This window comes from Topomyia yanbarensis, chromosome 1 (assembly GCF_030247195.1).
Source record: "Topomyia yanbarensis strain Yona2022 chromosome 1, ASM3024719v1, whole genome shotgun sequence".
Lineage (NCBI taxonomy): Eukaryota > Metazoa > Arthropoda > Insecta > Diptera > Culicidae > Topomyia > Topomyia yanbarensis.
In genome coordinates, this window is record NC_080670.1 from 137923257 (window position 1) to 138067435 (window position 144179).

At 35.3% G+C, this 144179-nt stretch overlaps 2 long non-coding RNA genes and 5 pseudogenes across 3 annotated transcripts; 3 read left to right on the forward strand and 4 right to left on the reverse strand.

Moving 5' to 3' along the window:
* Nucleotides 1–921: 921 nt before the first annotated feature.
* Nucleotides 922–2162, reverse strand: LOC131675959 (dynein regulatory complex subunit 2-like; annotated as a pseudogene).
* A 1393-nt stretch (nt 2163–3555) lies between these two features.
* On the forward strand, nt 3556–105838 carry LOC131692499 (uncharacterized). 2 transcript variants are annotated; one of them, XR_009305999.1, is made up of 4 exons: nt 3556–3590; nt 104396–104798; nt 104909–105105; nt 105173–105838. It is a non-coding gene; the product is annotated as an uncharacterized LOC131692499 (long non-coding RNA). The 2 variants fall into 2 exon arrangements; XR_009305992.1 differs by lacking the exon at nt 3556–3590 and having other exon boundaries at nt 104284–104798.
* On the reverse strand, nt 105812–107725 carry LOC131692572 (uncharacterized). Its single transcript, XR_009306022.1, has 2 exons — nt 107077–107725; nt 105812–107022 (listed from the first exon to the last, which is right to left on the reverse strand). It is a non-coding gene; the product is annotated as an uncharacterized LOC131692572 (long non-coding RNA).
* Nucleotides 107726–119850: 12125 nt separating this feature from the next.
* On the reverse strand, nt 119851–121191 carry LOC131675960 (DEAD-box helicase Dbp80-like; annotated as a pseudogene).
* A 3245-nt stretch (nt 121192–124436) lies between these two features.
* LOC131675961 (DEAD-box helicase Dbp80-like) lies at nt 124437–126156 on the forward strand (annotated as a pseudogene).
* Nucleotides 126157–132534: 6378 nt separating this feature from the next.
* Nucleotides 132535–133847, reverse strand: LOC131692422 (reticulon-1-A-like; annotated as a pseudogene).
* A 2139-nt stretch (nt 133848–135986) lies between these two features.
* LOC131675963 (DEAD-box helicase Dbp80-like) lies at nt 135987–139834 on the forward strand (annotated as a pseudogene).
* The last annotated feature ends 4345 nt before the right edge of the window (nt 139835–144179 follow it).

Consider the following 144179-nt stretch of genomic DNA (forward strand, 5'->3'; position numbering starts at 1 on the left):
GCTGCGCCATGGCTCGTGCGTCGTTTCGTTCCGACCTGCGTTGGTTATCGATCGAATTCCAGCCGGCTCTCTCCTCTTCTTGCTGATCCGCTAAGCGCGAATTGTCCCACCGCTCGTGATTGTGAACACTCCTGGGAGTCGGTGGAATGTCCAGTGGTGGCGGCGTGTAATGTGACTCTGTCGTAATCCGTCCGTGATCGCTATAGAAACGTCTGTCGGAGAAGTCCAATCCGAGAGCACCTTGCCCTCGGCTCGCGGATAGTAACGAGCTGGATGCCGGAAGCGTTGTATGTTGACTGCTTCTTCTGCTATGCTCTGTCGACGCGTCCGGTCCAGTCGCCCTGGCGCCGTTATCGTCTTGCGTTGGATTGTTCTCGTCCGCTAGCAGCTGCCGATTGGTTTTTGGCACTGCCCCTCCTGCACTTCCATAACCTGCCACACTCACTGGATTGGTTAAAGCACTGTTCACGTCACTGATTAACACTCTGACAAGCGCGTCGAGCGATCTGTGCGCGTCTGCTAGGAAACCCGGCGGCTTGAGACATGCCAACCTGTTCCTATAATGTACGAGTCGCGACCGTAATTGACTTAAATTTTGCTTGTCGGTGCTCTGAAGAGCAGGCCCGACAGCTTTCTGTAGCTCATAAATGGCTACCTGACAGGATTCTATATTAACAGTTGGACTCATAACGTGATCCGAACTGTTGTGAAAAATGTTTCGGGTCCGGTCATCTTGAACAGCGGCCCTCAACTTTTGAACTTTGACTCTATGAGTCATAGAACCTAGATTAACCATGTGACGTAAGGCCAACTCGTAGTTGATCTCTTCGTCATTTAGATGGGTGAAGTCCATCCTAAAAGTTTCTTAATGGATCGCAAACCAAATAAACTTAATTACTACCACAAATCTTTAATGTTACACTAATCTACTAATTGGCTCAAATAAACATGTGGGATTTTATGTTGGGCGCCATTGTAACAAATAATTGGCTTCAACCCAATTTCCATTTCCTGTTTAATGTTCCTAACTCGATCTTGCAGTTCCACTTTCGACTTGTGCAGCTGCTTCAAATTAAACTGATGCTCATCCTTGATGGTGACCAATTTCTGACGCAGGTTGGCTATCAGGTCACCTAACCGAGCGACCTCAGCGTAGTGGTTCTGAATATTTTTCGTATCATTGGCGTCCTGATCGCGCAGCTTACTGTACTCGTTGCGGTACTCTTCGGTGTTGCGAAGATACGTGCTCAGCACCTTTTGGAACTCTTTCCACAGCTTTTCCATGTGCCGTTCCCGTTCCTTGGTAATTATCTCCAGTTTGAGAATCATCGAATTTTTTAGTTCGTCCTTTTTCAGCATGTGCTCCTCCTCTGCCTGTTTTCTTTCAAGTCTCGATCGCTCCGCTAACCCGTAGAACACACATTCCAATTCCTTCTGTAAACCAAACTTCTTACTTTTGTAGTTTGCAATCTCCTGGTCGTAGTTCCCTATAATCTCTTCTCGATCTCGTACAGCTTAGTCAGAAACTGCAACCGATCGTTGTGTATGTTCGTAACTTTTTCGATCTTTTCCATGTGAGCGTGCAGCATCGTTGCATAAATTTCTTCCGATTCGTCCAGATCGCACAGCAACCGCCGGATGATGCCGTTCTTGTTCTCGATGCACTCTTTGCACATTTTTTCCACCAGTTCGATCTCGTTGCGCAGCTCCTTGCACTTGATGTTGCGCAGAATGGTACGCCATTCCTGGTTGATCTTTTCCAGATTGAGCCGCGAGAAGGCATCCTCGCGTTTTAGTTTATTCCGATAATGCTGATGTCATCAGAGACCGCGGTCGATCTCCACTGAGGCTGTCGTGGTTGTGTGTAGCTGCCGAACTGGATCATCGCCAAGGCCCGGTTGTCGACGGTACGTTTTGAGCGTCTTTAGTGGTTCCGAGTTTGTGCTGGGTATTCCAGTTTCCGGATCCACGTTGATGAAGATGCACCTCGTACACGGCTTCAGATTCCGATAGATCGTTTCGCCTATCTTAATCCACTTCCAATTGTCCTCCTCGTATGCGGCCGGTCCTTTCACAACAAAGTTTGGCCGGTATTGCAAAGCCGTCACCGGTTTCTCCAACCTTGAATTCACGTCCGCCACAGACGCCTCCGACAGAAGCATGAAACTAGTCGAATCGTGAAGAGCACCCGAATCAGTCGAGGTCAAATTAACGAAAAAACGATTTTTCTCCCGCACCTCCCGGCCAGAGTAATTAAACGGATAGAAAACCAGACGTAATCCAAAGTCCTCACTTAGAATATCGGGAAACCACCGACCGTACTCGGTCAACCTTTTTTTCAGACTCTCCAGCGGGGAGAAACACCACCGCTCTCGACCGTGCTCGGTCAACTATTTTTTCCTCACTAAACCTTTTTCGGCGGGAGTCGCCGACCGCCACCGACCGTACTCGGTCAACCTCTTTTTTTTTTCAACTCTACAGCGGGGAGAAACACCACCGCTCTCGACCGTGCTCGGTCAACTATTTTCTCCGACTAAACTTTTTTTTTGGCGGGAGTCGCCGACCGCCACCGACCGTACTCGGTCAACCTCTTTTATCAGACTATCCATTTTTATTTTGGCACCCGTTCTTCCGGGGATTTGTTTTCAAGCAAATTGTGCAGCGATCTTTTGTTTTCAAGCGGGCTGTCAAATGCCCACCTCTTGCAGTACACACTAATCTCTTATTCCTCCCTTTTTACATTTAAATTACACATTTTACTGTAACAGCATTATAAATCGTGTTAAGATTGATATTACCAAGATGCAACGTAACATGTAAAAGAAACAACTAATTTCGAACATACTGGTAAACAATATACACAGATCCTTCCAATACTCGGCTTCCATACTTACTAACAATCCTCGTTGTGAAGAAGTACAGATTTAAGAGTGAAAACCAGTATCGCAGAAAATAATTTAAGAGGATCAAACACAAAAAAATCCAGCCTGATCCCGCTGGTTCAACAAACATATCCATATATACATCAATGTCTCAATAGCAAATCATAGACTAGTTAACGCTTAAGTTAAGAAGAGTTAAATCGGTGATTTTTTTTAATTTCTAGTTGGTATCAACGGTCGTATCGGAATAGAATACATTTTGGTTATTCTGTAAAATTTTCTCTGTATCGTTGTTCACCCTCACTCCCCTGTTTCTGACACCCAAATGTACCCTTCCTCTGATACCTCCCCCCCCCCTCTACCACGCACCTAAATAGCTTACCGAAGCATATTTGCGCTACCTGCGTTTTTAAGGTTTTGATTGGTAAACTCAATACTATTGTTAAAAGTTTCCAACTGTACTACTACTCATAAAATAGCTTTAATTATTGACTCCCTTAGTCTTAAGATCAAGGGCGTGACACTCTTTTATAAAAATATTTCACGTGGTTTTATATTTTTTATATCTCTCTATATTTATTTATAATTGTCTATAAAAGTTATAACTGTATTCGAATCGTTGAAAGTTCGAAAATAAAATTCGAACACCCGTTACCATAGTAGCCTTAGTTACCAATGAAAAAAATGGTGTTGCATCAACAAGAAGTGGTAAGTATCCAAATATTTTGCATAATTCTTGCTGATTTGAGTTAGTATCCGGCCCCAGACACTTAACCGATCCTAACTAGAACCTGGGTACTAACGAGAACCAGCGAAAATTAACTTCTGTGAACTTACCAACCAAAATATCCAGCAACCAAAAAGCTCACCAACCGAAAAGCTCCTATAATTATGGCCACCACTGTAGCGTATTAGCCACCTGGTGTCGGATAGCTTAACAAGCTCAGCTCACCAACCAAAAAGCTCATCTCACCAACCAAAAAGCTCACCTGTAAATTGATTGATGCTAGCATATTCGATAAATTCAAAATACCACTATTGCACATATAAACAATAATGAAAACGTTGCAGATTAAAAACAATTGTAAAGTACTATTAAACAATGACGATTGAATCAATGTAATAGCAGTAGTACCAATTCTGCCTCATCTTACTTTGATATGCCCCAATGCTTTTATATCTTTCTCCGAAACAGTAAAAATTAGAGCAACGTAAAATAGAAATTCTAGTAGCCAAATGGGTCCTCTAAAATACCTATAGTAGCTCATATTGCCTAAATTGACTTTAGTATTTTTTATGATTTTTTAAAAATATTCTCCCATGTGCCGGTAATGTAGGACCACTGAAGGAAAAAATTATTTTCTCAAAAGCCTCAACTACTAGAGCAACGTAAAATAGCAATTCTAGTAGCCAAATGGGTCCTCTAAAATACCTATAGTAGCTCATATTGCCTAAATTGAATTTAGTATTTTTTATGATTTTTTTAAATGTTCTCCCATATACCGGTAATGTAGGACCACTGAAGGAAAAAATTATTTTCTCAAAAACCTCAACTACTAGAGCAACGTAAAATAGCAATTCTAGTAGCCAAATAGGTCCTCTAAAATACCTATAGTAGCTCATATTGCCTAAATTGACTTTAGTATTTTTTATGATTTTTTTAAATGTTCTCCCATATACCGGTAATGTAGGACCACTGAAGGAAAAAATTATTTTCTCAAAAGCCTCAACTACTAGAGCAACGTAAAATAGCAATTCTAGTAGCAAAATGGGTCCTCTAAAATACCTATAGTAGCTCATATTGCCTAAATTGACTTTAGTTTTTTTTATGATTTTTTTAAATGTTCTCCCATATACCGGTAATGTAGGACCACTGAAGGAAAAAATTATTTTCTCAAAAGCCTCAACTACTAGAGCAACGTAAAATAGCAATTCTAGTAGCCAAATGTGTCCTCTAAAATACCTATAGTAGCTCATATTGCCTAAATTGACTTTAGTTTTTTTTATGATTTTTTTAAATGTTCTCCCATATACCGGTAATGTAGGACCACTGAAGGAAAAAATTATTTTCTCAAAAGCCTCAACTACTAGAGCAACGTAAAATAGCAATTCTAGTAGCCAAATGGGTCCTATAAAATACCTATAGTAGCTCATATTGCCTAAATTGACTTTAGTATTTTTTATGATTTTTTAAAAATATTCTCCCATGTGCCGGTAATGTAGGAGCACTGAAGGAAAAAATTATTTTCTCAAAAGCCTCAACTACTAGAGCAACGTAAAATAGCAATTCTAGTAACCAAATGTGTCCTCTAAAATACCTATAGTAGCTCATATTGCCTGAATTGACTTTAGTATTTTTTATGATTTTTTTAAAATATTCTCCCATGTGCCGGTAATGTAGGAGCACTGAAGGAAAAAATTATTTTCTCAAAAGCCTCAACTACTAGAGCAACGTAAAATAGCAATTCTAGTAGCCAAATGTGTCCTCTAAAATACCTATAGTAGCTCATATTGCCTAAATTGACTTTAGTATTTTTTATGATTTTTTTAAAATATTCTTCCATATACCGGTAATGTAGGACCACTGAAGGAAAAAATTATTTTCTCAAAAGCCTCAACTACTAGAGCAACGTAAAATAGCAATTCTAGTAGCCAAATAGATCCTCTAAAATACCTATAGTAGCTCATATTGCCTAAATTGACTTTAGTATTTTTTATGTTTTTTTATACCTATAGTTGCTCATATTGCCTAAATTGACTTTAGTATTTTTTATGATTTTTTAAAAATATTCTCCCATGTGCCGGTAATGTAGGAGCACTGAAGGAAAAAATTATTTTCTCAAAAGCCTCAACTACTAGAGCAACGTAAAATAGCAATTCTAGTAACCAAATGTGTCCTCTAAAATACCTATAGTAGCTCATATTGCCTAAATTGACTTTAGTATTTTTTATGATTTTTTTAAAATATTCTCCCATGTGCCGGTAATGTAGGAGCACTGAAGGAAAAAATTATTTTCTCAAAAGCCTCAACTACTAGAGCAACGTAAAATAGCAATTCTAGTAGCCAAATGTGTCCTCTAAAATACCTATAGTAGCTCATATTGCCTAAATTGACTTTAGTATTTTTTATGATTTTTTAAATGTTCTCCCATATACCGGTAATGTAGGACCACTGAAGGAAAAAATTATTTTCTCAAAAGCCTCAACTACTAGAGCAACGTAAAATAGCAATTCTAGTAACCAAATGTGTCCTCTAAAATACCTATAGTAGCTCATATTGCCTAAATTGACTTTAGTATTTTTTATGATTTTTTTAAAATATTCTCCCATGTGCCGGTAATGTAGGAGCACTGAAGGAAAAAATTATTTTCTCAAAAGCCTCAACTACTAGAGCAACGTAAAATAGCAATTCTAGTAGCCAAATAGGTCCTCTAAAATACCTATAGTAGCTCATATTGCCTAAATTGACTTTAGTATTTTTTATGATTTTTTAAAAATATTCTCCCATGTGCCGGTAATGTAGGACCACTGAAGGAAAAAATTATTTTCTCAAAAGCCTCAACTACTAGAGCAACGTAAAATAGCAATTCTAGTAACCAAATGTGTCCTCTAAAATACCTATAGTAGCTCACATTGCCTAAATTGACTTTAGTTTTTTTTATGATTTTTTTAAATGTTCTCCCATATACCGGTAATGTAGGACCACTGAAGGAAAAAATTATTTTCTCAAAAGCCTCAACTACTAGAGCAACGTAAAATAGAAATTCTAGTAGCCAAATGGGTCCTCTAAAATACCTATAGTAGCTCATATTGCCTAAATTGACTTTAGTATTTTTTATGATTTTTTAAAAATATTCTCCCATGTGCCGGTAATGTAGGACCACTGAAGGAAAAAATTATTTTCTCAAAAGCCTCAACTACTAGAACAACGTAAAATAGCAATTCTAGTAACCAAATGTGTCCTCTAAAATACCTATAGTAGCTCGTATTGCCTAAATTGACTTTAGTATTTTTTATGATTTTTTTAAAATATTCTCCCATGTGCCGGTAATGTAGGAGCACTGAAGGAAAAAATTATTTTCTCAAAAGCCTCAACTACTAGAGCAACGTAAAATAGCAATTCTAGTAACCAAATGTGTCCTCTAAAATACCTATAGTAGCTCATATTGCCTAAATTGACTTTAGTATTTTTTATGATTTTTTTAAAATATTCTCCCATATGCCGGTAATGTAGGAGCACTGAAGGAAAAAATTATTTTCTCAAAAGCCTCAACTACTAGAGCAACGTAAAATAGCAATTCTAGTAGCCAAATGTGTCCTCTAAAATACCTATAGTAGCTCATATTGCCTAAATTGACTTTAGTATTTTTTATGATTTTTTTAAAATATTCTTCCATATACCGGTAATGTAGGACCACTGAAGGAAAAAATTATTTTCTCAAAAGCCTCAACTACTAGAGCAACGTAAAATAGCAATTCTAGTAGCCAAATAGGTCCTCTAAAATACCTATAGTAGCTCATATTGCCTAAATTGACTTTAGTATTTTTTATGATTTTTTAAAAATATTCTCCCATGTGCCGGTAATGTAGGACCACTGAAGGAAAAAATTATTTTCTCAAAAGCCTCAACTACTAGAGCAACGTAAAATAGCAATTCTAGTAACCAAATGTGTCCTCTAAAATACCTATAGTAGCTCATATTGCCTAAATTGACTTTAGTATTTTTTATGATTTTTTTAAAATATTCTCCCATGTGCCGGTAATGTAGGAGCACTGAAGGAAAAAATTATTTTCTCAAAAGCCTCAACTACTAGAGCAACGTAAAATAGCAATTCTAGTAGCAAAATGTGTCCTCTAAAATACCTATAGTAGCTCATATTGCCTAAATTGACTTTAGTATTTTTTATGATTTTTTTAAAATATTCTTCCATATACCGGTAATGTAGGACCACTGAAGGAAAAAATTATTTTCTCAAAAGCCTCAACTACTAGAGCAACGTAAAATAGCAATTCTAGTAGCCAAATGGGTCCTCTAAAATACCTATAGTAGCTCATATTGCCTAAATTGACTTTAGTATTTTTTATGATTTTTTTAAATGTTCTCCCATATACCGGTAATGTAGGACCACTGAAGGAAAAAATTATTTTCTCAAAAGCCTCAACTACTAGAGCAACGTAAAATAGCAATTCTAGTAGCCAAATGGGTCCTCTAAAATACCTATAGTAGCTCATATTGCCTAAATTGACTTTAGTATTTTTTATGATTTTTTTAAAATATTCTCCCATGTGCCGGTAATGTAGGAGCACTGAAGGAAAAAATTATTTTCTCAAAAGCCTCAACTACTAGAGCAACGTAAAATAGCAATTCTAGTAGCCAAATGGGTACTCTAAAATACCTATAGTAGCTCATATTGCCTAAATTGAATTTAGTATTTTTTATGATTTTTTTAAATGTTCTCCCATATACCGGTAATGTAGGACCACTGAAGGAAAAAATTATTTTCTCAAAAGCCTCAACTACTAGAGCAACGTAAAATAGCAATTCTAGTAACCAAATGTGTCCTCTAAAATACCTATAGTAGCTCATATTGCCTAAATTGACTTTAGTATTTTTTATGATTTTTTAAATGTTCTCCCATATACCGGTAATGTAGGACCACTGAAGGAAAAAATTATTTTCTCAAAAGCCTCAACTACTAGAGCAACGTAAAATAGCAATTCTAGTAACCAAATGTGTCCTCTAAAATACCTATAGTAGCTCATATTGCCTAAATTGACTTTAGTATTTTTTATGATTTTTTTAAAATATTCTCCCATGTGCCGGTAATGTAGGAGCACTGAAGGAAAAAATTATTTTCTCAAAAGCCTCAACTACTAGAGCAACGTAAAATAGCAATTCTAGTAGCCAAATGTGTCCTCTAAAATACCTATAGTAGCTCATATTGCCTAAATTGACTTTAGTATTTTTTATGATTTTTTTAAAATATTCTTCCATATACCGGTAATGTAGGACCACTGAAGGAAAAAATTATTTTCTCAAAAGCCTCAACTACTAGAGCAACGTAAAATAGCAATTCTAGTAGCCAAATGTGTCCTCTAAAATACCTATAGTAGCTCATATTGCCTAAATTGACTTTAGTATTTTTTATGATTTTTTTAAAATATTCTTCCATATACCGGTAATGTAGGACCACTGAAGGAAAAAATTATTTTCTCAAAAGCCTCAACTACTAGAGCAACGTAAAATAGCAATTCTAGTAGCCAAATGGGTCCTCTAAAATACCTATAGTAGCTCATATTGCCTAAATTGACTTTAGTATTTTTTATGATTTTTTTAAATGTTCTCCCATATACCGGTAATGTAGGACCACTGAAGGAAAAAAATATTTTCTCAAAAGCCTCAACTACTAGAGCAACGTAAAATAGCAATTCTAGTAGCCAAATGTGTCCTCTAAAATACCTATAGTAGCTCATATTGCCTAAATGGACTTTAGTATTTTTTATGATTTTTTTAAATGTTCTCCCATATACCGGTAATGTAGGACCACTGAAGGAAAAAATTATTTTCTCAAAAGCCTCAACTACTAGAGCAACGTAAAATAGCAATTCTAGTAGCCAAATGGGTCCTCTAAAATACCTATAGTAGCTCATATTGCCTAAATTGACTTTAGTATTTTTTATGATTTTTTTAAATGTTCTCCCATATACCGGTAATGTAGGACCACTGAAGGAAAAAATTATTTTCTCAAAAGCCTCAACTACTAGAGCAACGTAAAATAGCAATTCTAGTAACCAAATGTGTCCTCTAAAATACCTATAGTAGCTCATATTGCCTAAATTGACTTTAGTATTTTTTATGATTTTTTTAAATGTTCTCCCATATACCGGTAATGTAGGACCACTGAAGGAAAAAATTATTTTCTCAAAAGCCTCAACTACTAGAGCAACGTAAAATAGCAATTCTAGTAGCCAAATGGGTCCTCTAAAATACCTATAGTAGCTCATATTGCCTAAATTGACTTTAGTATTTTTTATGATTTTTTTAAATGTTCTCCCATATACCGGTAATGTAGGACCACTGAAGGAAAAAAATATTTTCTCAAAAGCCTCAACTACTAGAGCAACGTAAAATAGCAATTCTAGTAGCCAAATGTGTCCTCTAAAATACCTATAGTAGCTCATATTGCCTAAATTGACTTTAGTATTTTTTATGATTTTTTTAAAATATTCTTCCATATACCGGTAATGTAGGACCACTGAAGGAAAAAATTATTTTCTCAAAAGCCTCAACTACTAGAGCAACGTAAAATAGCAATTCTAGTAGCCAAATAGATCCTCTAAAATACCTATAGTAGCTCATATTGCCTAAATTGACTTTAGTATTTTTTATGATTTTTTTAAATGTTCTCCCATATACCGGTAATGTAGGACCACTGAAGGAAAAAATTATTTTCTCAAAAGCCTCAACTACTAGAGCAACGTAAAATAGCAATTCTAGTAGCCAAATGGGTCCTCTAAAATACCTATAGTAGCTCATATTGCCTAAATTGAATTTAGTATTTTTTATGATTTTTTTAAATGTTCTCCCATATACCGGTAATGTAGGAGCACTGAAGGAATTTTTTTTTCTCAAAAGCCTCAACTACTAGAGCAACGTAAAATAGCAATTCTAGTAGCCAAATGTGTCCTCTAAAATACCTATAGTAGCTCATATTGCCTAAATTGACTTTAGTATTTTTTATGATTTTTTAAATGTTCTCCCATATACCGGTAATGTAGGACCACTGAAGGAAAAAAATATTTTCTCAAAAGCCTCAACTACTAGAGCAACGTAAAATAGCAATTCTAGTAACCAAATGTGTCCTCTAAAATACCTATAGTAGCTCATATTGCCTAAATTGACTTTAGTATTTTTTATGATTTTTTTAAAATATTCTCCCATGTGCCGGTAATGTAGGAGCACTGAAGGAAAAAATTATTTTCTCAAAAGCCTCAACTACTAGAGCAACGTAAAATAGCAATTCTAGTAGCCAAATGTGTCCTCTAAAATACCTATAGTAGCTCATATTGCCTAAATTGACTTTAGTATTTTTTATGATTTTTTTAAAATATTCTTCCATATACCGGTAATGTAGGACCACTGAAGGAAAAAATTATTTTCTCAAAAGCCTCAACTACTAGAGCAACGTAAAATAGCAATTCTAGTAGCCAAATGTGTCCTCTAAAATACCTATAGTAGCTCATATTGCCTAAATTGACTTTAGTATTTTTTATGATTTTTTTAAATGTTCTCCCATATACCGGTAATGTAGGACCACTGAAGGAAAAAATTATTTTCTCAAAAGCCTCAACTACTAGAGCAACTTAAAATAGCAATTCTAGTAACCAAATGTGTCCTCTAAAATACCTATAGTAGCTCATATTGCCTAAATTGACTTTAGTATTTTTTATGATTTTTTTAAATGTTCTCCCATATACCGGTAATGTAGAACCACTGAAGGAAAAAATTATTTTCTCAAAAACCTCAACTACTAGAGCAACGTAAAATAGCAATTCTAGTAGCCAAATGGGTCCTCTAAAATACCTATAGTAGCTCATATTGCCTAAATTGACTTTAGTATTTTTATGATTTTTTTAAATGTTCTCCCATATACCGGTAATGTAGGACCACTGAAGGAAAAAAATATTTTCTCAAAAGCCTCAACTACTAGAGCAACGTAAAATAGCAATTCTAGTAGCCAAATGTGTCCTCTAAAATACCTATAGTAGCTCATATTGCCTAAATTGACTTTAGTATTTTTTATGATTTTTTTTAAATGTTCTCCCATATACCGGTAATGTAGGAGCACTGAAGGAAAAAATTATTTTCTCAAAAGCCTCAACTACTAGAGAAACGTAAAATAGCAATTCTAGTAGCCAAATGGGTCCTCTAAAATACCTATAGTAGCTCATATTGCCTAAATTGACTTTAGTATTTTTTATGATTTTTTTAAATGTTCTCCCATATACCGGTAATGTAGGACCACTGAAGGAAAAAATTATTTTCTCAAAAGCCTCAACTACTAGAGCAACGTAAAATAGCAATTCTAGTAGCCAAATGGGTCCTCTAAAATACCTATAGTAGCTCATATTGCCTAAATTGACTTTAGTATTTTTTATGATTTTTTTAAATGTTCTCCCATATACCGGTAATGTAGGACCACTGAAGGAAAAAATTAGTTTCTCAAAAGCCTCAACTACTAGAGCAACATAAAATAGCAATTCTAGTAGCCAAATGGGTCCTCTAAAATACCTATAGTAGCTCATATTGCCTAAATTGACTTTAGTATTTTTTATGATTTTTTTAAATGTTCTCCCATATACCGGTAATGTAGGACCACTGAAGGAAAAAATTATTTTCTCAAAAGCCTCAACTACTAGAGCAACGTAAAATAGCAATTCTAGTAGCCAAATGGGTCCTCTAAAATACCTATAGTAGCTCATATTGCCTAAATTGACTTTAGTTTTTTTTATGATTTTTTTTAAATGATCTCCCATATACCGGTAATGTAGGACCACTGAAGGAAAAAATTATTTTCTCAAAAGCCTCAACTACTAGAGCAACGTGAAATAGCAATTCTAGTAACCAAATGTGTCCTCTAAAATACCTATAGTAGCTCATATTGCCTAAATTGACTTTAGTATTTTTTATGATTTTTTTAAATGTTCTCCCATATACCGGTAATGTAGGACCACTGAAGGAAAAAATTATTTTCTCAAAAACCTCAACTACTAGAGCAACGTAAAATAGCAATTCTAGTAGCCAAATGGGTCCTCTAAAATACCTATAGTAGCTCATATTGCCTAAATTGACTTTAGTATTTTTTATGATTTTTTTAAATGTTCTCCCATATACCGGTAATGTAGGACCACTGAAGGAAAAAAATATTTTCTCAAAAGCCTCAACTACTAGAGCAACGTAAAATAGCAATTCTAGTAGCCAAATGTGTCCTCTAAAATACCTATAGTAGCTCATATTGCCTAAATTGACTTTAGTATTTTTTATGATTTTTTCAAATGTTCTCCCATATACCGGTAATGTAGGACCACTGAAGGAAAAAATTATTTTCTCAAAAGCCTCAACTACTAGAGCAACGTAAAATAGCAATTCTAGTAGCCAAATGGGTCCTCTAAAATACCAATATAGCTCATATTGCCTAAATTGACTTTAGTATTTTTTATGATTTTTTTAAATGTTCTCCCATATACCGGTAATGTAGGACCACTGAAGGAAAAAATTATTTTCTCAAAAGCCTCAACTACTAGAGCAACGTAAAATAGCAATTCTAGTAGCCAAATGGGTCCTCTAAAATACCTATAGTAGCTCATATTGCCTAAATTGACTTTAGTATTTTTTATGATTTTTTTAAATGTTCTCCCATATACCGGTAATGTAGGACCACTGAAGGAAAAAATTAGTTTCTCAAAAGCCTCAACTACTAGAGCAACATAAAATAGTAATTCTAGTAGCCAAATGGGTCCTCTAAAATACCTATAGTAGCTCATATTGCCTAAATTGACTTTAGTATTTTTTATGATTTTTTTAAATGTTCTCCCATATACCGGTAATGTAGGACCACTGAAGGAAAAAATTATTTTCTCAAAAGCCTCAACTACTAGAGCAACGTAAAATAGCAATTCTAGTAGCCAAATGGGTCCTCTAAAATACCTATAGTAGCTCATATTGCCTAAATTGACTTTAGTATTTTTTATGATTTTTTTAAATGTTCTCCCATATACCGGTAATGTAGGACCACTGAAGGAAAAAATTATTTTCTCAAAAGCCTCAACTACTAGAGCAACGTAAAATAGCAATTCTAGTAGCCAAATGTGTCCTCTAAAACACCTATAGTAGCTCATATTGCCTAAATTGACTTTAGTATGTTTTATGATTTTTTTAAATGTTCTCCCATATACCGGTAATGTAGGACCACTGAAGGAAAAAATTATTTTCTCAAAAGCCTCAACTACTAGAGCAACGTAAAATAGCAATTCTAGTAACCAAATGTGTCCTCTAAAATACCTATAGTAGCTCATATTGCCTAAATTGACTTTAGTATTTTTATGATTTTTTTAAAATATTCTTCCATATACCGGTAATGTAGGACCACTGAAGGAAAAAATTATTTTCTCAAAAGCCTCAACTACTAGAGCAACGCAAAATAGCAATTCTAGTAGCCAAATAGGTCCTCTAAAATACCTATAGTAGCTCATATTGCCTAAATTGACTTTAGTATTTTTTATGATTTTTTTAAATGTTCTCCCATATACCGGTAATGTAGGACCACTGAAGGAAAAAATTATTTTCTCAAAAGCCTCAACTACTAGAGCAACGTAAAATAGCAATTCTAGTAGCCAAATGTGTCCTCTAAAATACCTATAGTAGCTCATATTGCCTAAATTGACGTTAGTATTTTTTATGATTTTTTTAAATGTTCTCCCATATACCGGTAATGTAGGACCACTGAAGGAAAAAATTATTTTCTCAAAAGCCTCAACTACTAGAGCAACGTAAAATAGCAATTCTAGTAGCCAAATGGGTCCTCTAAAATACCTATAGTAGCTCATATTGCCTAAATTGACTTTAGTTTTTTTTATGATTTTTTTAAATGTTCTCCCATATACCGGTAATGTAGGACCACTGAAGGAAAAAATTATTTTCTCAAAAGCCTCAACTACTAGAGCAACGTAAAATAGCAATTCTAGTAACCAAATATGTCCTCTAAAATACCTATAGTAGCTCATATTGCCTAAATTGACTTTAGTATTTTTTATGATTTTTTAAAAATATTCTCCCATGTGCCGGTAATGTAGGAGCACTGAAGGAAAAAATTATTTTCTCAAAAGCCTCAACTACTAGAGCAACGTAAAAAAGCAATTCTAGTAACCAAATGTGTCCTCTAAAATACCTATAGTAGCTCATATTGCCTAAATTGACTTTAGTATTTTTTATGATTTTTTTAAAATATTCTCCCATGTGCCGGTAATGTAGGACCACTGAAGGAAAAAATTATTTTCTCAAAAGCCTCAACTACTAGAGCAACGTAAAATAGCAATTCTAGTAGCCAAATGTGTCCTCTAAAATACCTATAGTAACTCATATTGCCTAAATTGACTTTAGCATTTTTTTATGATTTTTTTAAAATATTCTTCCATATACCGGTAATGTAGGACCACTGAAGGAAAAAATTATTTTCTCAAAAGCCTCAACTACTAGAGCAACGTAAAATAGCAATTCTAGTAGCCAAATGTGTCCTCTAAAATACCTATAGTAGCTCATATTGCCTAAATTGACTTTAGTATTTTTTATGATTTTTTTAAATGTTCTCCCATATACCGGTAATGTAGGACCACTGAAGGAAAAAATTATTTTCTCAAAAGCCTCAACTACTAGAGCAACGTAAAATAGCAATTCTAGTAGCCAAATGGGTCCTCTAAAATACCTATAGTAGCTCATATTGCCTAAATTGACTTTAGTATTTTTTATGATTTTTTTTTAAATCTTCTCCCATATACCGGTAATGTAGGACCACTGAAGGAAAAAATTATTTTCTCAAAAGCCTCAACTACTAGAGCAACGTAAAATAGCAATTCTAGTAGCCAAATGGGTCCTCTAAAATACCTATAGTAGCTCATATTGCCTAAATTGACTTTAGTATTTTTTATGATTTTTTTAAATGTTCTCCCATATACCGGTAATGTAGGACCACTGAAGGAAAAAATTATTTTCTCAAAAGCCTCAACTACTAGAGCAACGTAAAATAGCAATTCTAGTAGCCAAATGGGTCCTCTAAAATACCTATAGTAGCTCATATTGCCTAAATTGACTTTAGTATTTTTTATGATTTTTTTAAATGTTCTCCCATATACCGGTAATGTAGGACCACTGAAGGAAAAAAATATTTTCTCAAAAGCCTCAACTACTAGAGCAACGTAAAATAGCAATTCTAGTAGCCAAATGGGTCCTCTAAAATACCTATAGTAGCTCATATTGCCTAAATTGACTTTAGTATTTTTTATGATTTTTTTAAATGTTCTCCCATATACCGGTAATGTAGGACCACTGAAGGAAAAAATTATTTTCTCAAAAGCCTCAACTACTAGAGCAACGTAAAATAGCAATTCTAGTAGCCAAATGGGTCCTCTAAAATACCTATAGTAGTCCATATTGCCTAAATTGACTTTAGTATTTTTTATGATTTTTTTAAATGTTCTCCCATATACCGGTAATGTAGGACCACTGAAGGAAAAAAATATTTTCTCAAAAGCTTCAACTACTAGAGCAACGTAAAATAGCAATTCTAGTAACCAAATGTGTCCTCTAAAACACCTATAGTAGCTCATAGTGCCTAAATTGACTTTAGTATTTTTTATGATTTTTTTAAAATGTTCTCCCATATACCGGTAATGTAGGACCACTGAAGGAAAAAAATATTTTCTCAAAAGCCTCAACTACTAGAGCAACGTAAAATAGCAATTCTAGTAACCAAATGTGTCCTCTAAAATACCTATAGTAGCTCATATTGCCTGAATTGACTTTAGCATTTTTTTATGATTTTTTAAATGCTTTCCCATATACCGGTATTGTAGGACCACTGAAGGAAAAAATTATTTTCTCAAAAGCCTCAACTACTAGAGCATCGTAAAATAGCAATTCTAGTAACCAATTGGGTCCTCCAAAATACCTATAGTAGCTCGTGTTGTCTAAATTGACTTTAGTCTTTATGATTTTTTTTAAATTATCTTCGATATTCCGCTTCTTCTATTCGCACCCTGGTGTCGAATATCTGAACAACCAGCAACCAGAAAGCTTAACTCACCAACTAAATAGCACATCTATAAATAAATTAACGTTCCTCGAATTCTGTATAAATTCGAAATACTATTAGTGCACATATAACACATTGTAGATTTCAAAAGCAAAAACAGATTTCTATGAAGTAATAACGATTAAAACAATGTAATGTTGCAATGGGAGTAGCGTTCAGATGCTAATTTTTCTGTTTTGACCTATATTGGCCAATTTTATATAAAATTCTGGTTTAAACTGATTTTATATGGGCAATATTCGGAGCACAATAAAACGGCGATTCTAGCAGTCAAATGGGCCCTTTACAATACTTACACAGTGATCCATGTTTCCTAAATTGAGTTTGGTTTTTTTTAAATATTCTTCCATATGCTACCATAGTGTAATTAGCAAAAAGCTCACTTATCGCTTGTTTGCATTGCAATATAGAATGGAATCCACACCAGGAAATAATAATACAGTTGACATAAACAAGATCGCATCGTAATTTTCTGGCTGATCATTTTACATGATTTAACCTATAAAATTACGAGCTGCACTCAGTAAGCTTGTGATACATAGTACTTAGGTGAAGCATATGTATGCCATTTTTCGACCTAGTAACTCTATGTCGGTATGGCCCAATTAGTAAAGATGCGTGCTCAGTGAGCAAATGGTTGCTGATGGTTGTAGGTTCGAATCTCTCGGTATTTACATGTGCCTTTTTTTTATTTATGATTGATCATCATACAGAAGCAGCAAGCAAAACCAACCGGTTGGTAGTAAAGTAAAAGTAGTGTACCGCCACCGAGCCCCCACCAGGGTTTATACCACCACCATATTCACAGATTTTTCTGTAATGTCACAGATTTTGTCCTAATTTTTGATCACAGATTCTTTTTTACAGATGACAGATTTTTGGCATTTTGATGAAAATTTCACAGATTTTTGGAAATATTATTGTTTTACTGCTGAGCACGCACGCTTAGCATTCCATCAAATCAAAATGCAAACCATAAAAAAATATTTTAGCGCCGCCGGGTAATATTTTCCAAAGTTGGCTTTTTGTTACATCCGTTTCAATGGAAATTTACAGGTTTCGTTCAAATGGCGTCTGTAAGGCGGGTGTAATGTGTATTTTTTCGCGTTGTCATTTGTTTGAAATTCCACTTAGCGCTACATTCGAATTTTTGTTTCGCTCGAACACATTTACAAAACCCTATCATTTTATTAAACTCGCAAAAAAAAATCGGCAAATATAATTAGTTGTCCAGAGAGCGAACTATCGATTGATTGAAGAATTAACGTTTTTATTCGTCCATCACATGCCAGATTAATTTTTAAACATTTAATCCAAAATGGTATTTCCGGCACATACGATAAGGTTATACAGTTTGAAAGAAACCTGTAAATTTCCGTTGAATCAAATATAATGAAATGTTACGACGAGTGATATGAATATTACACGACCATAGCGTCATTAGAAAAAAAATCTCTACTGGCAATACCGGGTGGGATTCGAACCGACGACTATCAGTAATCATTTGCTCACTGAGCATGCCTCTTTGCTTACAAGGCCATACCAGCATATAGTTGCTTGGTTTACAAATGGCATACACACTAATAAAATATTAGCCCAGGGTACTCCAATGAGAACCAAATGAAGTGATACCTTCAATTCCATAAAAAACATGTTTCAAGGGTTGTGGAAAACGCAAGCGCATATTTCTTCGGATTTTCTGATAGCAAACTTTTCTTTTACACATCTTGTAACGTTTTGTAACATAATGGCATTATTAGCACTAATTTCAACAATAAAATTCAATGAAATTGTTTACGTTTCAACCGCCCTTTGCCTCACCTATATACGGTTCAAAAATATAATTAACATCGACAGCTGTCTTATCACACAAAGAAATTCGAGGTGTAATGTTCCCATTGGTGTAATAATAAAGCTGTTATATGGGGAAATTTTAAGTCAATACGCATTAAACAATGGATGATTACGCTGGGATATAACAATGTATGATAGACTAGAACGGCCGCACTCCATGAAACATCGCGCTTAGCCGATCTGTCTTTTTAGATTAAAGGATTGGAAAAATTGGTTAAATGAGTTAAACTAATCAATCAAATTCTGTTTAAAAAAATGTTCCTGCGATAAAACTAAAATGGGAGGCTTATTACTACCGCTACAATACATAATTTCAAGCGCAAATAGCAAATACAAGTACAAGTAACACCAAAAACTTACTGGCAACCTTACAGCGGCATTTATGAAGCAGTTCTTGCGGCCTGTACGTTTCGGTGAATGTTTCAATAATTTTCTGGCTGATAATAGAACTTACGAGCCACAATTTGCTGAGCTTGTGATAGATAGCACTCAGGTGTAGTTTATGTATGTCATCTATCGACTAAGCAACCATCTGTTAGTATGGCCCAGTAAGTAAAGAGACGTGCTCAGTGAGCGAGCAAATGGGTTGCTCGATAGTCGGTTCGAATCTCGGTGTTTACCGGTTGTCATTTTTTCTAATCACACGCTATGGTCATGTAATGACGTGTTCAATGGCAGGTGCAAACCCCACCATTGTTTAGTAGATTTGAGTGCACTGTTTTATTGCACTTTCGAGTATAAGCGTTCAACTATCGAAAAGGTAGTAATTTTCATATCGCACGTAATATTATGCCTTTTGTTACATCTGATGCAATGGAAATTTACAGGCATCTTTCAAACTGTTTCGTTTGACATACTGGTTATCTTTTTTTTTTGGATCGTCATATATTTTCAAGTGGGTTCAAATCTTGACAATGGAAGACCAAGAATATAGAATTACAACATTTTGCGTGATGTATTAAGGGTATTTCACAAGTTCTACGCAACTTTTATAATTTCGTTGCTTACGAACGAAAGCAAAGACAATAATGTGAATTTTAACGCTTTTCAGCGATTGTAATTAACGAAATATGGCGGCACCCACCGTAATAGTGTGAACATAGGCACATCACCCGACAATCATTCAACTGATCCGATTGTATTGTGTGATAAATAACCAAAAAAATAAATTTTTATTAGACTCTCTCTTGCTATCTATGAGGTATGGAGTTTACAAACAAAACCCAAAGGAAGCAGTATTGCATTATATTATCAACAATTAATCATGATTCAAAAATAATTACTGCAGGCAGATTTAAATCTAACATGTTTAGCTATCACAACATAATGTGATATATTGATTCGTTTTCTGTACGAACGTGAGATCGTTTAGTTGAATATAGCACAAATCTCACAAATAGAATTCCATTTTTTTATTTTAAATTTAATATTTCAGATGCAAGTATAATCTATTTAACTATAACACATAATGTGATATATTGATTCGTTTTCTGTTCGAATGTGAGATCTTTTAGCTGAATATAACTTAAATTTCACAAATGGAACTTTTATTGTCTAGTTGAATGTAGCACACATCTCGCAAACGAATTTTCTAAAATTCCAATCTACTGTACAATCGTCATTTACACATGTTGAATGATACCATTTTGTGCATGTATCACAAGCAACCCAGTCTTGAGTGTTAGTAGCTTCGACCCTGTTATCGCCACACTTAGGACATAGGTTTACAACGTTATCAGAATGATCAATAAGAGTTTTGAGCAAATATGTTCTATATTTGATGGGATCAAAATCTTGATCATAAAGGAATTCGTTCCGAAGATATCGTTCAGCATTATTAACCACGTAAGGTCCACAATGATTGCCATCATTTTGACAGTTTATTCTCATTTCCCCGACTGTTAGGGTTTTGAAAATACTGATTATCTGTAATAATAGATCATTCGTGAACTGTCTTTCGACTTTTTCCAATGTATTCAACAACTTGCTGTACATATATTGAGGTGAATGCCTGAATTGAGAATCAAAATAGTGGAAAACCTTTTTTTCCGTGTCAATTATAGCAATTGAAAAATGATGATTATATAACAGTGGCAGTAAAACTAGTGAATGGTTCAAATTTTTAATAATGATGTCTTTCATGTCCTCATTTGAAATATTATTGCACTGCTTTTGTACCAGATGGTCAACCATTGCGAATAATAAACTGGTTTGAACATGCGATACAACCTTAGTGGGAATACCATAGTGAATACTGAAAAATTTAAGGAGAAATTCGATCAAATAATTGGAAAACCAACTGCTCCAGTTATTTTCCCAAAGAGTTTTTAAATCACCATATAAAAGCTTATATCTGCTTTTTAACAAAATCCATAAATCATCACAGGTTCTTGGTCGATCTCTAGTGTAGTAAAGTGGATCAGAAATGAGCTTATTTTCTAAAATACTACCAAATCCTTTAAATGTGGTGGAGTCGAAACCTTCAAATGCCTGATCGAAAGGAATTGTACTTTTATCGTAGACTGACTCAACATGTCTAATTTTCGAGTCAAATGGTTTGAGTATCGTTGTAGTAATATCATTACATTTTTCAACAATTCCACCTGATTTGGATGTAGCAATATTTGAAATGTATTGGCTACTTTCCTCAGCAATTGTAGACAATCGAGTTTTGGTGGTATCATCAGATACATTTTTCAATTGACGGGGGGATAGTTCATTTCGTTTACGAAATAGGCAAGCTGGCGTTGACACAGCGATCGGGCTTATTCCAGCTAAACCAAAGTTTGGTTGATCGGGTACTCTTTTTGGTGTCTTGTTTGTCTCGAAATATGACTCCATTTCTTTTGCGGAAAAAAGATCCTGTCTGTATCGTGTTCTTTTGTTTTTGGAACCTTCAATTTCACTTTTAAGCGATCGCTTTTTGAAAGTTTCTTTGGTTTTTATGATATCTGAAATATGCATATTTGTAATTTTGTCGTCATTCCAGGACGATATTGTACTTGCGAGAGATGGTGTCTGATTGTACATTTCTCCAACATCACTTCGCTGTGATTTTGGAGTTTCAAGTTTACTATTGGACCGAATACGCTTGTGTTCTGAAGGTCGAACGTTACGCGTTGATCGATTTTTGGGAATTTTTAGTCGAGCTGAAATAATCTTAGGTGCCATCTCCTTTTTATAGATATACTCGATATAATCATCTATACGTATTGGAACTTTTCCCTCCGCTTTGGACAGTCTTATATCTTCTTTAACATTCTTGTGATGGGCCTCAATTACGCCGTTATTTGCTCTGTTCGCAGTTTTATTATCTATATTGCTCAACTCACTATGTTCTTCATACCAGAGGGTTGGAATCAGCATGGGAAGATACGTAACAATTCGACGTAGATATGTTGTTACGAACTTATATGTAGCTGGTTGTTTCCGGCTAAACTCAAACATGCTTTCAAATTTTTCTTCAATTATTGCTTTGAATTCGTTAAAACCTCTCTGGTAGAATGGACTTTGTGAGTATATTGTCTTCGACTTTTCATTTTCAATTTCAGATGCTGCTTTAATTCCAGCTTCAACTAAGCCGCTTTGATTTTCAGAAGCTACTATTTCAGTACAGTTTCTAAAGAAGCTCTCAAGGGATGCGTATTTTATTTTTTTTTTTCATCTACTGTTTCAGCAATCAAGTATCTCCACAAATGTGAAAAAAGAGCGAAAACTTCATTGCAATCTTTTATGTCATGTATAGCTGATAGAAGACTGCGTAGATTGATTCTATCTGGATCAGCTGAATCAGTTATGTACGTGTCAACAAGAGCATAAATAATTTTTGCTACATGTGATGTGCAAAGGCGTATTATAACAATATTAATATCGTTTTCTAAATCTTTAGTCATATTGGCCATATACTGAGCACAGGCATGCAAATATTGGACAACGCTCATGGAGTTGAAAGACAGACATAATGCATTTATTCCAGCCATTGCGAAATCAGAGGTAACCGATCGAATAATTGTGTGGAGTTCTCTGTTCGACTTTATTCTTATGCGGTGTACAATTTTTAACAAGAAAATGTGAATGTTACCAGTAGTATGATCTGTTGTGAACACTTCAGCGATTGGAAATGTCATCAAACTTTTGTCTGCATCATGACATTTGATTCTGGTAACCAAACTATACATGTAGACTGTTTTATTTTTTAAATCATTTCGTGGATTTTTCCAAGCTCCTCCTGTGGCATCAAAATAGCAATCTAACGCTCTTTTGCCACGTTCGGTTGCATCTATAATAATTTTAATTTGCGCATCACTTATGAGGCCTGCGTTAAAGGGTCCAAAGTCTAGGAACCCTAACATGTCATTTTCTAAGTAAATTTTGGTTAGTGCAACCCATTGGTCACTGTCTCTTCTAAGTTCGTTACGTATTTCAGAGCCAACTTTTCTAACTACATCTTCAGATGTACAGAGCTTCAGATCTTTGTCAATCAAAAATTGATGTGATCTTTTTCCTACACCAACAATTTCAGAACGAATTAGCTCCTTAGGTCGTTCGAGCATCATTCGTTCTTTGATACGAGCGCGGTCTTTTCCTCGTACTTGATTACACATTCCATCAGGATGCTCAATACTGTCCATGTCATGCAAGATATTAAAAGTGATGTCATGCGATCCATGTGTCAAGAAAGTAGCTTTCAGTATAAATCTTTTGCATTGCATAAACTTGCAAACTGTATAAATGAGAACTGTTCTCTTAGATTTCGTTTCGGGAACATTGTCCTTTTTAAGTACAACGTACATATGACATGGAGGTGCAACATCTCTAATAATGTCATGATAGCTGGTAATTAACTTCTTTTCCTCCAAGTTAGCAACTTTTCTGACAGCATTAGTTGATCTGTAATCAATCAACCTTTTCGTTACAGGATCAATCATTTCATTGAATTGCTTCCTTGTAATCGTGAACTTATTTCCAGAGTCTTGAAAATCTTTCAAATAAAATTTCAACTGTCTGTTATCGCGATAAACTTCTGAATTAAATTTTGCTCCAGGAGGCGTTATAGTATTGAAACTAGGTGCAACTTCCAAATTAGTTCTATCATTTAAAGGGATAGATGCTAGTTCGTTATCGTAATCTTCATTTAAATAAAAGATAATTTTATCGCGATCATCTTTACATTCTGAGGACTTCTTTTTAAGTGACATATCTGTTAAATTCAAATCAGTGAGACTTTGTGTCTTCTCAATTGCTTTTGGAGAACAAACAATGGCTTTATCGAAAACTGACTGATGGTCGATGTTGTTTGGGATATTTCTCGTATATTTAGGAGAAAATCGCTCAAATTCAACTGAGGGTCCAACATCACCTGAAGTGAAACTAAGTTGTGAATTTTGGAACTCGCGTACCATAAATAAATTTAAATTTGTAGGGATGATGGCTTCTTTGGTCAAAACTTTGTGGGAGCAAACGATGGCTTTATTTGAAATTGATTGAGGCTCGTTGTTATCTGGGATATTTCTCGCTGATTTTGGAGAAAATCGCTCTAATTCTTCTGAAGGTACAATATCATCTGAATTGAAACTAGGTTGTGAATTTTGGAATTCTAGTACCATAGATGGATTTATATTTGTAGAGATGATGGCTTCGTTGGTGAAAGCGGCAGATTTCGAAATATCCGACCTGTCTTTGCCATTTATTAGTCTTTTCATATGGTTTCGTAATTCTTTGAGCTGTTTTCGCTCGAAGCTTTTCGCTTTATTCATAAATAATTTCTCTCTGAGAAAAGTGTAAATTTCTGAATTTCTTGTTAGAGTCATTGAATTGATGTCGAAGCGAAATTGCTCCACAGCATTTGCAATAATCTCTACAGTTTCTTTTGAAAAGAAATCAATTGGTCGATGTCGCAACCTTTTCGATGTTTTATTTGTATACATTTTGTTCTTGCGGTAATAACTGCTTGGTTTAAATTTTAATGAAAACAAATGGAAATATAATAGTTTATCAATAGAGTAGGAAACTACAGGAATCTTACGTGCTTAAAAAATATTCTGTGGACAATAGATTTTAATAAAGAATGATTTTTTTTATGAAGATATTCAAATTTAAATTTGCTCAAGTCCAAACTTGGCCGTACGAAAGAAATTGTTTTAAAGCGTTTTTGGCTATCAAAAAAGTTACATCAAACTCCTTGAGCGGGCTAAAACACGCTATCGTGCACGTACAAATTCCCTAAGGAATGTGTACGGAACGGAAGCTAGTTATAACCCTTCAAGAACTATCTAAGCGAGAGGATCAACGAGTGAGGACAAATTCAGAAGTTCGAGTGAAAATCAAATGATTATTACTACAAACCTTAGAAAATGCCAAATCTGAAGAACTCACGTTAGATTGCCAAGAAGGAAGTTTTGAAAAAGTAACCAAATTCAACAGTGTTCCAAAGACTGGTTATTCATTCATATTTCCGCGGAGTTTTTATACGAGTTTTCAACTTACATGTTCTAATTTCATTCGAAGGAAAGAGAAATAGCATTACCCTTTGCATGGCTGCCTGTGTGATCTTTGTTCTATGCGGCACACTTTACACCAAGCTAGTCCATGTTGATTAATTACATTCATCCCATCAGGTAAAACATAAGTTCATTCATATTTTTTTTTCTTTTCTTTGGTGCCTCAAGACAACAAATATGACTACATACGTAGACTATATGACTACGTACACCAAAAGATAGACAATTCATTAGGTAAAACATATGTTCATTCATATTTTTCTTTTCTATAGTGCGTCAAGATGAGAAATATAACTACATAGGTAGACTATATGACGGAAAGATAGACAATGCCTACTCGGTAAAACGTAGCCCTATTTCTCAATGTTTATGGATGAACTTATGTTTTACCTAATGTATTGTCTATCTTTCCATACACGTAGGTGATGTTGGACCCTCAGTTGAATTTGAGCGATTTTCTCCTAAATATACGAGAAATATCCCAAACAACATCGACCATCAGTCAGTTTTCGATAAAGCCATTGTTTGTTCTCCAAAAGCAATTGAGAAGACACAAAGTCTCACTGATTTGAATTTAACAGATATGTCACTTAAAAAGAAGTCCTCAGAATGTAAAGATGATCGCGATAAAATTATCTTTTATTTAAATGAAGATTACGATAACGAACTAGCATCTATCCCTTTAAATGATAGAACTAATTTGGAAGTTGCACCTAGTTTCAATACTATAACGCCTCCTGGAGCAAAATTTAATTCAGAAGTTTATCGCGATAACAGACAGTTGAAATTTTATTTGAAAGATTTTCAAGACTCTGGAAATAAGTTCACGATTACAAGGAAGCAATTCAATGAAATGATTGATCCTGTAACGAAAAGGTTGATTGATTACAGATCAACTAATGCTGTCAGAAAAGTTGCTAACTTGGAGGAAAAGAAGTTAATTACCAGCTATCATGACATTATTAGAGATGTTGCACCTCCATGTCATATGTACGTTGTACTTAAAAAGGACAATGTTCCCGAAACGAAATCTAAGAGAACAGTTCTCATTTATACAGTTTGCAAGTTTATGCAATGCAAAAGATTTATACTGAAAGCTACTTTCTTGACACATGGATCGCATGACATCACTTTTAATATCTTGCATGACATGGACAGTATTGAGCATCCTGATGGAATGTGTAATCAAGTACGAGGAAAAGACCGCGCTCGTATCAAAGAACGAATGATGCTCGAACGACCTAAGGAGCTAATTCGTTCTGAAATTGTTGGTGTAGGAAAAAGATCACATCAATTTTTGATTGACAAAGATCTGAAGCTCTGTACATCTGAAGATGTAGTTAGAAAAGTTGGCTCTGAAATACGTAACGAACTTAGAAGAGACAGTGACCAATGGGTTGCACTAACCAAAATTTACTTAGAAAATGACATGTTAGGGTTCCTAGACTTTGGACCCTTTAACGCAGGCCTCATAAGTGATGCGCAAATTAAAATTATTATAGATGCAACCGAACGTGGCAAAAGAGCGTTAGATTGCTATTTTGATGCCACAGGAGGAGCTTGGAAAAATCCACGAAATGATTTAAAAAATAAAACAGTCTACATGTATAGTTTGGTTACCAGAATCAAATGTCATGATGCAGACAAAAGTTTGATGACATTTCCAATCGCTGAAGTGTTCACAACAGATCATACTACTGGTAACATTCACATTTTCTTGTTAAAAATTGTACACCGCATAAGAATAAAGTCGAACAGAGAACTCCACACAATTATTCGATCGGTTACCTCTGATTTCGCAATGGCTGGAATAAATGCATTATGTCTGTCTTTCAACTCCATGAGCGTTGTCCAATATTTGCATGCCTGTGCTCAGTATATGGCCAATATGACTAAAGATTTAGAAAACGATATTAATATTGTTATAATACGCCTTTGCACATCACATGTAGCAAAAATTATTTATGCTCTTGTTGACACGTACATAACTGATTCAGCTGATCCAGATAGAATCAATCTACGCAGTCTTCTATCAGCTATACATGACATAAAAGATTGCAATGAAGTTTTCGCTCTTTTTTCACATTTGTGGAGATACTTGATTGCTGAAACAGTAGATGAAAAAAAATAAAATAAAATACGCATCCCTTGAGAGCTTCTTTAGAAACTGTACTGAAATAGTAGCTTCTGAAAATCAAAGCGGCTTAGTTGAAGCTGGAATTAAAGCAGCATCTGAAATTGAAAATGAAAAGTCGAAGACAATATACTCACAAAGTCCATTCTACCAGAGAGGTTTTAACGAATTCAAAGCAATAATTGAAGAAAAATTTGAAAGCATGTTTGAGTTTAGCCGGAAACAACCAGCTACATATAAGTTCGTAACAACATATCTACGTCGAATTGTTACGTATCTTCCCATGCTGATTCCAACCCTCTGGTATGAAGAACATAGTGAGTTGAGCAATATAGATAATAAAACTGCGAACAGAGCAAATAACGGCGTAATTGAGGCCCATCACAAGAATGTTAAAGAAGATATAAGACTGTCCAAAGCGGTGGGAAAAGTTCCAATACGTATAGATGATTATATCGAGTATATCTATAAAAAGGAGATGGCACCTAAGATTATTTCAGCTCGACTAAAAATTCCCAAAAATCGATCAACGCGTAACGTTCGACCTTCAGAACACAAGCGTATTCGGTCCAATAGTAAACTTGAAACTCCAAAATCACAGCGAAGTGATGTTGGAGAAATGTACAATCAGACACCATCTCTCGCAAGTACAATATCGTCCTGGAATGACGACAAAATTACAAATATGCATATTTCAGATATCATAAAAACCAAAGAAACTTTCAAAAAGCGATCGCTTAAAAGTGAAATTGAAGGTTCCAAAAACAAAAGAACACGATACAGACAGGATCTTTTTTCCGCAAAAGAAATGGAGTCATATTTCGAGACAAACAAGACACCAAAAAGAGTACCCGATCAACCAAACTTTGGTTTAGCTGGAATAAGCCCGATCGCTGTGTCAACGCCAGCTTGCCTATTTCGTAAACGAAATGAACTATCCCCCCGTCAATTGAAAAATGTATCTGATGATACCACCAAAACTCGATTGTCTACAATTGCTGAGGAAAGTAGCCAATACATTTCAAATATTGCTACATCCAAATCAGGTGGAATTGTTGAAAAATGTAATGATATTACTACAACGATACTCAAACCATTTGACTCGAAAATTAGACATGTTGAGTCAGTCTACGATAAAAGTACAATTCCTTTCGATCAGGCATTTGAAGGTTTCGACTCCACCACATTTAAAGGATTTGGTAGTATTTTAGAAAATAAGCTCATTTCTGATCCACTTTACTACACTAGAGATCGACCAAGAACCTGTGATGATTTATGGATTTTGTTAAAAAGCAGATATAAGCTTTTATATGGTGATTTAAAAACTCTTTGGGAAAATAACTGGAGCAGTTGGTTTTCCAATTATTTGATCGAATTTCTCCTTAAATTTTTCAGTATTCACTATGGTATTCCCACTAAGGTTGTATCGCATGTTCAAACCAGTTTATTATTCGCAATGGTTGACCATCTGGTACAAAAGCAGTGCAATAATATTTCAAATGAGGACATGAAAGACATCATTATTAAAAATTTGAACCATTCACTAGTTTTACTGCCACTGTTATATAATCATCATTTTTCAATTGCTATAATTGACACGGAAAAAAAGGTTTTCCACTATTTTGATTCTCAATTCAGGCATTCACCTCAATATATGTACAGCAAGTTGTTGAATACATTGGAAAAAGTCGAAAGACAGTTCACGAATGATCTATTATTACAGATAATCAGTATTTTCAAAACCCTAACAGTCGGGGAAATGAGAATAAACTGTCAAAATGATGGCAATCATTGTGGACCTTACGTGGTTAATAATGCTGAACGATATCTTCGGAACGAATTCCTTTATGATCAAGATTTTGATCCCATCAAATATAGAACATATTTGCTCAAAACTCTTATTGATCATTCTGATAACGTTGTAAACCTATGTCCTAAGTGTGGCGATAACAGGGTCGAAGCTACTAACACTCAAGACTGGGTTGCTTGTGATACATGCACAAAATGGTATCATTCAACATGTGTAAATGACGATTGTACAGTAGATTGGAATTTTAGAAAATTCGTTTGCGAGATGTGTGCTACATTCAACTAGACAATAAAAGTTCCATTTGTGAAATTTAAGTTATATTCAGCTAAAAGATCTCACATTCGAACAGAAAACGAATCAATATATCACATTATGTGTTATAGTTAAATAGATTATACTTGCATCTGAAATATTAAAATTAAAATAAAAAAATGGAATTCTATTTGTGAGATTTGTGCTATATTCAACTAAACGATCTCACGTTCGTACAGAAAACGAATCAATATATCACATTATGTTGTGATAGCTAAACATGTTAGATTTAAATCTGCCTGCAGTAATTATTTTTGAATCATGATTAATTGTTGATAATATAATGCAATACTGCTTCCTTTGGGTTTTGTTTGTAAACTCCATACCTCATAGATAGCAAGCTATAAATTTTGGATAAAAATTACTGTAGTCGGTCTCAAGCCCGAAAAAAGAGGAGAGAGTCTAATAAAAATTTATTTTTTTGGTTATTTATCACACAATACAATCGGATCAGTTGAATGATTGTCGGGTGATGTGCCTATGTTCACACTATTACGGTGGGTGCCGCCATATTTCGTTAATTACAATCGCTGAAAAGCGTTAAAATTCACATTATTGTCTTTGCTTTCGTTCGTAAGCAACGAAATTATAAAAGTTGCGTAGAACTTGTGAAATACCCTTAATACATCACGCAAAATGTTGTAATTCTATACTCTTGGTCTTCCATTGTCAAGATTTGAACCCACTTGAAAATATATGACGATCCAAAAAAAAAAGATAACCAGTATGTCAAACGAAACAGTTTGAAAGATGCCTGTAAATTTCCATTGCATCAGATGTAACAAAAGGCATAATATTACGTGCGATATGAAAATTACTACCTTTTCGATAGTTGAACGCTTATACTCGAAAGTGCAATAAAACAGTGCACTCAAATCTACTAAACAATGGTGGGGTTTGCACCTGCCATTGAACACGTCATTACATGACCATAGCGTGTGATTAGAAAAAATGACAACCGGTAAACACCGAGATTCGAACCGACTATCGAGCAACCATTTGCTCGCTCACTGAGCACGTCTCTTTACTTACTGGGCCATACTAACAGATGGTTGCTTAGTCGATAGATGACATACATAAACTACACCTGAGTGCTATCTATCACAAGCTCAGCAAATTGTGGCTCGTAAGTTCTATTATCAGCCAGAAAATTATTGAAACATTCACCGAAACGTACAGGCCGCAAGAACTGCTTCATAAATGCCGCTGTAAGGTTGCCAGTAAGTTTTTGGTGTTACTTGTACTTGTATTTGCTATTTGCGCTTGAAATTATGTATTGTAGCGGTAGTAATAAGCCTCCCATTTTAGTTTTATCGCAGGAACATTTTTTTAAACAGAATTTGATTGATTAGTTTAACTCATTTAACCAATTTTTCCAATCCTTTAATCTAAAAAGACAGATCGGCTAAGCGCGATGTTTCATGGAGTGCGGCCGTTCTAGTCTATCATACATTGTTATATCCCAGCGTAATCATCCATTGTTTAATGCGTATTGACTTAAAATTTCCCCATATAACAGCTTTATTATTACACCAATGGGAACATTACACCTCGAATTTCTTTGTGTGATAAGACAGCTGTCGATGTTAATTATATTTTTGAACCGTATATAGGTGAGGCAAAGGGCGGTTGAAACGTAAACAATTTCATTGAATTTTATTGTTGAAATTAGTGCTAATAATGCCATTATGTTACAAAACGTTACAAGATGTGTAAAAGAAAAGTTTGCTATCAGAAAATCCGAAGAAATATGCGCTTGCGTTTTCCACAACCCTTGAAACATGTTTTTTATGGAATTGAAGGTATCACTTCATTTGGTTCTCATTGGAGTACCCTGGGCTAATATTTTATTAGTGTGTATGCCATTTGTAAACCAAGCAACTATATGCTGGTATGGCCTTGTAAGCAAAGAGGCATGCTCAGTGAGCAAATGATTACTGATAGTCGTCGGTTCGAATCCCACCCGGTATTGCCAGTAGAGATTTTTTTTCTAATGACGCTATGGTCGTGTAATATTCATATCACTCGTCGTAACATTTCATTATATTTGATTCAACGGAAATTTACAGGTTTCTTTCAAACTGTATAACCTTATCGTATGTGCCGGAAATACCATTTTGGATTAAATGTTTAAAAATTAATCTGGCATGTGATGGACGAATAAAAACGTTAATTCTTCAATCAATCGATAGTTCGCTCTCTGGACAACTAATTATATTTGCCGATTTTTTTTTGCGAGTTTAATAAAATGATAGGGTTTTGTAAATGTGTTCGAGCGAAACAAAAATTCGAATGTAGTGCTAAGTGGAATTTCAAACAAATGACAACGCGAAAAAATACACATTACACCCGCCTTACAGACGCCATTTGAACGAAACCTGTAAATTTCCATTGAAACGGATGTAACAAAAAGCCAACTTTGGAAAATATTACCCGGCGGCGCTAAAATATTTTTTTATGGTTTGCATTTTGATTTGATGGAATGCTAAGCGTGCGTGCTCAGCAGTAAAACAATAATATTTCCAAAAATCTGTGAAATTTTCATCAAAATGCCAAAAATCTGTCATCTGTAAAAAAGAATCTGTGATCAAAAATTAGGACAAAATCTGTGACATTACAGAAAAATCTGTGAATATGGTGGTGGTATAAACCCTGGTGGGGGCTCGGTGGCGGTACACTACTTTTACTTTACTACCAACCGGTTGGTTTTGCTTGCTGCTTCTGTATGATGATCAATCATAAATAAAAAACGTGTTTAATCCACCTAACAGTGTGATGAGACATTTCTTATAACTCTTATCACTCTTCGGAAATTATATCGTTTGAGAACATTTAGAACTTTATGCTTCGCGATGTTTTTGATAACACATACTACATGGGATAGTAGCAGGACTCAGAGAATCGCTCAAATCAGCATAGGACAACATCAGTGCTAGAAATCTCAAACCAAATCAATGGGAAAGCGAAAAAATGGCCCATAAAATAGACATGGCCCATAAAATGTGGTGGGAAAACTGAATTTTCCTAAAGGGGTTATATATTGTACTGAGCCAAAAAAATCGATTTTTTTAATCGATTTGAAGTTTATACTTTACTCAAATTTCCAACACGACTGAGAAATCAACGCTTTTTCTTGAAAAGGGTGATACTAGCAGTGATACCATTCAAAGAAAATCAACAGTGAATATTTCCAGACTTTTATTTCCTATTTAAGAACTATTGTGTTTTTTATATCCTAGATTGCATGATTCAGTGATCGAAACCCAAAACTTCATAAAGTATTTGAAATTATTAAATTAAAATTTGTTTTTGCTATTGAAATTTCCAAAATGATAGTATCGCCCCTTTAGCGATTGTTTACTTTTTCGGTCCCACCTATCAGCATTGAAGTATCGTTCTTACGTTTTTTTACAATAACTACCGTTCTACACCACCGATTTCGTCCGGGTTTTTTTCAATAGCGATCATTGTTACTATTTACAGCTGGTATCAGCTTGATAATCCTCAAAAAAATACGAAAATGACAGTTTCGCTTCTAAACTGCTAGCAAAAAAAGTATCGCCCTGTTTGTTTGCATGGAGCGTGGAGGGCGAAACTTTAAATAAACAAACAAAAATACAGTTTCGCCCGTTGTATTTTTTGCTGTAGTTTAAGAAAGCAATATCGTAGAATCAAAATTTTTAGGTTAATTGGTTGCGTTTCAAAGCCCTCATTCGCATGTATGAAAAAAGCCTTATGTTTACATTTGTAAGTATCGCCATTTTCACAAAAAAGGGTTGAAATGAAATCGCAGCTCCTGATATCACGCTATCTCTGAAGTGCATGCGTGCATAGTTCCAAATTTTACTTCGACATCGACTTTTTCTTCTTCTTTGCAAAGGTGACTTCCCAGTAGTATCCTTGATTTGAATTATTATCGCTAATCCTAATGCCAAAGAACAAATAAAAACCTCTCGAAAACTAACCGTTTGGGAAAATCATCATCATTACTGGAATTTTCATTTTCACGAAACTTTTCGATAACCTTCCGTCACTTGCGTTAATGCACTGTGTGCACAGTGCTCTGAAAATCTAGCGAAATCGTCTTAGGGCACCAGCGGGTCTAATTCAGAACTATCTGCGAGGCGAGTTTAATCTTTAAAGAAAACTAAAAATTAATTTCTATTCCATAATTTTCAGTTCAGCAATTCGAGAGATCGTGCTCACCGAAAGCCATGAAAAATAGACTACGTTGTGAAGCGATGGTCACTATTTATTAAAAAATCACGGTTAAATAAAAAAAAATTATACTATTAAAAAATTTCAAATAGTTTATAATTTTCACAAACTTATTACGAAAAATTGTTTAATAATCTTTCGTAATATTGTGTAAGAAAAAAGCTGAAAATTTCAGTATTTTCTCTATCTGTAACATATTAACCCTTAAGTATACCAATTAATTGGTATACGAATTGGAATAGGTTCGCCAAATTTTGGAAGAAGTCTATAAAAAAAATCCCTTGAAAATTACCTAAAAATTGTTGTAGTAAGAAATTTTAAACTAGTTTTAATTTTAAAGTAGCAACCCCTCACTGCATACTCGCTCCGGGCCGGTATGATTGACGATTTTTAGAGTGATTGCATAACCTTTCTATATGAGAAAGACAAAAATGTACCAAAGTCCAAAAAAAGTCAATTTTTGTCAAACATCTCAATGTTTCATGCATTTTAAAGTCATTTGGCATCAAAAATACAAATTTGATTTTGAAAATTTTTCATTTCAGTTTATATGGGAATTTGCTGTGTGATTGCACTCTTCAACTCGTAACTCCGGAACCGGAAGTCCAATCAATAAAAAATTCAATAGCAGCCGATGGGAAGGTTGTACCTTTCATTTGAGACTAACTTTGTGCAAATCGGTCCAGCCATCTCTGAGAAACAGAGGTCACATTTTTTCCACATACACACATACATACACACACAGACATTTTCCGATCTCGACGAACTCAGTCGATTGGCATATGACACTCGGCCCTCCGGGTCGGGATTAGATTGACGAATTTTAGAGTGAATGAGAAAGGCAAGAACATTTTTAGCAAATGTTGAAAGTTATGCATTTTGTTGGTAAGCAGTTCTATGTTTCATAGACATTAAATCAATTTTAACTTCTCTTCCTATTAAATAAAGACCCTTATTACAGTACATCTCTACAAAAACGAGATCAATTTGAAAATAAATCTGAGGACTATGATTGATTACAGAACTCTGGAATTTCCTGTTGGAATGTTTTCAGGCAGGAATTTGATATTGATGCTATTAGACAACTGTGAAATCAAGACCAATAGATCAGTTACATATCAGGACCCCATTTCGACAATTTATCAAAAGTCCTCATGATGTTTACAACAACAGGTTATCAATCTACGGATCAGATAATTGTTATTGTAATATTGAATTAAATCAGTCTGCATCAATAAATTTTCAACTTTAATCCAATATTTTTTTGGGTGTGGTGGGGGGGGGGGTGGGGGGCGTTGTATGGTGTTAAACCCCAAAACCTTCTCTGGGCTACGCCGTTGCTTGGAGTTATTTATTTCGCTTTTCATTTTCCGATATGTTTCAGATCGATCCGATGGTCATAAGTTAGAAAAATTGCAGTCAGAAGGTTCGCACAAATGAACATTTTTGCACTGATAAGTTATCAAGTTCCTTCCAGACAACTTGGAAGTGTTCCGTGATTATTTCTAGCGGTTGTAGACAGAAAAATGAAATACAAAATTCGATTTGTCGTAATAATGTTTGGCTTATTTCAATGGATTATTTCTATATTGAACAATAAATAAGCATAAGCATAAGCATAAGAGATCGCCCGTAGTTGCTACTCCGTTATTGACCAGAACCAAATTAGGTTGCAAAATGTTCATTGGAACAACATGCTTGGGAATAACATGATGAGCCACATTGTACAAACTATTCTGATCCCTGCATGCTGATCAATACCGACGCCGGCCACGTCCGAATGCAGATCTTCTGGGGAAGGAAGGAATGTTAGTCCGATACATGTTGCTACTAGAGACCGAGGAATCCTCTGCATCTCCACATGTATCACGGGATGGGGAGAGTTGTTAGTAAGTGTGCCAATAGCGTTATCATGTAATAATTGCTCTGGGCAGACGGCTGCCGAGAATTTGGGAAATTTATCATTTGTTGTATTAATACGATTAGCAAAATAAGCACCTTGAACTCCGGATAGCCGGCTATAAGGAGCACTGCTTATATTTTTTTAATAATATTCAATCACACAACGATTTTTTTCGTGGTTTCTATCGTGTCGGTGCTGATTTTACCCGGCGATCGTTTGAATAAAATGAGGAATCTTATACAGAAGGTTTATCAGAATCTTCCACAGGTATCGCGGAGTTGGTGGTTTGGAAGGGAATAGGGTCTAGGATTCGCTCCAAGCAAGCGATGCGACCTGTATAGCATAGTTTATTAGGTAGTAATGCAGTTAGTTTTCGAGAACACGATCGCTCGAAAAATAAGATCTACCGAGACTATCCTGTTTTCTAAACAAAAGCAATTTCACATCCACACAGCCGATCGTGGGAGTATTGCCTAGAAAAGCTAATCTTATCTGTGTAATGGGCCGGATCACTATTTATTGCGACATTATTTAGACTAATTTCGCTATTCCTTCCCTACGATATATTTTTTGGGTTGCAAACGAGTGATAAAACGTTATACAGACAGAGAGTTATGATAGCTCTAGATGTTATAAATCAACGAAAGTATTTCCTATTTCTAATATCGGATTGTTTGTGAAATACACGTATACGAACGATTATATCGAACATTGAAGGGAAATACAGAGGATCGTTAACCTGATGCACGGGCTTGTTACCAATAACGGAACTTGAAATTAGATTCATTAAAACAGACGCGGCGAATTTTCAGTACGTATTGACCCGCGATCATCGATACTAGTTAAATTAAAGTCTTATTGGCATGATTTCCGAACAACTTTTACGGTATTGTTTTCTCGGCTATATCGCATACTCTCATTCTGCTACTATCGGCAGAAGGCTGATAGCTCCCAGTCGTCGCCGGTCTAAGGACCAAATGTCATCAATAGACTCGCGTGGAGGCATGCGATAGAATAGAAAACTAAGCTCAATGAAAATGACAGCAAAACACTTATTCTTCGTGCTGACATTACTGAAGGTAATTGCCAACCGGTCCCCGATCCCTCTCGCGAATTGTCAATGCTCAAACCTTATACATGATTGAAGTCATCATTCCACTCAAATAAGGCCATGTGTTTTCCCAAAGCACATTGAATGCACTGTAAATCAGTTCCCCCGTTGGTAAAACAAACCCTAAAGAAACATAAAAATTAGTTTGCTCAGTCCAAAGAAAAGTATGCCGACCGGCAGATACGTGTTTCCTTACAGCGCCATCACATCAACGAACACCCAAAATTTACATGCGACAAAATATCTGCAATCCCGAATATAAAAGACTCAAAACCTATACTCATTTGCAATAAAATAATACAGTAAAAAAACAGTTGAATATCCAAGGCGGCTCATTTTTAAAGACAGCACTGCCGATGAAACACTCAATAAAAATAGGTGACAAGGGACGGGGACGAAATTTGCTGATCGCCGACCGGCAGGTTTGCCACCTATTTTTCGGGCGAAGAATTTTGGGCGACACCTGGTAGTCGCTAGTCGCTGGTGAAACGCAAATTATTTGAATGTCAATTTTTCTTATTGCCATATTTTTTCACTTTTCGGATCGAATTTTTTTCTCTGAAAAACCATTTTTCACTATTTTTACAATGTACACTGCACTGAAAAAAATCCAAACGTTAATTCTATTTGCTTCAAATCGCTTAAAATTCATATGAAGAAGAAATGCTATTGTTATCACGCGCACACATGCCTTCTATGTGTCAACTGTATAATCAATGTATGCACACACATAAGTTATATGTGCATATTGTTATAGAATGGGGTTTTATGTGCCTAATAATTATGAAATGTGAATGTAAGATTAATATTTCTTGTAAATACACACATTAGGTTTATGTGCCAGCAAATAGTGTCTATATGCCTCCGTTAATTGCAAAAATTTTTTCCTTCAGTGGTCCTACATTACCGGTATATGGGAGAACATTTAAAAAAATCATAAAAAATACTAAAGTCAATTTAGGCAATATGAGCTACTATAGGTATTTTAGAGGACCCATTTGGCTACTAGAATTGCTATTTTACGTTGCTCTAGTAGTTGAGGCTTTTGAGAAACTAATTTTTTCCTTCAGTGGTCCTACATTACCGGTATATGGGAGAACATTTAAAAAAATCATAAAAAATACTAAAGTCAATTTAGGCAATATGAGCTACTATAGGTATTTTAGAGGACCCATTTGGCTACTAGAATTGCTATTTTACGTTGCTGTAGTAGTTGAGGCTTTTGAGAAAATAATTTTTTCCTTCAGGGGTCCTACATTACCGGTATATGGGAGAACATTTAAAAAAATCATAAAAAATACTAAAGTCAATTTAGGCAATATGAGCTACTATAGGTATTTTAGAGGACACATTTGGTAACTAGAATTGCTATTTTACGTTGCTCTAGTAGTTGAGGCTTTTGAGAAAATAATTTTTTCCTTCAGTGGTCCTACATTACCGGTATATGGGAGAACATTTAAAAAAATCATAAAACATACTAAAGTCAATTTAGGCAATATGAGCTACTATAGGTATTTTAGAGGACACATTTGGCTACTAGAATTGCTATTTTACGTTGCTCTAGTAGTTGAGGCTTTTGAGAAAATAATTTTTTCCTTCAGTGGTCCTACTTTACCGGTATATGGGAGAACATTTAAAAAAATCATAAAAAATACTAAAGTCAATTTAGGCAATATGAGCTACTATAGGTATTTTAGAGGACCCATTTGGCTACTAGAATTGCTATTTTACGTTGCTCTAGTAGTTGAGGCTTTTGAGAAAATAATTTTTTCCTTCAGTGGTCCTACATTACCGGTATATGGGAGAACATTTAAAAAAATCATAAAAAATACTAAAGTCAATTTAGACAATATGAGCTACTAAAGGTATTTTAGAGGACCCATTTGGCTACTAGAATTGCTATTTTATGTTGCTCTAGTAGTTGAGGCTTTTGAGAAACTAATTTTTTCCTTCAGTGGTCCTACATTACCGGTATATGGGAGAACATTTAAAAAAATCATAAAAAATACTAAAGTCAATTTAGGCAATATGAGCTACTATAGGTATTTTAGAGGACCCATTTGGCTACTAGAATTGCTATTTTACGTTGCTCTAGTAGTTGAGGCTTTTGAGAAAATAATTTTTTCCTTCAGTGGTCCTACATTACCGGTATATGGGAGAACATTTAAAAAAATCATAAAAAATACTAAAGTCAATTTAGGCAATATGAGCTACTATAGGTATTTTAGAGGACCCATTTGGCTACTAGAATTGCTATTTTACGTTTCTCTAGTAGTTGAGGCTTTTGAGAAAATAATTTTTTCCTTCAGTGGTCCTACATTACCGGTATATGGGAGAACATTTAAAAAAATCATAAAAAATACTAAAGTCAATTTAGGCAATATGAGCTACTATAGGTATTTTAGAGGACACATTTGGCTACTAGAATTGCTATTTTACGTTGCTCTAGTAGTTGAGGCTTTTGAGAAAATATTTTTTTCCTTCAGTGGTCCTACATTACCGGTATATGGGAGAACATTTAAAAAAATCATAAAAAATACTAAAGTCAATTTAGGCAATATGAGCTACTATAGGTATTTTAGAGGACCCATTTGGCTACTAGAATTGCTATTTTACGTTGCTCTAGTAGTTGAGGTTTTTGAGAAAATAATTTTTTCCTTCAGTGGTCCTACATTACCGGTATATGGGAGAACATTTAAAAAAATCATAAAAAATACTAAAGTCAATTTAGGCAATATGAGCTACTATAGGTATTTTAGAGGACACATTTGGTTACTAGAATTGCTATTTCACGTTGCTCTAGTAGTTGAGGCTTTTGAGAAAATAATTTTTTCCTTCAGTGGTCCTACATTACCGGTATATGGGAGATCATTTAAAAAAATCATAAAAAAAACTAAAGTCAATTTAGGCAATATGAGCTACTATAGGTATTTTAGAGGACCCATTTGGCTACTAGAATTGCTATTTTACGTTGCTCTAGTAGTTGAGGCTTTTGAGAAAATAATTTTTTCCTTCAGTGGTCCTACATTACCGGTATATGGGAGAACATTTAAAAAAATCATAAAAAATACTAAAGTCAATTTAGGCAATATGAGCTACTATAGGTATTTTAGAGGACCCATTTGGCTACTAGAATTGCTATTTTACGTTGCTCTAGTAGTTGAGGCTTTTGAGAAAATAATTTTTTCCTTCAGTGGTCCTACATTACCGGTATATGGGAGAACATTTAAAAAATCATAAAAAATACTAAAGTCAATTTAGGCAATATGAGCTACTATAGGTATTTTAGAGGACCTATTTGGCTACTAGAATTGCTATTTTACGTTGCTCTAGTAGTTGAGGCTTTTGAGAAAATAATTTTTTCCTTCAGTGGTCCTACATTACCGGTATATGGAAGAATATTTATAAAAATTATAAAAAATACTAAAGTCAATTTAGGCAATATGAGCTACTATAGGTATTTTAGAGGACACATTTGGTTACTAGAATTGCTATTTTACGTTGCTCTAGTAGTTGAGGCTTTTGAGAAAATAATTTTTTCCTTCAGTGCTCCTACATTACCGGCACATGGGAGAATATTTTAAAAAAATCATAAAAAATACTAAAGTCAATTTAGGCAATATGAGCTACTATAGGTATTTTAGAGGACACATTTGGTTACTAGAATTGCTATTTTGCGTTGCTCTAGTAGTTGAGGCTTTTGAGAAACTAATTTTTTCCTTCAGTGGTCCTACATTACCGGTATATGGGAGAACATTTAAAAAATCATAAAAAATACTAAAGTCAATTTAGGCAATATGAGCTACTATAGGTATTTTAGAGGACCTATTTGGCTACTAGAATTGCTATTTTACGTTGCTCTAGTAGTTGAGGCTTTTGAGAAAATAATTTTTTCCTTCAGTGGTCCTACATTACCGGTATATGGAAGAATATTTATAAAAATTATAAAAAATACTAAAGTCAATTTAGGCAATATGAGCTACTATAGGTATTTTAGAGGACACATTTGGTTACTAGAATTGCTATTTTACGTTGCTCTAGTAGTTGAGGCTTTTGAGAAAATAATTTTTTCCTTCAGTGGTCCTACATTACCGGTATATGGGAGAACATTTAAAAAAATCATAAAAAATACTAAAGTCAATTTAGGCAATATGAGCTACTATAGGTATTTTAGAGGACCCATTTGGCTACTAGAATTGCTATTTTACGTTGCTCTAGTAGTTGAGGCTTTTGAGAAAATAATTTTTTCCTTCAGTGGTCCTACATTATCGGTATATGGGAGAACATTTAAAAAAATCATAAAAAATACTAAAGTCAATTTAGGCAATATGAGCTACTATAGGTATTTTAGAGGACCCATTTGGCTACTAGAATTGCTATTTTATGTTGCTCTAGTAGTTGAGGCTTTTGAGAAACTAATTTTTTCCTTCAGTGGTCCTACATTACCGGTATATGGGAGAACATTTAAAAAAATCATAAAAAATACTAAAGTCAATTTAGGCAATATGAGCTACTATAGGTATTTTAGAGGACCCATTTGGCTACTAGAATTGCTATTTTACGTTGCTCTAGTAGTTGAGGCTTTTGAGAAAATAATTTTTTCCTTCAGTGGTCCTACATTACCGGTATATGGGAGAACATTTAAAAAAATCATAAAAAATACTAAAGTCAATTTAGGCAATATGAGCTACTATAGGTATTTTAGAGGACACATTTGGTTACTAGAATTGCTATTTTAAGTTGCTCTAGTAGTTGAGGCTTTTGAGAAAATATTTTTTTCCTTCAGTGGTCCTACATTACCGGTATATGGGAGAACATTTAAAAAAATCATAAAAAATACTAAAGTCAATTTAGGCAATATGAGCTACTATAGGTATTTTAGAAGACCCACTTGGCTAGTAGAATTGCTATTTTACGTTGCTCTAGTAGTTGAGGCTTTTGAGAAAATAATTTTTTCCTTCTGTGGTCCTACATTACCGGTATATGGGAGAACATTTAAAAAAATCATAAAAAATACTAAAGTCAATTTAGGCAATATGAGCTACTATAGGTATTTTAGAGGACCTATTTGGCTACTAGAATTGCTATTTTACGTTGCTCTAGTAGTTGAGGCTTTTGAGAAAATAATTTTTTCCTTCAGTGGTCCTACATTACCGGTATATGGGAGAACAGTTAAAAAAATCATAAAACATACTAAAGTCAATTTAGGCAATATGAGCTACTATAGGTATTTTAGAGGACACATTTGGCTACTAGAATTGCTATTTTACGTTGCTCTAGTAGTTGAGGCTTTTGAGAAAATAATTTTTTCCTTCAGTGGTCCTACATTACCGGTATATGGGAGAACATTTAAAAAAATCATAAAAAATACTAAAGTCAATTTAGGCAATATGAGCTACTATAGGTATTTTAGAGGACCCATTTGGCTACTAGAATTGCTATTTTACGTTGCTCTAGTAGTTGAGGCTTTTGAGAAACTAATTTTTTCCTTCAGTGGTCCTACATTACCGGTATATGGGAGAACATTTAAAAAAATCATAAAAAATACTAAAGTCAATTTAGGCAATATGAGCTACTATAGGTATTTTAGAGGACCCATTTGGCTACTAGAATTGCTATTTTACGTTGCTGTAGTAGTTGAGGCTTTTGAGAAAATAATTTTTTCCTTCAGTGGTCCTACATTACCGGTATATGGGAGAACATTTAAAAAAATCATAAAAAATACTAAAGTCAATTTAGGCAATATGAGCTACTATAGGTATTTTAGAGGACCCATTTGGCTACTATAATTGCTATTTTACGTTGCTCTAGTAGTTGAGGCTTTTGAGAAACTAATTTTTTCCTTCAGTGGTCCTACATTACCGGTATATGGGAGAACATTTAAAAAAATCATAAAAAATACTAAAGTCAATTTAGACAATATGAGCTACTATAGGTATTTTAGAGGACCTATTTGGCTACTAGAATTGCTATTTTACGTTGCTCTAGTAGTTGAGGCTTTTGAGAAAATAATTTTTTCCTTCAGTGGTCCTACATTACCGGTATATGGAAGAATATTTATAAAAATTATAAAAAATACTAAAGTCAATTTAGGCAATATGAGCTACTATAGGTATTTTAGAGGACACATTTGGTTACTAGAATTGCTATTTTACGTTGCTCTAGTAGTTGAGGCTTTTGAGAAAATAATTTTTTCCTTCAGTGCTCCTACATTACCGGCACATGGGAGAATATTTTAAAAAAATCATAAAAAATACTAAAGTCAATTTAGGCAATATGAGCTACTATAGGTATTTTAGAGGACACATTTGGTTACTAGAATTGCTATTTTACGTTGCTCTAGTAGTTGAGGCTTTTGAGAAACTAATTTTTTCCTTCAGTGGTCCTACATTACCGGTATATGGGAGAACATTTAAAAAATCATAAAAAATACTAAAGTCAATTTAGGCAATATGAGCTACTATAGGTATTTTAGAGGACCCATTTGGCTACTAGAATTGCTATTTTACGTTGCTCTAGTAGTTGAGGCTTTTGAGAAAATAATTTTTTCCTTCAGTGGTCCTACATTACCGGTATATGGAAGAATATTTATAAAAATTATAAAAAATACTAAAGTCAATTTAGGCAATATGAGCTACTATAGGTATTTTAGAGGACACATTTGGTTACTAGAATTGCTATTTTACGTTGCTCTAGTAGTTGAGGCTTTTGAGAAAATAATTTTTTCCTTCAGTGCTCCTACATTACCGGCACATGGGAGAATATTTTAAAAAAATCATAAAAAATACTAAAGTCAATTTAGGCAATATGAGCTACTATAGGTATTTTAGAGAACACATTTGGTTACTAGAATTGCTATTTTACGGTGCTCTAGTAGTTGAGGCTTTTGAGAAAATAATTTTTTCCTTCAGTGGTCCTACATTACCGGTATATGGGAGAACATTTAAAAAAATCATAAAAAATACTAAAGTCAATTTAGGCAATATGAGCTACTATAGGTATTTTAGAGGACCCATTTGGCTACTAGAATTGCTATTTTACGTTGCTCTAGTAGTTGAGGCTTTTGAGAAAATAATTTTTTCCTTCAGTGGTCCTACATTATCGGTATATGGGAGAACATTTAAAAAAATCATAAAAAATACTAAAGTCAATTTAGGCAATATGAGCTACTATAGGTATTTTAGAGGACCCATTTGGCTACTAGAATTGCTATTTTATGTTGCTCTAGTAGTTGAGGCTTTTGAGAAACTAATTTTTTCCTTCAGTGGTCCTACATTACCGGTATATGGGAGAACATTTAAAAAAATCATAAAAAATACTAAAGTCAATTTAGGCAATATGAGCTACTATAGGTATTTTAGAGGACCCATTTGGCTACTAGAATTGCTATTTTACGTTGCTCTAGTAGTTGAGGCTTTTGAGAAAATAATTTTTTCCTTCAGTGGTCCTACATTACCGGTATATGGGAGAACATTTAAAAAAATCATAAAAAATACTAAAGTCAATTTAGGCAATATGAGCTACTATAGGTATTTTAGAGGACACATTTGGTTACTAGAATTGCTATTTTAAGTTGCTCTAGTAGTTGAGGCTTTTGAGAAAATATTTTTTTCCTTCAGTGGTCCTACATTACCGGTATATGGGAGAACATTTAAAAAAATCATAAAAAATACTAAAGTCAATTTAGGCAATATGAGCTACTATAGGTATTTTAGAAGACCCACTTGGCTAGTAGAATTGCTATTTTACGTTGCTCTAGTAGTTGAGGCTTTTGAGAAAATAATTTTTTCCTTCTGTGGTCCTACATTACCGGTATATGGGAGAACATTTAAAAAAATCATAAAAAATACTAAAGTCAATTTAGGCAATATGAGCTACTATAGGTATTTTAGAGGACCTATTTGGCTACTAGAATTGCTATTTTACGTTGCTCTAGTAGTTGAGGCTTTTGAGAAAATAATTTTTTCCTTCAGTGGTCCTACATTACCGGTATATGGGAGAACAGTTAAAAAAATCATAAAACATACTAAAGTCAATTTAGGCAATATGAGCTACTATAGGTATTTTAGAGGACACATTTGGCTACTAGAATTGCTATTTTACGTTGCTCTAGTAGTTGAGGCTTTTGAGAAAATAATTTTTTCCTTCAGTGGTCCTACATTACCGGTATATGGGAGAACATTTAAAAAAATCATAAAAAATACTAAAGTCAATTTAGGCAATATGAGCTACTATAGGTATTTTAGAGGACCCATTTGGCTACTAGAATTGCTATTTTACGTTGCTCTAGTAGTTGAGGCTTTTGAGAAACTAATTTTTTCCTTCAGTGGTCCTACATTACCGGTATATGGGAGAACATTTAAAAAAATCATAAAAAATACTAAAGTCAATTTAGGCAATATGAGCTACTATAGGTATTTTAGAGGACCCATTTGGCTACTAGAATTGCTATTTTACGTTGCTGTAGTAGTTGAGGCTTTTGAGAAAATAATTTTTTCCTTCAGTGGTCCTACATTACCGGTATATGGGAGAACATTTAAAAAAATCATAAAAAATACTAAAGTCAATTTAGGCAATATGAGCTACTATAGGTATTTTAGAGGACCCATTTGGCTACTATAATTGCTATTTTACGTTGCTCTAGTAGTTGAGGCTTTTGAGAAACTAATTTTTTCCTTCAGTGGTCCTACATTACCGGTATATGGGAGAACATTTAAAAAAATCATAAAAAATACTAAAGTCAATTTAGACAATATGAGCTACTATAGGTATTTTAGAGGACACATTTGGCTACTAGAATTGCTATTTTATGTTGCTCTAGTAGTTGAGGCTTTTGAGAAAATAATTTTTTCCTTCAGTGGTCCTACATTACCGGTATATGGGAGAACATTTAAAAAAATCATAAAAAATACTAAAGTCAATTTAGGCAATATGAGCTACTATAGGTATTTTAGAGGGGATAAAAAATACTAAAGTCAATTTAGGCAATATGAGCTACTATAGGTATTTTAGAGGACCCATTTGGCTACTAGAATTGCTATTTTACGTTGCTGTAGTAGTTGAGGCTTTTGAGAAAATAATTTTTTCCTTCAGTGGTCCTACATTACCGGTATATGGGAGAACATTTAAAAAAATCATAAAAAATACTAAAGTCAATTTAGGCAATATGAGCTACTATAGGTATTTTAGAGGACCCATTTGGCTACTAGAATTGCTATTTTACGTTGCTCTAGTAGTTGAGGCTTTTGAGAAAAAAAAATTCCTTCAGTGGTCCTACATTACCGGTATATGGGAGAACATTTAAAAAAATCATAAAAAATACTAAAGTCAATTTAGGCAATATGAGCTACTATAGGTATTTTAGAGGACCCATTTGGCTACTAGAATTGCTATTTTACGTTGCTCTAGTAGTTGAGGCTTTTGAGAAAATAATTTTTTCCTTCAGTGGTCCTACATTACCGGTATATGGGAGAACATTTAAAAAAATCATAAAAAATACTAAAGTCAATTTAGGCTATATGAGCTACTATAGGTATTTTAGAGGACACATTTGGTTACTAGAATTGCTATTTTACGTTGCTCTAGTAGTTGAGGCTTTTGAGAAAATAATTTTTTCCTTCAGTGGTCCTACATTACCGGTATATGGGAGAACATTTAAAAAAATCATAAAAAATACTAAAGTCAATTTATGCAATATGAGCTACTATAGGTATTTTGAGGACCTATTTGGCTACTAGAATTGCTATTTTACGTTGCTCTAGTAGTTGAGGCTTTTGAGAAAATAATTTTTTCCTTCAGTGGTCCTACATTACCGGTATATGGGAGAACATTTAAAAAAATCATAAAAAATACTAAAGTCAATTTAGGCAATATGAGCTACTATAGGTATTTTAGAGGACCCATTTGGCTACTAGAATTGCTATTTTACGTTGCTCTAGTAGTTGAGGCTTTTGAGAAACTATTTTTTTCCTTTAGTGGTCCTACATTACCGGTATATGGGAGAACATTTAAATAAATCATAAAAAATACTAAAGTCAATTTAGGCAATATGAGCTACTATAGGTATTTTAGAGGACACATTTGGTTACTAGAATTGCTATTTTACGTTGCTCTAGTAGTTGAGGCTTTTGAGAAAATAATTTTTTCCTTCAGTGGTCCTACATTACCGGTATATGGGAGAACAGTTAAAAAAATCATAAAACATACTAAAGTCAATTTAGGCAATATGAGCTACTATAGGTATTTTAGAGGACACATTTGGCTACTAGAATTGCTATTTTACGTTGCTCTAGTAGTTGAGGCTTTTGAGAAAATAATTTTTTCCTTCAGTGGTCCTACATTACCGGTATATGGGAGAACATTTAAAAAAATCATAAAAAATACTAAAGTCAATTTAGGCAATATGAGCTACTATAGGTATTTTAGAGGACCCATTTGGCTACTAGAATTGCTATTTTACGTTGCTCTAGTAGTTGAGGCTTTTGAGAAACTAATTTTTTCCTTCAGTGGTCCTACATTACCGGTATATGGGAGAACATTTAAAAAAATCATAAAAAATACTAAAGTCAATTTAGGCAATATGAGCTACTATAGGTATTTTAGAGGACCCATTTGGCTACTAGAATTGCTATTTTACGTTGCTGTAGTAGTTGAGGCTTTTGAGAAAATAATTTTTTCCTTCAGTGGTCCTACATTACCGGTATATGGGAGAACATTTAAAAAAATCATAAAAAATACTAAAGTCAATTTAGGCAATATGAGCTACTATAGGTATTTTAGAGGACCCATTTGGCTACTAGAATTGCTATTTTACGTTGCTCTAGTAGTTGAGGCTTTTGAGAAACTAATTTTTTCCTTCAGTGGTCCTACATTACCGGTATATGGGAGAACATTTAAAAAAATCATAAAAAATACTAAAGTCAATTTAGGCAATATGAGCTACTATAGGTATTTTAGAGGACACATTTGGCTACTAGAATTGCTATTTTATGTTGCTCTAGTAGTTGAGGCTTTTGAGAAAATAATTTTTTCCTTCAGTGGTCCTACCTTACCGGTATATGGGAGAACATTTAAAAAAATCATAAAAAATACTAAAGTCAATTTAGGCAATATGAGCTACTATAGGTATTTTAGAGGGGATAAAAAATACTAAAGTCAATTTAGGCAATATGAGCTACTATAGGTATTTTAGAGGACCCATTTGGCTACTAGAATTGCTATTTTACGTTGCTGTAGTAGTTGAGGCTTTTGAGAAAATAATTTTTTCCTTCAGTGGTCCTACATTACCGGTATATGGGAGAACATTTAAAAAAATCATAAAAAATACTAAAGTCAATTTAGGCAATATGAGCTACTATAGGTATTTTAGAGGACCCATTTGGCTACTAGAATTGCTATTTTACGTTGCTCTAGTAGTTGAGGCTTTTGAGAAAAAAAAATTCCTTCAGTGGTCCTACATTACCGGTATATGGGAGAACATTTAAAAAATCATAAAAAATACTAAAGTCAATTTAGGCAATATGAGCTACTATAGGTATTTTAGAGGACCCATTTGGCTACTAGAATTGCTATTTTACGTTGCTCTAGTAGTTGAGGCTTTTGAGAAAATAATTTTTTCCTTCAGTGGTCCTACATTACCGGTATATGGGAGAACATTTAAAAAAATCATAAAAAATACTAAAGTCAATTTAGGCAATATGAGCTACTATAGGTATTTTAGAGGACACATTTGGTTACTAGAATTGCTATTTTACGTTGCTCTAGTAGTTGAGGCTTTTGAGAAAATAATTTTTTCCTTCAGTGGTCCTACATTACCGGTATATGGGAGAACATTTAAAAAAATCATAAAAAATACTAAAGTCAATTTATGCAATATGAGCTACTATAGGTATTTTGAGGACCTATTTGGCTACTAGAATTGCTATTTTACGTTGCTCTAGTAGTTGAGGCTTTTGAGAAAATAATTTTTTCCTTCAGTGGTCCTACATTACCGGTATATGGGAGAACATTTAAAAAAATCATAAAAAATACTAAAGTCAATTTAGGCAATATGAGCTACTATAGGTATTTTAGAGGACCCATTTGGCTACTAGAATTGCTATTTTACGTTGCTCTAGTAGTTGAGGCTTTTGAGAAACTATTTTTTTCCTTTAGTGGTCCTACATTACCGGTATATGGGAGAACATTTAAATAAATCATAAAAAATACTAAAGTCAATTTAGGCAATATGAGCTACTATAGGTATTTTAGAGGACACATTTGGTTACTAGAATTGCTATTTTACGTTGCTCTAGTAGTTGAGGCTTTTGAGAAAATAATTTTTTCCTTCAGTGGTCCTACATTACCGGTATATGGGAGAACAGTTAAAAAAATCATAAAACATACTAAAGTCAATTTAGGCAATATGAGCTACTATAGGTATTTTAGAGGACACATTTGGCTACTAGAATTGCTATTTTACGTTGCTCTAGTAGTTGAGGCTTTTGAGAAAATAATTTTTTCCTTCAGTGGTCCTACATTACCGGTATATGGGAGAACATTTAAAAAAATCATAAAAAATACTAAAGTCAATTTAGGCAATATAAGCTACTATAGGTATTTTAGAGGACCCATTTGGCTACTAGAATTGCTATTTTACGTTGCTCTAGTAGTTGAGGCTTTTGAGAAACTAATTTTTTCCTTCAGTGGTCCTACATTACCGGTATATGGGAGAACATTTAAAAAAATCATAAAAAATACTAAAGTCAATTTAGGCAATATGAGCTACTATAGGTATTTTAGAGGACCCATTTGGCTACTAGAATTGCTATTTTACGTTGCTGTAGTAGTTGAGGCTTTTGAGAAAATAATGTTTTCCTTCAGTGGTCCTACATTACCGGTATATGGGAGAACATTTAAAAAAATCATAAAAAATACTAAAGTCAATTTAGGCAATATGAGCTACTATAGGTATTTTAGAGGACCCATTTGGCTACTAGAATTGCTATTTTACGTTGCTCTAGTAGTTGAGGCTTTTGAGAAACTAATTTTTTCCTTCAGTGGTCCTACATTACACTTCTGTGAACTTACCAACCAAAATATCCAGCAACCAAAAAGCTCACCAACCGAAAAGCTCCTATAATTATGGCCACCACTGTAGCGTATTAGCCACCTGGTGTCGGATAGCTTAACAAGCTCAGCTCACCAACCAAAAAGCTCATCTCACCAACCAAAAAGCTCACCTGTAAATTGATTGATGCTAGCATATTCGATAAATTCAAAATACCACTATTGCACATATAAACAATAATGAAAACGTTGCAGATTAAAAACAATTGTAAAGTACTATTAAACAATGACGATTGAATCAATGTAATAGCAGTAGTACCAATTCTGCCTCATCTTACTTTGATATGCCCCAATGCTTTTATATCTTTCTCCGAAACAGTAAAAATTAGAGCAACGTAAAATAGAAATTCTAGTAGCCAAATGGGTCCTCTAAAATACCTATAGTAGCTCATATTGCCTAAATTGACTTTAGTATTTTTTATGATTTTTTAAAAATATTCTCCCATGTGCCGGTAATGTAGGACCACTGAAGGAAAAAATTATTTTCTCAAAAGCCTCAACTACTAGAGCAACGTAAAATAGCAATTCTAGTAGCCAAATGGGTCCTCTAAAATACCTATAGTAGCTCATATTGCCTAAATTGAATTTAGTATTTTTTATGATTTTTTTAAATGTTCTCCCATATACCGGTAATGTAGGACCACTGAAGGAAAAAATTATTTTCTCAAAAACCTCAACTACTAGAGCAACGTAAAATAGCAATTCTAGTAGCCAAATAGGTCCTCTAAAATACCTATAGTAGCTCATATTGCCTAAATTGACTTTAGTATTTTTTATGATTTTTTTAAATGTTCTCCCATATACCGGTAATGTAGGACCACTGAAGGAAAAAATTATTTTCTCAAAAGCCTCAACTACTAGAGCAACGTAAAATAGCAATTCTAGTAGCAAAATGGGTCCTCTAAAATACCTATAGTAGCTCATATTGCCTAAATTGACTTTAGTTTTTTTTATGATTTTTTTAAATGTTCTCCCATATACCGGTAATGTAGGACCACTGAAGGAAAAAATTATTTTCTCAAAAGCCTCAACTACTAGAGCAACGTAAAATAGCAATTCTAGTAGCCAAATGTGTCCTCTAAAATACCTATAGTAGCTCATATTGCCTAAATTGACTTTAGTTTTTTTTATGATTTTTTTAAATGTTCTCCCATATACCGGTAATGTAGGACCACTGAAGGAAAAAATTATTTTCTCAAAAGCCTCAACTACTAGAGCAACGTAAAATAGCAATTCTAGTAGCCAAATGGGTCCTATAAAATACCTATAGTAGCTCATATTGCCTAAATTGACTTTAGTATTTTTTATGATTTTTTAAAAATATTCTCCCATGTGCCGGTAATGTAGGAGCACTGAAGGAAAAAATTATTTTCTCAAAAGCCTCAACTACTAGAGCAACGTAAAATAGCAATTCTAGTAACCAAATGTGTCCTCTAAAATACCTATAGTAGCTCATATTGCCTGAATTGACTTTAGTATTTTTTATGATTTTTTTAAAATATTCTCCCATGTGCCGGTAATGTAGGAGCACTGAAGGAAAAAATTATTTTCTCAAAAGCCTCAACTACTAGAGCAACGTAAAATAGCAATTCTAGTAGCCAAATGTGTCCTCTAAAATACCTATAGTAGCTCATATTGCCTAAATTGACTTTAGTATTTTTTATGATTTTTTTAAAATATTCTTCCATATACCGGTAATGTAGGACCACTGAAGGAAAAAATTATTTTCTCAAAAGCCTCAACTACTAGAGCAACGTAAAATAGCAATTCTAGTAGCCAAATAGATCCTCTAAAATACCTATAGTAGCTCATATTGCCTAAATTGACTTTAGTATTTTTTATGTTTTTTTATACCTATAGTTGCTCATATTGCCTAAATTGACTTTAGTATTTTTTATGATTTTTTAAAAATATTCTCCCATGTGCCGGTAATGTAGGAGCACTGAAGGAAAAAATTATTTTCTCAAAAGCCTCAACTACTAGAGCAACGTAAAATAGCAATTCTAGTAACCAAATGTGTCCTCTAAAATACCTATAGTAGCTCATATTGCCTAAATTGACTTTAGTATTTTTTATGATTTTTTTAAAATATTCTCCCATGTGCCGGTAATGTAGGAGCACTGAAGGAAAAAATTATTTTCTCAAAAGCCTCAACTACTAGAGCAACGTAAAATAGCAATTCTAGTAGCCAAATGTGTCCTCTAAAATACCTATAGTAGCTCATATTGCCTAAATTGACTTTAGTATTTTTTATGATTTTTTAAATGTTCTCCCATATACCGGTAATGTAGGACCACTGAAGGAAAAAATTATTTTCTCAAAAGCCTCAACTACTAGAGCAACGTAAAATAGCAATTCTAGTAACCAAATGTGTCCTCTAAAATACCTATAGTAGCTCATATTGCCTAAATTGACTTTAGTATTTTTTATGATTTTTTTAAAATATTCTCCCATGTGCCGGTAATGTAGGAGCACTGAAGGAAAAAATTATTTTCTCAAAAGCCTCAACTACTAGAGCAACGTAAAATAGCAATTCTAGTAGCCAAATAGGTCCTCTAAAATACCTATAGTAGCTCATATTGCCTAAATTGACTTTAGTATTTTTTATGATTTTTTAAAAATATTCTCCCATGTGCCGGTAATGTAGGACCACTGAAGGAAAAAATTATTTTCTCAAAAGCCTCAACTACTAGAGCAACGTAAAATAGCAATTCTAGTAACCAAATGTGTCCTCTAAAATACCTATAGTAGCTCACATTGCCTAAATTGACTTTAGTTTTTTTTATGATTTTTTTAAATGTTCTCCCATATACCGGTAATGTAGGACCACTGAAGGAAAAAATTATTTTCTCAAAAGCCTCAACTACTAGAGCAACGTAAAATAGAAATTCTAGTAGCCAAATGGGTCCTCTAAAATACCTATAGTAGCTCATATTGCCTAAATTGACTTTAGTATTTTTTATGATTTTTTAAAAATATTCTCCCATGTGCCGGTAATGTAGGACCACTGAAGGAAAAAATTATTTTCTCAAAAGCCTCAACTACTAGAACAACGTAAAATAGCAATTCTAGTAACCAAATGTGTCCTCTAAAATACCTATAGTAGCTCGTATTGCCTAAATTGACTTTAGTATTTTTTATGATTTTTTTAAAATATTCTCCCATGTGCCGGTAATGTAGGAGCACTGAAGGAAAAAATTATTTTCTCAAAAGCCTCAACTACTAGAGCAACGTAAAATAGCAATTCTAGTAACCAAATGTGTCCTCTAAAATACCTATAGTAGCTCATATTGCCTAAATTGACTTTAGTATTTTTTATGATTTTTTTAAAATATTCTCCCATATGCCGGTAATGTAGGAGCACTGAAGGAAAAAATTATTTTCTCAAAAGCCTCAACTACTAGAGCAACGTAAAATAGCAATTCTAGTAGCCAAATGTGTCCTCTAAAATACCTATAGTAGCTCATATTGCCTAAATTGACTTTAGTATTTTTTATGATTTTTTTAAAATATTCTTCCATATACCGGTAATGTAGGACCACTGAAGGAAAAAATTATTTTCTCAAAAGCCTCAACTACTAGAGCAACGTAAAATAGCAATTCTAGTAGCCAAATAGGTCCTCTAAAATACCTATAGTAGCTCATATTGCCTAAATTGACTTTAGTATTTTTTATGATTTTTTAAAAATATTCTCCCATGTGCCGGTAATGTAGGACCACTGAAGGAAAAAATTATTTTCTCAAAAGCCTCAACTACTAGAGCAACGTAAAATAGCAATTCTAGTAACCAAATGTGTCCTCTAAAATACCTATAGTAGCTCATATTGCCTAAATTGACTTTAGTATTTTTTATGATTTTTTTAAAATATTCTCCCATGTGCCGGTAATGTAGGAGCACTGAAGGAAAAAATTATTTTCTCAAAAGCCTCAACTACTAGAGCAACGTAAAATAGCAATTCTAGTAGCAAAATGTGTCCTCTAAAATACCTATAGTAGCTCATATTGCCTAAATTGACTTTAGTATTTTTTATGATTTTTTTAAAATATTCTTCCATATACCGGTAATGTAGGACCACTGAAGGAAAAAATTATTTTCTCAAAAGCCTCAACTACTAGAGCAACGTAAAATAGCAATTCTAGTAGCCAAATGGGTCCTCTAAAATACCTATAGTAGCTCATATTGCCTAAATTGACTTTAGTATTTTTTATGATTTTTTTAAATGTTCTCCCATATACCGGTAATGTAGGACCACTGAAGGAAAAAATTATTTTCTCAAAAGCCTCAACTACTAGAGCAACGTAAAATAGCAATTCTAGTAGCCAAATGGGTCCTCTAAAATACCTATAGTAGCTCATATTGCCTAAATTGACTTTAGTATTTTTTATGATTTTTTTAAAATATTCTCCCATGTGCCGGTAATGTAGGAGCACTGAAGGAAAAAATTATTTTCTCAAAAGCCTCAACTACTAGAGCAACGTAAAATAGCAATTCTAGTAGCCAAATGGGTACTCTAAAATACCTATAGTAGCTCATATTGCCTAAATTGAATTTAGTATTTTTTATGATTTTTTTAAATGTTCTCCCATATACCGGTAATGTAGGACCACTGAAGGAAAAAATTATTTTCTCAAAAGCCTCAACTACTAGAGCAACGTAAAATAGCAATTCTAGTAACCAAATGTGTCCTCTAAAATACCTATAGTAGCTCATATTGCCTAAATTGACTTTAGTATTTTTTATGATTTTTTAAATGTTCTCCCATATACCGGTAATGTAGGACCACTGAAGGAAAAAATTATTTTCTCAAAAGCCTCAACTACTAGAGCAACGTAAAATAGCAATTCTAGTAACCAAATGTGTCCTCTAAAATACCTATAGTAGCTCATATTGCCTAAATTGACTTTAGTATTTTTTATGATTTTTTTAAAATATTCTCCCATGTGCCGGTAATGTAGGAGCACTGAAGGAAAAAATTATTTTCTCAAAAGCCTCAACTACTAGAGCAACGTAAAATAGCAATTCTAGTAGCCAAATGTGTCCTCTAAAATACCTATAGTAGCTCATATTGCCTAAATTGACTTTAGTATTTTTTATGATTTTTTTAAAATATTCTTCCATATACCGGTAATGTAGGACCACTGAAGGAAAAAATTATTTTCTCAAAAGCCTCAACTACTAGAGCAACGTAAAATAGCAATTCTAGTAGCCAAATGTGTCCTCTAAAATACCTATAGTAGCTCATATTGCCTAAATTGACTTTAGTATTTTTTATGATTTTTTTAAAATATTCTTCCATATACCGGTAATGTAGGACCACTGAAGGAAAAAATTATTTTCTCAAAAGCCTCAACTACTAGAGCAACGTAAAATAGCAATTCTAGTAGCCAAATGGGTCCTCTAAAATACCTATAGTAGCTCATATTGCCTAAATTGACTTTAGTATTTTTTATGATTTTTTTAAATGTTCTCCCATATACCGGTAATGTAGGACCACTGAAGGAAAAAAATATTTTCTCAAAAGCCTCAACTACTAGAGCAACGTAAAATAGCAATTCTAGTAGCCAAATGTGTCCTCTAAAATACCTATAGTAGCTCATATTGCCTAAATGGACTTTAGTATTTTTTATGATTTTTTTAAATGTTCTCCCATATACCGGTAATGTAGGACCACTGAAGGAAAAAATTATTTTCTCAAAAGCCTCAACTACTAGAGCAACGTAAAATAGCAATTCTAGTAGCCAAATGGGTCCTCTAAAATACCTATAGTAGCTCATATTGCCTAAATTGACTTTAGTATTTTTTATGATTTTTTTAAATGTTCTCCCATATACCGGTAATGTAGGACCACTGAAGGAAAAAATTATTTTCTCAAAAGCCTCAACTACTAGAGCAACGTAAAATAGCAATTCTAGTAACCAAATGTGTCCTCTAAAATACCTATAGTAGCTCATATTGCCTAAATTGACTTTAGTATTTTTTATGATTTTTTTAAATGTTCTCCCATATACCGGTAATGTAGGACCACTGAAGGAAAAAATTATTTTCTCAAAAGCCTCAACTACTAGAGCAACGTAAAATAGCAATTCTAGTAGCCAAATGGGTCCTCTAAAATACCTATAGTAGCTCATATTGCCTAAATTGACTTTAGTATTTTTTATGATTTTTTTAAATGTTCTCCCATATACCGGTAATGTAGGACCACTGAAGGAAAAAAATATTTTCTCAAAAGCCTCAACTACTAGAGCAACGTAAAATAGCAATTCTAGTAGCCAAATGTGTCCTCTAAAATACCTATAGTAGCTCATATTGCCTAAATTGACTTTAGTATTTTTTATGATTTTTTTAAAATATTCTTCCATATACCGGTAATGTAGGACCACTGAAGGAAAAAATTATTTTCTCAAAAGCCTCAACTACTAGAGCAACGTAAAATAGCAATTCTAGTAGCCAAATAGATCCTCTAAAATACCTATAGTAGCTCATATTGCCTAAATTGACTTTAGTATTTTTTATGATTTTTTTAAATGTTCTCCCATATACCGGTAATGTAGGACCACTGAAGGAAAAAATTATTTTCTCAAAAGCCTCAACTACTAGAGCAACGTAAAATAGCAATTCTAGTAGCCAAATGGGTCCTCTAAAATACCTATAGTAGCTCATATTGCCTAAATTGAATTTAGTATTTTTTATGATTTTTTTAAATGTTCTCCCATATACCGGTAATGTAGGAGCACTGAAGGAATTTTTTTTTCTCAAAAGCCTCAACTACTAGAGCAACGTAAAATAGCAATTCTAGTAGCCAAATGTGTCCTCTAAAATACCTATAGTAGCTCATATTGCCTAAATTGACTTTAGTATTTTTTATGATTTTTTAAATGTTCTCCCATATACCGGTAATGTAGGACCACTGAAGGAAAAAAATATTTTCTCAAAAGCCTCAACTACTAGAGCAACGTAAAATAGCAATTCTAGTAACCAAATGTGTCCTCTAAAATACCTATAGTAGCTCATATTGCCTAAATTGACTTTAGTATTTTTTATGATTTTTTTAAAATATTCTCCCATGTGCCGGTAATGTAGGAGCACTGAAGGAAAAAATTATTTTCTCAAAAGCCTCAACTACTAGAGCAACGTAAAATAGCAATTCTAGTAGCCAAATGTGTCCTCTAAAATACCTATAGTAGCTCATATTGCCTAAATTGACTTTAGTATTTTTTATGATTTTTTTAAAATATTCTTCCATATACCGGTAATGTAGGACCACTGAAGGAAAAAATTATTTTCTCAAAAGCCTCAACTACTAGAGCAACGTAAAATAGCAATTCTAGTAGCCAAATGTGTCCTCTAAAATACCTATAGTAGCTCATATTGCCTAAATTGACTTTAGTATTTTTTATGATTTTTTTAAATGTTCTCCCATATACCGGTAATGTAGGACCACTGAAGGAAAAAATTATTTTCTCAAAAGCCTCAACTACTAGAGCAACTTAAAATAGCAATTCTAGTAACCAAATGTGTCCTCTAAAATACCTATAGTAGCTCATATTGCCTAAATTGACTTTAGTATTTTTTATGATTTTTTTAAATGTTCTCCCATATACCGGTAATGTAGAACCACTGAAGGAAAAAATTATTTTCTCAAAAACCTCAACTACTAGAGCAACGTAAAATAGCAATTCTAGTAGCCAAATGGGTCCTCTAAAATACCTATAGTAGCTCATATTGCCTAAATTGACTTTAGTATTTTTATGATTTTTTTAAATGTTCTCCCATATACCGGTAATGTAGGACCACTGAAGGAAAAAAATATTTTCTCAAAAGCCTCAACTACTAGAGCAACGTAAAATAGCAATTCTAGTAGCCAAATGTGTCCTCTAAAATACCTATAGTAGCTCATATTGCCTAAATTGACTTTAGTATTTTTTATGATTTTTTTTAAATGTTCTCCCATATACCGGTAATGTAGGAGCACTGAAGGAAAAAATTATTTTCTCAAAAGCCTCAACTACTAGAGAAACGTAAAATAGCAATTCTAGTAGCCAAATGGGTCCTCTAAAATACCTATAGTAGCTCATATTGCCTAAATTGACTTTAGTATTTTTTATGATTTTTTTAAATGTTCTCCCATATACCGGTAATGTAGGACCACTGAAGGAAAAAATTATTTTCTCAAAAGCCTCAACTACTAGAGCAACGTAAAATAGCAATTCTAGTAGCCAAATGGGTCCTCTAAAATACCTATAGTAGCTCATATTGCCTAAATTGACTTTAGTATTTTTTATGATTTTTTTAAATGTTCTCCCATATACCGGTAATGTAGGACCACTGAAGGAAAAAATTAGTTTCTCAAAAGCCTCAACTACTAGAGCAACATAAAATAGCAATTCTAGTAGCCAAATGGGTCCTCTAAAATACCTATAGTAGCTCATATTGCCTAAATTGACTTTAGTATTTTTTATGATTTTTTTAAATGTTCTCCCATATACCGGTAATGTAGGACCACTGAAGGAAAAAATTATTTTCTCAAAAGCCTCAACTACTAGAGCAACGTAAAATAGCAATTCTAGTAGCCAAATGGGTCCTCTAAAATACCTATAGTAGCTCATATTGCCTAAATTGACTTTAGTTTTTTTTATGATTTTTTTTAAATGATCTCCCATATACCGGTAATGTAGGACCACTGAAGGAAAAAATTATTTTCTCAAAAGCCTCAACTACTAGAGCAACGTGAAATAGCAATTCTAGTAACCAAATGTGTCCTCTAAAATACCTATAGTAGCTCATATTGCCTAAATTGACTTTAGTATTTTTTATGATTTTTTTAAATGTTCTCCCATATACCGGTAATGTAGGACCACTGAAGGAAAAAATTATTTTCTCAAAAACCTCAACTACTAGAGCAACGTAAAATAGCAATTCTAGTAGCCAAATGGGTCCTCTAAAATACCTATAGTAGCTCATATTGCCTAAATTGACTTTAGTATTTTTTATGATTTTTTTAAATGTTCTCCCATATACCGGTAATGTAGGACCACTGAAGGAAAAAAATATTTTCTCAAAAGCCTCAACTACTAGAGCAACGTAAAATAGCAATTCTAGTAGCCAAATGTGTCCTCTAAAATACCTATAGTAGCTCATATTGCCTAAATTGACTTTAGTATTTTTTATGATTTTTTCAAATGTTCTCCCATATACCGGTAATGTAGGACCACTGAAGGAAAAAATTATTTTCTCAAAAGCCTCAACTACTAGAGCAACGTAAAATAGCAATTCTAGTAGCCAAATGGGTCCTCTAAAATACCAATATAGCTCATATTGCCTAAATTGACTTTAGTATTTTTTATGATTTTTTTAAATGTTCTCCCATATACCGGTAATGTAGGACCACTGAAGGAAAAAATTATTTTCTCAAAAGCCTCAACTACTAGAGCAACGTAAAATAGCAATTCTAGTAGCCAAATGGGTCCTCTAAAATACCTATAGTAGCTCATATTGCCTAAATTGACTTTAGTATTTTTTATGATTTTTTTAAATGTTCTCCCATATACCGGTAATGTAGGACCACTGAAGGAAAAAATTAGTTTCTCAAAAGCCTCAACTACTAGAGCAACATAAAATAGTAATTCTAGTAGCCAAATGGGTCCTCTAAAATACCTATAGTAGCTCATATTGCCTAAATTGACTTTAGTATTTTTTATGATTTTTTTAAATGTTCTCCCATATACCGGTAATGTAGGACCACTGAAGGAAAAAATTATTTTCTCAAAAGCCTCAACTACTAGAGCAACGTAAAATAGCAATTCTAGTAGCCAAATGGGTCCTCTAAAATACCTATAGTAGCTCATATTGCCTAAATTGACTTTAGTATTTTTTATGATTTTTTTAAATGTTCTCCCATATACCGGTAATGTAGGACCACTGAAGGAAAAAATTATTTTCTCAAAAGCCTCAACTACTAGAGCAACGTAAAATAGCAATTCTAGTAGCCAAATGTGTCCTCTAAAACACCTATAGTAGCTCATATTGCCTAAATTGACTTTAGTATGTTTTATGATTTTTTTAAATGTTCTCCCATATACCGGTAATGTAGGACCACTGAAGGAAAAAATTATTTTCTCAAAAGCCTCAACTACTAGAGCAACGTAAAATAGCAATTCTAGTAACCAAATGTGTCCTCTAAAATACCTATAGTAGCTCATATTGCCTAAATTGACTTTAGTATTTTTATGATTTTTTTAAAATATTCTTCCATATACCGGTAATGTAGGACCACTGAAGGAAAAAATTATTTTCTCAAAAGCCTCAACTACTAGAGCAACGCAAAATAGCAATTCTAGTAGCCAAATAGGTCCTCTAAAATACCTATAGTAGCTCATATTGCCTAAATTGACTTTAGTATTTTTTATGATTTTTTTAAATGTTCTCCCATATACCGGTAATGTAGGACCACTGAAGGAAAAAATTATTTTCTCAAAAGCCTCAACTACTAGAGCAACGTAAAATAGCAATTCTAGTAGCCAAATGTGTCCTCTAAAATACCTATAGTAGCTCATATTGCCTAAATTGACGTTAGTATTTTTTATGATTTTTTTAAATGTTCTCCCATATACCGGTAATGTAGGACCACTGAAGGAAAAAATTATTTTCTCAAAAGCCTCAACTACTAGAGCAACGTAAAATAGCAATTCTAGTAGCCAAATGGGTCCTCTAAAATACCTATAGTAGCTCATATTGCCTAAATTGACTTTAGTTTTTTTTATGATTTTTTTAAATGTTCTCCCATATACCGGTAATGTAGGACCACTGAAGGAAAAAATTATTTTCTCAAAAGCCTCAACTACTAGAGCAACGTAAAATAGCAATTCTAGTAACCAAATATGTCCTCTAAAATACCTATAGTAGCTCATATTGCCTAAATTGACTTTAGTATTTTTTATGATTTTTTAAAAATATTCTCCCATGTGCCGGTAATGTAGGAGCACTGAAGGAAAAAATTATTTTCTCAAAAGCCTCAACTACTAGAGCAACGTAAAAAAGCAATTCTAGTAACCAAATGTGTCCTCTAAAATACCTATAGTAGCTCATATTGCCTAAATTGACTTTAGTATTTTTTATGATTTTTTTAAAATATTCTCCCATGTGCCGGTAATGTAGGACCACTGAAGGAAAAAATTATTTTCTCAAAAGCCTCAACTACTAGAGCAACGTAAAATAGCAATTCTAGTAGCCAAATGTGTCCTCTAAAATACCTATAGTAACTCATATTGCCTAAATTGACTTTAGCATTTTTTTATGATTTTTTTAAAATATTCTTCCATATACCGGTAATGTAGGACCACTGAAGGAAAAAATTATTTTCTCAAAAGCCTCAACTACTAGAGCAACGTAAAATAGCAATTCTAGTAGCCAAATGTGTCCTCTAAAATACCTATAGTAGCTCATATTGCCTAAATTGACTTTAGTATTTTTTATGATTTTTTTAAATGTTCTCCCATATACCGGTAATGTAGGACCACTGAAGGAAAAAATTATTTTCTCAAAAGCCTCAACTACTAGAGCAACGTAAAATAGCAATTCTAGTAGCCAAATGGGTCCTCTAAAATACCTATAGTAGCTCATATTGCCTAAATTGACTTTAGTATTTTTTATGATTTTTTTTTAAATCTTCTCCCATATACCGGTAATGTAGGACCACTGAAGGAAAAAATTATTTTCTCAAAAGCCTCAACTACTAGAGCAACGTAAAATAGCAATTCTAGTAGCCAAATGGGTCCTCTAAAATACCTATAGTAGCTCATATTGCCTAAATTGACTTTAGTATTTTTTATGATTTTTTTAAATGTTCTCCCATATACCGGTAATGTAGGACCACTGAAGGAAAAAATTATTTTCTCAAAAGCCTCAACTACTAGAGCAACGTAAAATAGCAATTCTAGTAGCCAAATGGGTCCTCTAAAATACCTATAGTAGCTCATATTGCCTAAATTGACTTTAGTATTTTTTATGATTTTTTTAAATGTTCTCCCATATACCGGTAATGTAGGACCACTGAAGGAAAAAAATATTTTCTCAAAAGCCTCAACTACTAGAGCAACGTAAAATAGCAATTCTAGTAGCCAAATGGGTCCTCTAAAATACCTATAGTAGCTCATATTGCCTAAATTGACTTTAGTATTTTTTATGATTTTTTTAAATGTTCTCCCATATACCGGTAATGTAGGACCACTGAAGGAAAAAATTATTTTCTCAAAAGCCTCAACTACTAGAGCAACGTAAAATAGCAATTCTAGTAGCCAAATGGGTCCTCTAAAATACCTATAGTAGTCCATATTGCCTAAATTGACTTTAGTATTTTTTATGATTTTTTTAAATGTTCTCCCATATACCGGTAATGTAGGACCACTGAAGGAAAAAAATATTTTCTCAAAAGCTTCAACTACTAGAGCAACGTAAAATAGCAATTCTAGTAACCAAATGTGTCCTCTAAAACACCTATAGTAGCTCATAGTGCCTAAATTGACTTTAGTATTTTTTATGATTTTTTTAAAATGTTCTCCCATATACCGGTAATGTAGGACCACTGAAGGAAAAAAATATTTTCTCAAAAGCCTCAACTACTAGAGCAACGTAAAATAGCAATTCTAGTAACCAAATGTGTCCTCTAAAATACCTATAGTAGCTCATATTGCCTGAATTGACTTTAGCATTTTTTTATGATTTTTTAAATGCTTTCCCATATACCGGTATTGTAGGACCACTGAAGGAAAAAATTATTTTCTCAAAAGCCTCAACTACTAGAGCATCGTAAAATAGCAATTCTAGTAACCAATTGGGTCCTCCAAAATACCTATAGTAGCTCGTGTTGTCTAAATTGACTTTAGTCTTTATGATTTTTTTTAAATTATCTTCGATATTCCGCTTCTTCTATTCGCACCCTGGTGTCGAATATCTGAACAACCAGCAACCAGAAAGCTTAACTCACCAACTAAATAGCACATCTATAAATAAATTAACGTTCCTCGAATTCTGTATAAATTCGAAATACTATTAGTGCACATATAACACATTGTAGATTTCAAAAGCAAAAACAGATTTCTATGAAGTAATAACGATTAAAACAATGTAATGTTGCAATGGGAGTAGCGTTCAGATGCTAATTTTTCTGTTTTGACCTATATTGGCCAATTTTATATAAAATTCTGGTTTAAACTGATTTTATATGGGCAATATTCGGAGCACAATAAAACGGCGATTCTAGCAGTCAAATGGGCCCTTTACAATACTTACACAGTGATCCATGTTTCCTAAATTGAGTTTGGTTTTTTTTAAATATTCTTCCATATGCTACCATAGTGTAATTAGCAAAAAGCTCACTTATCGCTTGTTTGCATTGCAATATAGAATGGAATCCACACCAGGAAATAATAATACAGTTGACATAAACAAGATCGCATCGTAATTTTCTGGCTGATCATTTTACATGATTTAACCTATAAAATTACGAGCTGCACTCAGTAAGCTTGTGATACATAGTACTTAGGTGAAGCATATGTATGCCATTTTTCGACCTAGTAACTCTATGTCGGTATGGCCCAATTAGTAAAGATGCGTGCTCAGTGAGCAAATGGTTGCTGATGGTTGTAGGTTCGAATCTCTCGGTATTTACATGTGCCTTTTTTTTATTTATGATTGATCATCATACAGAAGCAGCAAGCAAAACCAACCGGTTGGTAGTAAAGTAAAAGTAGTGTACCGCCACCGAGCCCCCACCAGGGTTTATACCACCACCATATTCACAGATTTTTCTGTAATGTCACAGATTTTGTCCTAATTTTTGATCACAGATTCTTTTTTACAGATGACAGATTTTTGGCATTTTGATGAAAATTTCACAGATTTTTGGAAATATTATTGTTTTACTGCTGAGCACGCACGCTTAGCATTCCATCAAATCAAAATGCAAACCATAAAAAAATATTTTAGCGCCGCCGGGTAATATTTTCCAAAGTTGGCTTTTTGTTACATCCGTTTCAATGGAAATTTACAGGTTTCGTTCAAATGGCGTCTGTAAGGCGGGTGTAATGTGTATTTTTTCGCGTTGTCATTTGTTTGAAATTCCACTTAGCGCTACATTCGAATTTTTGTTTCGCTCGAACACATTTACAAAACCCTATCATTTTATTAAACTCGCAAAAAAAAATCGGCAAATATAATTAGTTGTCCAGAGAGCGAACTATCGATTGATTGAAGAATTAACGTTTTTATTCGTCCATCACATGCCAGATTAATTTTTAAACATTTAATCCAAAATGGTATTTCCGGCACATACGATAAGGTTATACAGTTTGAAAGAAACCTGTAAATTTCCGTTGAATCAAATATAATGAAATGTTACGACGAGTGATATGAATATTACACGACCATAGCGTCATTAGAAAAAAAATCTCTACTGGCAATACCGGGTGGGATTCGAACCGACGACTATCAGTAATCATTTGCTCACTGAGCATGCCTCTTTGCTTACAAGGCCATACCAGCATATAGTTGCTTGGTTTACAAATGGCATACACACTAATAAAATATTAGCCCAGGGTACTCCAATGAGAACCAAATGAAGTGATACCTTCAATTCCATAAAAAACATGTTTCAAGGGTTGTGGAAAACGCAAGCGCATATTTCTTCGGATTTTCTGATAGCAAACTTTTCTTTTACACATCTTGTAACGTTTTGTAACATAATGGCATTATTAGCACTAATTTCAACAATAAAATTCAATGAAATTGTTTACGTTTCAACCGCCCTTTGCCTCACCTATATACGGTTCAAAAATATAATTAACATCGACAGCTGTCTTATCACACAAAGAAATTCGAGGTGTAATGTTCCCATTGGTGTAATAATAAAGCTGTTATATGGGGAAATTTTAAGTCAATACGCATTAAACAATGGATGATTACGCTGGGATATAACAATGTATGATAGACTAGAACGGCCGCACTCCATGAAACATCGCGCTTAGCCGATCTGTCTTTTTAGATTAAAGGATTGGAAAAATTGGTTAAATGAGTTAAACTAATCAATCAAATTCTGTTTAAAAAAATGTTCCTGCGATAAAACTAAAATGGGAGGCTTATTACTACCGCTACAATACATAATTTCAAGCGCAAATAGCAAATACAAGTACAAGTAACACCAAAAACTTACTGGCAACCTTACAGCGGCATTTATGAAGCAGTTCTTGCGGCCTGTACGTTTCGGTGAATGTTTCAATAATTTTCTGGCTGATAATAGAACTTACGAGCCACAATTTGCTGAGCTTGTGATAGATAGCACTCAGGTGTAGTTTATGTATGTCATCTATCGACTAAGCAACCATCTGTTAGTATGGCCCAGTAAGTAAAGAGACGTGCTCAGTGAGCGAGCAAATGGGTTGCTCGATAGTCGGTTCGAATCTCGGTGTTTACCGGTTGTCATTTTTTCTAATCACACGCTATGGTCATGTAATGACGTGTTCAATGGCAGGTGCAAACCCCACCATTGTTTAGTAGATTTGAGTGCACTGTTTTATTGCACTTTCGAGTATAAGCGTTCAACTATCGAAAAGGTAGTAATTTTCATATCGCACGTAATATTATGCCTTTTGTTACATCTGATGCAATGGAAATTTACAGGCATCTTTCAAACTGTTTCGTTTGACATACTGGTTATCTTTTTTTTTTGGATCGTCATATATTTTCAAGTGGGTTCAAATCTTGACAATGGAAGACCAAGAATATAGAATTACAACATTTTGCGTGATGTATTAAGGGTATTTCACAAGTTCTACGCAACTTTTATAATTTCGTTGCTTACGAACGAAAGCAAAGACAATAATGTGAATTTTAACGCTTTTCAGCGATTGTAATTAACGAAATATGGCGGCACCCACCGTAATAGTGTGAACATAGGCACATCACCCGACAATCATTCAACTGATCCGATTGTATTGTGTGATAAATAACCAAAAAAATAAATTTTTATTAGACTCTCTCTTGCTATCTATGAGGTATGGAGTTTACAAACAAAACCCAAAGGAAGCAGTATTGCATTATATTATCAACAATTAATCATGATTCAAAAATAATTACTGCAGGCAGATTTAAATCTAACATGTTTAGCTATCACAACATAATGTGATATATTGATTCGTTTTCTGTACGAACGTGAGATCGTTTAGTTGAATATAGCACAAATCTCACAAATAGAATTCCATTTTTTTATTTTAAATTTAATATTTCAGATGCAAGTATAATCTATTTAACTATAACACATAATGTGATATATTGATTCGTTTTCTGTTCGAATGTGAGATCTTTTAGCTGAATATAACTTAAATTTCACAAATGGAACTTTTATTGTCTAGTTGAATGTAGCACACATCTCGCAAACGAATTTTCTAAAATTCCAATCTACTGTACAATCGTCATTTACACATGTTGAATGATACCATTTTGTGCATGTATCACAAGCAACCCAGTCTTGAGTGTTAGTAGCTTCGACCCTGTTATCGCCACACTTAGGACATAGGTTTACAACGTTATCAGAATGATCAATAAGAGTTTTGAGCAAATATGTTCTATATTTGATGGGATCAAAATCTTGATCATAAAGGAATTCGTTCCGAAGATATCGTTCAGCATTATTAACCACGTAAGGTCCACAATGATTGCCATCATTTTGACAGTTTATTCTCATTTCCCCGACTGTTAGGGTTTTGAAAATACTGATTATCTGTAATAATAGATCATTCGTGAACTGTCTTTCGACTTTTTCCAATGTATTCAACAACTTGCTGTACATATATTGAGGTGAATGCCTGAATTGAGAATCAAAATAGTGGAAAACCTTTTTTTCCGTGTCAATTATAGCAATTGAAAAATGATGATTATATAACAGTGGCAGTAAAACTAGTGAATGGTTCAAATTTTTAATAATGATGTCTTTCATGTCCTCATTTGAAATATTATTGCACTGCTTTTGTACCAGATGGTCAACCATTGCGAATAATAAACTGGTTTGAACATGCGATACAACCTTAGTGGGAATACCATAGTGAATACTGAAAAATTTAAGGAGAAATTCGATCAAATAATTGGAAAACCAACTGCTCCAGTTATTTTCCCAAAGAGTTTTTAAATCACCATATAAAAGCTTATATCTGCTTTTTAACAAAATCCATAAATCATCACAGGTTCTTGGTCGATCTCTAGTGTAGTAAAGTGGATCAGAAATGAGCTTATTTTCTAAAATACTACCAAATCCTTTAAATGTGGTGGAGTCGAAACCTTCAAATGCCTGATCGAAAGGAATTGTACTTTTATCGTAGACTGACTCAACATGTCTAATTTTCGAGTCAAATGGTTTGAGTATCGTTGTAGTAATATCATTACATTTTTCAACAATTCCACCTGATTTGGATGTAGCAATATTTGAAATGTATTGGCTACTTTCCTCAGCAATTGTAGACAATCGAGTTTTGGTGGTATCATCAGATACATTTTTCAATTGACGGGGGGATAGTTCATTTCGTTTACGAAATAGGCAAGCTGGCGTTGACACAGCGATCGGGCTTATTCCAGCTAAACCAAAGTTTGGTTGATCGGGTACTCTTTTTGGTGTCTTGTTTGTCTCGAAATATGACTCCATTTCTTTTGCGGAAAAAAGATCCTGTCTGTATCGTGTTCTTTTGTTTTTGGAACCTTCAATTTCACTTTTAAGCGATCGCTTTTTGAAAGTTTCTTTGGTTTTTATGATATCTGAAATATGCATATTTGTAATTTTGTCGTCATTCCAGGACGATATTGTACTTGCGAGAGATGGTGTCTGATTGTACATTTCTCCAACATCACTTCGCTGTGATTTTGGAGTTTCAAGTTTACTATTGGACCGAATACGCTTGTGTTCTGAAGGTCGAACGTTACGCGTTGATCGATTTTTGGGAATTTTTAGTCGAGCTGAAATAATCTTAGGTGCCATCTCCTTTTTATAGATATACTCGATATAATCATCTATACGTATTGGAACTTTTCCCTCCGCTTTGGACAGTCTTATATCTTCTTTAACATTCTTGTGATGGGCCTCAATTACGCCGTTATTTGCTCTGTTCGCAGTTTTATTATCTATATTGCTCAACTCACTATGTTCTTCATACCAGAGGGTTGGAATCAGCATGGGAAGATACGTAACAATTCGACGTAGATATGTTGTTACGAACTTATATGTAGCTGGTTGTTTCCGGCTAAACTCAAACATGCTTTCAAATTTTTCTTCAATTATTGCTTTGAATTCGTTAAAACCTCTCTGGTAGAATGGACTTTGTGAGTATATTGTCTTCGACTTTTCATTTTCAATTTCAGATGCTGCTTTAATTCCAGCTTCAACTAAGCCGCTTTGATTTTCAGAAGCTACTATTTCAGTACAGTTTCTAAAGAAGCTCTCAAGGGATGCGTATTTTATTTTTTTTTTTCATCTACTGTTTCAGCAATCAAGTATCTCCACAAATGTGAAAAAAGAGCGAAAACTTCATTGCAATCTTTTATGTCATGTATAGCTGATAGAAGACTGCGTAGATTGATTCTATCTGGATCAGCTGAATCAGTTATGTACGTGTCAACAAGAGCATAAATAATTTTTGCTACATGTGATGTGCAAAGGCGTATTATAACAATATTAATATCGTTTTCTAAATCTTTAGTCATATTGGCCATATACTGAGCACAGGCATGCAAATATTGGACAACGCTCATGGAGTTGAAAGACAGACATAATGCATTTATTCCAGCCATTGCGAAATCAGAGGTAACCGATCGAATAATTGTGTGGAGTTCTCTGTTCGACTTTATTCTTATGCGGTGTACAATTTTTAACAAGAAAATGTGAATGTTACCAGTAGTATGATCTGTTGTGAACACTTCAGCGATTGGAAATGTCATCAAACTTTTGTCTGCATCATGACATTTGATTCTGGTAACCAAACTATACATGTAGACTGTTTTATTTTTTAAATCATTTCGTGGATTTTTCCAAGCTCCTCCTGTGGCATCAAAATAGCAATCTAACGCTCTTTTGCCACGTTCGGTTGCATCTATAATAATTTTAATTTGCGCATCACTTATGAGGCCTGCGTTAAAGGGTCCAAAGTCTAGGAACCCTAACATGTCATTTTCTAAGTAAATTTTGGTTAGTGCAACCCATTGGTCACTGTCTCTTCTAAGTTCGTTACGTATTTCAGAGCCAACTTTTCTAACTACATCTTCAGATGTACAGAGCTTCAGATCTTTGTCAATCAAAAATTGATGTGATCTTTTTCCTACACCAACAATTTCAGAACGAATTAGCTCCTTAGGTCGTTCGAGCATCATTCGTTCTTTGATACGAGCGCGGTCTTTTCCTCGTACTTGATTACACATTCCATCAGGATGCTCAATACTGTCCATGTCATGCAAGATATTAAAAGTGATGTCATGCGATCCATGTGTCAAGAAAGTAGCTTTCAGTATAAATCTTTTGCATTGCATAAACTTGCAAACTGTATAAATGAGAACTGTTCTCTTAGATTTCGTTTCGGGAACATTGTCCTTTTTAAGTACAACGTACATATGACATGGAGGTGCAACATCTCTAATAATGTCATGATAGCTGGTAATTAACTTCTTTTCCTCCAAGTTAGCAACTTTTCTGACAGCATTAGTTGATCTGTAATCAATCAACCTTTTCGTTACAGGATCAATCATTTCATTGAATTGCTTCCTTGTAATCGTGAACTTATTTCCAGAGTCTTGAAAATCTTTCAAATAAAATTTCAACTGTCTGTTATCGCGATAAACTTCTGAATTAAATTTTGCTCCAGGAGGCGTTATAGTATTGAAACTAGGTGCAACTTCCAAATTAGTTCTATCATTTAAAGGGATAGATGCTAGTTCGTTATCGTAATCTTCATTTAAATAAAAGATAATTTTATCGCGATCATCTTTACATTCTGAGGACTTCTTTTTAAGTGACATATCTGTTAAATTCAAATCAGTGAGACTTTGTGTCTTCTCAATTGCTTTTGGAGAACAAACAATGGCTTTATCGAAAACTGACTGATGGTCGATGTTGTTTGGGATATTTCTCGTATATTTAGGAGAAAATCGCTCAAATTCAACTGAGGGTCCAACATCACCTGAAGTGAAACTAAGTTGTGAATTTTGGAACTCGCGTACCATAAATAAATTTAAATTTGTAGGGATGATGGCTTCTTTGGTCAAAACTTTGTGGGAGCAAACGATGGCTTTATTTGAAATTGATTGAGGCTCGTTGTTATCTGGGATATTTCTCGCTGATTTTGGAGAAAATCGCTCTAATTCTTCTGAAGGTACAATATCATCTGAATTGAAACTAGGTTGTGAATTTTGGAATTCTAGTACCATAGATGGATTTATATTTGTAGAGATGATGGCTTCGTTGGTGAAAGCGGCAGATTTCGAAATATCCGACCTGTCTTTGCCATTTATTAGTCTTTTCATATGGTTTCGTAATTCTTTGAGCTGTTTTCGCTCGAAGCTTTTCGCTTTATTCATAAATAATTTCTCTCTGAGAAAAGTGTAAATTTCTGAATTTCTTGTTAGAGTCATTGAATTGATGTCGAAGCGAAATTGCTCCACAGCATTTGCAATAATCTCTACAGTTTCTTTTGAAAAGAAATCAATTGGTCGATGTCGCAACCTTTTCGATGTTTTATTTGTATACATTTTGTTCTTGCGGTAATAACTGCTTGGTTTAAATTTTAATGAAAACAAATGGAAATATAATAGTTTATCAATAGAGTAGGAAACTACAGGAATCTTACGTGCTTAAAAAATATTCTGTGGACAATAGATTTTAATAAAGAATGATTTTTTTTATGAAGATATTCAAATTTAAATTTGCTCAAGTCCAAACTTGGCCGTACGAAAGAAATTGTTTTAAAGCGTTTTTGGCTATCAAAAAAGTTACATCAAACTCCTTGAGCGGGCTAAAACACGCTATCGTGCACGTACAAATTCCCTAAGGAATGTGTACGGAACGGAAGCTAGTTATAACCCTTCAAGAACTATCTAAGCGAGAGGATCAACGAGTGAGGACAAATTCAGAAGTTCGAGTGAAAATCAAATGATTATTACTACAAACCTTAGAAAATGCCAAATCTGAAGAACTCACGTTAGATTGCCAAGAAGGAAGTTTTGAAAAAGTAACCAAATTCAACAGTGTTCCAAAGACTGGTTATTCATTCATATTTCCGCGGAGTTTTTATACGAGTTTTCAACTTACATGTTCTAATTTCATTCGAAGGAAAGAGAAATAGCATTACCCTTTGCATGGCTGCCTGTGTGATCTTTGTTCTATGCGGCACACTTTACACCAAGCTAGTCCATGTTGATTAATTACATTCATCCCATCAGGTAAAACATAAGTTCATTCATATTTTTTTTTCTTTTCTTTGGTGCCTCAAGACAACAAATATGACTACATACGTAGACTATATGACTACGTACACCAAAAGATAGACAATTCATTAGGTAAAACATATGTTCATTCATATTTTTCTTTTCTATAGTGCGTCAAGATGAGAAATATAACTACATAGGTAGACTATATGACGGAAAGATAGACAATGCCTACTCGGTAAAACGTAGCCCTATTTCTCAATGTTTATGGATGAACTTATGTTTTACCTAATGTATTGTCTATCTTTCCATACACGTAGGTGATGTTGGACCCTCAGTTGAATTTGAGCGATTTTCTCCTAAATATACGAGAAATATCCCAAACAACATCGACCATCAGTCAGTTTTCGATAAAGCCATTGTTTGTTCTCCAAAAGCAATTGAGAAGACACAAAGTCTCACTGATTTGAATTTAACAGATATGTCACTTAAAAAGAAGTCCTCAGAATGTAAAGATGATCGCGATAAAATTATCTTTTATTTAAATGAAGATTACGATAACGAACTAGCATCTATCCCTTTAAATGATAGAACTAATTTGGAAGTTGCACCTAGTTTCAATACTATAACGCCTCCTGGAGCAAAATTTAATTCAGAAGTTTATCGCGATAACAGACAGTTGAAATTTTATTTGAAAGATTTTCAAGACTCTGGAAATAAGTTCACGATTACAAGGAAGCAATTCAATGAAATGATTGATCCTGTAACGAAAAGGTTGATTGATTACAGATCAACTAATGCTGTCAGAAAAGTTGCTAACTTGGAGGAAAAGAAGTTAATTACCAGCTATCATGACATTATTAGAGATGTTGCACCTCCATGTCATATGTACGTTGTACTTAAAAAGGACAATGTTCCCGAAACGAAATCTAAGAGAACAGTTCTCATTTATACAGTTTGCAAGTTTATGCAATGCAAAAGATTTATACTGAAAGCTACTTTCTTGACACATGGATCGCATGACATCACTTTTAATATCTTGCATGACATGGACAGTATTGAGCATCCTGATGGAATGTGTAATCAAGTACGAGGAAAAGACCGCGCTCGTATCAAAGAACGAATGATGCTCGAACGACCTAAGGAGCTAATTCGTTCTGAAATTGTTGGTGTAGGAAAAAGATCACATCAATTTTTGATTGACAAAGATCTGAAGCTCTGTACATCTGAAGATGTAGTTAGAAAAGTTGGCTCTGAAATACGTAACGAACTTAGAAGAGACAGTGACCAATGGGTTGCACTAACCAAAATTTACTTAGAAAATGACATGTTAGGGTTCCTAGACTTTGGACCCTTTAACGCAGGCCTCATAAGTGATGCGCAAATTAAAATTATTATAGATGCAACCGAACGTGGCAAAAGAGCGTTAGATTGCTATTTTGATGCCACAGGAGGAGCTTGGAAAAATCCACGAAATGATTTAAAAAATAAAACAGTCTACATGTATAGTTTGGTTACCAGAATCAAATGTCATGATGCAGACAAAAGTTTGATGACATTTCCAATCGCTGAAGTGTTCACAACAGATCATACTACTGGTAACATTCACATTTTCTTGTTAAAAATTGTACACCGCATAAGAATAAAGTCGAACAGAGAACTCCACACAATTATTCGATCGGTTACCTCTGATTTCGCAATGGCTGGAATAAATGCATTATGTCTGTCTTTCAACTCCATGAGCGTTGTCCAATATTTGCATGCCTGTGCTCAGTATATGGCCAATATGACTAAAGATTTAGAAAACGATATTAATATTGTTATAATACGCCTTTGCACATCACATGTAGCAAAAATTATTTATGCTCTTGTTGACACGTACATAACTGATTCAGCTGATCCAGATAGAATCAATCTACGCAGTCTTCTATCAGCTATACATGACATAAAAGATTGCAATGAAGTTTTCGCTCTTTTTTCACATTTGTGGAGATACTTGATTGCTGAAACAGTAGATGAAAAAAAATAAAATAAAATACGCATCCCTTGAGAGCTTCTTTAGAAACTGTACTGAAATAGTAGCTTCTGAAAATCAAAGCGGCTTAGTTGAAGCTGGAATTAAAGCAGCATCTGAAATTGAAAATGAAAAGTCGAAGACAATATACTCACAAAGTCCATTCTACCAGAGAGGTTTTAACGAATTCAAAGCAATAATTGAAGAAAAATTTGAAAGCATGTTTGAGTTTAGCCGGAAACAACCAGCTACATATAAGTTCGTAACAACATATCTACGTCGAATTGTTACGTATCTTCCCATGCTGATTCCAACCCTCTGGTATGAAGAACATAGTGAGTTGAGCAATATAGATAATAAAACTGCGAACAGAGCAAATAACGGCGTAATTGAGGCCCATCACAAGAATGTTAAAGAAGATATAAGACTGTCCAAAGCGGTGGGAAAAGTTCCAATACGTATAGATGATTATATCGAGTATATCTATAAAAAGGAGATGGCACCTAAGATTATTTCAGCTCGACTAAAAATTCCCAAAAATCGATCAACGCGTAACGTTCGACCTTCAGAACACAAGCGTATTCGGTCCAATAGTAAACTTGAAACTCCAAAATCACAGCGAAGTGATGTTGGAGAAATGTACAATCAGACACCATCTCTCGCAAGTACAATATCGTCCTGGAATGACGACAAAATTACAAATATGCATATTTCAGATATCATAAAAACCAAAGAAACTTTCAAAAAGCGATCGCTTAAAAGTGAAATTGAAGGTTCCAAAAACAAAAGAACACGATACAGACAGGATCTTTTTTCCGCAAAAGAAATGGAGTCATATTTCGAGACAAACAAGACACCAAAAAGAGTACCCGATCAACCAAACTTTGGTTTAGCTGGAATAAGCCCGATCGCTGTGTCAACGCCAGCTTGCCTATTTCGTAAACGAAATGAACTATCCCCCCGTCAATTGAAAAATGTATCTGATGATACCACCAAAACTCGATTGTCTACAATTGCTGAGGAAAGTAGCCAATACATTTCAAATATTGCTACATCCAAATCAGGTGGAATTGTTGAAAAATGTAATGATATTACTACAACGATACTCAAACCATTTGACTCGAAAATTAGACATGTTGAGTCAGTCTACGATAAAAGTACAATTCCTTTCGATCAGGCATTTGAAGGTTTCGACTCCACCACATTTAAAGGATTTGGTAGTATTTTAGAAAATAAGCTCATTTCTGATCCACTTTACTACACTAGAGATCGACCAAGAACCTGTGATGATTTATGGATTTTGTTAAAAAGCAGATATAAGCTTTTATATGGTGATTTAAAAACTCTTTGGGAAAATAACTGGAGCAGTTGGTTTTCCAATTATTTGATCGAATTTCTCCTTAAATTTTTCAGTATTCACTATGGTATTCCCACTAAGGTTGTATCGCATGTTCAAACCAGTTTATTATTCGCAATGGTTGACCATCTGGTACAAAAGCAGTGCAATAATATTTCAAATGAGGACATGAAAGACATCATTATTAAAAATTTGAACCATTCACTAGTTTTACTGCCACTGTTATATAATCATCATTTTTCAATTGCTATAATTGACACGGAAAAAAAGGTTTTCCACTATTTTGATTCTCAATTCAGGCATTCACCTCAATATATGTACAGCAAGTTGTTGAATACATTGGAAAAAGTCGAAAGACAGTTCACGAATGATCTATTATTACAGATAATCAGTATTTTCAAAACCCTAACAGTCGGGGAAATGAGAATAAACTGTCAAAATGATGGCAATCATTGTGGACCTTACGTGGTTAATAATGCTGAACGATATCTTCGGAACGAATTCCTTTATGATCAAGATTTTGATCCCATCAAATATAGAACATATTTGCTCAAAACTCTTATTGATCATTCTGATAACGTTGTAAACCTATGTCCTAAGTGTGGCGATAACAGGGTCGAAGCTACTAACACTCAAGACTGGGTTGCTTGTGATACATGCACAAAATGGTATCATTCAACATGTGTAAATGACGATTGTACAGTAGATTGGAATTTTAGAAAATTCGTTTGCGAGATGTGTGCTACATTCAACTAGACAATAAAAGTTCCATTTGTGAAATTTAAGTTATATTCAGCTAAAAGATCTCACATTCGAACAGAAAACGAATCAATATATCACATTATGTGTTATAGTTAAATAGATTATACTTGCATCTGAAATATTAAAATTAAAATAAAAAAATGGAATTCTATTTGTGAGATTTGTGCTATATTCAACTAAACGATCTCACGTTCGTACAGAAAACGAATCAATATATCACATTATGTTGTGATAGCTAAACATGTTAGATTTAAATCTGCCTGCAGTAATTATTTTTGAATCATGATTAATTGTTGATAATATAATGCAATACTGCTTCCTTTGGGTTTTGTTTGTAAACTCCATACCTCATAGATAGCAAGCTATAAATTTTGGATAAAAATTACTGTAGTCGGTCTCAAGCCCGAAAAAAGAGGAGAGAGTCTAATAAAAATTTATTTTTTTGGTTATTTATCACACAATACAATCGGATCAGTTGAATGATTGTCGGGTGATGTGCCTATGTTCACACTATTACGGTGGGTGCCGCCATATTTCGTTAATTACAATCGCTGAAAAGCGTTAAAATTCACATTATTGTCTTTGCTTTCGTTCGTAAGCAACGAAATTATAAAAGTTGCGTAGAACTTGTGAAATACCCTTAATACATCACGCAAAATGTTGTAATTCTATACTCTTGGTCTTCCATTGTCAAGATTTGAACCCACTTGAAAATATATGACGATCCAAAAAAAAAAGATAACCAGTATGTCAAACGAAACAGTTTGAAAGATGCCTGTAAATTTCCATTGCATCAGATGTAACAAAAGGCATAATATTACGTGCGATATGAAAATTACTACCTTTTCGATAGTTGAACGCTTATACTCGAAAGTGCAATAAAACAGTGCACTCAAATCTACTAAACAATGGTGGGGTTTGCACCTGCCATTGAACACGTCATTACATGACCATAGCGTGTGATTAGAAAAAATGACAACCGGTAAACACCGAGATTCGAACCGACTATCGAGCAACCATTTGCTCGCTCACTGAGCACGTCTCTTTACTTACTGGGCCATACTAACAGATGGTTGCTTAGTCGATAGATGACATACATAAACTACACCTGAGTGCTATCTATCACAAGCTCAGCAAATTGTGGCTCGTAAGTTCTATTATCAGCCAGAAAATTATTGAAACATTCACCGAAACGTACAGGCCGCAAGAACTGCTTCATAAATGCCGCTGTAAGGTTGCCAGTAAGTTTTTGGTGTTACTTGTACTTGTATTTGCTATTTGCGCTTGAAATTATGTATTGTAGCGGTAGTAATAAGCCTCCCATTTTAGTTTTATCGCAGGAACATTTTTTTAAACAGAATTTGATTGATTAGTTTAACTCATTTAACCAATTTTTCCAATCCTTTAATCTAAAAAGACAGATCGGCTAAGCGCGATGTTTCATGGAGTGCGGCCGTTCTAGTCTATCATACATTGTTATATCCCAGCGTAATCATCCATTGTTTAATGCGTATTGACTTAAAATTTCCCCATATAACAGCTTTATTATTACACCAATGGGAACATTACACCTCGAATTTCTTTGTGTGATAAGACAGCTGTCGATGTTAATTATATTTTTGAACCGTATATAGGTGAGGCAAAGGGCGGTTGAAACGTAAACAATTTCATTGAATTTTATTGTTGAAATTAGTGCTAATAATGCCATTATGTTACAAAACGTTACAAGATGTGTAAAAGAAAAGTTTGCTATCAGAAAATCCGAAGAAATATGCGCTTGCGTTTTCCACAACCCTTGAAACATGTTTTTTATGGAATTGAAGGTATCACTTCATTTGGTTCTCATTGGAGTACCCTGGGCTAATATTTTATTAGTGTGTATGCCATTTGTAAACCAAGCAACTATATGCTGGTATGGCCTTGTAAGCAAAGAGGCATGCTCAGTGAGCAAATGATTACTGATAGTCGTCGGTTCGAATCCCACCCGGTATTGCCAGTAGAGATTTTTTTTCTAATGACGCTATGGTCGTGTAATATTCATATCACTCGTCGTAACATTTCATTATATTTGATTCAACGGAAATTTACAGGTTTCTTTCAAACTGTATAACCTTATCGTATGTGCCGGAAATACCATTTTGGATTAAATGTTTAAAAATTAATCTGGCATGTGATGGACGAATAAAAACGTTAATTCTTCAATCAATCGATAGTTCGCTCTCTGGACAACTAATTATATTTGCCGATTTTTTTTTGCGAGTTTAATAAAATGATAGGGTTTTGTAAATGTGTTCGAGCGAAACAAAAATTCGAATGTAGTGCTAAGTGGAATTTCAAACAAATGACAACGCGAAAAAATACACATTACACCCGCCTTACAGACGCCATTTGAACGAAACCTGTAAATTTCCATTGAAACGGATGTAACAAAAAGCCAACTTTGGAAAATATTACCCGGCGGCGCTAAAATATTTTTTTATGGTTTGCATTTTGATTTGATGGAATGCTAAGCGTGCGTGCTCAGCAGTAAAACAATAATATTTCCAAAAATCTGTGAAATTTTCATCAAAATGCCAAAAATCTGTCATCTGTAAAAAAGAATCTGTGATCAAAAATTAGGACAAAATCTGTGACATTACAGAAAAATCTGTGAATATGGTGGTGGTATAAACCCTGGTGGGGGCTCGGTGGCGGTACACTACTTTTACTTTACTACCAACCGGTTGGTTTTGCTTGCTGCTTCTGTATGATGATCAATCATAAATAAAAAACGTGTTTAATCCACCTAACAGTGTGATGAGACATTTCTTATAACTCTTATCACTCTTCGGAAATTATATCGTTTGAGAACATTTAGAACTTTATGCTTCGCGATGTTTTTGATAACACATACTACATGGGATAGTAGCAGGACTCAGAGAATCGCTCAAATCAGCATAGGACAACATCAGTGCTAGAAATCTCAAACCAAATCAATGGGAAAGCGAAAAAATGGCCCATAAAATAGACATGGCCCATAAAATGTGGTGGGAAAACTGAATTTTCCTAAAGGGGTTATATATTGTACTGAGCCAAAAAAATCGATTTTTTTAATCGATTTGAAGTTTATACTTTACTCAAATTTCCAACACGACTGAGAAATCAACGCTTTTTCTTGAAAAGGGTGATACTAGCAGTGATACCATTCAAAGAAAATCAACAGTGAATATTTCCAGACTTTTATTTCCTATTTAAGAACTATTGTGTTTTTTATATCCTAGATTGCATGATTCAGTGATCGAAACCCAAAACTTCATAAAGTATTTGAAATTATTAAATTAAAATTTGTTTTTGCTATTGAAATTTCCAAAATGATAGTATCGCCCCTTTAGCGATTGTTTACTTTTTCGGTCCCACCTATCAGCATTGAAGTATCGTTCTTACGTTTTTTTACAATAACTACCGTTCTACACCACCGATTTCGTCCGGGTTTTTTTCAATAGCGATCATTGTTACTATTTACAGCTGGTATCAGCTTGATAATCCTCAAAAAAATACGAAAATGACAGTTTCGCTTCTAAACTGCTAGCAAAAAAAGTATCGCCCTGTTTGTTTGCATGGAGCGTGGAGGGCGAAACTTTAAATAAACAAACAAAAATACAGTTTCGCCCGTTGTATTTTTTGCTGTAGTTTAAGAAAGCAATATCGTAGAATCAAAATTTTTAGGTTAATTGGTTGCGTTTCAAAGCCCTCATTCGCATGTATGAAAAAAGCCTTATGTTTACATTTGTAAGTATCGCCATTTTCACAAAAAAGGGTTGAAATGAAATCGCAGCTCCTGATATCACGCTATCTCTGAAGTGCATGCGTGCATAGTTCCAAATTTTACTTCGACATCGACTTTTTCTTCTTCTTTGCAAAGGTGACTTCCCAGTAGTATCCTTGATTTGAATTATTATCGCTAATCCTAATGCCAAAGAACAAATAAAAACCTCTCGAAAACTAACCGTTTGGGAAAATCATCATCATTACTGGAATTTTCATTTTCACGAAACTTTTCGATAACCTTCCGTCACTTGCGTTAATGCACTGTGTGCACAGTGCTCTGAAAATCTAGCGAAATCGTCTTAGGGCACCAGCGGGTCTAATTCAGAACTATCTGCGAGGCGAGTTTAATCTTTAAAGAAAACTAAAAATTAATTTCTATTCCATAATTTTCAGTTCAGCAATTCGAGAGATCGTGCTCACCGAAAGCCATGAAAAATAGACTACGTTGTGAAGCGATGGTCACTATTTATTAAAAAATCACGGTTAAATAAAAAAAAATTATACTATTAAAAAATTTCAAATAGTTTATAATTTTCACAAACTTATTACGAAAAATTGTTTAATAATCTTTCGTAATATTGTGTAAGAAAAAAGCTGAAAATTTCAGTATTTTCTCTATCTGTAACATATTAACCCTTAAGTATACCAATTAATTGGTATACGAATTGGAATAGGTTCGCCAAATTTTGGAAGAAGTCTATAAAAAAAATCCCTTGAAAATTACCTAAAAATTGTTGTAGTAAGAAATTTTAAACTAGTTTTAATTTTAAAGTAGCAACCCCTCACTGCATACTCGCTCCGGGCCGGTATGATTGACGATTTTTAGAGTGATTGCATAACCTTTCTATATGAGAAAGACAAAAATGTACCAAAGTCCAAAAAAAGTCAATTTTTGTCAAACATCTCAATGTTTCATGCATTTTAAAGTCATTTGGCATCAAAAATACAAATTTGATTTTGAAAATTTTTCATTTCAGTTTATATGGGAATTTGCTGTGTGATTGCACTCTTCAACTCGTAACTCCGGAACCGGAAGTCCAATCAATAAAAAATTCAATAGCAGCCGATGGGAAGGTTGTACCTTTCATTTGAGACTAACTTTGTGCAAATCGGTCCAGCCATCTCTGAGAAACAGAGGTCACATTTTTTCCACATACACACATACATACACACACAGACATTTTCCGATCTCGACGAACTCAGTCGATTGGCATATGACACTCGGCCCTCCGGGTCGGGATTAGATTGACGAATTTTAGAGTGAATGAGAAAGGCAAGAACATTTTTAGCAAATGTTGAAAGTTATGCATTTTGTTGGTAAGCAGTTCTATGTTTCATAGACATTAAATCAATTTTAACTTCTCTTCCTATTAAATAAAGACCCTTATTACAGTACATCTCTACAAAAACGAGATCAATTTGAAAATAAATCTGAGGACTATGATTGATTACAGAACTCTGGAATTTCCTGTTGGAATGTTTTCAGGCAGGAATTTGATATTGATGCTATTAGACAACTGTGAAATCAAGACCAATAGATCAGTTACATATCAGGACCCCATTTCGACAATTTATCAAAAGTCCTCATGATGTTTACAACAACAGGTTATCAATCTACGGATCAGATAATTGTTATTGTAATATTGAATTAAATCAGTCTGCATCAATAAATTTTCAACTTTAATCCAATATTTTTTTGGGTGTGGTGGGGGGGGGGGTGGGGGGCGTTGTATGGTGTTAAACCCCAAAACCTTCTCTGGGCTACGCCGTTGCTTGGAGTTATTTATTTCGCTTTTCATTTTCCGATATGTTTCAGATCGATCCGATGGTCATAAGTTAGAAAAATTGCAGTCAGAAGGTTCGCACAAATGAACATTTTTGCACTGATAAGTTATCAAGTTCCTTCCAGACAACTTGGAAGTGTTCCGTGATTATTTCTAGCGGTTGTAGACAGAAAAATGAAATACAAAATTCGATTTGTCGTAATAATGTTTGGCTTATTTCAATGGATTATTTCTATATTGAACAATAAATAAGCATAAGCATAAGCATAAGAGATCGCCCGTAGTTGCTACTCCGTTATTGACCAGAACCAAATTAGGTTGCAAAATGTTCATTGGAACAACATGCTTGGGAATAACATGATGAGCCACATTGTACAAACTATTCTGATCCCTGCATGCTGATCAATACCGACGCCGGCCACGTCCGAATGCAGATCTTCTGGGGAAGGAAGGAATGTTAGTCCGATACATGTTGCTACTAGAGACCGAGGAATCCTCTGCATCTCCACATGTATCACGGGATGGGGAGAGTTGTTAGTAAGTGTGCCAATAGCGTTATCATGTAATAATTGCTCTGGGCAGACGGCTGCCGAGAATTTGGGAAATTTATCATTTGTTGTATTAATACGATTAGCAAAATAAGCACCTTGAACTCCGGATAGCCGGCTATAAGGAGCACTGCTTATATTTTTTTAATAATATTCAATCACACAACGATTTTTTTCGTGGTTTCTATCGTGTCGGTGCTGATTTTACCCGGCGATCGTTTGAATAAAATGAGGAATCTTATACAGAAGGTTTATCAGAATCTTCCACAGGTATCGCGGAGTTGGTGGTTTGGAAGGGAATAGGGTCTAGGATTCGCTCCAAGCAAGCGATGCGACCTGTATAGCATAGTTTATTAGGTAGTAATGCAGTTAGTTTTCGAGAACACGATCGCTCGAAAAATAAGATCTACCGAGACTATCCTGTTTTCTAAACAAAAGCAATTTCACATCCACACAGCCGATCGTGGGAGTATTGCATAGAAAAGCTAATCTTATCTGTGTAATGGGCCGGATCACTATTTATTGCGACATTATTTAGACTAATTTCGCTATTCCTTCCCTACGATATATTTTTTGGGTTGCAAACGAGTGATAAAACGTTATACAGACAGAGAGTTATGATAGCTCTAGATGTTATAAATCAACGAAAGTATTTCCTATTTCTAATATCGGATTGTTTGTGAAATACACGTATACGAACGATTATATCGAACATTGAAGGGAAATACAGAGGATCGTTAACCTGATGCACGGGCTTGTTACCAATAACGGAACTTGAAATTAGATTCATTAAAACAGACGCGGCGAATTTTCAGTACGTATTGACCCGCGATCATCGATACTAGTTAAATTAAAGTCTTATTGGCATGATTTCCGAACAACTTTTACGGTATTGTTTTCTCGGCTATATCGCATACTCTCATTCTGCTACTATCGGCAGAAGGCTGATAGCTCCCAGTCGTCGCCGGTCTAAGGACCAAATGTCATCAATAGACTCGCGTGGAGGCATGCGATAGAATAGAAAACTAAGCTCAATGAAAATGACAGCAAAACACTTATTCTTCGTGCTGACATTACTGAAGGTAATTGCCAACCGGTCCCCGATCCCTCTCGCGAATTGTCAATGCTCAAACCTTATACATGATTGAAGTCATCATTCCACTCAAATAAGGCCATGTGTTTTCCCAAAGCACATTGAATGCACTGTAAATCAGTTCCCCCGTTGGTAAAACAAACCCTAAAGAAACATAAAAATTAGTTTGCTCAGTCCAAAGAAAAGTATGCCGACCGGCAGATACGTGTTTCCTTACAGCGCCATCACATCAACGAACACCCAAAATTTACATGCGACAAAATATCTGCAATCCCGAATATAAAAGACTCAAAACCTATACTCATTTGCAATAAAATAATACAGTAAAAAAACAGTTGAATATCCAAGGCGGCTCATTTTTAAAGACAGCACTGCCGATGAAACACTCAATAAAAATAGGTGACAAGGGACGGGGACGAAATTTGCTGATCGCCGACCGGCAGGTTTGCCACCTATTTTTCGGGCGAAGAATTTTGGGCGACACCTGGTAGTCGCTAGTCGCTGGTGAAACGCAAATTATTTGAATGTCAATTTTTCTTATTGCCATATTTTTTCACTTTTCGGATCGAATTTTTTTCTCTGAAAAACCATTTTTCACTATTTTTACAATGTACACTGCACTGAAAAAAATCCAAACGTTAATTCTATTTGCTTCAAATCGCTTAAAATTCATATGAAGAAGAAATGCTATTGTTATCACGCGCACACATGCCTTCTATGTGTCAACTGTATAATCAATGTATGCACACACATAAGTTATATGTGCATATTGTTATAGAATGGGGTTTTATGTGCCTAATAATTATGAAATGTGAATGTAAGATTAATATTTCTTGTAAATACACACATTAGGTTTATGTGCCAGCAAATAGTGTCTATATGCCTCCGTTAATTGCAAAAATCTATGTGTAAAATCAATAGGCATAACGTTTACTTTTTTTTGAGTGTGTGTTTCTAGATGTTTTCTGTACACTTTTATTGTCCTTGCATCGGGAATCGACGGCCCGTAATGCAAGGAAAAGATATTTTTTCATTTGCCGGAATTTAATTTTCACAAACTGTCACCACTCGCGTCTGTCGAAAATATGTCGAAAAATGCTTTTATAAACCACTTCACTTTGTATAATTGTTAAATTGCACCGTTATTAACACTTTTAATAACCGGGAGACAGTAAACTGTGCCAAAAATGATGAAAATTCTTAAAAAATAAATTAGATCCAAAGGTGCACAAAATTAGCAACTTTAAAAACGGTAAAGATGGCTCGATTATTGTCGGAAAAAATTAGAAATTTTCTAAAGTATACGAAGTGCAATGTCTATTTTGCAAAATCCACTAGAAAACATGAAAAAAGATTAATTATTTGCGAAGGTATAACAATTTCCGTAAGACGCGATTTTTTTCAAAGAGGTATCATTTCTATATTGAACAATAAATAGGCGACAAAGAGTAATCCACAAACAACAAGCCATAACTTTTAAAGTATTCAAAATAGATATTTGAAGTCTTCAGTAAAGTTATTCGCAAAAGTAAGAGCTACAAATTTGTAGAAGGCATCATTTCGATATAATCACTTCCAAGAAAATTTGTGAAAATATCTCACTCATAGGGGGATTAATCAGCAAAAGCACAATACCAAAAGAAAGGGCATATTTCCTCCATTAAATTCTCAGAAGATACTATTGACCTAAAATAAGCCGTTTTGGCGTTAATAATAGATTACATGTTTTTGGTCATATTTCTGGCAATGGGAAATGATAAAAATCTTTCGTCCGCATTTAATGTTTAATATCTCTTTTGATAATAGTCCGATTTCAACAATCTATAGCTTGTTTGAAAGGTATTCGTTAAAGCTATCTAAAAACATATAAATTGTTAATCTATATTGTCAATTTCGGCAGATAATTCTAAAAAACTGCAAAAAATGCCATTTTTACGCATTCAAACATTCATATCTTGGAAACTAAACATCAGAATCAAAAACAAATTAATAGCGTTCATACTGTTTTTTCGTTCTTTCATTTAAAATTGGTTTGGATAAGATCGGTTCAGCCATTGCTGAGAAACACGAATGAGAATTTGTCCGTTACATACACACACACACACACAGACACACACACACACACACACAGACATTGTCCCAAATCGTCGAGCTGAGTCGATTGGTATATAAGACTCGGCCCTCCGGGCCTCGGAAAAATTCTTGAAAGTTTGAGCGAATTCTATACATTTCTTTTATAAGAAATGTAAAAAGGCACATGTAAATACCGAGAGATTCGAACCTACAACCATCAGCAACCATTTGCTCACTGAGCACGCATCTTTACTAATTGGGCCATACCGACATAGAGTTACTAGGTCGAAAAATGGCATACATATGCTTCACCTAAGTACTATGTATCACAAGCTTACTGAGTGCAGCTCGTAATTTTATAGGTTAAATCATGTAAAATGATCAGCCAGAAAATTACGATGCGATCTTGTTTATGTCAACTGTATTATTATTTCCTGGTGTGGATTCCATTCTATATTGCAATGCAAACAAGCGATAAGTGAGCTTTTTGCTAATTACACTATGGTAGCATATGGAAGAATATTTAAAAAAAACCAAACTCAATTTAGGAAACATGGATCACTGTGTAAGTATTGTAAAGGGCCCATTTGACTGCTAGAATCGCCGTTTTATTGTGCTCCGAATATTGCCCATATAAAATCAGTTTAAACCAGAATTTTATATAAAATTGGCCAATATAGGTCAAAACAGAAAAATTAGCATCTGAACGCTACTCCCATTGCAACATTACATTGTTTTAATCGTTATTACTTCATAGAAATCTGTTTTTGCTTTTGAAATCTACAATGTGTTATATGTGCACTAATAGTATTTCGAATTTATACAGAATTCGAGGAACGTTAATTTATTTATAGATGTGCTATTTAGTTGGTGAGTTAAGCTTTCTGGTTGCTGGTTGTTCAGATATTCGACACCAGGGTGCGAATAGAAGAAGCGGAATATCGAAGATAATTTAAAAAAAATCATAAAGACTAAAGTCAATTTAGACAACACGAGCTACTATAGGTATTTTGGAGGACCCAATTGGTTACTAGAATTGCTATTTTACGATGCTCTAGTAGTTGAGGCTTTTGAGAAAATAATTTTTTCCTTCAGTGGTCCTACAATACCGGTATATGGGAAAGCATTTAAAAAATCATAAAAAAATGCTAAAGTCAATTCAGGCAATATGAGCTACTATAGGTATTTTAGAGGACACATTTGGTTACTAGAATTGCTATTTTACGTTGCTCTAGTAGTTGAGGCTTTTGAGAAAATATTTTTTTCCTTCAGTGGTCCTACATTACCGGTATATGGGAGAACATTTTAAAAAAATCATAAAAAATACTAAAGTCAATTTAGGCACTATGAGCTACTATAGGTGTTTTAGAGGACACATTTGGTTACTAGAATTGCTATTTTACGTTGCTCTAGTAGTTGAAGCTTTTGAGAAAATATTTTTTTCCTTCAGTGGTCCTACATTACCGGTATATGGGAGAACATTTAAAAAAATCATAAAAAATACTAAAGTCAATTTAGGCAATATGGACTATTATAGGTATTTTAGAGGACCCATTTGGCTACTAGAATTGCTATTTTACGTTGCTCTAGTAGTTGAGGCTTTTGAGAAAATAATTTTTTCCTTCAGTGGTCCTACATTACCGGTATATGGGAGAACATTTAAAAAAATCATAAAAAATACTAAAGTCAATTTAGGCAATATGAGCTACTATAGGTATTTTAGAGGACCCATTTGGCTACTAGAATTGCTATTTTACGTTGCTCTAGTAGTTGAGGCTTTTGAGAAAATATTTTTTTCCTTCAGTGGTCCTACATTACCGGTATATGGGAGAACATTTAAAAAAATCATAAAAAATACTAAAGTCAATTTAGGCAATATGAGCTACTATAGGTATTTTAGAGGACCCATTTGGCTACTAGAATTGCTATTTTACGTTGCTCTAGTAGTTGAGGCTTTTGAGAAAATAATTTTTTCCTTCAGTGGTCCTACATTACCGGTATATGGGAGAACATTTAAAAAAATCATAAAAAATACTAAAGTCAATTTAGGCAATATGAGCTACTATAGGTATTTTAGAGGACCCATTTGGCTACTAGAATTGCTATTTTACGTTGCTCTAGTAGTTGAGGCTTTTGAGAAAATAATTTTTTCCTTCAGTGGTCCTACATTACCGGTATATGGGAGAAGATTTAAAAAAATCATAAAAAATACTAAAGTCAATTTAGGCAATATGAGCTACTATAGGTATTTTAGAGGACCCATTTGGCTACTAGAATTGCTATTTTACGTTGCTCTAGTAGTTGAGGCTTTTGAGAAAATAATTTTTTCCTTCAGTGGTCCTACATTACCGGTATATGGGAGAACATTTAAAAAAATCATAAAAAATACTAAAGTCAATTTAGGCAATATGAGCTACTATAGGTATTTTAGAGGACACATTTGGTTACTAGAATTGCTATTTTAAGTTGCTCTAGTAGTTGAGGCTTTTGAGAAAATATTTTTTTCCTTCAGTGGTCCTACATTACCGGTATATGGGAGAACATTTAAAAAAATCATAAAAAATACTAAAGTCAATTTAGGCAATATGAGCTACTATAGGTATTTTAGAAGACCCACTTGGCTAGTAGAATTGCTATTTTACGTTGCTCTAGTAGTTGAGGCTTTTGAGAAAATAATTTTTTCCTTCTGTGGTCCTACATTACCGGTATATGGGAGAACATTTAAAAAAATCATAAAAAATACTAAAGTCAATTTAGGCAATATGAGCTACTATAGGTATTTTAGAGGACCTATTTGGCTACTAGAATTGCTATTTTACGTTGCTCTAGTAGTTGAGGCTTTTGAGAAAATATTTTTTTCCTTCAGTGGTCCTACATTACCGGTATATGGGAGAACATTTTAAAAAAATCATAAAAAATACTAAAGTCAATTTAGGCACTATGAGCTACTATAGGTATTTTAGAGGACACATTTGGTTACTAGAATTGCTATTTTACGTTGCTCTAGTAGTTGAAGCTTTTGAGAAAATATTTTTTTCCTTCAGTGGTCCTACATTACCGGTATATGGGAGAACATTTAAAAAAATCATAAAAAATACTAAAGTCAATTTAGGCAATATGAGCTACTATAGGTATTTTAGAGGACACATTTGGTTACTAGAATTGCTATTTTAAGTTGCTCTAGTAGTTGAGGCTTTTGAGAAAATAATTTTTTCCTTCAGTGGTCCTACATTACCGGTATATGGGAGAACATTTAAAAAAATCATAAAAAATACTAAAGTCAATTTAGGCAATATGAGCTACTATAGGTATTTTAGAGGACCCATTTGGCTACTAGAATTGCTATTTTACGTTTCTCTAGTAGTTGAGGCTTTTGAGAAAATAATTTTTTCCTTCAGTGGTCCTACATTACCGGTATATGGGAGAACATTTAAAAAAATCATAAAAAATACTAAAGTCAATTTAGGCAATATGAGCTACTATAGGTATTTTAGAGGACACATTTGGCTACTAGAATTGCTATTTTACGTTGCTCTAGTAGTTGAGGCTTTTGAGAAAATAATTTTTTCCTTCAGTGGTCCTACATTACCGGTATATGGAAGAATATTTTAAAAAAATCATAAAAAATACTAAAGTCAATTTAGGCAATATGAGCTACTATAGGTATTTTAGAGGACACATTTGGCTACTAGAATTGCTATTTTACGTTGCTCTAGTAGTTGAGGCTTTTGAGAAAATAATTTTTTCCTTCAGTGGTCCTACATTACCGGTATATGGGAGAACATTTAAAAAAATCATAAAAAATACTAAAGTCAATTTAGGCAATATGAGCTACTATAGGTATTTTAGAGGACCCATTTGGCTACTAGAATTGCTATTTTACGTTGCTCTAGTAGTTGAGGCTTTTGAGAAACTAATTTTTTCCTTCAGTGGTCCTACATTACCGGTATATGGGAGAACATTTAAAAAAATCATAAAAAATACTAAAGTCAATTTAGGCAATATGAGCTACTATAGGTATTTTAGAGGACCCATTTGGCTACTAGAATTGCTATTTTACGTTGCTGTAGTAGTTGAGGCTTTTGAGAAAATAATTTTTTCCTTCAGGGGTCCTACATTACCGGTATATGGGAGAACATTTAAAAAAATCATAAAAAATACTAAAGTCAATTTAGGCAATATGAGCTACTATAGGTATTTTAGAGGACACATTTGGTAACTAGAATTGCTATTTTACGTTGCTCTAGTAGTTGAGGCTTTTGAGAAAATAATTTTTTCCTTCAGTGGTCCTACATTACCGGTATATGGGAGAACATTTAAAAAAATCATAAAACATACTAAAGTCAATTTAGGCAATATGAGCTACTATAGGTATTTTAGAGGACACATTTGGCTACTAGAATTGCTATTTTACGTTGCTCTAGTAGTTGAGGCTTTTGAGAAAATAATTTTTTCCTTCAGTGGTCCTACTTTACCGGTATATGGGAGAACATTTAAAAAAATCATAAAAAATACTAAAGTCAATTTAGGCAATATGAGCTACTATAGGTATTTTAGAGGACCCATTTGGCTACTAGAATTGCTATTTTACGTTGCTCTAGTAGTTGAGGCTTTTGAGAAAATAATTTTTTCCTTCAGTGGTCCTACATTACCGGTATATGGGAGAACATTTAAAAAAATCATAAAAAATACTAAAGTCAATTTAGGCAATATGAGCTACTATAGGTATTTTAGAGGACACATTTGGCTACTAGAATTGCTATTTTACGTTGCTCTAGTAGTTGAGGCTTTTGAGAAAATAATTTTTTCCTTCAGTGGTCCTACATTACCGGTATATGGAAGAATATTTTAAAAAAATCATAAAAAATACTAAAGTCAATTTAGGCAATATGAGCTACTATAGGTATTTTAGAGGACACATTTGGCTACTAGAATTGCTATTTTACGTTGCTCTAGTAGTTGAGGCTTTTGAGAAAATAATTTTTTCCTTCAGTGGTCCTACATTACCGGTATATGGGAGAACATTTAAAAAAATCATAAAAAATACTAAAGTCAATTTAGGCAATATGAGCTACTATAGGTATTTTAGAGGACCCATTTGGCTACTAGAATTGCTATTTTACGTTGCTCTAGTAGTTGAGGCTTTTGAGAAACTAATTTTTTCCTTCAGTGGTCCTACATTACCGGTATATGGGAGAACATTTAAAAAAATCATAAAAAATACTAAAGTCAATTTAGGCAATATGAGCTACTATAGGTATTTTAGAGGACCCATTTGGCTACTAGAATTGCTATTTTACGTTGCTGTAGTAGTTGAGGCTTTTGAGAAAATAATTTTTTCCTTCAGGGGTCCTACATTACCGGTATATGGGAGAACATTTAAAAAAATCATAAAAAATACTAAAGTCAATTTAGGCAATATGAGCTACTATAGGTATTTTAGAGGACACATTTGGTAACTAGAATTGCTATTTTACGTTGCTCTAGTAGTTGAGGCTTTTGAGAAAATAATTTTTTCCTTCAGTGGTCCTACATTACCGGTATATGGGAGAACATTTAAAAAAATCATAAAACATACTAAAGTCAATTTAGGCAATATGAGCTACTATAGGTATTTTAGAGGACACATTTGGCTACTAGAATTGCTATTTTACGTTGCTCTAGTAGTTGAGGCTTTTGAGAAAATAATTTTTTCCTTCAGTGGTCCTACTTTACCGGTATATGGGAGAACATTTAAAAAAATCATAAAAAATACTAAAGTCAATTTAGGCAATATGAGCTACTATAGGTATTTTAGAGGACCCATTTGGCTACTAGAATTGCTATTTTACGTTGCTCTAGTAGTTGAGGCTTTTGAGAAAATAATTTTTTCCTTCAGTGGTCCTACATTACCGGTATATGGGAGAACATTTAAAAAAATCATAAAAAATACTAAAGTCAATTTAGACAATATGAGCTACTAAAGGTATTTTAGAGGACCCATTTGGCTACTAGAATTGCTATTTTATGTTGCTCTAGTAGTTGAGGCTTTTGAGAAACTAATTTTTTCCTTCAGTGGTCCTACATTACCGGTATATGGGAGAACATTTAAAAAAATCATAAAAAATACTAAAGTCAATTTAGGCAATATGAGCTACTATAGGTATTTTAGAGGACCCATTTGGCTACTAGAATTGCTATTTTACGTTGCTCTAGTAGTTGAGGCTTTTGAGAAAATAATTTTTTCCTTCAGTGGTCCTACATTACCGGTATATGGGAGAACATTTAAAAAAATCATAAAAAATACTAAAGTCAATTTAGGCAATATGAGCTACTATAGGTATTTTAGAGGACCCATTTGGCTACTAGAATTGCTATTTTACGTTTCTCTAGTAGTTGAGGCTTTTGAGAAAATAATTTTTTCCTTCAGTGGTCCTACATTACCGGTATATGGGAGAACATTTAAAAAAATCATAAAAAATACTAAAGTCAATTTAGGCAATATGAGCTACTATAGGTATTTTAGAGGACACATTTGGCTACTAGAATTGCTATTTTACGTTGCTCTAGTAGTTGAGGCTTTTGAGAAAATATTTTTTTCCTTCAGTGGTCCTACATTACCGGTATATGGGAGAACATTTAAAAAAATCATAAAAAATACTAAAGTCAATTTAGGCAATATGAGCTACTATAGGTATTTTAGAGGACCCATTTGGCTACTAGAATTGCTATTTTACGTTGCTCTAGTAGTTGAGGTTTTTGAGAAAATAATTTTTTCCTTCAGTGGTCCTACATTACCGGTATATGGGAGAACATTTAAAAAAATCATAAAAAATACTAAAGTCAATTTAGGCAATATGAGCTACTATAGGTATTTTAGAGGACACATTTGGTTACTAGAATTGCTATTTCACGTTGCTCTAGTAGTTGAGGCTTTTGAGAAAATAATTTTTTCCTTCAGTGGTCCTACATTACCGGTATATGGGAGATCATTTAAAAAAATCATAAAAAAAACTAAAGTCAATTTAGGCAATATGAGCTACTATAGGTATTTTAGAGGACCCATTTGGCTACTAGAATTGCTATTTTACGTTGCTCTAGTAGTTGAGGCTTTTGAGAAAATAATTTTTTCCTTCAGTGGTCCTACATTACCGGTATATGGGAGAACATTTAAAAAAATCATAAAAAATACTAAAGTCAATTTAGGCAATATGAGCTACTATAGGTATTTTAGAGGACCCATTTGGCTACTAGAATTGCTATTTTACGTTGCTCTAGTAGTTGAGGCTTTTGAGAAAATAATTTTTTCCTTCAGTGGTCCTACATTACCGGTATATGGGAGAACATTTAAAAAATCATAAAAAATACTAAAGTCAATTTAGGCAATATGAGCTACTATAGGTATTTTAGAGGACCTATTTGGCTACTAGAATTGCTATTTTACGTTGCTCTAGTAGTTGAGGCTTTTGAGAAAATAATTTTTTCCTTCAGTGGTCCTACATTACCGGTATATGGAAGAATATTTATAAAAATTATAAAAAATACTAAAGTCAATTTAGGCAATATGAGCTACTATAGGTATTTTAGAGGACACATTTGGCTACTAGAATTGCTATTTTACGTTGCTCTAGTAGTTGAGGCTTTTGAGAAAATAATTTTTTCCTTCAGTGCTCCTACATTACCGGCACATGGGAGAATATTTTAAAAAAATCATAAAAAATACTAAAGTCAATTTAGGCAATATGAGCTACTATAGGTATTTTAGAGGACACATTTGGTTACTAGAATTGCTATTTTGCGTTGCTCTAGTAGTTGAGGCTTTTGAGAAACTAATTTTTTCCTTCAGTGGTCCTACATTACCGGTATATGGGAGAACATTTAAAAAATCATAAAAAATACTAAAGTCAATTTAGGCAATATGAGCTACTATAGGTATTTTAGAGGACCTATTTGGCTACTAGAATTGCTATTTTACGTTGCTCTAGTAGTTGAGGCTTTTGAGAAAATAATTTTTTCCTTCAGTGGTCCTACATTACCGGTATATGGAAGAATATTTATAAAAATTATAAAAAATACTAAAGTCAATTTAGGCAATATGAGCTACTATAGGTATTTTAGAGGACACATTTGGTTACTAGAATTGCTATTTTACGTTGCTCTAGTAGTTGAGGCTTTTGAGAAAATAATTTTTTCCTTCAGTGGTCCTACATTACCGGTATATGGGAGAACATTTAAAAAAATCATAAAAAATACTAAAGTCAATTTAGGCAATATGAGCTACTATAGGTATTTTAGAGGACCCATTTGGCTACTAGAATTGCTATTTTACGTTGCTCTAGTAGTTGAGGCTTTTGAGAAAATAATTTTTTCCTTCAGTGGTCCTACATTATCGGTATATGGGAGAACATTTAAAAAAATCATAAAAAATACTAAAGTCAATTTAGGCAATATGAGCTACTATAGGTATTTTAGAGGACCCATTTGGCTACTAGAATTGCTATTTTATGTTGCTCTAGTAGTTGAGGCTTTTGAGAAACTAATTTTTTCCTTCAGTGGTCCTACATTACCGGTATATGGGAGAACATTTAAAAAAATCATAAAAAATACTAAAGTCAATTTAGGCAATATGAGCTACTATAGGTATTTTAGAGGACCCATTTGGCTACTAGAATTGCTATTTTACGTTGCTCTAGTAGTTGAGGCTTTTGAGAAAATAATTTTTTCCTTCAGTGGTCCTACATTACCGGTATATGGGAGAACATTTAAAAAAATCATAAAAAATACTAAAGTCAATTTAGGCAATATGAGCTACTATAGGTATTTTAGAGGACACATTTGGTTACTAGAATTGCTATTTTAAGTTGCTCTAGTAGTTGAGGCTTTTGAGAAAATATTTTTTTCCTTCAGTGGTCCTACATTACCGGTATATGGGAGAACATTTAAAAAAATCATAAAAAATACTAAAGTCAATTTAGGCAATATGAGCTACTATAGGTATTTTAGAAGACCCACTTGGCTAGTAGAATTGCTATTTTACGTTGCTCTAGTAGTTGAGGCTTTTGAGAAAATAATTTTTTCCTTCTGTGGTCCTACATTACCGGTATATGGGAGAACATTTAAAAAAATCATAAAAAATACTAAAGTCAATTTAGGCAATATGAGCTACTATAGGTATTTTAGAGGACCTATTTGGCTACTAGAATTGCTATTTTACGTTGCTCTAGTAGTTGAGGCTTTTGAGAAAATAATTTTTTCCTTCAGTGGTCCTACATTACCGGTATATGGGAGAACAGTTAAAAAAATCATAAAACATACTAAAGTCAATTTAGGCAATATGAGCTACTATAGGTATTTTAGAGGACACATTTGGCTACTAGAATTGCTATTTTACGTTGCTCTAGTAGTTGAGGCTTTTGAGAAAATAATTTTTTCCTTCAGTGGTCCTACATTACCGGTATATGGGAGAACATTTAAAAAAATCATAAAAAATACTAAAGTCAATTTAGGCAATATGAGCTACTATAGGTATTTTAGAGGACCCATTTGGCTACTAGAATTGCTATTTTACGTTGCTCTAGTAGTTGAGGCTTTTGAGAAACTAATTTTTTCCTTCAGTGGTCCTACATTACCGGTATATGGGAGAACATTTAAAAAAATCATAAAAAATACTAAAGTCAATTTAGGCAATATGAGCTACTATAGGTATTTTAGAGGACCCATTTGGCTACTAGAATTGCTATTTTACGTTGCTGTAGTAGTTGAGGCTTTTGAGAAAATAATTTTTTCCTTCAGTGGTCCTACATTACCGGTATATGGGAGAACATTTAAAAAAATCATAAAAAATACTAAAGTCAATTTAGGCAATATGAGCTACTATAGGTATTTTAGAGGACCCATTTGGCTACTATAATTGCTATTTTACGTTGCTCTAGTAGTTGAGGCTTTTGAGAAACTAATTTTTTCCTTCAGTGGTCCTACATTACCGGTATATGGGAGAACATTTAAAAAAATCATAAAAAATACTAAAGTCAATTTAGACAATATGAGCTACTATAGGTATTTTAGAGGACCTATTTGGCTACTAGAATTGCTATTTTACGTTGCTCTAGTAGTTGAGGCTTTTGAGAAAATAATTTTTTCCTTCAGTGGTCCTACATTACCGGTATATGGAAGAATATTTATAAAAATTATAAAAAATACTAAAGTCAATTTAGGCAATATGAGCTACTATAGGTATTTTAGAGGACACATTTGGTTACTAGAATTGCTATTTTACGTTGCTCTAGTAGTTGAGGCTTTTGAGAAAATAATTTTTTCCTTCAGTGCTCCTACATTACCGGCACATGGGAGAATATTTTAAAAAAATCATAAAAAATACTAAAGTCAATTTAGGCAATATGAGCTACTATAGGTATTTTAGAGGACACATTTGGTTACTAGAATTGCTATTTTACGTTGCTCTAGTAGTTGAGGCTTTTGAGAAACTAATTTTTTCCTTCAGTGGTCCTACATTACCGGTATATGGGAGAACATTTAAAAAATCATAAAAAATACTAAAGTCAATTTAGGCAATATGAGCTACTATAGGTATTTTAGAGGACCTATTTGGCTACTAGAATTGCTATTTTACGTTGCTCTAGTAGTTGAGGCTTTTGAGAAAATAATTTTTTCCTTCAGTGGTCCTACATTACCGGTATATGGAAGAATATTTATAAAAATTATAAAAAATACTAAAGTCAATTTAGGCAATATGAGCTACTATAGGTATTTTAGAGGACACATTTGGTTACTAGAATTGCTATTTTACGTTGCTCTAGTAGTTGAGGCTTTTGAGAAAATAATTTTTTCCTTCAGTGCTCCTACATTACCGGCACATGGGAGAATATTTTAAAAAAATCATAAAAAATACTAAAGTCAATTTAGGCAATATGAGCTACTATAGGTATTTTAGAGAACACATTTGGTTACTAGAATTGCTATTTTACGGTGCTCTAGTAGTTGAGGCTTTTGAGAAAATAATTTTTTCCTTCAGTGGTCCTACATTACCGGTATATGGGAGAACATTTAAAAAAATCATAAAAAATACTAAAGTCAATTTAGGCAATATGAGCTACTATAGGTATTTTAGAGGACCCATTTGGCTACTAGAATTGCTATTTTACGTTGCTCTAGTAGTTGAGGCTTTTGAGAAAATAATTTTTTCCTTCAGTGGTCCTACATTATCGGTATATGGGAGAACATTTAAAAAAATCATAAAAAATACTAAAGTCAATTTAGGCAATATGAGCTACTATAGGTATTTTAGAGGACCCATTTGGCTACTAGAATTGCTATTTTATGTTGCTCTAGTAGTTGAGGCTTTTGAGAAACTAATTTTTTCCTTCAGTGGTCCTACATTACCGGTATATGGGAGAACATTTAAAAAAATCATAAAAAATACTAAAGTCAATTTAGGCAATATGAGCTACTATAGGTATTTTAGAGGACCCATTTGGCTACTAGAATTGCTATTTTACGTTGCTCTAGTAGTTGAGGCTTTTGAGAAAATAATTTTTTCCTTCAGTGGTCCTACATTACCGGTATATGGGAGAACATTTAAAAAAATCATAAAAAATACTAAAGTCAATTTAGGCAATATGAGCTACTATAGGTATTTTAGAGGACACATTTGGTTACTAGAATTGCTATTTTAAGTTGCTCTAGTAGTTGAGGCTTTTGAGAAAATATTTTTTTCCTTCAGTGGTCCTACATTACCGGTATATGGGAGAACATTTAAAAAAATCATAAAAAATACTAAAGTCAATTTAGGCAATATGAGCTACTATAGGTATTTTAGAAGACCCACTTGGCTAGTAGAATTGCTATTTTACGTTGCTCTAGTAGTTGAGGCTTTTGAGAAAATAATTTTTTCCTTCTGTGGTCCTACATTACCGGTATATGGGAGAACATTTAAAAAAATCATAAAAAATACTAAAGTCAATTTAGGCAATATGAGCTACTATAGGTATTTTAGAGGACCTATTTGGCTACTAGAATTGCTATTTTACGTTGCTCTAGTAGTTGAGGCTTTTGAGAAAATAATTTTTTCCTTCAGTGGTCCTACATTACCGGTATATGGGAGAACAGTTAAAAAAATCATAAAACATACTAAAGTCAATTTAGGCAATATGAGCTACTATAGGTATTTTAGAGGACACATTTGGCTACTAGAATTGCTATTTTACGTTGCTCTAGTAGTTGAGGCTTTTGAGAAAATAATTTTTTCCTTCAGTGGTCCTACATTACCGGTATATGGGAGAACATTTAAAAAAATCATAAAAAATACTAAAGTCAATTTAGGCAATATGAGCTACTATAGGTATTTTAGAGGACCCATTTGGCTACTAGAATTGCTATTTTACGTTGCTCTAGTAGTTGAGGCTTTTGAGAAACTAATTTTTTCCTTCAGTGGTCCTACATTACCGGTATATGGGAGAACATTTAAAAAAATCATAAAAAATACTAAAGTCAATTTAGGCAATATGAGCTACTATAGGTATTTTAGAGGACCCATTTGGCTACTAGAATTGCTATTTTACGTTGCTGTAGTAGTTGAGGCTTTTGAGAAAATAATTTTTTCCTTCAGTGGTCCTACATTACCGGTATATGGGAGAACATTTAAAAAAATCATAAAAAATACTAAAGTCAATTTAGGCAATATGAGCTACTATAGGTATTTTAGAGGACCCATTTGGCTACTATAATTGCTATTTTACGTTGCTCTAGTAGTTGAGGCTTTTGAGAAACTAATTTTTTCCTTCAGTGGTCCTACATTACCGGTATATGGGAGAACATTTAAAAAAATCATAAAAAATACTAAAGTCAATTTAGACAATATGAGCTACTATAGGTATTTTAGAGGACACATTTGGCTACTAGAATTGCTATTTTATGTTGCTCTAGTAGTTGAGGCTTTTGAGAAAATAATTTTTTCCTTCAGTGGTCCTACATTACCGGTATATGGGAGAACATTTAAAAAAATCATAAAAAATACTAAAGTCAATTTAGGCAATATGAGCTACTATAGGTATTTTAGAGGGGATAAAAAATACTAAAGTCAATTTAGGCAATATGAGCTACTATAGGTATTTTAGAGGACCCATTTGGCTACTAGAATTGCTATTTTACGTTGCTGTAGTAGTTGAGGCTTTTGAGAAAATAATTTTTTCCTTCAGTGGTCCTACATTACCGGTATATGGGAGAACATTTAAAAAAATCATAAAAAATACTAAAGTCAATTTAGGCAATATGAGCTACTATAGGTATTTTAGAGGACCCATTTGGCTACTAGAATTGCTATTTTACGTTGCTCTAGTAGTTGAGGCTTTTGAGAAAAAAAAATTCCTTCAGTGGTCCTACATTACCGGTATATGGGAGAACATTTAAAAAAATCATAAAAAATACTAAAGTCAATTTAGGCAATATGAGCTACTATAGGTATTTTAGAGGACCCATTTGGCTACTAGAATTGCTATTTTACGTTGCTCTAGTAGTTGAGGCTTTTGAGAAAATAATTTTTTCCTTCAGTGGTCCTACATTACCGGTATATGGGAGAACATTTAAAAAAATCATAAAAAATACTAAAGTCAATTTAGGCTATATGAGCTACTATAGGTATTTTAGAGGACACATTTGGTTACTAGAATTGCTATTTTACGTTGCTCTAGTAGTTGAGGCTTTTGAGAAAATAATTTTTTCCTTCAGTGGTCCTACATTACCGGTATATGGGAGAACATTTAAAAAAATCATAAAAAATACTAAAGTCAATTTATGCAATATGAGCTACTATAGGTATTTTGAGGACCTATTTGGCTACTAGAATTGCTATTTTACGTTGCTCTAGTAGTTGAGGCTTTTGAGAAAATAATTTTTTCCTTCAGTGGTCCTACATTACCGGTATATGGGAGAACATTTAAAAAAATCATAAAAAATACTAAAGTCAATTTAGGCAATATGAGCTACTATAGGTATTTTAGAGGACCCATTTGGCTACTAGAATTGCTATTTTACGTTGCTCTAGTAGTTGAGGCTTTTGAGAAACTATTTTTTTCCTTTAGTGGTCCTACATTACCGGTATATGGGAGAACATTTAAATAAATCATAAAAAATACTAAAGTCAATTTAGGCAATATGAGCTACTATAGGTATTTTAGAGGACACATTTGGTTACTAGAATTGCTATTTTACGTTGCTCTAGTAGTTGAGGCTTTTGAGAAAATAATTTTTTCCTTCAGTGGTCCTACATTACCGGTATATGGGAGAACAGTTAAAAAAATCATAAAACATACTAAAGTCAATTTAGGCAATATGAGCTACTATAGGTATTTTAGAGGACACATTTGGCTACTAGAATTGCTATTTTACGTTGCTCTAGTAGTTGAGGCTTTTGAGAAAATAATTTTTTCCTTCAGTGGTCCTACATTACCGGTATATGGGAGAACATTTAAAAAAATCATAAAAAATACTAAAGTCAATTTAGGCAATATGAGCTACTATAGGTATTTTAGAGGACCCATTTGGCTACTAGAATTGCTATTTTACGTTGCTCTAGTAGTTGAGGCTTTTGAGAAACTAATTTTTTCCTTCAGTGGTCCTACATTACCGGTATATGGGAGAACATTTAAAAAAATCATAAAAAATACTAAAGTCAATTTAGGCAATATGAGCTACTATAGGTATTTTAGAGGACCCATTTGGCTACTAGAATTGCTATTTTACGTTGCTGTAGTAGTTGAGGCTTTTGAGAAAATAATTTTTTCCTTCAGTGGTCCTACATTACCGGTATATGGGAGAACATTTAAAAAAATCATAAAAAATACTAAAGTCAATTTAGGCAATATGAGCTACTATAGGTATTTTAGAGGACCCATTTGGCTACTAGAATTGCTATTTTACGTTGCTCTAGTAGTTGAGGCTTTTGAGAAACTAATTTTTTCCTTCAGTGGTCCTACATTACCGGTATATGGGAGAACATTTAAAAAAATCATAAAAAATACTAAAGTCAATTTAGGCAATATGAGCTACTATAGGTATTTTAGAGGACACATTTGGCTACTAGAATTGCTATTTTATGTTGCTCTAGTAGTTGAGGCTTTTGAGAAAATAATTTTTTCCTTCAGTGGTCCTACCTTACCGGTATATGGGAGAACATTTAAAAAAATCATAAAAAATACTAAAGTCAATTTAGGCAATATGAGCTACTATAGGTATTTTAGAGGGGATAAAAAATACTAAAGTCAATTTAGGCAATATGAGCTACTATAGGTATTTTAGAGGACCCATTTGGCTACTAGAATTGCTATTTTACGTTGCTGTAGTAGTTGAGGCTTTTGAGAAAATAATTTTTTCCTTCAGTGGTCCTACATTACCGGTATATGGGAGAACATTTAAAAAAATCATAAAAAATACTAAAGTCAATTTAGGCAATATGAGCTACTATAGGTATTTTAGAGGACCCATTTGGCTACTAGAATTGCTATTTTACGTTGCTCTAGTAGTTGAGGCTTTTGAGAAAAAAAAATTCCTTCAGTGGTCCTACATTACCGGTATATGGGAGAACATTTAAAAAAAATCATAAAAAATACTAAAGTCAATTTAGGCAATATGAGCTACTATAGGTATTTTAGAGGACCCATTTGGCTACTAGAATTGCTATTTTACGTTGCTCTAGTAGTTGAGGCTTTTGAGAAAATAATTTTTTCCTTCAGTGGTCCTACATTACCGGTATATGGGAGAACATTTAAAAAAATCATAAAAAATACTAAAGTCAATTTAGGCAATATGAGCTACTATAGGTATTTTAGAGGACACATTTGGTTACTAGAATTGCTATTTTACGTTGCTCTAGTAGTTGAGGCTTTTGAGAAAATAATTTTTTCCTTCAGTGGTCCTACATTACCGGTATATGGGAGAACATTTAAAAAAATCATAAAAAATACTAAAGTCAATTTATGCAATATGAGCTACTATAGGTATTTTGAGGACCTATTTGGCTACTAGAATTGCTATTTTACGTTGCTCTAGTAGTTGAGGCTTTTGAGAAAATAATTTTTTCCTTCAGTGGTCCTACATTACCGGTATATGGGAGAACATTTAAAAAAATCATAAAAAATACTAAAGTCAATTTAGGCAATATGAGCTACTATAGGTATTTTAGAGGACCCATTTGGCTACTAGAATTGCTATTTTACGTTGCTCTAGTAGTTGAGGCTTTTGAGAAACTATTTTTTTCCTTTAGTGGTCCTACATTACCGGTATATGGGAGAACATTTAAATAAATCATAAAAAATACTAAAGTCAATTTAGGCAATATGAGCTACTATAGGTATTTTAGAGGACACATTTGGTTACTAGAATTGCTATTTTACGTTGCTCTAGTAGTTGAGGCTTTTGAGAAAATAATTTTTTCCTTCAGTGGTCCTACATTACCGGTATATGGGAGAACAGTTAAAAAAATCATAAAACATACTAAAGTCAATTTAGGCAATATGAGCTACTATAGGTATTTTAGAGGACACATTTGGCTACTAGAATTGCTATTTTACGTTGCTCTAGTAGTTGAGGCTTTTGAGAAAATAATTTTTTCCTTCAGTGGTCCTACATTACCGGTATATGGGAGAACATTTAAAAAAATCATAAAAAATACTAAAGTCAATTTAGGCAATATAAGCTACTATAGGTATTTTAGAGGACCCATTTGGCTACTAGAATTGCTATTTTACGTTGCTCTAGTAGTTGAGGCTTTTGAGAAACTAATTTTTTCCTTCAGTGGTCCTACATTACCGGTATATGGGAGAACATTTAAAAAAATCATAAAAAATACTAAAGTCAATTTAGGCAATATGAGCTACTATAGGTATTTTAGAGGACCCATTTGGCTACTAGAATTGCTATTTTACGTTGCTGTAGTAGTTGAGGCTTTTGAGAAAATAATGTTTTCCTTCAGTGGTCCTACATTACCGGTATATGGGAGAACATTTAAAAAAATCATAAAAAATACTAAAGTCAATTTAGGCAATATGAGCTACTATAGGTATTTTAGAGGACCCATTTGGCTACTAGAATTGCTATTTTACGTTGCTCTAGTAGTTGAGGCTTTTGAGAAACTAATTTTTTCCTTCAGTGGTCCTACATTACCGGTATATGGGAGAACATTTAAAAAAATCATAAAAAATACTAAAGTCAATTTAGGCAATATGAGCTACTATAGGTATTTTAGAGGACACATTTGGCTACTAGAATTGCTATTTTATGTTGCTCTAGTAGTTGAGGCTTTTGAGAAAATATTTTTTTCCTTCAGTGGTCCTACCTTACCGGTATATGGGAGAACATTTAAAAAAATCATAAAAAATACTAAAGTCAATTTAGGCAATATGAGCTACTATAGGTATTTTAGAGGGGATAAAAAATACTAAAGTCAATTTAGGCAATATGAGCTACTATAGGTATTTTAGAGGACCCATTTGGCTACTAGAATTGCTATTTTACGTTGCTGTAGTAGTTGAGGCTTTTGAGAAAATAATTTTTTCCTTCAGTGGTCCTACATTACCGGTATATGGGAGAACATTTAAAAAAATCATAAAAAATACTAAAGTCAATTTAGGCAATATGAGCTACTATAGGTATTTTAGAGGACCCATTTGGCTACTAGAATTGCTATTTTACGTTGCTCTAGTAGTTGAGGCTTTTGAGAAAAAAAAATTCCTTCAGTGGTCCTACATTACCGGTATATGGGAGAACATTTAAAAAAAATCATAAAAAATACTAAAGTCAATTTAGGCAATATGAGCTACTATAGGTATTTTAGAGGACCCATTTGGCTACTAGAATTGCTATTTTACGTTGCTCTAGTAGTTGAGGCTTTTGAGAAAATAATTTTTTCCTTCAGTGGTCCTACATTACCGGTATATGGGAGAACATTTAAAAAAATCATAAAAAATACTAAAGTCAATTTAGGCAATATGAGCTACTATAGGTATTTTAGAGGACACATTTGGTTACTAGAATTGCTATTTTACGTTGCTCTAGTAGTTGAGGCTTTTGAGAAAATAATTTTTTCCTTCAGTGGTCCTACATTACCGGTATATGGGAGAACATTTAAAAAAATCATAAAAAATACTAAAGTCAATTTATGCAATATGAGCTACTATAGGTATTTTGAGGACCTATTTGGCTACTAGAATTGCTATTTTACGTTGCTCTAGTAGTTGAGGCTTTTGAGAAAATAATTTTTTCCTTCAGTGGTCCTACATTACCGGTATATGGGAGAACATTTAAAAAAATCATAAAAAATACTAAAGTCAATTTAGGCAATATGAGCTACTATAGGTATTTTAGAGGACCCATTTGGCTACTAGAATTGCTATTTTACGTTGCTCTAGTAGTTGAGGCTTTTGAGAAACTATTTTTTTCCTTTAGTGGTCCTACATTACCGGTATATGGGAGAACATTTAAATAAATCATAAAAAATACTAAAGTCAATTTAGGCAATATGAGCTACTATAGGTATTTTAGAGGACACATTTGGTTACTAGAATTGCTATTTTACGTTGCTCTAGTAGTTGAGGCTTTTGAGAAAATAATTTTTTCCTTCAGTGGTCCTACATTACCGGTATATGGGAGAACATTTAAAAAAATCATAAAAAATACTAAAGTCAATTTAGGCAATATGAGCTACTATAGGTATTTTAGAGGACCCATTTGGCTACTAGAATTGCTATTTTACGTTGCTCTAGTAGTTGAGGCTTTTGAGAAAATAATTTTTTCCTTCACTGGTCCTACATTACCGGTATATGGGAGAACATTTAAAAAAATCATAAAAAATACTAAAGTCAATTTAGGCAATATGAGCTACTATAGGTATTTTAGAGGACCCATTTGGCTACTAGAATTGCTATTTTACGTTGCTCTAGTAGTTGAGGCTTTTGAGAAAAAAAAATTCCTTCAGTGGTCCTACATTACCGGTATATGGGAGAACATTTAAAAAAATCATAAAAAATACTAAATTCAATTTAGGCAATATGAGCTACTATAGGTATTTTAGAGGACCCATTTGGCTACTAGAATTGCTATTTTACGTTGCTCTAGTAGTTGAGGCTTTTGAGAAAATAATTTTTTCCTTCAGTGGTCCTACATTACCGGCACATGGGAGAATATTTTTAAAAAGTCATAAAAAATACTAAAGTCAATTTAGGCAATATGAGCTACTATAGGTATTTGAGAGGACCCATTTGGCTACTAGAATTTCTATTTTACGTTGCTCTAATTTTTACTGTTTCGGAGAAAGATATAAAAGCATTGGGGCATATCAAAGTAAGATGAGGCAGAATTGGTACTACTGCTATTACATTGATTCAATCGTCATTGTTTAATAGTACTTTACAATTGTTTTTAATCTGCAACGTTTTCATTATTGTTTATATGTGCAATAGTGGTATTTTGAATTTATCGAATATGCTAGCATCAATCAATTTGCAGGTGAGCTTTTTGGTTGGTGAGATGAGCTTTTTGGTTGGTGAGCTGAGCTTGTTAAGCTATCCGACACCAGGTGGCTAATACGCTACAGTGGTGGCCATAATTATAGGAGCTTTTCGGTTGGTGAGCTTTTTGGTTGCTGGATATTTTGGTTGGTAAGTTCACAGAAGTCGAAAATTATTGTCTCATTTTCTGACTGGACGTACTGGGACTCACCTGCGGTGGTTCTCCTGGTTAAGTGAAATAGTAGCCAGACACGAAAATGCAGTTTGGTCCATTCCCAGTCTTGTTTTACGTTTACCTCTTTACCTCAAAACAGCTCTGTCTTAACACCGATAGTGATTAAGCCATCCCAACGGAAACAAACAGCCACAATTCCAGCGTTTTTCACCAACATTTCACAGCAGCACCACAAATTAGGATTTTCCATCATCCGACTGGTCGGTAGCAATAACGATGAAGCGATGCTTCTGCCAAAGGGTTTGACTCCAATTCAACAGCCGCAACTAGTGCAAATTCACAGGTGCAAACGATGCAAGCCAATCAGGATCAAGTGCAGATGACCATTCGTCGCAGGAACAACCACAAACTAGAATTATCATCACCCAGATTCCGTAGTAGATACAGCAACGGCACCTTCAGGTACAACAGCAGTATACAATACAGTCCCAAGCAGCAAAAACATCACAATCAGGAGGAACCACTGCAGCAGCCGCAACAAGGTGAGTTATTTTTGACTATTATTTTTTATTTCAAAAAGATCATTGTATTGTAATAATCCTACTATTTAAGAGAAAAAATCTCGTGCTCAAAAATTTCATATCACTTTCAGATTGAATTGGCCACAAATCGATCAACAGCAGTAACGGAACATACCCGGTCAACCGTAAACACAACAGCAAGGTACTCGGCGGAAGGGATTTCTGTATTTGTGCGTGTGTATGACTCGTTTTTGAAAAAAGCGCTTTCCTTCGATTCTCTGGCACGCTACCGGGGAAATCCATTACCATTAAGTTGAACGAGAACCAGGTAATGTTGCAAACTAGTTCAATATCAATCAACCTGTACTGATTTGGCATTTTCTTCTTTCGTATAGGAATGAGTCCTTCGGGGAGACGACGCGTAATGGTTAATGTTGGTGGAGTTGCAGATCACGCTCTGAAAATATCGCAAACTATATCCCCCTCAGCAGCACGCAACCCCGACACGAAAGGTGGTACGCAAAGCCCCTGAAAACAACGACAGCCCGTTAATATTTAGCATAGCATAAAAAGCCTAGTAGTTAGAAGATAGATGGCACATAATAGCAAGTCAGTCCCATGTTCTGTACTATCGCTATACGCATAACTGTTCCATGTGCTATGGAATTTTCGATGCACATAACATTAACCTTTAAACGCATGAAACTCATTTTTTATTGGTATTCATTTTTCGGTATGGATGCGATATTTACCTCTTGTTGAGGCTTAATATCACAGAATTCGGTATGTTGCCAAATGACAACAGTATGCATTTAAGGGTTCAATAAAAAAACATCAAGAAAATGAGATAACAATCAATAGTCCTTACCGTTGTCGTAATTTGCTGTAACTGATGACGTTTGCAGCATTACGTAACCAACAAAGTAGTGTTTAGCCTAGAAAAGTCCCTCAATCTTTCACACAGAAAAAAGATTAGTATGTTCAATAAATTTATGGATTAAATTTAATAAATAAAATTATTGGTCGGGAGACAATAAATTTATTTATTGAATTCAATAAAATTTATTTATTATTTCAATAGAAGGATTTTTTGATCCCTTTTCCAATATTTATTTTATTAAAATTAGAACGAAATTATTGAAATTAAAACTGTTTTTATTGAAAGCAAAAGTTCATTGTTCTAAGAAAAAAATGTTTTCAGACCAATTGGTTGAAGTAATAAATAAATTATTGGATTCAATACCATATATTTTTGGTTTAAATATACTTAATTTTTTTGCGTGTATGATTTTCCCTCTTCGGGCTTGGTGCCATCAAGACGTAAGGCTTGTACAAAATCAATCTGATCACACAATAGTAATTCTTACTCTTCGTGTTGTTTCGCATTTTTTAAACCGAATTTATACAAAGCCGATGCCAAGTGTTCTGCTCCGCTTCCCACTTTTTCTGTTCCGAGTTGGACATCTCCCGCTCATCCATTACAATTTCCTCTTTTTCACCTTTTTTGATATCTTGCGGCATATGATATCGTTAAACTCGCTCCAACTATCTTGCGTTCCCATGTTCCTTAGAAATCTGTAGCAAGTTTATTGTATACTCCCGATCCTGCAGTTCCCGCTCAGTGCTCTCCGTTGCCTCAAATAGATACTTATCATCCATATTGTCTTCTTCGTGTTCTGCAACCTTGCATTATTACGTTTCTACAAATATTGGCGGTGTGATTAAACTTTCAACTCGGCTAGTAACTTGTCTCGATCATCCGTTTCGAGTCATACGGCTGCCTCTTGACAAGCATTTCTGCTAGTTGATTCCACAACTTTCCTAGCGTTGAAGGTCGCGGTTGGTCCTTTTTCTGCAACCGTTGCGAAAACTCGTCACGTTCGTTGATTATGATAATCGACGAAGCAAGCTCACGAGCGGGCGTTACACACGGAGTGCTTGAGTAATTTTGGGCTTGTCAAAGATATCGTTAGATTTCGGGTGGACTTGAAACGGCTCATCTCCAGTGCCACGTTGGATGCGGAAGTTTTCAGTTTTTCGGTGATGCCCCGATTTTTTGGATTTCCGGACGGAGGTCTGGTAGGCTGTCTATGTCTCGTGGTGATCTCTCCGCATATCGGTAGAATAAATTTAGCCCCGGTCGACAGGTAGATATCGTTGATGACTAACTTAAACTCCTTCGTCGCGTTCTTAGCGCTAGCATTCCTGGTTAATGACATGGCAATTTTGGTGATATACATAAGCCCTAGAGCAGAAAATTGCGTAAACGAAGAAATTCCATCAAACCTGCTAATGTTACCTTATCAGTATGCAATCGGACGGCTATCTTTACCCTGCGGAAAAGCTCAATCGTTCTAGCAATGTACCATTTCCTTGGCAATCTTGAACATTTTCTCTTCGACTGTCAGATCCAGCTTGTACAACAGTTTGAAATTAGATTGCTGCTAGCAAGCATCTATCATTACCTGCGGTAATTCAGTAGCTCCTCCCACGGCTGTGATCCGAAACAACGGCCGCAAAAGTTCCAGCTAGTTTACAAATTTCTTGATAAGATCGTGCTCCGCTCTACTGTCGGTAGAATGATATTGATGGTTACAACAACCGGAGCTCTGTACTTCAATCAGTTCGCTTAAGTTAATTCGGTAATCCATTCTCGACCAGTTCCACATTTTCCATGATATGCACAATGGGGCTGTGCCAATAACCGGCGGACCACCACCAATACACGAACCGTCGTCGCGGGAATTTGGGATCTTACCCGACGCACGGCAACTTTTCTATTCCTCGTCAGATCCAAAACCAGCCTCAGTTATCACGTAGTCAGATTTGCCAATGTAAATAATAAAAAATGACAACTCATAAATTCACCGCACACTGAGAATAATTTCGAAAGAAAGTTCGAAAATTCTGCAATGCATATTTGCTTATAAAGTTTATAAAATTATAATCTGCCCTATAATTCTACAAAAACATTATAATTGTATAATATTTTATAATTTATTGGAAGTGTCACACCCTAGCTTAAGATGGCCATACAATTATTATAATTAATCGCTCCAATATTCTGTCTTACTAAAAACATCTAAACTATATTACTACTCATAAAAATAGCTCTTATTAACCCCCTAACCTGTCCATCAAGCTAACGTAAACGCGCCTTATTAAATAAACAAAAGGAATAAAATAGCTTCAAATGCCTTGATTATAACTTTTAAAATAATAGACATCACGGTCAATCTTAGTCTACTTAGAGACTCTCTATTGAGAGTAGGTATTTAATAAAACACAAATAGTAAAACTAAGATTTTTAATTCTATTATATCGAGAAAATCGCGTTCTCCTGTGTTCGTCCTCATATTTCTGAACGTTTATCATTAAATGTCCTTTTCACGTGTTTTTTGTTGCGTGACTTAGGCTGCGAAATGGACTTTCGATATTCATCAGAATCCTTGGCGATATTCAGCCCTACATAACTTAAAGGAATCGGTCGGTGCTGAAATGAACGACGATGATCACGACGTTATAATTCAGTAAGTCGCTACCAGCTTCTAATCGTATAAGTAAGCAGGGGCTAAAGTGCTGGGTACTATATACCAGCCAGAAAGTTATCGCCCATCAATGCGTGATCGTGTGATTCAGCTTGTGCCACCGTGTTTTCCATCCAGCGGCGATCGGTCAACGTATGAACCAGGCTTCTTATGTCACAATCCTCGTTCTTCTTTGTTTTGAGAAGTTGGATCCACTTATCTAGAATGACCATACCCAGACGGCAGTCGAATCCAACACCACCTTCTTTAGTGGGTCGACAAATTGTTGCCATGTCGCTCAAGTTCTCTGCGATTGTGATCACATTGGGATTCAACGTGTGCAAGAGTTCGTTCGCCATAACTAATGTGGTTTTTGTTTGAGGCGAAACTGAGTCAGTTCCCAACCCCAACTGCTGTCAAAATGTATGAACTGACAGCGGTTGGGGTTAGAACCTGACTCAGTTTCAGGATCAAGCGAAATCACCATAAGGAAATCAAAGCATTGGCGTCGTTCCAACTGAAATAGTTGTTGTAACCACCGGAGAACCCTTCGCCGATACCATGTGAGTGATACAACATTGAGTTGTACTCGCCATGCCACCAGCATACATTCGATAGCAAAAAGCGAAAGACCTCATAGCTGTTCAAAAATAAATTTCATTACTTTTTCTGTGCAAACTTGTAGAGAGCAATAACTTACTCTGAATAGTTTAACAAACGGTTGATTAACAGTGTATTTGCCTCTAGAACCATCAGGGAACTAGCACGAGTTGGTTCCATCAAACAGGTTCAATCCTTCCTGGGTGTTCTTGCTGGCATGTGAGTAAACCACTGCACAGGCCGGTAGGAATGGACTCACATGTACTATTATCTTATATGTAGGATGCCATGCGCGAGCGATTCGGAATATATTTTGAAGGGCTGAATTAAGACACTTGTTTGGTGTTTCGGTTGGCCCCAATGCAATAGCGTCCGCCGTAACGACGATGCGGAAGTCTTGTACGATTTTCCTTGAAGTGAAATATGGTGCTGCTTCTGTTTCTTCTTCTTCCAATTCTGTTTATTTTCCGTCGGCCTATTTCCGCTACGAGGCCAAACACCGACGCCAGAGAGGTGACACTCCCACTATCTGGATTGGATATCGACCCATCAACTCATGGACCGGGGACCAACGGCTTTACTTCCCTTCCGAAGGAAGGCGTGACCTCAGATTTTTCTCACCACTGAAAAATCTCAACGACCTCGACTGGGATTGAACCCAGACCAACTGGGGTGGGTGGCGGTCACGCTCGGCGCCGTCTTGCTTCTGTTTCTTGTTTCATCTAGGTCGTGAACGGTCACGGCTAGGTAAATAAACAAAAAACTACTCATACTGAAAATATTGCAAACTTTGTGAAAAATGTTAGTTTTATTTAGATTGAAGGTTTCAACCTTAGGGTCATTCACCTCTTTGTCGGCTTAAAAAAATCTCTAACCCTGTGTGCGGAGTTGAGAATCTAACCACAGAGAACAGACATCCATGATCGAACAAAAATATTTAAAAAACGTGTGTAAACATTTGAATTAATAAACGATAAACACTAGCGCCGCCACACCAACCTATCCGAACTATCCGTCAAATCCATTCCGGAACCGGTTCGAAATCCTGACTGGATTCAGTATGGAATCTTGCTCAAAGAAAACAACCGATTCCGACTCTATCGGTTGATGCATTTGAGCTGGAATTCATGCTGGAAGTCCGAACCGGTTCCAGACTAGTTTGACTGGGTATACCCTATAGAGGAATAACCGCTGTCAATTCTGTCGCACTCAGCCACAAAAAAACATGACGACAGTAGCGCACCTGGTTTAGATATCCAAACTACCTTCGAAACCGTTAGAGATTTTACACAAGTTGAATGCTGAAGATGGACGTCTGTTCTCTGTGATCTAACCCAGGTGAGCTGCGTACAAAGCAATTCTAAATAGTTTACACTATACCCGTCTTAATGCAGATTTATTTCGCATTAGGTACGACAGATCGTTTTTCTTAGCGAATGCAATGTGTATTCTTAATGCTTCCGAAAGCATACTTTGCAGCTCGCTGGGCGAAACTTTTCATTGGGTGACTGCAATAATTGACCTTTCAGATTCAGTCATGATACAATGCGAGGAAGTGCACAAAATAATAGGCATGTACATCGATGACAAGGATATGTTGTCCCATCCGATTGCTGGAAGAACCGGTTCTGGGAAAGGATAATATATACCCGAGCAGCTCTCGGATCATTTTACGAAGCGTGTACTGTACACATTCGTTTAGCAATGCAAAGCGCCGTAAAACAGGATCAGGCTGATACTGTAATCAACTCTTTCGTCATTTGTCTTCTGAAGGTTTTGAGCCTTTTGAACCTGCTAAAGAAAATCATTTAAAGTACAATGATTTTCTATGGCGACTTGTGTACCGTAACTGGAGTAACTATCAGTGGCACTGGATGTAAAATTTTTAGGATCAGAAACTAATGCCTGTGTGGTCGTAAAATTGACCGGCTTTGGTCAAGGACTAGAGACGATTCTGTGAATTTGGTCCATTGTTTAGGATGTGTTCCATTCCTAGATAGGAAGAGAAATTGAACCACATCTGTTATATATTGATGCTTGATTTTAGAACAATAATTTACCTTATTTAAATTATTTGGCGGTGTCGCTTTGCTTTCTGTGGATGATGAGTAGGCGATGTCAGATTCGTTAGTTTTTCTTCTGCTGACCGCGTGTTTAATAATTTTGTGCTGCTTGTTGTGGATGAGATCGCTGGGGGGACTTTCGGGGCCACTAACTGATACGTGTTACCGTAGCCGTGTCATTGACCGGTGAGAGTTATTATTATTATTATTATTATTATGATACCGGTGAGAGTTGATGATTCAGCTTGCGTGCTTTATCAGCAAACGATCATCTTCCAAGATTTGCATTTTTTTCATGCGTAGATTTTTGTAACTACTCTTTGCCAGTATCGATATTGACTTGATGAACTAGAAAAAATAACATCCGATGCCTTTGGCTGAAGTCTTGACCCGCATGGTAAAACGTCCCGGAAAGTGTCCCGCATTTGTCAAAATGCGGATTTTTGTTCCAAAATACCCATGATGTACATTCATATTGTTCAAATCACCCACAAAAATTTTGAGTCGTGCTGCCAAATCTCCCAATTACGTGGGGAATGTGAAAAATGAGCCAATTTATCCTGATCGTCACAATGCCCATTTCGACTTCTAATATGACCGAGGTCATGAATCCTTACGAAAAGTTTCTCAATCTTACACAAGTTGTGCAAATATTTGGGAAAGGTAAGGTTTTTGAGGTCGTTCCGCATTCTTCTTGAAAACAATTGGTCACTTTAGTATAAGTAATTTTCCCCGGACAGCAAAATTCGCCAATTATTCGTGGAAAAAGTGCAGCGACTTCAAAACCAAGACTAATAATAATAAAAACTAAGTGGGATTATTCAAGAACTAACGCGTTTAGCTAAGACTATGTGAGATTATTCGGGAAATCATTCATTACTTTCATTAACGTGACTTCACCCAAGACATGAAACTGTGTAAAGGCGGCCATTGTAGTAAGATTAGTTTTTTAATGGTCAAACGTCGATTTAGACTTAGGATTCGAACAACTGCGATGAATTTGGTTTGTGCTGAGTTTCGATCATTCCCCCGTGACGTTTAGTCAGTAGATTTAGATAGAAATGGCCGTCCAATGATTTAAACTTCGATTCCAACAATTGTGCTGTCTAAATTGGTCGAATTGAACTTTCCCGGAATATCCGTAACCTTTACGAATGAGTATTATATTACATGCTCTAAACAACAAAGAATTCACGCTGAGTGGATTGCTTCCCTGAGAGCTTCACGAATGGCCAATACTTGTGTAATGGTCATTGATTACATACATATTTAAATTCAAATAATAAATATGCATTAAAAATATATCCTGAATTATAAATCAAATTTTCAGTTAATAAACAAAATCAGCTGTTGTGCCACTTTTCAAACCAATAAAGCGACCTCTGATAGCAAATGCGTAGAATTTGATCCGTCAAATTTTCGCGAGCAAATGTCAAAATTCCGCGCGGAATAATGAAAAATATTTCGCGACCTCATTTCGTAAGAGGTGCATACTAAACTATAAGCTAAGTATGCACCTCACGCGAAATGAAATTTCCTATATAAAACCTATAGCTAAGTATGCACCTCCTGCGAAATGGAATTTCCTATACAAAACCTATAGCTTAGTATGCACCTCTTGCGAAACGAGGTCGCGAAATATTTTTCCTTCTTCCGTGCGGAATTTTGACATTTGCTCGCGAAAACTAGTCTGTGTGTTTGCTGTTAGATGTCGCTTTTGATAACTGAAAAACGACATCAGCTGTTGTTTGTTTATTTCTTTTTTATATTTCTGCTGTCATTTGAATGTTTTAAATGGTGTATTTCATTAATTCATCACTGATGTGTATGTAATCGGTGATAATTGTAAACCTATTTGCCATTCATGAAGCTATCAGGGAAGTAACGTACTCAGCGTGAATCATGTTTCGAGCATGATTAATCATAATGCTTATTTGTGACGGTTCCGGATGTCTCAGGGAAGTTCAGTCTGACCAATTTAGACAGCACAATTCCTGGAATCGGAAATTTAAATCATTGGCCGGCCATTTTCTATCTAGATTGGCTGCTTCTACCGTTTCTAGAAGACCCAGGGAAATGATCGAAATTGGCTAAACCAAATTTATTGCAATAGACCTTTCTCGTCCGACCTAACCCCCTTTTTTCTTATTTTTATTCAAAAGACTACACATTTTTAAGAATATTGCCGTTGAAATGAGACTATTTCGAGCTATCGTGATTTTTTAATGATTTTTTTAAATTTGAAAAATGCAAGAATGTTGAGTATTTTTTTCACCTTTGCAAGAATGGTGGGACTCAAAATGTGTGTTTGGGCAACACTGTTTTGAATATTTTTGCTCGAGTTCCTGGCAACGCGGCAAATGAAGTGGTGAGTCGCAGTACAAAGTTCATTGGTAATGTAAACAAACTAAAGTGAACCTCTCGGTGGACAACACTGCATGATAATGTTTAACCTCACATTTTTGACAGTTCAGAGAGATTGTTTACATGGTCTTGGAATTTTTGTTGATTCGATCATAGTATGAGAAACTTGGTTTGGTTCGCTGCCAAATGTTAACACTTTCCAAACAAGGTCGCTCAGCTGTAATTTTTTATTTGATGTCGGCATCATACATTGTTCCGTTAAATTTAACATTTTTACTTTTCTTGTACATGATTCATTGTAGAAGTAAGGAATTTCTAGCCAATCATTTGAAAAAGGCCCACTGCCAAATGCAAACAAATCGAATTTTCATGTTCTCTATTAAAATCCTGGGACAAAACCTGTGGATATATGTTTTCTTTTTCTTTTTTCTGTTCTCTTGTCTTGCATAGCCACTCTTTCTTCCTCACATATTTTAAATGGACTTGCTACATTTGACAGTTCCCCCTGACTGCATTTGACGGTTCCCTTTGGCTACATTTGACAGCTCCTCCTGGCTGCAATTGACATTAGGTTTTTTCGTATCCACACGTCACGTCCCAGTTAAAAACTATCTATCTGGCCATGTGCATAAACATATCGCAACAATGGATTATGAAGAATTTTGATAATGATTTTATAACAAATTATAAAAGGGCCCGGTTGATATAAAAGTCCTAACTAGCAATACGCTTATTATAAAATGATTATAAAGGATTATGGTAACTGATTCCAAAAGAATTATAAAGGCAGTGAAATACGTACTCAATGAAATAAGGGGAGTGTCTGATGTAAACAATATGCGCAATCAAACTAAATAAAACAGTATTAAATTTTTAAATAGAATTATAATGAATTCGACCAAAACTTCTTTTGCCTTTTTCTTAAAGTTTACGTTTGGCAGTTAGACCCTTTTCAAATGTTTCAAATGTTTGGGCAGAATTTAGATTATCTTATCGTTGTAGCGATCAATTTCATTTGGTTTGTTTTGTTCACAATGTTAGTCGCTAAGCATTTTGGTGATCTATGGCAATTGATGACCTTTACACCCCATATTAGGTCCGCTCCTGTTGCAGCTGTTTCGCCCCGTCCGGCACCGAGTCAACCGATGGTCCAGCCTGCGCCGCACTCGTCTGTCGCTATTCCAATGGCAGGGACTTGGATTAAAGGCTAAAAGGTCCGCTACGGCTGGTGGTGTTGCAGCAATCGGTTTGCTTTCGGCCACGTTGGACATTCGGCTAACGGGAATATTCAGCGATTCCGATTCGAAGGAAGCAGCGCCAGTAGCAGACTGCTTCGGTTCAGCAATACGCTCCGATATCATACGAAGCTAACACTCCGGCAGGACGAAGGTTTCAATGACGGGCTCAGGCATAAGTAGCAGAGTCCTTGCACTTACTGCTTGTCGAGTGAACGATTCCGACGAAACCACTGCCACTCTCGCAAAGTTTGATCACCGCCATAAGTGCGACGTCAGCGGTATAGTGCCAGGAATAGTCGAGAAGAGTGCCAGGACTGACTGCCGAGCGCCACAAGATTAAATAGCAGAGCGTTTTTAAAGTGACCGTAGTATAACGTAGAGGCTTTAGGCAGATGATTTATTCAGCAGAATAAGATAGCAAAATTACCCAAAATATAAGAGCTGGCTGCCGAAGTGAATCCACACACATCATCACATACAGAGGCAAGCAATATTGGAACACAGCGAAATTCCTCACAATGAATTGACCTCGTTAGATGAAATTCCAGGAAGTACAATTTTCATAGCATAATTTAATCGACCGAAATTGTAGTCCTCAGCCGAGAGACAGACTGATAGGGTAGCAGCAGCTAGGATTTTTTTGCGAAAGCTGGCAGTGGTTTCGCGTATCCTGCGCTAAGTAGAGAGCGTTAAGACAAATCTCCGAAGCATGTCAAGTGCTATCAGATGGGAAAAAACGTCGCATCTATGACCAGTACGACAAGGACGGTCTGCTGACCAACGGTTCCGTCCGGTACCACCATAACACACGGCACCGGCGACACATATATTCACAACATACTAATTACTTATCCTTCCGAAAAAGTAAATAAATTGACTATGAAATTTATCATTCGCTGCCTAGTTATTTCGTGCCAATTTGAACAAGACAGCAGATAGCTTTATTGCGGTGCCAAAATGATGGCAACTCGCGATATAATATAAATTTACACTCCTTCTTACTCCTTATCGTCAGTGCCGAGCGCTATTTTGCATTTGCCGGCTAAATCAACGACAATGCGATAATCGACGAAACTTTTGCTGTAATGGAACTGGAACAAGAATAATAAATAATTGTTCCATTCGAAAGCGATAACCTTGTTGTCCTCATGTTTGCAGCTATCATACGCTGGTAGGCATTCTGACCAATGGAAACGTTCTTCGATATGGGCATTGAACGATCAAAATCATTTCAACAACTTATCATCGACCGAATTCGTTACGTATAAAGTTCAGGTAAACTTCACCACCTAAAATGAATAATCAATCGGATCATCTTGTTAGGAATTAACCCACGAGCAAACAAACAAATGTGTACAAATCATTATCCATCATCCAGAAAGCAATCGTTTTATAGCCCAATGCTTGATCTTGTGATTCAGCATATGCCACCGGGTTTTACATCCAGCGTCGATTGGTCAATGTATGAACCAGGTTACCATTGTTCCAATCCTCATCCCTCTTGAGTTGATATTCTTTCAAAGAGCATCGAAAGTATTCAAGTAATGTGAATTTTAAAAGTCCGTGTAAACAAGTCTTAGGTAAACAAGCACACCGAAACTATCAGAAAAGTGAGGTTATACATTTTCATACAATGCTCTATATTTTTGACAGGTATATGAATGAATCATTTCAGCATCAGTGATGCCAGGTCTATTTAAACAATAGCCTGTAGTAAAAATATAAAAGTCTGCAGAAATCTTCAATAAATGCGACGTAGAAATGTAGTATGTATATAATTTAAATGATCAAAAATGTTGAAGACTGGTGTATACATTGGCTGGCATAGGCTTTGTTCTGCTAAATATTTGTAATCTGCAAAAGATCTGCAGTGAAAATGCAAAATCTACAGATTTACTAATATATATGCAGATTTGGCATCCTTTTAGTATTCCCCACAGGAAATTCATCCAAATGGTGTAAAAATATGGGGAAACAAGGCAAGATAGGTATTCAGAATATGGGGTTAAATGAGCAGTTCGCACTATTTTTGATTTTTTCAATAGTTAGAGGTACCAAATCATCGTGGCAATAGGCAGTAACGAATTGGGGATAAAAAAGGAAGCATCCCATCATATAAAATTTTTTGACGAGAAAGGTCTATTATCCGAATCGTAAGTCTAAATCGGCGTGTGACCATTAAAAAACATACAAGTCTCGGGGAAACTACCTTTCGATACACGTTTCGGAATCTGGAATTGATTCCAGCGCAAATATAACAACCAACTCCGACTCAATCTGTTTCAGGTCGAACTAAACCCTAGGTTTTAAACTTTGGGTGACGTTAAAAATCGATTATGATAACAATGGCTACTACTAAAAGTTCTGGAAGTCTCAGCGAATGCTACCAATAATCAGTACAGATACAAACCTATTTTTGGTATAACAATTGTGAGAATCGTAATTCAAATTTATTGCCATAAGTAATTCGTGGTAATTATTATTGCATGAAACACTAGAAAAGGCTAGAGAAAAAGTTTAAGGAATCCCGGGGAAGTGTTTCATGGTCTGAATCGTCATTCCAAATCACTGGATTATATTATATAACTAAATTGGTCACTTAACGAAACCGAAGGTCAAACGAATCGTCAACCAATCGGATCAACAACTGCTGTACTTCAAGAATACCGTATATGCTATAGCACGTTTACTTAATCACCAGGCTGCTTTTTATATGCTAGACGGTGGGTGCCGGTATGCGTGAATGATCACGTTTGCAACCGGGTTTGTATTATCGCGAAGTTCTCAAGCGTTGCTATGTGATGCGCGCATTTATGTGACGTGTCTAGTAGTGCATTCATAATCGCTGAGTATTGTATTTCAAATATAAAACATTGATCATTAAATACTAAATATCACGCATTGAGTATGAATATTAAACATTGAATATTACATTTTATATATTAAATATCAAACGTTAAATATTCAACAATAAATATTAAATATAATATTAAATGTTAAATATTATATATTAAAAGACCCGATTTTATCAGCCCCCGATTTTTTCACCCTCATATGAAAATTGATAGTTGGTAGTGTGATAGGCTCTAGCAGTCGAACCAAGTTGAATTCGAGGAAAACCTTTCTTGGATATATTTTTCTAATCTTAGGGATCCAAAATATGCAAAAATAACAATTTGATTTTTTAAATTTTTCACTGTCAGACCCGCTAATCAGCTTCGTGAGCCCTCATATTATGCAGGATTAAGTATGGAAAAAATAAAATAACCCGTTTGGAATGTTTTGGTGCGAAAAAAACTAGCATATGAAATTTCATACGCTGGGTTGATAGGGTATCAAATAATTATTACAGAGAAAATTCGGCTAATATCCTTATATTTAGCATAAAAACGAATAGTATCTTCAACCTTGCGATAAAATTCATTTAGCAGCTTTTTTGAATGATTTTAACACTTCTCTCCTCTCTCATTCCGTTTTGTTGGTTCGTTGCATCAAACCATCTTTCCCTCAAACTTTGTAATAATTTTAAGAAAAAGAACATTTTCTTAAGAGAATTTACATAAAAAATATTCTGGTTAGAACCAGGCACGATTTGCAACGTATTCAGCATTTGTTAGCCTTGAATGCACTGATTCAACGTTAAAATCAGCGAGAAAGTTGTGAGTTTTCCTCCGGGTCCTAAAGAGGAAATAATTTTGCCTTACACCGAAAAAAATCCAAACGTTAATTCTATTTGCTTCAAACCACTTAAAATCTATATGAAGAAGAAATGCTAATGTTATCACTCGCACACATACCTTCTATGTGTCAACTGTATAAACTATGTATGCATACACCTAAGTTATATGTGCGTATTGTTATAGAATTGAGTTTTATGTGTCTTATAGTTATGAAATGTGAATATAAGATTAATATTTCCTGTAAATACACACATTAGGTTTATGTGCCAGCAAATAGTGTCTATCTGCCCCCGCTAATTGCAAAAATCTATGTGTAAAATCAATAGGCATAACGTTTACATTTTTTTGAGTGTAGGAAAAAAAGATATCGGTTCAGCCTAGCGTATGAAATTTCATACCATGAACTAGCAGGAGAATTTTCGCAATTGTTTCACCAATTTCTTCCATTTTTTCGCAGTGAGTCACATCTTTCACACTTCTCATGGCCATTCGTTCTCAATCCGAAACAAGAATTAGTGATTTGGAAGAGAAATTTAATTATATGTGTTGTTCATATTTTGGTTTGAAATTTGGCCAACTATGACATTCGAAAACACAATCGAATTTAATAAAAAAAAAAAGAGTATTGATCATACACATTATAAATTAAAGAGTATTAATTAACGTTCACAGAAGGCCAAAAGCTCGAACACGCCTTTATTGTATAACAAGTATGATCCAGAAATGTGTTGTTTTTGCGTATGAAATTTCATTCGCTGAGTCATAATGGGTTAAGGGAAATTTAACCTAAATAATCAGAAAGGATTGTGCGACTACATCTACACTGACAAAATATAAATGAATAATAAATAAATACATAGATAAATTAATACACCAATAAATAATTAAATTAATAAATAAATTGATGAATTAATTCAGACAAAAAATTTATTAAGTCGTAAGTAGCATAGAACGTATGGAAACCAACTCTACCAAACATTTAAAAAGGGCTTATCTGCAAAACGTAAACATTGAAAAATTGTCAAAGGTCAGATTCATTATAATCCTATTTGTAAAATTGATACTAATTTATTTCTTTTGATTGCGCATATTGCTACTACTTGTATACTGCCGTAATACGCATATTTGTCCCATGTTCTATGGGATTCCCTATATACATGGGACAATTATGCGTATAACGACAGTATACCTCACACAAAAAATGCTGTTCAAGTCTGATACTACACCGAAAGTTAGACGAATTAACTGAATTCTAATTTGATGGTCAGATTTACCCCACTGACATCATAAAATCAGATTGGCCCTGTATGTAAATTATGAAAAAGACTGTATTGCTAGTTAGGCACTTTCCAATCAGTTAGGTCTTTTCATAATCAGTTTGGTCACAAAAATCAATTAAGCCCTCTTAAAAAAAATGTTGTGAAATCGCTACCAATATTCTTCATAATCAACTAATGCGTTGTGTACGTGCTCGAGTAGATATTTGTTAATGGAAAACATGAAAATTCAATTTGCTACATTTTGCAGTTAAGCCCTTTTTAAATGTTGGGATAAAACTGGGTAGAGCTAAATAAAATTATAAATTCAGAATCGAAACAGGATCACAAGAATGAGTCACAATGACCCAATCTACCGGTACGTCTAATTCGATGTAGATACGTTTCGCAATCGGCGCGTCCCTGCTGATCCATCGGCAGGTCGAAGTTAACGACAATGGTCACCTGTTCGACGTCGATACCTAAGGTGAAAGAATCTCTCTGTAACCTAGTGTTGTAACCAGAATCAAGTAGCGGAACTTACCCCCGGACAAAACGTTCGTTATAATCTGTACCTTCTCTAGTCCATTTCGTAATCGATCCAAAGCGTCCAACCGTTGTTCCACCGTTAGATCATCGGACAGTACCGCTACCGAGTGACCATCCTGGGACATCCGGCCGGTCAACCAACCGGCCGTTTTGCATACCTGTTTCGATCGATTAACAGTTTCGAAAATAGGTTTACTTGGAGTTTACAACTGTCCTATACATCATATGACAGAAAATGATCGCTTGTCCGACGGTAATCACACAATTTCTCGTCCTGGTTGACACTTGACGTAGTACTGTTTGATGTTATCGAGTGATTCCTGCTCCCGCGCCAGCCGAATGACGATCGGATTGGGTACGATGTACTCGGCAAACTCCATCACCTCACGCTCGTACGTGGCCAAGAAGAACAGCGACCAAAACACCCGCCTCGTCCAGTACAAAAAGGGAAAACTTCTAGGTCGTACGTCCTGAACTTTATACCCCAGTCCATTAGCTTCCCGGGTGTTCCGATGATATGATTAGTCAGCTTCGCCCCTTTGACGATCTCCTCGCGAACGGCGTAAGGAATTTTGATTTCTGGACAAAACTTTGGTATTTTGGCAGCTACTTCCCCCTTCTGAATTGCCAGCTCATACGTGAGGGAAATGCAAACCACCTGCAGATAGTTTTTTAACTGATGGACTAAACTGAGCATTGCCAGCACTGGGTCTGGGCGATTATATTCCGTGGCGGACCGGCCAACAGAGTAGGTAGAGTCGTCTCCTGAATCTTGGAAGGGGCGTTGAAACCCATCGCATAGACTCCCTGAAAAAATTCCGGCTTCATGTGCAAAGCTTCGAAAGTTTTAATCAACCAACCGGCGAAGAAGAATCCTTCCGCTGCACCTCCAGATCCAGCTTTGATTCTACTAGACCTTAACGACCATCTTTCATTAGAAAACTTGCATCCGCCGGGCTAAAAGATGGATATTTTAAAGCTGATACTAAATATTTCGGCAGAAAATTTAGAATAGGACGTAAGCAACAATGAGATTCTCTTCTGTTTATTAGTCGGTCGTTTCAATATTGTTTTTCTTCAGGAGCTGTTAGTCAGAATTTCCGTAGCTACCGAACTCAAAACTGCTGGTGCAGGCATTCTACGGGAGTAACCAGCTTTGGTTCTACTGTCGGTGGACTAGGTTTTTCCGCATTCTCTTTCCCTGGACTGTGATTCCTTATCCTTGGTGATATGTACTCAGTTCGCTAACCTATTTGTATTGAAAAGAAAAATTCAAATCCCATCCCAATGATCGCTTCAAAAATAGGTTATAATAAAACAACACTTACCGAGTGCAGACATTTCTTGATCCTCCGCCTTTTTAACCCAGTTATCGGTACTGTCCCTCGGGTGGTTTATTCCTTGCGATTCGCTGAAATTTTGACCAGAGCGACTTTGCGGAAAAAACGATGCCTTCTTTTATGGTTGAAGGCGGTTGCTCAGCTTGCTGTGAAATGTTGCACTGGAATAGTGATTGCTTGCTGGAATGGAATCACGAGCACTGTGGAGGCAGTGATATTTTCATGCAAGGAACTGGTAGGAACCAACGCTGGAATGTGACGTTTGTGCTTGACTTTGATTTCTCTAAATTATGAAGGCAATCACTGGTAAAAATAGCGGCAGACAAGTTTTAAGCAGAATGTGCCGATAAAATGTTTTCCGATGTGTCCATCATTCGTAAACTCCTGTTGTTTGTTTGAGCTGTAATTGCTATGTGGTTCTTTTTTGAGGGGTTGTTGGCTGCTGCTGGATTTGGAGTTGTCGGTACTGCTGCAGTTGTATCGATTTAAGCCTGATTCAGACGATACATCAGCTTCCGCCAACGTTACCGGAACGTCAACGTTCCGTCAGGATAAGTTTAATACTTTTCTCTTGTGCCCGTTCACACGTGCCGTACGTCAAAACATTCCGTGCCGTTGATGTTGTGTGAATGCCTCCATTTAACTGCATGTAACTTATCCTGACGGAACGGTGACGATGACGGAAGTTGATGTATCGTCTGAATCGTCCTTTAATGTTGTTTGTCTGATTGCGAGAGCCAGGATGTTGAGACCAGATTAGTTGAGCTAATTTGTAGCATCTGGTTGTTGTTCCAAAGTGGATCGATGGCTGCTGGTTCTGCCACTGACAAAAGATACTGCTCCGGCGGCCGCTTTGTTCGGGTGTGCTGTAAATAATATTAATTATTTAAATTTAATTGTTTAAAACTAGAAACAATCACGCTTCCAATAATATTTCTAAACTTACCATTCAAATTCAAAATATTGAATCTCTAAAATTACGAAATTTTGACAATTTGCGATGAAAAAAATACAAAAAATTTCCAATCGAGTTTTTTTATATTTTGTCATTGCAACCTGTCAAAATTTCGCGAGCCTCCGTGCGAAATAATACCTCTGACCATTATTTCGCAAGGAAAAAGTTTGCCTTGGTGACAGCGCATAGAAAGCAGCGCTGTCTCGCGGAAGTATTATGAAACTTATCGTTTGTCGAGCCGTGTCTCGGCTAACTGCAATTTTCGTTATCGTTTTCGCGAGAGCTGCGTACCGCTTACGAAATGGAAACGAAATTTTTTTTCGCGAGCATTTCGCGACGTTTTTTATGCATAGGTTTTGTATAGGAAATTTCATTTCGCAAGAGGTGCATACTTAGCTTATGCATAAAAAACGTCGCGAAATGTTCGCGAAAATTTTTTTCGTTTCCATTTCGTAAGCGGTACGCAGCTCTCGCGAAAACGATAACGAAAAATGAAGTTAGCTGAGACACGGTTCGACAAACGATAAGTCTCATAATACTTCCGCGAGACGGCGCTGCTTTCTATGCGCTGTCACCAAGGCAAACTTTTTCCTTGCGAAATAATGGTCAGTGGTATTATTTCGCACGGAGGCTCGCGAAATTTTGACAGGTTGCAATGAAAAAATATAAGAAAACACAAGATTGGTAATTTTTTGTATTTTTTTCATCGCAACCTGTCAATATTTCGTAGTTTAGAAATTCAATATATCGAATTTGAATGGTAAGTTTAAAAATATTACTGGAAGTGTGATGGTTTCTAGTTTTAAACAATTAAATTTAAATAATTAATATTATTTGCAGCACACCCGAACAAAGCAAATCAGCTCAACTAATCTTGTCTCAACATCCTGGATCTGGCAATCAGCCAATCAACATTAAATCGATGCAACCGCAGCAGTACCAACAACTCCAAATCCAGCAATAGCCACATAGCAATTACTGCTCAAACGAACAACAGGAGTTTACGAATGATGGACACATCGGAAAACATTTCATCGGCACATTAAAACTTGTCTGCCACTATTTTTTACCAGCGGTTGCGTTCCTGATTTAGAGAAATCGGAGTCAAGCACAAAAGTCATATTCCAGCCTTGGTTCCTACCAGTTCCTTGCATGAAAATATCACTGCCTCCACAGTGCTCGTGATTCCATTCCAGCAGCAGCAAGCAATCACTATTCGAGTGCTTATCGCCAACATTTCACAGCAAGCTCAGCAGCAGAACCACCTTCAACCATAACATCAGAAAATTAAGATTTCCTCCAGACCATGAACATCATCCTAAAGGTCGGTAGCAATAACGATCAGCCGACGGTACAACCTGGTCAGCAACCGCAATTAGTGCAATAGATCCAAGCCAAATGTAGAAGACCATTGACCAACTGCAAAAAAGATAGCAACAGCACATTCAAACACAGTAGCAGCAGCATACTATACTGTACCATGCGGTGTGCAGGAGGACTTTTTTATTCAGTTGGTGCGGCAAGGTGAGGCATTTTTATTACCTTTTTTTATTTCGAAAGGATCAGTACCGTGTTTAGTACATTGTAATGTAATACCCTATTCTTCTTTAAAAAGCTCGAATTCACTCATTTACGGATATTTTTTATTATGATTTTTTTCAGATCGAACACCAACAACATAATATCATGGTAATCACCCAGCAAGAGAACGCAGTGATAATGGATCAACAGAAAACACAACATCAATATGCTCGGAAAGGACTTTCTCTTTCGGTATGTATTTACTAGTAGCAGCCCTCCTCCAAACATTCCTTTGCATATCCAGATGTCCTTATCAATTCACAGAACAAACATAATGGCACGTCATGTTCAATCGGCTAACCGTTTGGAATAAGCGCTCATCATCGGTTTCATGGCAGGGAAGTGAGCAGGCAAAAGAAGGCATCGTTTTTTCCGCAAGGTCGCTCTGGTCAAAATTTCAGCGAATTGCAGGGAATAAACCACCCGAGGGACAGTACCCGTGCTGATTCAGGACGATTTCCCATACTTTGTACCTTGCTATTGAATTTTAATACCCGATCGAAACGATGGCAAGCGCTGCCGATAACTGGGTCAACAAGACGACGGATCAAGAAATTTCTGCACTCGGTAAGTGTTTTTTGTTATAACCTATTTTTGAAGCGATCATTGGGATGGGATTTGAATTTTTCTTTTTAATACAAATAGGTTAGCGAACTGAGTACATATCACCAAGGATAAGGATTCAGAGCCGGCGGCTGGCAGTCCAGAGAAAGAGAATGCGGAAAAACCTAGTCCACCGGCAGTAGAACCAAAGCTGCACCTGATGTTTGGAGTTCGGTAGCTACGGAAATTCTGACTCTAGCAGCTCCAGAAGAAAAACAAGCTGCAAGAGAAAATGGAGAAACAGCTTCCTCCGCGGAAGATGCAGAGGCATTCAAGTAAGTCGAAATCTGCAGAAAATTATGATTAGGACATAAGGAACATTGAGAGCCTCTCTTTGTTTACATTCTCCTTCGATTATTATGACGTCACTATAACACTTTGCACTAATTTTCCAGTACATAGCCGATGGTTTTTACTAAAATATTAGGCAAAGAGTTGAATACTAAATATTGAAACGACCGAGTAATAAACAGAAGAGAAAGACCCCAAAGAGAATCTCATTGTTGCTTACGTCATATTCTAAATTTTCTCCCGAAATATTCAGTATCAGCTTTAAAATTATCCATGACTAATCTTTTAGCCCGGCGGATGCAAGTTTGCTAATGAAAGATGTTCGTTAAGGTCTAGTAGAATCAAAGCTGGATCTGGAGGTGCAGCGGAAGGATTGGTTGGTTAAAACTTTCGAAGCTTTGCACATGAAGCAGGAATTACTACAGAGAGTCTATGCGATGGGTTTCAACGCCCCTTCCAAGATTCAGGAGATGGCTCTACCTACTCTGTTGACCGGTCCGCCACGGAATATAATCACCCAGAGTCAGTCGGGAATAGAAAAAACCGCTGCCTTCGTGCTGGCACTGCTCAGTTGAGTCCATCAGTTAAAAAACTATCTGCAGGTGATTTGCCTTTCCCCCACGTATGAGCTGGCAATTCAGAAGGGGAAGTAGCTGCCAAAATGGCAAAGTTTTGTCCGGAAATCAAACTTCCTTACGCCGTTCGCGGTGAGGAGACCATCAAAGGGGCGAAGCTGACTAATCATATCATCATCGGAACACCCGGCAAGCTAATGGACTGGGGTATAAAGTTCAGGACGTACGACCTAGTTTTCCCTTTTTGTACTGGACGAGGCGGGTGTTATGGTCGGTGTTCTTCTTGGCCACGTACGAGCGCGAGGTGATGGAGTTTGCCTAATACATCGTACCCAATCCGATAGTCATTCGGCAGGCGCGGGAGCAAAAAATCACTCGATAACATCAAACAGTACTACGTCAAGTTCCGCAACCAGGACGAGAAATTGTGTGATTACCGTCGGACAAGCGATCATTTTCTGTCATATGATGTATAGGACAGTTGTAAACTCCAAGTAAACTTATTATCAGAACTGTTAATCGATCGAAACAGGTACGCAAAACGGCCGGTTGGTTGACCGGCAGGCTGTCCCAGGATGGTTACTCGGTAGCGGTACTGTCCGGTGATCTGACGGTGGAGCAACGGTTGGACGCTCTGGATCGATTCCGAACCGGACTAGAGAAGGTACAGATTATAACGAACGTTTTGTCCAGGGGTAAGTTCCACCACTTGATTCTGGCTACAGCACCAGGTTACGGAGAGATTCTTTCGTCTTAGGTAATCGACGTCGAACAGGTGACCATTGTCGTCAACTTCGACCTGCCGATGGATCAGCAGGGACGAGCCGATTGCGAAACGTATCTACATCGAATTAGACGCACCGGTAGATTCGGTAAGTGTGACTCATTCTCGTGATCCTATAGATTGTATTTCTTCCCACTTCTTTAACAGAACGGAATCACCATCAACCTAGTGGGCAGTGATCGAAGCATGATGATTTGCAAGATCAATCAAAAAACACTTCCGGAAAAAGATTCAGTTGCTAAACGCGGAGAATTCGGACGAAATTGAAAAGATCGCACCGTAATGTGTTTTCGACCAGCTACTGGTGAAAGGCGTAGGAGCTTTTTTGGGTCATACTTGTTTTGATTCTGAATTTATAATTTTATTATATTTTTTTTTATTTTTTTTTCTTTCTTTACCTGACATAAGGTATACAAATGTAACCAACAGAGTATCGTAATCTAATAAATTTACAATTACAATTTAGCTCTACCCAGTTCTATCCAAACATTTGAAAAGGGCCTAACTGCAAAATGTAACAAATTGAAATTTCATGTTTTCCATTAACAAATATCTACCCGAGCACGTACATAACGCAACATTTGATTATGAAGAACTTTGATAGCGATTTTACAACAATTTATAAAAGGGCTTAATTAATTTTTATGACCGAACTGATTATGAAAGGACCTAACTTATTGAAAAGTGCCTAACTAGCAATACACTCGTTTTAAATGGATTATAACGTATTGTATTATAACTGATTGTAAAAGGCTTTTAACATCTTTTCCATAATTTACATACAGGGCCAATCTGAATTTATGATGTTCAGTGGGGTCAATCTTACCATCAATTTAGAATTCAGTTAATGGTTATAACTTTCAGTTAAATGGACTTTTGAGCACCCGACTTTGTTTTTTATTTTATTTTGTCGTTGAACGGCCAGTAGAGAAAGCGGTGGAAAAATTATCCGAAAGACTAACCTTGAAGCAGAAGATGAAAAATATTTTGCTCATTATCATGTGAATCAAAATTCCAAGAAGACAAAACATAGCTATAAAAACACAAAAAGATATCTTAACTGATATATGCTTTGAAGCGATTCAAGGCGAAAGCGACTAGGTTTGAATTTAGTATATTTTTACATTTATTTAATCCTTCATTATTTACTTATATGTTCATTTATTTCTGGGGAAAATTTTCATTAGGTCGTATCGTAAGTAACAATGTTATTCTTTTGGTTTACTTTTTACTCTGTAATAAACCAAGCCGTTTAAACATTCGCCCCTTCGTTCTTTGCATAATGTGCTAGACGAAACCATCGTCCTTCGATATGTGCTGAAACATATGTGAAATGTTTATGTTAATGCCTATGAACCGAGAAATTATTCATTAATTTATTTACCAATTTAATTATTTATTGGTGTATTAATTTCTCTATTTTTTTATTATTCATTTATATTTTATCAGTGTAGATGTCTCACAATCCTTTCTGATTATTTAGGTTAAATTTTCCTTAAGCGGGTCTGACAGTGCAAAATTTAAAAAAAATCAGATTTTCATTTTTGGATATTTTGGATCCCTAAGACAAGAAATATATGCCCAAGAAAGGATTTACTCGAATTCAACTTGGTTCGACTGCTAGAGCCCATCAAACTACCAACTATCAATTTTCAATCGAGTCTTTAGTGTATTTAATATTTTAATGTTTTTATTTTATATTTAATATTTATTATTGAATGTTTAACATTTGATATTTAATATATAAAATGTAATATTCAAGGTTTAATATACATATTAAATGCGTGATATTTAGTATTTAATGATCAATGTTTTATATTTGATATACAATACTCAATGATGATGAATGCTCTAGTAGACTCGTCACACAAACGTCACATAAATGCGCGCATCACATAGCAACGCTTGAGAACTTCGTGATAATACAAACCCGGTCGTAAAAGTGATCATTCACACACACCGGTACCCACCGTCTAGCATACAAAAAGCAGCCTGGTGATTAAGTAAACGTGCTATAGCACATACGGTATTCTTGAAGTACAGCAGTTGTTGATCCGATTGGTTGACGATTCGTTTGACCTTCGGTTTTGTTAAGTGACCAATTTAGTTATATAATATAATCCAGTAATTTGGAATCACGATTCAGACCATGGAACACTTTCCCGGGATTCCTTAAACCTTCTCTAGTGTTTCATGCAATAAGAATTACCACGAATTACTTATGGCAATAAATTTGAATTATGATTCTCACAATTGTTATACCAAAAATAGGTTTGTATCCGTACTGTTTATTGGTAGCATTCCCTGAGACTTCCAGAACCTTTAGTAGTAGCCATTTATCATAATCGATTTTTAACGTCAGCCAAAGTTTAAAGCCTAGAGTTTGGTTCGACCTGAAACCGATTGAGCCAGAGTCGGTTGTTATATTTGCGCTGGAATCCATTCCGGATTCAGAAACGTGTTTCGAAAGGTAGTTTCCCCGAGACTTGTGAAAGCGGTAAAGGCGGCCAAGGCAATCAGATTTGCTTCTTAATGGTCAAACCAAATACAAATTAAATACGCCAAGGTCCCATACAAAAGGGTGATCATTTTTTGGCTCTCCGAAAACTAGATTTAATGAACCCTATGCATGGATTATGCTTGACAACTAACAAACATTGAAAATTAATAAGAAATGGCAACACATTTTGATAAATACGATCAGAGCATGCCGTTATCAAGTTAATTTTTTTTGTTGACATTTGTTTTAAGTTTCTGTGCAGATTTGTGGTTCTCCGGTGTCCGTGCAGGAAGCGGTTTGGTTTACGTTGGATTGGAAGGTTCCATGCGCTCTGTTTTACATCAGTACCGCACTCAGGAATGAACAAGGAGAGAACAAGGAATGTTTGACTCAGTATGTAAATCCATTCACAAATGTTATGTTATCGAACCAAACTGCGGTGAAATCCGAGGTGACACACATTTTAAACGATTGGGTAAAAATTAGATCTTTCAGGCGGCTGACTTGGTGGCAATGGATGTTGAATTTGTTAATTTGAATCCGGAGGAAAGAAATTCGATCCGATGGTAAAATGTCCACCGTAAAACCTCGTCGCATTAGTTGTGCTAGGATCACGTCTATCCGCGGGCAAGGTAAAGATGAAGGAGTTCCCTTCGTCGATGATTACATCTCCACTCAGGAGCAGGTTGTCGATTAACTGACAAAATTCTCCAGAATTAAACCAGGCGATCTGGATGCTAACTTTAGCAACAAGAGACTGACGACGCTGAAAAGTCATACCAAAAATCCACTATCTGGTAGACATCTACGTTGGATATGGACTCAAGAACGATTTTCGCGTGATCAATATAATTGTACCGCCGGAGCAAATCGTTGATACGGTTTACCTGTTTCATCTCCCCATCATCGCATGGTGCCTGTTAACAAGGTTTGTTTATTTATTAAGTTAAGCCCCTATAATAGTAATTTACATCACAAAAATAACACATTTCTAAAGAAATGACATTCCAGTTAACAGGCGAAGAAGCGCCTAAAATAATAACCGTATTGAATTTTAACAATCTGTGAGGCTCCGAATTTCCTCTTTAATTATTTCACTACTGTGCTTTTTCTCTTCGATTCCACAACTAAGAACTAGACAATCCCTGTTCCAGTTAATCTCGGTAGCTTCTATGATGTTCGAACCAAAACGCTCTCCCCCAACCAGCTACACACCCCAGGTCAAGGATCGATAACCAGGAAAATGTACCATCTCAGTCGAAGTCCACAGGTCCAGCCTCAACCCGCACAGTCAATCGCTCCACTTGAAATTATATCTTCATTAATATATGTATTACTAACACCTACAGATCCAGCCTCAGTGGTACAAGAAGGTAATGACCTCTTCAACACTCATGATCTTTATTGGCACTTTTCCTACGCCAACTTCAGCGCTCCGGCATGGTCGGTCAATCGCCTCGTGGATTCGGAACGATTGCGCGCCGACTTTCGATCTCCTTCCGTGGTTTCAAGCATTTCATATTCGACCGGCTGAAAAATGCTTCGTACTGGCCAACGAAATCGGCATTCTCTTCGGGACCTACTAGTATAATATCTGAAGCGAAAAAGAGAATAAAAACCTTATCACACCCTCACTTCCTATTCGAATAATTTATCTGTTATCTGTCTGCCGATTCATAGTAAACATAGTAAACCAATGGGGTGGCCATCAGGAATACGTCAGTCAACATTAATTGACCCGCTTCGACACTACATGGGCCTTACCAAGCCGTAATGCCGGTGGTAGCATGAAAACTATCGACAAAACCTTGATGCAACATTGGATGTAACACCAAATATATAAGTTAAGGCCCAAGATTCCCCTAGCGCGCCCGAGATCATCCCACAATGTTGCGATTTATTGGAAACTGTTACATTCCAGTGTATCACGATGCACACTCAGTATCTTCCCACAGCACTGCAATATCTAAGTTCACCAGACATTAGCCGGAACGTTCAACATATACAAACGAGCTCGCCGAGAGCAAAACGCGAAAGCTTTTATTAAATACCTCACGTGACTTTTAGATGTTAGACCGTAGTGCATAGTTCTGTTTGCATAGTCCGGCATAGTCCATCACCACTCCCAGATTGCCGTTATATAAAGGAACACATCAATTTCATCTTCAAAATACAATCATCTATTGTGGGGACACTAATTTCGTACAGAGGCAGAACTCGCTTTTCAGCTCTCGGGTAAGTATCCGTTTAACGATACTAGCCCGAATAGAAATGTACAGTAACAAAGCCATGATTTGCACTGTTACAGTACAGTAATTTTACAATAGTTTACAGTAAGTTTTAGTGTTATGCTACAATACAAAAACAATAAACTTTAACGTTTTTACAGTAAATTTCAATGTAAAATAGACTTTTACAGTGAAAAAGGGGAGTGGTTATGTATCTTAACATTAAAAAAATCAATTTTTCTCCATACATTTTTTTCTCGAAAACAGTAAAATTTAATGTGAATGCACTGTATCAGTTTTTTGCTTAACAGTGAAATTTAGTGTTACATGAAATTTTATTGTAAATCTACTGTGAGAACTTGGCATTGAATAATGTTGAAACAGTAGTAACTATAATATTTATTGTTTTATGATTGTTTGTAGGGTAAATGCTATTGTAAAATTCTATACGGGAGCTGTTGTGAGCGAAATTTTGTCTCCGAATTCCTCCAGCTCGCTGTAGATTGAAATATTCCTGACAAGCAAAAAATCCTATGGCATCTCCTTGTTGAGTTTCCGCTACTATCTGTAGTAGTAGCATCGGCTGTATTTGAAGGCAAGGCACTACCATCTCAAACGAATGAATTCGTACAATATTAGTTGAGTAATTCGACTGAAAGCAATTAAGTGAAACAACTAAACTTTCATGTTAGATTTAAAAGGAAAACACTTACCGATAAAAATGAAAATGAAGAAATTCCTTACCGAATTCGCTGAAAATCATCACCGCTACCGGCACGACTATGGAACCTATGAAACATTGCGTAGAGGAGACCGAAAATACCTACATTGATCTACATTTGACTTTTAAAAACAAATTAAATCTCTTAAAATATGTTTCGAATTTTTATTTTCGTTCTTTTTACACATTTTGACGTCTATGATTTTGACACATTGTAATGGGTGATAATTGAGTGAACTTACCTCAATCATTAGGATGGTGATAGTCAAAGTGATCACCTTAGGTGATTCCTAAATGTTGGATTACCAGCTTGTCACCACAAGGTGATAATCACAATCACTTATCACCTTACGTGATTCCACCCCAGCTCTCTAAACTGTTAAACAAGTGAGGTCCTAAAATTGCAAACAGCCGACACAAGAATGGATTTCTTTTGTAATACTTCATTAAAAGTTCGTCCGCCGCTGGTATCACTTCCTGATCCAGGCACTATATGCTCTGGGAACACCCGCCGGAAATTGTTCAAGAGCGATACTGCCGAATTTGAAAAAAATAATCACTAGGGAGATACTAACGGGAAACAAACGATTTCGCTGTGAAACTCTATTGCCGGAAAAGCTGCCATCGGCACAGAAATATTACCATTACCATCTGATGGCTTCTGCTCGTTGACACACTTTGAGCAAATACAAATATGTTAATACGGAATGCTCTGCTTATTTTTCGAGGACACGTTTTAAGCTACCCTGTACCTGAAAAGGTACAGTGTCAAAGTGACAGTGTACTTCAAAAAAACGATCCTTAGTTGGATATGTGTGTTTTGCTGAAGGTTTGGTACTAAGTGCAAAATTCATCTCCGTTTAACTGGTTGAAAGATTAATATAATGACTATATGCTTCCTGTTTTTCTGAAATGTGTGAATGTGTGTATTCGGGGATCTCATCCAGAAATCACGGCATTTAAATCAAATGAAACGGAAAGGAGAAATAGTTTTGTTCTTCATCTATTTATTATTTTTCGCGTCGTCAACATGGTTTTCCTTAGTAAGAACGTTGTCGTTAATCTAGATTCCATGCTTCACTGACTTGGTATTAAAACGGATATATTTCCATCAAATTGATTTCAAAATAAAATATACGATTTTCGTAACTGTTTTGCACATCTTATTTTGTGATTGGTTGCATTAGCTTTTTGCCTTGTTTAAGAGTTATCATGTTAAATAAATTTAAAAAAATAAAAGGGTTGTTTACAATTACAAGCTATCAACTTATTTCTCCTTATCGGATTCGGCTTTCTTTCCCAAAGGAACGGCGACTTTTAATTTTTCGGTGATTTCTAGAATTTTGCTTCGGACCAGTTCCAAGTAAGCGTCAATCGACTGCTTGTTATTTTCGTAGACCTTTAGCAAGGTGAATAGTGCAACGAATGCAATGACACACGTCATTCCGTTGAAAATGGCACCGAAATAGGTTAAGCAGTAAAAGACAACGCCAAACTTGTTAGAATCGATTACATCTTCCGCCAGGAACAGACGGCGTAACTCCGACAGCAGGGCGTTGGCATGCGCTACAGCAACCGTGGTCAGCTGCTGTACTTTCTCCTGCGATAGGGTCAAATCAAAGTCCAGGTATTCTTTGAACGGGTGTCCTTTTGTACGGCCTGAAGCACATTCTTGTAGATTCGGAACGAAACGATCGCGAACAGGACCAGCAGCAAAACATACGAGAAAACGCTGATCAACGAAATTAGCGACATGGCGAGCTGCCGAACACGATTGCTGATTTCTTAACATCACGCCAGTAGATCAGGGATTCCACTTTCGGATGCAATTTCTCCGGCTTGAACCAAGCATCCAAACCAAACTGCTTGAATAAATTCTCCGCCTGTGTACACTGTTCAGCAGGTTTACTGCAAGAAGCTTCTACCGGTTTCGGCATTTCCTCCGATGGTTGTCTCACCGGGGTCACCGCTTTTGGAGTAACTGATTTTGGGGTGACAATCGGCGGCGGGGCCGCAACTGGTGCGGCATCGGGAGTAGCAACAGCCGCAGTCGTATCAGCAGCAACAGCAGAAGCAGCCACACCAACTGATAGCGAGTCTTCGAACTGTGGCTCCACGAATTGGTCCTTTTTGTTGTAACTGGCGAAAGCACTGAATATATCTTCTTTTTCTATACTATCGGAAGCAGCAGCAGGAGCACCGGATGGCTCTTCAAGTTTTTTATTTTATGCGGTTGTGCTTGAACGAACCTCGGCATACGAGTTGATGTTCATTTAAATGTCATAAATTTTCAAACATAACAACAAACCAAAAGCTGTGTTGCTAGTTTGGCAATATTTCATCAAAGTATGCTGTCATTCTGACAGTGTACTTTTATTGGTGTACCTGGGTTATAAAATGTGTCCTTGAAAAATCGTTAGAGCATTCCGTATTAACATATTTGTATTTGGTCAAACGCCGATTTAGACTTATGATTACAATAGATTTGGTTTGAGCGAATTTCGATAATTTCCCTGGGTCTTCTAGAACCGGTATAAAAAATGATAGATAAAAAATGGCCAGCCAATGATTTAAATTTCCGATTGCAGGAATTGTGCTGTCTAAATTGGTCAGACTGAACTTCCCCGAGTCATCCGGAACCGTCACAAATAAGCATTATAATTAATCATGCTCGAAATATGATTCACGCTGAGTACGTCACTTCCCTGAGAGCTTCATGAATGGCAAATAGGTTTACAATTGTTACCGATTTCATACACATCCGTGATGAATTAATAAAATACATAATTTAAAACATTCATATGACAGCAGAAATATAAAAAAGAAATAAACAAACAACAGCTGATGTCGTTTTTCAGTTATCAAAAGCGACATCTAACAGCAAACACACAGACTAGTTTTCGCGAGGAAATGTCAAAATTCCGCACGGAAGAAGGAAAAATATTTCGCGACCTCATTTCGCAAGAGGTGCATACTAAGCTTATGCATAAAAAACGCCGCGAAATGCTCGCGAAAAAAATTTTCGTTTCGATTTCGTAAGCGGTACGCAGCTCTCGCGAAAACGATAACGAAAAATGCAGTTAGCCGAGACACGGTTCGACAAACGATAAGTTTCATTATACTTCCGCGAGATAGCGCTGCTTTCTGTGCGCTGTCACCAAGGCAAACTTTTTCCTTGCGAAATAATGGTCAATGGTATTATTTCGCACGGAGGCTCGCGAAATTTTGACAGGTTGTAATGAAAAAACACAAGATTAGTAATTTTTTGTATTTTTTTTCATCGCGACCTGTCAAAATTTCGTAGTTTTGAGAATCAATATTTTGAATTTGAATGGTAAGTTTTAAAATATTATTGGAATTGTGATTGTTTCTAGTAATTATTATTATTTACAGCACACCCGAACAAAGCAGCCGCACTAGCAGCATTTTTCGTCAGCGGCAGAAGCAGCGGCCATCTATCTACTTGATAAGTTTTCATCAACAACAACCATGCTACAAATCAGCTCAACTTGACTCAACATCCTGGATCTGGCAATCAGCCAACCAACATTAAATCGATACAACCGTAGCAGTACTAACAACTCCAAATCCAGCAGCTGTCAACATTCTCAAAAAAGAACCACAGCAATTACAGCTCAGAACCAACAAAGCAACAAGAGCTTTTTTACGAATAATGGACCCATCGGAAACACTTTATCGGCACATTCTGTCGTAAAACTTGCCTGCCACTATTCTTACCAGCGGTTACCTTCCTGATGTAGAGAAATCAGAGCCAAATACAAACGTCATATTACTGCCTTGGCTCCTACCAGTTGCTTGCATGAAAATATTGCTGCCTCCACAGTGCTCGTGATTCCATCGCAGCAGCAGCTAGCAACCACTATTCCAGGGCTTATCGCCAGCAACATCAGAAAATTAAGATTTCCCCCAGACCATGACCATCATCCGACAGATCGGTAGCAACAACGTTCAACTGACGGTACAACCTGGCCAGCAACCGCAACTAGTGCAATCGATCCAAGCCAATCAGGGACAAATGTAGAAGACCATTGGTCACCGCAAAAAAAAAGATACGGCAACAGCACCTTCAAACACAGTAGCAGCAGCATACTGTACTGTACCACGCCGCGTGCAGGAGGACTTTTTTTATTCAGTTGGTGCAGCAAGGTGAGTCATTTTTACTACCTTTTTTTAGTTTCGGAAGGATCAGTACCGTGTTCAGTACATTGTAATGTAATACCCTATTCTTTCAAAAGCTCGCGTTCACTCATTCACGGATATTTTTCATCATAATTTTTTTCAGATCGAACAGCAACCATAGCGGATACACACCGAACACCAGCAACATAATGCCATGGTAACCACCCAGCAGCAGAACACGGTGATAATGGGCCAACAGTAAATACAACATCAAGATCCTCGGAAAGGACTTTCTCTTTCGGTATGTGTTTACCAGTAGCTTCTCTCCTCCAAGCATTCCTTTGCATATTTAGATGTCCTTGTCAATTTACAGAACAAACATAATGGAAGCATACTCTACACGCGCGACATATTCAATCGGGCCAACCGTGTGACTCGTTTGGAAAAAAGCGCTCATCATCGGTTTCATGGCAGCGAAGTGAGCAGACAAAAGAAGGCGTTTTTTTTTCCGAAAGGTCGCTCTGGGCAAAAGTTCAGCCAATTGCAAGGAATAAACCACTGGAGTGACAATATCCGTGCTGATTCAGGACCTTTTTCCATATATTGTAGCTTTTGAATTTTAATACCCGGTCGAAACGATGGCAAGTGTTGCCGATAACTGGGTCAAAAAGGCGGAGGGAGGATCAGGAAATTTCTGCACTCGGTATTTTTTTTTTGTCATAACCACCTAACCTATTTTTGGAGCGATAATTTTTCCATAGGTTTTGAATTTTTCTTTTCAATACAAATAGGTTATCGATCTGAGTATCCCTAAGGATAAGGAACCAGAGCCGGCGGCTGACAGTCCAAAGAAAGAGAATGCGGAAAAACCCTCTAGTTCACCGCCAGTAGAACCAGCGATCAAATTACTCCCGTAGAAACGGCTGCACCTGCAGTTTTGTTTTCGGTAGCTACAGAAATTAAGACTTTAGCAGCTTCTGAAGAAAAAAAAGTTGCTAGCGAAAATGGAGAAACAGCTTCCTCCACGGAAGATGCAGAGGCATTCAAGTAAGTCGAAATCTGGAGAAAATTTTGATTAGGACATAAGTAACGTTGAGAGCCTCTCTCTGTTTACTTTCTGTTTCGATTATTACGTCTTTATAGCAGTTTACACTAATTTTCCAGTACATATCGAAAGCCGATAGTTTTTACTAGAATATTAGGCAAAGAGTTGAGTACTAAATATTGAAACGACCGAGTAATTAACAGAAGAGAAACACCCCAAAAAGAATCTCATTGTTCTTACGTCCTATTCAAATTTTTCTCCAGAAATATTTAATATCAGCTTTAAAATTATCCATGATTCATCTTTTAGCCCGGCGGATGCAAGTTTGCTAATTAAACTTATTCGCAAAGGTCTAGTAGAATCAAAGCTGGATCTGGGGGTGAAGGATCCTTCTTCGCCGCTATACTTGGTTAAAACTTTCGAAGCTTTGCACATGAATTCGGAACTGCTTCAGGGAGTCTATGCTGTGGGTTTTAACGCTCCTTCCAAGATTCAGAAGACGGCTCAACCTACTCTGTTGGCCGATCCGCCACAGAACATAATCGCCCAGAGTTGGTCGGGAACAAGAAAAACCACTGCCTTCGTGCTGGCAATGCTCAATCGAGTCGATCCGTTGAAAAACTATCCGCAGGTGATTTGCCTTTCCCCACGTATGAACTGGCAATTTAGAAGGGGAAAGTAGCTGCAAAACGGCAAAGTTTTGTGCGGAAATCGAACTTGGTTACGCCGTTCGCGGTGAGAAGATCGTCAAAGGGGCGAAGCTGACTAATCATATCATCATCGGAACAGCCGGGCGTTCGACCTTAAGGTTCAAGTTACCTTTTTTAAGCATGTGTTAGAATTGAACGCTTGGTAGTGTGCGCAGGAAAATTTGTGTTCAGCTTTCCCACCGGATTATCCATTTAAACCTTTTTAAAACTCTAAAAGAAGAATATCAGTCGATTTATTAGATCATCACGATTCAATTCATGCAAAATACCTGCTGGAAAAACCATCGGCTTAGCTAAATGGTGCTTTTGAAAAAGTGGCTGTGGTTTTTTCATTGCGCAGTTGTGTTGCGTACCCCAGCTCGGTGTGGTAGTGTGATAAAAAATCACAGCCACTTTTTCAAAAGCACCATCCAGCTAAGCCGATGGTTTTTCCAGCAGGTATTTTGCATGAATTGAATCGTGATGACCTAATAAATCGACTGATATTCTTCTTTTAGAGTTTTGAAAAGGTTTAAATGGATAATCTGGTGGCAAAGCTGAACACAATTTTTCTTACGCATACTACCAAGCCTTGAGGTAACTTGAGCCTTAAGGCTGTGAACCATTTGGCGATTTTTTTTAACCTTTAGTTAAAATTTGACAGTTCGAAAGTTATTTTCTTTTGAATGGAAAAAATTAACCGAGAGAGCGAACCATTTCAAAAGTTGACATATGGATAGTTATTTAGAATTGACAGCTGCGAAACCACAAGATGGTAGAGGTGTGAACATTTGTCGATATTTTGAAAATTAGTTCTTTTCTTATTACATTAAGTATGACAGTCATAGCCTCGAAAAGTAAACATCCACATCATGAAATAACCCAAACAAATCTTAACACAACACGTTATCGTTTCCATCTTTATCCCTTAATTTTGTATTGAAAAATATTGACAACCTCAATTAGGTACAGAAAATGTTTTCACCTTTTTATTATGCATCATGGGCAACATTTTAACCATCGAGCTGTCAAATTTAACTATCGCTCTGTCAATTTTAACCATGCTCCAGAGTAGGGTTATTTTGCAAATAACTTTCGAAGTGTCAGATTTTAACTAAAAGTTAAAAATTTCACCAAATGGTTCACAGCCTAAGAAGATTGCCTTTTTTTGTACTGGACGAGGCGGGCGTTATGATCGCTGTTCTTTTTAGCCACGTACGAGCGGGAGGTGATGGGATTCGCCTAGTACATCGTAACCAATCCGATCATGATTCGTCTGGTGCGGGAGCAAGAATCACTCGATAACACCAAACACTACTACGTCAAATGCCGCAACCAGGACGAGAAATATCAAGCAATTTCAAACATGTACGGTGTGATTACCGTCGGACAAGCGATCATTTTCTGTCATATGATGTATAGAACAGTTGTAAACTCCAAGTAAACTTATTTTCGGCATTGTTAATCGATCGAAACAGTCACGCAAAACGTCCGGTTGGACCAGGATAATCACTCAGTAGCGGTACTGTCCGGTAATCTAACGGCTGAGCAACGGTTGGCCGTTTTGGATCGATCCCGAGCCGGACTAGAGAAGGTATTGATTACAATGAACGTTTTGTCTAGGGGTAAGCTCCACCACTTGATTCTGGCTGCAGCACCAGGTTACGGAGAGATTCTTTCGCCTTAGGTATCGATGTTGAACAGGTGACCATTGTCATCAACTTCGACCTGCCGATGGAACGAAACGAATCTGCATCAAATTGAACGCACCGGTAGATTCGGTAAGTGTGACTCATTCTTGTGATCCTACAGATTGTATTACTTCCCTCTTCATTAACAGGTAAGAACGGTATCGCCGTCAATCTGGTGGACAGTAATTAAAACATGATGATTTGCAGATCAATCGAAAAACACTTCCAGGAAAAGATTCAGCTGCTCGGCGCGGAGAACTAAGACGAGATGGAAAAGATCGGATCGTAAAGTGTTTTCGACCAGCTACTGATGAAAGGCGCAGGAGCTTATTTGGTTCATACTTGTTCCTATTCTGAGTTTATAATTTTATTTACTGCCCATAAAAGCATGAGTCCCATATTGAAAAGCAGCAAGCCGAGAAAAACACTATTGAAGATTTACATTCTCATCACAGAGAACAGACGTCCATCTTCAGCATTCAACTTGTGTAAAATCTCTAACGGTTTCGAAGGTAGTTTGGATATCTAAACCAGGTGCGCTACTGTCGTCATGTTTTTTTGTGGCTGAGTGCGACAGAATTGACAGCGGTTATTCCTCTACCCAGTCAAACTAGTCCGGAACCGATTCGGACTTCCAGCATGAATTCCAGCTCAAATGCGTCAACCGATAGAGTCAGAATCGGTTGTTTTCTTTGAGCTAGATTCCATGCTGAATCCTTCCAGGATTTCGAATCGGTTCCGGAATCGATTTGACGGATAGTTGGGATAGGTTGGTGAGGCGGCGCTAGTGTTTTTAGTATATTAATTCAAATGTTTACACACGTTTTTTAAATATTTTTGTTCGATCATGGATGTCTGTTCTCTGTGTTCTCATTGAGCCTTATAGATGGGACAACCACGTTTTGGTATTTTTTCGGTATTTTCATAACAAACCTGGTAATCTTATTTGTTCATTGTGATTCGGTGGTGATACAGAATACAATCCAACAGACAACTCATTTTCGTCAAAAATCCATATGGGACTCATGCTTTAATGGGCAGTTTAGCTCTACCCAGTTGATTTCCTTAAGTCGATGAGTGAAGTTTCTCCTTCGCGAAATGAGCATTTGTAAGAAATAGGATGTAATTCAAGGATCGGTGACGCGAGGATTGTTTAGCGCATGTTTAATTGTTATTATGATAACCACAGAGAACAGACATCCATGATCGAACAAAAATATTTAAAAAACGTGTGTAAACATTTGAATTAATATACTAAAAACACTAGCGCCGCCATACCAACCTATCCCAACTATCCGTCAAATCGATTCCGGAACCGGTTCGAAATCCTGGATGGATTCAGCATGGAATCTAGCTCAAAGAAAACAACCGATTCTGACTCTATCGGTTGACGCATTTGAGCTGGAATTCATGCTGGAAGTCCGAATCGGTTTCGGACTAGTTTCACTGAGTAGAGGAATAACCGCTGTCAATTCTGTCGCACTCAGCCACAAAAAACATGACGACAGTAGCGCACCTGGTTTAGATATCCAAACTACCTTCGAAACCGTTAGATTTTACACAAGTTGAATGCTGAAGATAGACGTCTGTTCTCTGTGACCATACCTTCGATGATGCTAATCGGTACACACTTAGAAATATTCGCAGTATTCGGTAATTTTTACCTAACTTTCAACAGCTGAACGTTCGGTAATCAGTTCGGTAATTGAACTAGTTACAGAGCGTTTGGTAGTTGGGATATCCAAACCAGGCGCGCTATAGTCACAGAGAACAGACATCCATGATCGAACAAAAATATTTAAAAAACGTGTATAAACATTTGAATTAATATACTAAAAACACTAGCGCCGCCACACCAACCTATCCCAACTATCCGTCAAATCGATTCCGGAACCGGTTCGAAATCCTGGATGGATTCAGCATGGAATCTAGCTCAAAGAAAACAACCGATTCTGACTATCGGTTGACGCATTTGAACTGGAATTCATGCTGGAAGTCCGAATCGGTTTCGGACTAGTTTGACTGGGTAGAGGAATAACCGCTGTCAATTCTGTCGCACTCAGCCACAAAAAAACATGACGACAGTAGCGCACCTGGTTTAGATATCCAAACTACCTTCGAAACCGTTAGAGATTTTACACAAGTTGAATGCTGAAGATGGACGTCTGTTCTCTGTGCTATAGTCGTCATGTTTTTTGTGGCTGAGTTCGGCAGAATTGACAGCGATTATTCCTCTACCCAAACTAGTCCGGAACCGGTTCGGACTTCCAGCATGAATTCCAGCTCAAATATATCAACCGATAGAGTCGGAATCGGTTGTTTTTTTAGCAAGATTCCATCACAGTTAAACTCATTCCGGAACCGATTTGGATTTCTGAATGGAGTCATTATGGATTCCAAATCAAATGCAACAACCGATCCCGACTCAGAATCGGTTGTTGCATTTGATTTGGAATCCATACTGACTCCATTCAGGATTCCGAGTCAAATTCCGAATGGTTTGACCGGGATACTGAATCCATTCAGGATTTCGGACCGGTTCCGGAATGGATTTGACGGATAGTTGGGATAGGCCCGGTCAAACCATTCGGATTTTGATTCGGAATCCTGAATGGAGTCAGTATGGATTCTAAATCAAATGCAACAACCGATTCTGAGTCGGAATCGGTTGTTGCATTTGATTTGGAATCCATGACTCCATTCAGAAATCCGAACCGGTTCCGGAATGAGTTTAACTGGGGGTTGGTGTGGCGGCGCTGGTGCCCTCTAAGAACGGTTGGTTTCAAAATCGTCCAATGACGGACGTTCGTTGGACCAATTTGGACAACGTCCAAATAACCGTTCAACGAACGTCCATCGTTGGACCCGTGTTGAACGATTTTGAAACAAATTTTTGGACGTCTCAGTGGGTGTTTATCGTATATTAATTCAAACCCAGTCAAAAAGGGTAAGTTGCTGGCGAACGGGGGGCTATTTGCCAACTCGGATGCGCTAATTGCCCGTCAATTTGCCAGCAAATTGCTGGCAATTAGGGGGCTATTTCAAATGCAATATTTTGGCGATTCGCCGCTGTCATTTTTTTGCCGCCCAACCCGCCCTTAAATCGCCCAGGGAACGCGCCATTGTATCGCCCCTAATTGCCTAATATGAAAATTACAAATATTACTTATTTTCGGATTCATTATCCACTCACATATACTTACCAGCATACTAGGTAATCACTACCAACTTATAGGAAGAATCAAGTTGCAAACTAAAACTTATCACAATCTAACCACAGAGAACAGACATCCATGATCGAACAAAAATATTTAAAAAACGTGTGTAAACATTTGAATTAATATACTAAAAACACTAGCGCCGCCACACCAACCTATCCCAACTATCCGATTCTGGAACCGGTTCGAAATCCTGGATGGATTCAGCATGGAATCTAGCTCAAAGAAAACAACCGATTCTGACTCTATCGGTTGACGCATTTGAGCTGGAATTCATGCTGGAAGTCCGAATCGGTTTCGGACTAGTTTGACTGGGTAGAGGAATAACCGCTGTCAATTCTGTCGCACTCAGCCTCAAAAAAACATGACGACAGTAGCGCACCTGGTTTAGATATCCAAACTACCTTCGAAACCGTTAGAGATTTTACACAAGTTGAATGCTGAAGATGGACGTCTGTTCTCTGTGATCTAACGTTCATTAAGACTTTATGGCAGAGCTCTTGTTTTACTATACTTACACACTATTCCACAATTTCCCACATTCTTTGGCTAAATGAAGTGCACTAGACACCAATTGTTCAAAAAACAATTTCAAGCTTAAACCAAACATGAACCGCCATGTTTGAAAAACGCGAAAAACCATTTCAGCCGCCAGAAAATTTGTCTAAGTATTGAAATTGTCTTTAAATCGCATTCGCAAATTGCATTTGTTCCGAGGGGCAATAGACCTTTCTCGTCAAAAAATTTTATATGATAGGATGCTTCCTTTTTTATCCCCAATTCGTTACTTCCTATTGCCGCGATGATTTGGTACCGGCTGGATGTTGTTGGCTCGAATCAAAACTTGTCGAAAGTAAACAAAGTTCATTTCATATCGTCAACCTGGCGCCCAGGTGGTGAAATCAACGGGGTGCTGGAGCGTTGCCAAAAAAAATTTATTTCCAGATTAAATTTTACTAAACTTCCCAGTTTAACTCAGCCGGAATGCTGGCTGGATCTAATTCGTATTCCGGCTCCGGTGACACAACCGATTCAAGTTAGAATGTTTAAGGGGTACCATTTCGATGCGGCTTAGCCGCATAACAGAGGCCCGGGCGAGGTGGCCACCGACCCGCCGTCGGAAGCAAGCGAACCTGTGATCCACTCGTTTGCCCGGCTTACTCAAACATAGGGGCTATTCCTAGTTTAAGTCCGACTGAGCGGTAGCGAAGTCGGACAGCACGCGCAAAAGCGATGTGGCGTAGCCACATTGGGTGCTGGACACAAAATAAAATTGGCAACGCTAGCAAAAGGTAAACACAAATGAACACTCCGGATGAACCTATCGTCAATTGACATTTCGACGAGTTTTGATTCGAGCCAATAATATGGGCCCTTTGGTACCTCTAACTATTGAAAAAATCGAAAACAGTGCAAGCTGCTCGTTTAACCCCATATTCTGAATACCTATCTTGCCTTGTTTCCCCGTATTTTTACACCATTTGGATGAATTTCCTGTGGGGAATACTAAAAGGATGCCAGATCTGCATATATATTAGTAGATCTGTAGATTTTGCGTTTTCACTGCAGATCTTTTTCAGATTACAAATATTTAGCAGAACAAAGCCTATGCCAGCCAATTTATACACCAGCCTTCAACATTTTTGATCATTTAAATTATATACATACTACATTTCTACGTCGCATTTATTGAAGATTTTTGTAGCAATCTGCAGACTTTTATATTTTTACTGCAGGCTATTGTTTGAATAGACCTGGCATCAC